Source organism: Budorcas taxicolor, chromosome 5 (genome assembly GCF_023091745.1).
Source record: "Budorcas taxicolor isolate Tak-1 chromosome 5, Takin1.1, whole genome shotgun sequence".
NCBI lineage: Eukaryota > Metazoa > Chordata > Mammalia > Artiodactyla > Bovidae > Budorcas > Budorcas taxicolor.
Window position 1 is genome coordinate 34,084,230 of NC_068914.1, and position 144,179 is coordinate 34,228,408.

Consider the following 144,179-nt stretch of genomic DNA (forward strand, 5'->3'; position numbering starts at 1 on the left):
TTCCCTGTCCGTCACCAACTCTGGGAGTTTGCTCAAACTCATGTCCATCACATCAGTGATGCCATCCAACCATCTCATCTGCTGCTATCCCCTTCCCCTCCCATCTTCAATCCTTCCCAGCATCAGGGTGTTTTCAAATGAGTCGGTTCTTCACATCAGTACTGGAGTTTCAGCTTCAGCATCAGTTCAGCTTCCAATGAATATTCAAGACTGATTTCCTTTAAGGTTGACTGGTTGGATTTCCTGGCAGTCCAAGGGACTCTCAAGAGTCTTTTCCAACACCGCAGTTCAAAAGCATCAATTTTTCCGCACTCAGCTTTCTTTATAGTCCAACTCTCACATCCATACACGACTACTGGAAAGCCATAGCTTTGAATAGATGGACCTTTTTTGGTAAAGTAATATCTCTGCTTTTTAACATGCTGTGTAGGTTGGTCATAAGCCTTTCTTCCAAGGAGCAAGCGTCTTTTAATTTCATGGCTATAGTCACCACCTGCAGTGATTTTGGAACTGCAAAATATAAATTCCCTCACTCTTTCTGTTGTTTCCCCATTGATATAAGTGAAAGAAAATGAATCCAGCTCATGTTAGCTATCTTTTCTTACTCAAGAGATGAGAAACACCTGAGAAACACTTGGGAAGTTTATCATCCAGAGATGTAGGTTCAGCTAAAGACAGACTTAGATCATAGATCCTAGAACACTTTCTTTCCCCCTACACCTTCCTTTGTTGTTGTTTGTTGTTTGTGGGTTCAGTAGCCCCAGGGTATATGGGATCTTAGTTCACCGACAAAGGATCAAGCCCATGTCCCCTGTATTGCAAGGCAGATTCTTAACCACTGGACCATCAGGAAAGTCTCCCTTGTAATTTTTTCTTATACCCAGACATAACAAGTTGAAAAAAAATTGCAGTAATTAGAACTTCAGTAATGTGGTAGTAAGCTGTAGTGTTAGTCATTCAGTCATGTCCAACTATTTGCAATCCCATGGAAGGTAGCCTTCCAGGCTCCTCTGACCATGGAATTCTGCAGGCAAAAATACTGGAGTAGGTAACCATTCCCTTTCTTAGGGGATCAAACTCAGATATTCTGCATGGCAGACAGATTCTTTACCATCTGAGGCACCAGGGAAGATCAAACCAGCCAATCTTTAAGGAAATCAACAAAGAGAGAAAAACACAAACCTATAGAATATATATAACACCAAGAATAAACCCTAAGAAAAATTAGGTACTTTATGCAATTATGATGTGCCAATATAGGTTCATCAGTTATATGAAATGTACCACTCTGATGAGAAAGGCTGTATCTCTTTGAGGGGAGGGGATTTATGGGAAATCTTTATATCTTCCTCCCAATTTTGTTGCGAACTTGCTTCCCACTAAATAAAGTCTATAGAAACATAATTGAAAGCAGAATATTTTGCTAGTCTAATAAATATATACCCAACAGTTGTTAATGGATTAGAGCCTAAATTTACCAGGTACAGATAATTTTAGAAAATAATATAATTAACTTCCAAGTGGTATCTAACATAAGTAGCATAATAACTGTGCAGGCAATATAAGACTTTGTACTTTAATTTTCTCAATTTATTTGATGAAGATAACAGAACTCAGAGTACAACACAAGAGAGCCCATCTAGAGAACATAAACTTTTTCCCCAAAGTTTTACCACTCTTTGAGGGAGCAACTTTCTATACTTGGTTCCATTTTCACTGCATCTGATAGAATTCTTTGCAAGTTTATGTACTGACTATTTTGACTGCTCTGCACCTTGGTTTTTGGTATTCATAGTTGCTTTTCCTTGTTTTCATATTTCTTAGTTTAGAATTTTGGTAAGAAATAAAAGTACACCACTAAACTTCAATTGTTCATTTTTAAACTTTCTGGCTTGTCAAAACATAGAATTGGGAAAACTCATAGATCATTGAGATTATAAAGAAGGTAGGAAGTAATAATTTATTTCCCTGGCATCTGCTTAGTTCCCATTTCAACAGTTGGTGTTGCAGTTGTCCTGATTTAACTTCAAATTATCTAAAGAGAGGAACTTACTAACATTTTAGGTGATCCATTTCATTTTTAAATAGTTCCAATCATAAGAAAGAAAGGGAAGAGAAAATTTATGTATGTGGAGCAGTTAGCCTTTTCATTTGTAGGTTTATGTAATTTATTTTTGGGAGTGTAGGTAAGTGTGTTGAGTATTCGAGTTTGGATCTGAGTTTATAACCTATTAAAAACCATATATTGCTTTTGAGTTATATTTTATGATTGTACTTTTTACATTTATGAATTTGAAGGCAGAGTTCTGTGCCCTAAGTGCCCCATGAAAGCAGGTCTGAAAAAATCTGAGGAAAAGGGAAAGGATGCCCTGAACACATCGGTTGGCTCTAAAGAACCATTGTTAATTTTTTATTCTTTTAATGTCTAACTAATTAAATATTTTAAAGATATTTATTCTTTTAATATCTAAATAAATCACTTCTAATTTTGATCCAATTGATATTATAGAGATAACATTGGAAATATTACTCTTAATTCTCACCCATAATGTGAGAATATTAACATTATTTGTGACAGGATTAGTAAAGAATATTAACAATTGTCAATGTTCTGTATATTGTTAAATTGTAAGAAACTTCTATTTAAAATGAAAAATTAAAGACAAGTCATTCATTATGCAAACTAACAGTAACAACAGTACTTCATATATATTCATGGATAGTAACCACTCTATTATGGTTCAGTTTTCCTCTCAGCCAGCTTTCATCCTAACATTTTGTTTTAAAATGGAGCAACATGTTTTTCATTTAATTTTTTTCTTGCCTGAACAATTTCAAGGCAGCCAGTCTATAATTATCCATTCACAAACAATAGCTAATTGATTTTTGTAATTTTCTACTCTATCATCTACCTGCAGAGAAAACTAATCACGCATCAAGAAATTATGTGCTCACTCTTGGTAGAGCATAGCCTTTATTTTACCTGGAGCTGATTAGAATTTTGGTTTGAATGTTGGACTCTGCATAACTTTGTTTGCATTAGGCTAAGATGGCTGAATGGCATCACCGACTCGATGGACGTGAGTTTGAGTGAATTCTGGGAGTTGGTCATGGACAGGGAGGCCTCAGGTCAGGTCAGGTCAGTCACTCAGTCGTGTCCAACTCTTTGCGAGCCCATGAATCGCAGCACGCCAGGCCTCCCTATCCATCACCAACTCCCGGAGTTCACTCAGACTCACGTTCATCGAGTCAGTGATGCCATCCAGCTATCTCATCCTCTGTTGTCCCCTTCTCCTCCTGCCCCCAATCCCTCCCAGCACCAGAGTCTTTTCCAGTGAGTCAACTCTTCACACAGGTGGCCAAAGTACTGGAGTTTCAGCTTTAACATCATTCCTTCCAAAGAGCACCCAGGACTGATCTCCTTTAGAATGGACTGGTTGGATCTCCTTGCAGTCCAAGGGACTCTCAAGAGTCTTCTCCAGTACCACAGTTCAAAAGCATCAATTCTTCGGCGCTCAGCCTTCTTCACAGTCCAACTCTCACATCCATACATGACCACTGGAAAAACCATAGCCTTGACTAGATGGACCTTTGTTGGCAAAGTAATGTCTCTGCTTTTGAATATGCTATCTAGGTTGGTCATAACTTTTCTTCCAAGGAGCAAGCGTCTTTTAATTTCATGGTTGCAATCACCATCTGCAGTGATTTTGGAGCCCCAAAAATAAAGTCTGACACTGTTTTCACTGTTTCTCCATCTACTTCCCATGAAGTGATGGGACCAGGAGGCCTGGCATGCTGCAATTCGTGAGGTCGCAAAGAGTCAGACAGGACTGAGAGACTGAACTGAACTGAAGGTGCTTATAAAGGAGGAAAATTTAATGCAGCACAGCTCCAGGTCTTGAAGTAAAGCAAAATAGGATTCACACGATCAATATAAAACATTAAAAGATAAATTTTGTTAAAAGACAAGGTAATATGAATCGATTTTTGTAGAGCATTTCTGTCAATTGTTATTTTATACCATTTGAAGATAGAAAGACTGAGTAGGCATTTCCTGGGGATAACTGACAAAGCTATCAATATATACGTGTGTGTGTGTGTGTGTGTGTGTGTGTGTGTGTGTGTGTGTGTTATACACACTACTGAGGCTGAAGGGGAATTGGAGAAATTTATTCTCAACAATCGAAACATTATAGAGTGCCTTTTGTGCTTTGGGTGCATTAAGCTTCCCAATACCGAAGCCAATAGCCACATATGGTTATTTAAACTATAATTATAATGAGTTCAGTTGCTCAGTTGCTATAGCTACATTATAAAGATTCACTAACCACCTGAGGCTAGCGGCTATGCTAACAATGGACACAGAAAACCTTTCCATTGTCTTAGAGGTTCAGTTGGGCAATCCAAAGAGCAGACCTACAACTGGTGATGTGCAACAGTTGGTAACATGGCTTTGAAAGTGAGGGGTGGGGTTTTGTGTAGAATTATGGATTTTATGGTTCCACAGGGAAGTGGAGCCATGAAATGTGTTTGATTGCTAATAAGAAAGCAACCCTTTCAAAACATCTACCACTACGGGCAGAACCAGGAGATTGGACAATAAAGCAGAATGTTCAGTGAGAGGGGAAGATTCAAACTTGGCCATGTTATCAAGGTCTTGAGTAATTGAACTTTCAGGATCATCCTGGTAAAATGCATTTTCAAAAATTTGTGCACTGTGCCCTCTCACACAGAAGAGCAGAGACATCCTCATGGCAGCCAGATTCTACATCCTCATAGCAGCCAGATTCTATGTCTTCATAGCAGCCAGATTCTTAAAAGTACTCTTTTCAGGCACTATCACTGCTCAAAGTTTTGGAAAGTTTGCATCTCTTTAGGGTCTGCAGCAAACTGGGGTTTCATGCATGTGAGATTCTTTCTTTCTATTTAAATAAAATACTTGTGGCAAATCTTTCTTTTGGAAAATTTTGAAGAAGTTTTTGTATAATTTCTGAGAGAGTTTTATCTACAAATGGAAATAAATATTTTTTTAAAAGAAATCTATTTCATAGCATCATTTGCTAGTTCAAAGGCCCTAGAAAATGAGTTAGCATATGCTGTCTGTGGGTCATTTTGTTTTATAATTAGTCTAAAGATATTTATGTCTTTCTTCCCCTCCCTCAGATTTTAGTACAGTCACATTTTCAGCATTGCTCAAGAATGACACATTAGAAGTTTCTTTTCATAGTCTCAATGGTTCTTGATATTGTCAGGCTTTTAAAATTTTATATACCTTATTGGTGTGGAATGGTATATTATTTTAATTAGCATTTCCCTGAATATTAGAAAGTTTGAACATCTTCTCACATATTAATCATTCAGTTTCTTCTTCTATGAATTCTCCCATTCTTTAGGGAGTTTTCTTTCTTTTCCTCATTTTCAATAAGAATGCATATATTTATTTCAATTCTTTATATACTCTCTTGATTATTTGTGTTTGAGAAATTATTTCTTTTACTGTGGCTTGTCCCTTAACATATTTATAGTGTCATTCAATGTAATCAAATTTTAATGTAGTCAAATTTATTAAACTTTACTTTTTAACTTGTACATTTTGTTCCTGTATAAATCTTATCCTACCCAAGGCTAATCAGACATATTCTCTGACATTTTTCCTAAGTGAGGTAAACTATTTTTATTTATATATTTATGCTCGGAGAAGGCAATGGCATCCCACTCCAGTACTCCTGCCTGGAAAATCCCAGGGACGGAGAAGCCTGGAATGCTGCAGTCCATGGGGTCGCTGAGGGTCGGACACGACTGAGCGAATTCACTTTCACTTTTCACTTTCCTGCATTAGAGAAGGAAATGGCAACCCACTCCAGTGTTCTTGCCTGGAGAATCTCAGGGATGGGGGAGCCTGGTGGGCTGCCATCTATGGGGTCACACAGAGTCAGACACGACTGAAGTGACTTAGCAGCATATATTTATGCTAAATTGAGTTGATATTGTTTTTGTAGGAGGTATTTTTTTAAAACAATAACTAGTTACTCAAAACCAATTACTGAAGAGTTTGTTATATTATTATGCTTGTGTCATATACTATATCTAATTTCCATACATGGATGGTTCTGAATAGGTCTTCTTGCTTTGTTTCATTGATGATTTTCCCCTGTGTCAGCAACACAGTGTCTTAATTACTGTTTTTTGGTGTTAGAACTTCATATTTGATGAGCAAAGTACTTCTGTTCCTTCTTCAAAATATCAATTTTGTTGCTGGCTCAGGAAGTTAGTTGGCATATTTCTGAATCCAACAATCTCTTTTATTGATTATCACTTTCAACATCTCGTCTATCTTTGTGGCACGTATTTGGCATCAAATCCTGAATTTACTGTGTAGTCTTGACTTTGGGAAAAGCTTGAGTGTCTCAGTGTTGATCTCCTTCCTATGTATGTTCCTATGTGTGGTCATGAGGTGGTTATATAGAACACATATGTTGTCCCACTGTATGCTTGAAATGGAAACTTGCAGAAGGTTGGTAACTACCAAAAGGAATGAATCACTAAAAACTGTGTAGACAACCCAAATGTCTTAAGCATATCTGTATTACTTCTGGTATCATTGCAACTACAGTATCAATAGTTTACTCTTGATAAAGTCAACCATTCTGACATACTTCCCTCTGTATGGCAGTCTCTAGGTTTATCCATGATTGATACTATGTATAAAATAGATAACTGATGAGAACCTACTGTATAGCTCAGGGAAGTCTACTCAAGGCTCTGTGCTGACCTAAATGGAAGGACATCCAAAGAAGAGGGGATGCCTTCTTATATCTCTCTATATATATGTATATACATATATATATACACACACGTATATATATGTATCTGATACACTTTGATGTACAGTAGAAACTAACACAGCATTGTAAAGCAACTATACTCTAATAGAAAAAAGATTAAAGGACATTTAGCTAGAACATTATAATAGGTTCAGTGTTGGTGTCCCCTGCCCGCCAACCCATAACTTGAAATCTAGTTCCCAGTGTGATGTTATTTGGAAGTGGGAGCTTTGGGAGATGATTAGGTCATGAGAATAGAGCCCTCCTATATAGCATTGGGGCCCTTATAAAAGAGACCCCAGAGAGATCCCTCACCTCTGCTACTACCTGAGGACACAGCAAGAAGAAGGACATCTGTGAGCCAGGAAGCAGATTGTCATTGGACGCTAACTTTGCCAGCAACTTGATCTTGAACTTTGTAGCCTCCAAAACTGTGAAAAATCAATTTTAAGCCATCAATCTGTGGTACTATGACAGACATGAGTAGCCCCATTGAGTCATAAGAATAGAAAATTCAAAATTGAAAATGCAAATCTACAGCCAATGAGAGTATCTCACTGTCTCTGTGATTGGCTACTATATGACTAACATGCTTGAAAAAAATACCAAAGAACATCAGTGACTTTTGTTACATTTATTACAAAATAGAACAATTGATTGATGTAATAACCAAGTTGAATTTTCCTGTAATACTCTATCGATGCTCTCTTCGTACTCCTTTGTTTACTGCCCAATAAATAGTAGACTGTAAAGATAGGGGATCAGTTCAGTCCAATCACTCAGTCCTGTCTGACTCTTTGAGACCCCAAGAATCGCAGCATGCCAGGCCTCCCTGTCCATCACCAACTCCCGGAGTTCACTCATGTCCATCAGCTCGGTGATGCCATCCAGCCATCTCATCCTCTGTCGTCCCCTTCTCCTCCTGCCTCCAACCCCTCCCAGCATAAGGGTCTTTTCCAATGAGTCAACTCTTCGCATGAGGTGGCCAAAGTACTGGAGTTTCAGCTTTAGTATCAGTCCTTCCAGTGAACACCCGGGACTGATCTCCCTTAGGATGGACAGGTTGAATCTTCTTGCAGTCCAAGGGACTTTCAAGAGTCTTCTCCAACACCACAGTTCAAAAGCATCAATTCTTTGGCGCTCAGCCTTCTTCACAGTCCAACTCTCACATCCATACATGACCACTGGAAAAACCATAGCCTTGACTAGACGGTCCTTTGTTGGCAAAGTAATGTATCTGCTTTTGAATATGCTGTCTAGGTTGGTCATACCTTTCCTCCAAAGGAGCAAGTATCTTTTAATTTCATGGCTGCAGTCACCATCTGCAGTGATTTTGGAGTCCCCAAAAATAAAGTCTGACACTGTTTCCACTGTTTCCCCATCTATTTCCCATGGGACAGGTAAAGTTTATACTAATTATAGAGGAAAACATTCACTTCCTTTCCTTTTTTCCACCTATGGTTATCAGTCACTTAGTTGTCATCTTTTTCCCAATTTATATTTTAAATGTGAGGGTTCTTTAAAGCTTGGTTAGAGCCCATCTCCTTTTTATCCATTTCTTTGTGACTTATTCTGTGTCTCTAGCAAACTCTAAAATTCTTATTCATTCAGTCCTGTGTCTCCACTCAGCTTCAGAGTTACTATCCATATCTTGATTTGACAAGGAAAGGTCTCTCCTCTCCAGTTTAGCATTTGTTTTGTTTATTTTTTTGTGGTAGTTTGTAATGGCATATTATTAATTATAGTGCCATTGAAGTGAGCTACATTTATTTCAAAGACTGTATTTTCAGCTCTGACATAGTCATATGCTGCTGCTGCTAAGTTGCTTCAGTCGTGTCCGACTCTGTGCGACCCCATAGACAGCAGCCCACCAGGCTCCCCCATCCCTGGGATTCTCCAGGCAAGAACACTGGAGTGGGTTGCCATTTCCTTCTCCAATGCATGAAAGTGAAAAGTGAAAGTGAAGTCATTCAGTCGTGTCCGACTCTTCGCGACCCCATGGACTGCAGCCTACCAAGCTCCTCCGTCCATGGGATTCTCCAGGCAAGAGTTCTAAGAGTGTGAAATACTCATCAAGAAAAAGAGTTTGCTTTTTCTTTTCTCTCTTTCTTTAGAAATAGAAATAATGGCCAGCTGATGGGAATGTGACATAACAAATATTAATACAACAAAACAGAGATCCACTAAGGGATGTCCTTGAATACATGAGATGGAATGAAGTGGAGTGGACAATTGGGAAGAGTGGCTTATGAATGTAGATCAAAATATTTAATGTGTGTGTATTTGTGTGTTCTATGAACTCTGTTGAAACTCTATGAATGTCTATGGGCTTCTTATCATGAATAAGTTCAAAATGTATAAAATGAATTCTAGGATTTTAAAAGCCCAGGATTATAAAGCAATTATAATTAAATGTTGTCATCAAAATATTTTGTGATGATAATATATGCTTATTATTTATGTATTATATAATACAGATAAAGTAATCTTAAACTTACTATTTTAAAGGCATATAAATATGAAGATTACTTTTCCTTGGTTTAAATGATACCTGAACAACTACACTGATAGCAATAAGTGTAAAAGATATAATTATCTTCATCCCTTTGGGCAGTTATAGCAAAATACCATGGACTAAGTGCCTGGAAAACCCCATGGATGGAAGAGCCTGGTAGGCTGCAGTCCATGGGGTCGTGAAGAGTCGGACATGACTGGGAGACTTCACTTTCACTTTTCACTTTTCACTTTCATTCACTGGAGAAGGAAATGGCAACCCACTCCAGTGTTCTTGCCTGGAGAATCCCAGGGACAGGGAGCTGGGTGGGCTGCCATCTATGGGGTTTCACAAAGTCAGACACAACTGAAGTGACTTAGCAGCAGCAGCAGGTGGTTTATAAACATAAGAAATTTATTCCTTACACTTCAGTAGACAGGAAAGTTCAGAATACTTGTACCACTTAAAAGACAATATGAAAACATTGGAGATAATGTTGTAGTATCTTATGGTATAAACCCTGAATGTTGTTGGTTTGGTGAGTTGTTTTTTTCTGTTTTGTTTGTGTATGTGCATGTTATAATGCAAGTACATAACATAAGTGCAAGTACATAACATAAGTGCAAGTACATATGTATGCAAGTACATAACATAACTTTGATTACAGGGGCATGCATTTCAAGAAGGCTGTCCTGAATAAACAATTTTTGAGTCACAGAAAGAGCCAGGCTGCCTCACACTGAAGCTCTTTCGCTTTAGAGATCTTGGTTGATTTCAATAACTGACCATTTGGCCCACTTGTTTTTTCCCTTCTCTTGGTTTAAATTCCCCCAATGATGCTTTAAATTTACCAATAAACAGTAAGCCCCATAAATCCAAGGTGCCCACCCCTAATCCCCAAAAAACCTATTTACACTCTATCCCCTCATAACTTTGCTGTGCAGCCCAAAGTGTGCTATGTAATTTCCAGGTCTTGTAAGTTGTAAACTTTTATATTCCAAAGTTTCCTGATGGCTATTGCTAAAGAATGTCTTGCAGTCATAATAACCACAGGGCAAGTCCAACCAGGACATAGGCTGAGAACGTGTGTGCATGATAAATAAGTTGCTTCAGTCATGTCAGGCTCTTTGTGAACTTATGAACTGTAGTCCGCAAGTTTCCTCTGTCCATGGGATTCTCCAGGCAAGAATACTGGAGTGGATAGACATTTCCTTCTCCAGAGGATCTTCCTAACCCAGAGATTTAACCCAGATCTCATGCATTGCAGGTGGATTCTTTACCATCTGAGCTACCAGGGAAGCCTGAGAACAGCACAAAACAAATCTGCTAATATTGTATAACCATATTTTTTTTGCCTGTATTTATAATATAAATTTATAATTTTTGTTATTGAAAATAAAAATATAGGTTAGTTTGCTCCCGCCAGCTTTATAAACTGTAGGAATTCTCTCTCCACTGACATCAGGATCCCAGGCTAAAATTACTTTGGACAGAGGAATGGATTCATAGTACATTCAGAGCAATAAGAAGGGAATCTGAATAGATTGTATAGATATCCATGTTTGTAGATGCACAAATGAAAGTTTTCATTCTATTTTTAAAATTTTTCAGTTGAAAAGAAAGCAAAGTCCTCAAGATTGAAGATGTGGAGTAGGTGTTAGAAGTAGGAAGATAGAAGAAAAACCGTGGATAGATATTTCAGGTCTTCAAGAATAAATAAACCAGGGAAACAGGATTAAGTACTCAATTCACATTAGTTATCATGAATTCAAAGTGGAATCAGTCAGCATTTTTATATATTTATATGCATCTATGTTTAGGACATCGTCATATATACCCAAGGCAGGTAGGAATTCAGATGTAATCAGTGTTATGATTCTGCTAAGGGAATACAGTAAGTTTGCAAACAAGTGATGTCTATCTGGAGTGATTATAATATAAATATAATTATAAGAAGAACATATAATAAATTTCATATTGATATATAATTATGTGTGTGCTGTGTTCAATTGGTCCCACTCTATGAGACCCCAAGGACTACAGCTCACCAGGCTCCTCTGTCCATGGGATTATCCTGACAAGAATACTGGAGTGGGTTGTCATTTCCTGCTTTAGGATATAATTATAGGATTATGTAGAACACACTATGTTACATGATATTGCCTTAGTTCATTCTGGTCGTTATAACAATATATTATAGATAGTGTGGTTTTTAAACAGCAGAAATTCATTTCTCATGGATCTAGAGGCTAAAAAGTCCAACATCAAGGCATCGAGGAGGTGGCATATTTGGTGTTTGGTATTTGGAGAATCTGTTTCCTAGTTCACAGATAGTCTTTTTTCTGTAGTGTTACATAGAGGAGGGGTAACGAATCTTTGTGGGGTCTATTTTATAAAGGCAATAGTCCCATTCAAGAGGGTTTTGTTCTCATGACCTCATCACCCCCCAAAGGCCCCATCTCCAAAAGTCATTACACTGGGTAAGTTGTAATGTAATTACACTGGGTATTAGATTTCAACATATGAATTTGGGAATCTAAACATTCAATCTGTAGCAGATAGATAATGGGTATTATACAATTTAGTGGAATATAATACATTATATGGGCTCCCCAGGTAGCACTAGTAGTAAAGAACCTACCTGTCAATGCAGGAGAGATAAGTGACATGGGTTCAATCCCTGGGTCAGGAAGATCCCTTGCAGAAGGAAATGGCAACCCACTTCAGTATTCTTGCCTGGTGAATCCCACGGAGGGAGGAGGCTGGTGGGCAATAGTCCATTGGGTCGCAAAGATTCGAATATGACTGAAGCAACAGCATGCATGCTATATATTATACAATGCATAAAATGATAATATATAATCATGGTGTAGTGATCATATGGATACTCTGGACATGATAAGCTAGTGTACTGTTGATCAGCTGAATTTTTTCTTTGCCACCTGCCACTTTACAGTGATGAAGTAACATGATGGGCTGTGAGATTTTGTAGCTTTCCCACTTGAAAGAAGCAAAGATGCTGATAAACTTCTAAGCAGCATGGCTAAATATGTTACTAGGCTGCTTCTTTGTCATTTTACAGTCATTTTAACAGTTATTTTTATGAACTTTACTGATATATGGAACCATCAGTTCAGTTCAGTCTCTCAGTCATGTCCAACTCTTTGCGATCCCCGTGGACAGCAGCACTCCAGGCTTCCATCACCAACTCCTGGCAATTGCTCAAACTCATGTCCATCGAGTCAGTGATGCCATCCAACCATCTCATTTTCTGTCATCTCCTTCTCCTCCTGCCTTCAGTCTTTCAGGGTCTTTTCCAGTGAGTCAGTTCTTTGCATGAGGTGGCCAAAGTTTTGGAGCTTCAGCTTCAGCATCAGTCCTTCCAGTGAATATTCAGGACTGATTTCCTTTAGGATGGACTGGTTGGATCTTCTTGCAGTCCAAGGGACTCTCAAGAGTCTTCTCCAACACCACAGTTCAAAACCATCAATCCTTCGGCACTCAGCTTTCTTCACAGTCTAGCTGTCACATCCATACATGACCACTGGAAAACCATAGCCTTGACTAGATGGACCTTTGTTGGCAAGTGATATCTCTGCTTTTGAATATGCTATCTAGGTTGGTCATAACTTTCCTTCCAAGGAGTAAGCATCTTTTAATTTCATGACTGCAATCACCATCTGCAGTGATTTTGGAATCCCCAAAAATAAAGTCTGACACTGTTTCCACTGTTTCTCCATCTATTTGCCATGAAATGATAGGACTGGTTACCATGATTTTAGTTTCTTGAATGTTGAGTTTCAAGCCAGCTTTTTCACTCTCCCTTTCCACTTTCATCAAGAGGCTCTTTAGTTCTTCTTTGCTTCCTGCCATATGGAACCATAGACACACTGAATTTTACTTCAGAAATAATAGGGCTTCCCTGGTGGTTCAGATGGTAAAGAATTTGCCTGCAATTCAAGAGCCCTAGATTCAATCCCTGGATTGGGAAGATACCCGGGGAAGGGAATGGCAACCCACTCCAGTATTCTTGCTTGACAAATTCCAAGAACAGAGGAATCTGGCAGACTACAGGCCATGGGGTCCCAAAGAGTTGGACACAACTGCATGACTAACACTTTCACTTTCATCCCACAATGTAGAAAAAAATATTTCCTTTAGCTTCTCTTTCCCCATTGTATTTTATATTTGTTAAAATACAAACTTTAGAAAAAAAAAATTCCCCCAATTTTTCTATCTCTTTTTTCTCCCCATTTATGCAAATTTCTTTAACTTCCAAATTCAAAATAGTCAGGAAGATGCATCTGAAGATTTTATAATTCCTGATTATCTACATGTATGTTACAGTTATTTTTCATTAAGCAAAATCATCATTTTGTTTTCAACTTGTTTTTAGTCAAACTTTTAAAAGAAAATTTGAAGATTTAAGGTCTAATTAAAAATTTATACTAATTGAATACACATGCAAATAATCATATGGATCTTAAATTGAACTATACATTCTATAGCATACTGAAACCTCTTAATAATCCTGTGATTATTAGTAAACATATGAAAATCGATAGTTTTAGAAATATTTAAAAACTACTCTTAAAATCAGAGAAGGCAATGGCATCCCACTCCAGTACTCTTGCCTGGAAAATCCCATGGGCGGAGGAGCCTGGTACGCTGCAGTCCATGGGGTCGCTAAGAGTCAGACATGACTGAGCATCTTCACTTTCACTTTTCACTTTCATGCATTGGAGGAGGAAATGGCAACCCATGCCAGTGTTCTTGCCTGGAGAATCCCAGGGACAGGGAGCCTGGTGGGCTGCTGTCTATGGGGTCGCACAGACTCGGACACGACTGAAGCGACAGCAGCAGCACTCTTAAAATATGTTACACTAATGTGAAAATGACACTTTCTGGTACCATACAGTTACATTATAATTATCTTACATTTTCTCTAATATGAAGAGGCTTATGCTATCAAGCTAAATGTTATGAGTTGAAACAAAAGAAAAAGAACATGTACAGTTTTTGAAGAAGATCATAGTGGTTGAAACTAGTATCTTCCTTTTTTTTTTTTTAGTTTTTATTTTCACAGTAACAGTTTAAAAAGTGGGTAGGTATGTGGGATAAATTTCAGAGTAACTAATTTAAATCCCACATGGATGAACTAATGGTATGCTTCAATTTATACAATTAGATTAAATATTGAATTTGTACACAGAGGCCATCAGCCATCATTTTAAGTCAGAGAAATTGCACTTCACTAAACAGAACAGGCCACTTTTATAGCAAAATCTATTATATTTAATTCTATTGGCTTTAGCATACTTTAAGGAAATTCACCAAATATAATAATATTTTAAACTAGAAAATCATATGTAAAATAACTTTATAGGTCTTAAATTATTCAGTATTGCACACATGTTCTAGGTAATTCCATTACCCTCCTAATTAACATCTAGTCTTAATTTAATTGGTGTGTTTGCTTCTTGTTAAAGTTCATTTGTTATTTTTTAAAAATATATTTACTGGGAACACATAATATGTCAGACTGTATTAAGCACTCATGGAAATTATAATTCAGTAAGGGAGTAAAAAATAATAAGGTAAGCAAAAAAGAAATACAGTATTGCCCATTGTGAACAGTCCTAGAAGACAGAAGCAGTAACAGGGTCTGAAAAAACTGGAGAGCTTATCCTGATTACAAAACTTAGAGGATACAGGTTAAAGGTTGAAGAATGTGGAAGACAGAGAGATCTGGATCCCTTAGATCAAGTAGGTTTTTAAATTTTATCTTGAATAATTTGAACTCATTAAAATGTCTGAGAGTTGCGGCAATAATATACTGGTGAAATTTAAAGCCACTAAATATGATGAAGGCAACAACTGGACCCAAATCCAGCTCAACTACTTAGGAGGTGGATTGAATCCACAGTAATATTGCACTGAGACCAGAAAGAAATGTGTTCATTTCAGGGCAAGAAAACTATCTTGGTCTCTGATGTACAAAAATCATAAAAAAAAAAAAAAAAAGAGGTACACAAAGAAGCAATAAAAGCAATTGATTAGACACTTAAGGAAAGCCCAGATATGGAATTGTGAAATAACTGAGAAATGCCTTCAAATTTCTGGAGGAAAAGGTAGACAATTTGCAAAAATAAAATAAAGAAATTTAACTCAAAAGAAAGTAGTGTCTCTTTTAATTCTGGTTTCCTCGGTGTGTATGCCCAGCAGTGGGATTGCTGGGTCATAAGGCAGTTCTATTTGCAATTTTTTAAGGGATCTCCACACTGTTCTCCATAGTGTTTGTATGGCAAAATCAATACAGTATTGTAAGGTAAAATAAAGTAAAAATAAAAATTAAAAAAAAAAGAAAATAGTGGAGACAATCTGAAATAAAAGAAATAGTCTAAATAGTTGGAAGGAAGAGAAACAAAGAAGAAAAATCAAAGTACACACTGGAAAAATAGAAAATAACAAGATGCTTATATACAACTGTATTCATCATTACACTAAACTATTTTCATCCATGAACTAAAGTACTTAGTGGTCCAAATGCTCCAGTTAAAAGGTAGAAGTTGTTGAATTAAATTAAAACTTAATTGGATGCTATCTATAAGAAACTCACATTAAATGTAAAAGCACAGGGAAGTTAATGCGAAGAGACAAACATTTAAAAAAAAAAAACTGGAGTGGATAAATTAATTTCAGAAAAAGGAAGTTTCAGAGGTAGGAGACAAATTCTGCAGAAAGACAATTCTAAATGAGTATATATCTAACAATAGAGTTTCAAGGCTTCTGAAGCAAAACCTGATTGAAATTAAATGAAAAATAAAACAAAAAATCTAAAACTATAGTTGGGACCTATACAACTTTCTTTCAGTAACTGATGATTACCACAATTATAGAAGATTTAAATAACACTAGCTGTCATTTGAAAATCAATCAATGCAATTCATTATGTCTACACACAAGCTTATTTTAAAATGTATATGCTAAAAGGACCCAGAATGGCCAAGTAATTCTGAAAAAGAACTAATTATTTAATGTACTTAATTACATGCTTACTGTGAGTCTGTAATAATCAAAATAATGTGATTTGAGGGAGAGGGTATCCACACAGTTAAATGAAACAGAATAAATAGTTCATATGTGGACCACATATACATAGGCCATTCATTGTTACAAAGAGAAAGAAGAATCAATTGAATAAGTCTTTTCAGCAAATGATGCTGTACTAAATGGTGGTCCATGCTGCTGCTGCTGCTGTGAAGTTACTTCAGTCGTGTCCGACTCTGTGTGACCCCATAGACGGCAGCCCACCAGGCTCCCCTGTCCCTGGGATTCTCCAGGCAAGAACACTGGAGTGGGTTGCCATTTCCTTCTCTAATGCAGGAAAGTGAAAAGTGAAAGTGAAGTCGCTCAGTCGTGTCCGACTCTTCGTGACCCCATGGACTGCAGCCCACCAGGCTCCTCCGCCCATGGGATTTTCCAGGCAAGAGTACTGGAGTGGGTGCCATTGCCTTCTCCGAAATGGTGGTCCATAAACCAATAAAAATAAGAAAAATTAGTACTGTTTTGACTATTAACACATACCAAATAAATATTAACTTAAAATGGATAATAAACATAAATGTAGGCATTAAAACTGTAATTCTTGTGGAAGAAAGCATAGAATAATATTTCTGTGATCATGCAATAAGCAAATGTGCATTAAGACACACACACACAAATCAAAAAAATGATAAATTTAGCTTCATCAAATTAAAATCTTCTGGTTTTGAAAGATGCTGTTAGGCAAATGAATAGCAAAATGCATACTGAAGAAATATATTTGCAAAATGTGTATTTTTATAACATACTTGTATTGGAAATATTCAAAAACCCTTACTACTCAATATGAGATAAAGAACTCACTTTAAAAAATGAAGGAAAGAGTTGATCAAACATTTCATTAAAGCAGAAGTATAAATGGCCCATAAGCATAGGAAAAGATTCTTAGCATATTAGTCAACAGAAAAATGCAAATTAAAACAACAATATTATGACAATACTCATCAGAACAACAAAATTTAAGACTAACAAGACCATGTCCTGGCAAAAATGTGGAGCAATGTGGTACATCATACATGGTTAGTGGGAGTGCAAAATTGTACAAACACTTTGTAAAATCTTCAGCAATTTCTTAGAAAGCAAGATATGCACTTACCACTCTGACAATCACATTCCGAGGTATAAAATGTGATACTACCTCAAATAAAAAATTAACTGCTGATAAATGCAAAACCATGAATGATTCTCTAATGACTAATGCTAAATGAAAGAAGCCAGGAGCAAAATGATACATTATGTATGAGTCCATTTATATGACTTCCTGGAACAGGCAAAATCAAAGCTACAGAAAACAAACTAGTGGTTTTGGAAGACACGATTAATTGCCAAATGCCATGAGAGAATTTAAAGAGCTTAAGAAATAGTCTGTAGCTTATTTTGGCGGTAACATGGCTCTATCTATTTACGCAAATTCATAGAACTGTGTGCTTTAAAACAGGGAATTTCACTGTATTTAAATTGAACCTAAGTATAACTCAGTTAAAAAAAATCTACCCTTTTGAGCTTCCCTGGTGGTCCAGTGGTTAAGAATCTGCTTGCAAATCCAGGGGACATGGGTTCAATCACTAGTTTGGGAAGATTCCACATGCCACAGAACAACTAAGTCCACAAGCCACAGCTACTGAGCCCATTTGTGCCTAGAGCCCACACTCTGCAACAAGAGAAGCCACCGCAATCAGAAGCCCATGCTCCGCAACAAAGAGTAGACCCCACTTGTAGCAACTAAAGAAAACCTGTGTGCAGCAATGAAGACCCATTGCAGACAAAAATTAATCAATCAATCTTAAAAAAAAAAAAAAGTGCTCCCCTTTTATTCTACAGGTCTGTCTACTTGCAACCGACAGTAGCCAAAACCTGGAAGCCACTGTCATTACAGCCACCTTGAATTTATTTGATGATGGCTTTGGGATATGAGGGTAGGGGATGAGAGTCAGTAGTGCAACTAAAAACAGTGTGATCTATGTTGAATAATTGTTGCTTTGAGAGCTTTAAAATTAAAGTCTTTGAGGGCTTTTAATTAAAATTACAGGCCAGGAATCTCTGTACTTAATTAGATTGTAACTCTCATTAAGAGAATAACTTATTTTTGTTTGCATGCTTTATCCTTTTTTTTTTTTTTAATCTTTCTGAAAATATTCCTATGGATTAATAGAATATCATGTGCTTAATAAGTGTTTAATTAAATGAATGGAGGACTGGTGTGAATGAATGCATTTAAGAATTATAATCAAGAGTATTAGAAATGAATGTTTCAACAGACTGGTATGGTCTACAAGAGAAAGTTGATTTGAATACTTTAGCGACTGTGTTTCAGTAGTTTTCAGTTGCTGGGATAGAGAGAGATGCAATTCCACACTCTACTGCAGATTATTTGCAAATGTCTGAGGATGTTTTAGGTTGTAACAGTGATTAAGGAGTGCCACTGACATTGAATGACTGTATGCCAGATATCATGTTTTCCTGCAGTGTCTGTGACAGTTCTGTATAATTAAAAATCACACTGTGTCTTACTTGACTTTAGAATGTCATGTAGGGGAAGCACTTCTTTATAATTATTTTAGCTTAGAGATGATTTCATTTTATACATAAACAGAAAAGCTTTCTGCATAGTTTTACTCACCATAAGCTTTCCAAGAATGCAAACACCATGTAAATTGAGAGAAAGTATAATTTGTTTCATTGGAACTTTACTGAGAAGTATTCACTACTTCAAAAAATATTTTAATGCCATGAATGTTGAGATGCAGTTAAAAAGTGTCTATGTAAGAATGCATTCATGGTTATTGCATTTACAGTGATACCTTCTATAAGTGTGAGCATCTGTGATCATCATAATTTCTTGTGGAGTCTTGTCCAACATGTACATATCAAATTACAATCCTTTTATAAATTATTTTGTTCTTTTCTCCTTTATACTGTAATTTGGGCTTAAGATGACATATGTAGACAAGCTTAACTTTATACATTTTCTCTTGGCATAAATCTGATGTTGTAGTTGTTGTCGAAGTTGTGTCCGGCTCCTTGAGACCCCATGGACTATAGATCACTAGGTTCCTCTGTCCATGGGATTTCCCAGGCAAGAATACTGGAGTGGGTTGCCATTTCCTTCTCCAGGGGATCTTCCCAAACCAGGGATTGAACCTGTGTCTCCTGCCATAGTAGTTAGATCTGATGTAACTGAGAGCAATCTGTGGGTAATCGTTGAGTTGCTTAATATTTCTCTTCCATGTATACATATAACACAAGTCCAGTCATCCCACATTTATTATTTTAGTTTTAATATGCTTTTAAATATTTTCCCACTTTTATGGGTATAATTGACAAATACAACTGTAAGGTATTTATATACATGATGATTTGATATATGTATACATTATGAAAAGAATCACCCCCCATCAGGTTAATTAACAAATCCATGACCTTACATATTTCCTTTTTCTGTGTGAGAATATTTAAGTTATATTCTCTTAACAAATTTCACTTATTCAATATAATATTAGCAACTATAGTCTCCAATTATACACTAGATTCTCTGACCTTAGCCATATTGTAACTGAAAGTTTAAGCTTTTATCTCTTATTTTAATTTTTAATTTGAAATAGTGTCCATCCACATCAAGCATGTTATTTGCTGTATTTAACTAAAAATGGTAAATTGCAAGAAAAGCACTTTAATAAAGAAATTAAGCCACACTTTTCAAGTAATTATGATTTATAATTCAGATGAAATTAAATATATTAGAATATTTAATGTCTAAAATAAAACAGTAGGAAAGTCTTCTGAGTCAGGTAATATAAGAAAAAAAAATGATGATAAAGGAAAAATATGAAAAAAATATTTAGTGTAGAAGAAATCAAGCAGATTAGCTATTGATCTAGTATAGTGTTAATAGAACATAATGAATAATAGAGGAATAAAGCAATATGTGAATGCAAAGTTGCTTCAGTCATGTCTGACTCTTTGTGACCCTGTTTATATAGCCTGCTAGGCTTCTCAGTCCATGGGATTCTCCATATTGGCAGGTGGATTCCTGGCCGTTAGCACCACCTGGGACACCCTAGTAGAGCACCCCCTAAGGTAAATGTCAAACTTTCAACTAAATAAAAGTCCTTCTTTATATGATTTTTCCTTTTCTTTTTAAAATCTTTTTTGCTACCTGTTATGGACTAAACTGTTTGTCTTCAGAATTATTTTTTGAAATCTTAACTGCAAATGTGATTGTATTTGGGGATAAGGCTTTTAGGAGATAATTATGTTTAAGTGAGATTATAAGAATGGTGTCCCTATTCCATTGGGCTGGTCTCCTTTTAAAAAGACTCAGAGACTCCAAGTTTCTTTCCCTGTTTGCCCACACAGAGAAAATGCCATGTGAGATCACAGCAGGAAGGCAACTGTCAGTAAGCGAGGAAGAGTGTCCTCATTAGAAAACAAACTCTTTAGCATCTTGATCTTGGACTTCGAAAGTGCAGAAGTCTGAGAAAATAAATTTCTCTTGCTTACACCACCCAGTCAATGGTATTTTGCTAAGGCATCCCTAGCAGACCAATATACTACCTATTGTCCCCACTAACCATTTTTAACTCACAGGACAGAGCTTACTGTCCCTCTTATTTAGTCATATATTCCCAGACATATTCTCTATATTAGATATTATTTAAGTTCCTAGGGATATAGCAATGTACTATACCTATAAAAATTTCAACCTCATAGAACTTACACTATAGTAGGAAAGAGAAAAGAAAATAGATCAATAATTGATTATAGAATCAATTAATTGCTAGGACAATCATGATAAACAGCAAGATGGAAATAATGGTAGGGATTGGTACTCTGAAGAGTCAGAATCCTTTCTGAGAAGACAACTGGATAGAAACATGAATGAAAGGAGCAAGATGATCATGTGACTGTGGAGTGGAAGAGGATACATAGCAATTGCAAAAGCCTCGAGGCACTAATAGGCTTGGTATAGCAGAAGAATCACCCAAAGGCTGGAGTCTTGACCTCTGTGAGCAAGTGAGAGAGTAAGAAGGGAGAGTTTCAAGCTTTGGTAAGGACTTTGAGGAGAGTGTTGGAAGATGCATGAGTATGGTCTGTTAGAATTTTAAAAGGATATTTGGGCAATGATTTGAATAATTGAATTTAAGGAGAATGAAGGAAAAAACAAGGTATTATTAATAAGAAACAATCATCCTTTATGTTTTCATTCTTAATTCTTCAACAGTGTCCTGTGAGGGCTAGCTTGTCAAAGGTTGCAGTTGAAGAATAAGAAGAAATAAGAAGAAAAAGAGACAGCATGGATTAATTCTCAAGTTAATATAAACTCTTTTCCAGGAGTCAGATGAAGTGAATTTTCCCATAAACAAGTTTACTTCAATCCCTCAAAGATTTAGGGAGACAGCCTCAAAAGAGTGATGAAATTATATCTGTATTCTGCTAAGGTACTGTGATTATAAAATCAGTAGTTGTATGTATCCATTTTAAAAATACAGCTGCATATTTCAATAGACTTTGGTTATTTGTAGGAAAAATTCAGTTATATAAGGTTATTAGCAATTTTTACAGTCATATGAAGTGCAATCAACTGACTTAGGCTAATATCAAATAAGAAATTTCATCTTGGAGAACAAATGAAATAGCATCCTGTTTTACAAAAAACTAGGAAGAAATAGTATCTTTCATATGTCATATAGTAAACATTAATTTTTTATGTGCATGTGTTGTGTGCGCGTGTGTATGTGTATGATTTTTAAAGAATTTCTTTCATATACTGAAAAGAAATATTTGCATTTATGTGATCTGGAATATTGGAAAAGTAAATAGCAAACCACTCTAGTATTCTTGCCAGGAAAATCAGATGAACAGAGGAACCTGGCAGGCTATAGTCTATGGGGTTATACATGACTGAAAGACTAAATAAAAACAACAACCTAGAATATATACTACTGAAGTAACTGTTAGTCAATTAAATGTCATGAATCATAGTCATTTTTATGGCTGTGTTGTATTCAATTATTAGAAAATTGTGTCTAAATGACACAATAATGCCAATATTTCCAAAATCAAGTCCATTGCTATTCCTTAAAAAACTGCTTCATTAATTGTCTTGATAGCTCATATTTTGCCAGGCCAAATATCATGAGAGATATAGTATTCTATTAATAATAATTGTCAACATTCTTTCTGGCTTTGCCTGAATCTACCAAATTTCCTGAATTATATTCAACCTCTAAGCACTGTTCACATGTACTACAATATGTAATTATGTGTCTTTCCTGTTTTCCCACCATCATTGATCACATGCACCACTCTTGTTTCTGATGCAAAACTCTTCATTATCCAATAGGTTTCAACACTGTTTGCATTAGAAACTTCTATCCATCAAAACCTTATGAGACTTAAACTCATGGTCTCTCCATGTTGTCCCAGTTCCCAGTTGGAAACTTAAAAACACTGGTGTTTGGACCCTTTTCTTCCAGAAGCTTTCTCTGTTTTGAAAAAATTGGGCTACTGGAGTCTCTAAATATTTAATATCCACTATGTTATGTGTAGGTATGGGTGTGTGCTCAGTTGTGTCCAAATCTTTGAGATCACAAGGACTGGAGCCTATCAGGCTCCTCTGTCTATGGAATTTTCCAGGCAAGAATACTAGAGAGGGTTGCCATTTCCTATTCCAAGGGATTCCTGACCCAAAAGCTGCATCTCTGGTGTCTCCTGCATTGGCACGTGGATTCTTTACCTCTAGTGCCACCTTGGAAGCTCTCTGTTGTATCCAAATGCAAACTACTCCCCTCTTTATGAAACATGATGTGCCAAGCTTCTGCACATCAATTCTGCAAGAATGAATTTCTTACTGGGAAAATATTCACTCTTCATATCTCTGAATGACTCAAAATGATTCAAATATAACTCAGAATGAGTCAAAATGGTTGAATCTCAAACATGCATATCATCCCAAATTATTAATCTAAGAATCCAGGATACCTAGGTAAGCCCAGTTCAGTCACTCAGTCGTGTCTGACTCTTTGTGACCCTATGGACTGCAGCACTCCAGGCTTCCCTGTCCTTCACCAACTCCTGGAGCTTGCTCAAACTCATGTCCATGGAGTTGATGATGCCATCCAACCATTTCATCTTCTGTCACGCCTTTCTCCTTCCGCCTTCAATCCTTCCCAGGATCAGGATCTTTTCCAGTGAGTCAGTTCTTCACATCAGGTAGCCAAATTATCAGAGCATCAGTCCTTCCAGTGAATATTCAGGACTGATTTCCTTTAGGATGGACTGGCTTGATCTCCTTGCAGTCCAAGGGACTCTCAAGAGTCTTCTCCAACACCACAGTTCAAAAGCATCATTCTTTGGTGCTCAGCTTTCTTTATATAGTCCAACTCTCACATCCGTACATGACTACTAGAAAAACCATAGCTTTGACTAGAAGGACCTTTGATGGCAATGTCTCTGTTTTTTAATACACTGTCTAGGTTGGTCACAGCTTTTCTTCCAATAAGCAAGTGTCTTTTAATTTCATGACTGGAGTCACCATCTGCAGTGACTTTGGAGCCCCCAAAAATAAAGTCTGTCACTGTTTCCATTGTTTTCCCATCTATTTGCCATGAAGTGATGGGACCAGATGCCATGATCTTCATTTTCTAAATGTTGAGTTTTAAGCCAGCTTTTTCCGCTCTCCTCTTTCACTTTCATCAAAAGGTTCTTTAGCTTTTCTTTGCTTTCTGCCATAAGGGTGGTGTCATCTACATATTTGAGGTTTTTGATGTTTCTCCCAGCAATCTTGATTTCAGCTTGTGCTTCTCCAGTCCATCATTTCACATGATGTACTCTGCTGCTGCTGCTGCTGCTAAGTCGCTTCAGTCATGTCTGACTCTGTGTGACCCCATAGATGGCTGGCATTGCCTTTCTCTGGGATTGAAATGAAAACTGACTTTTTCCAGTCCTATGGCTGCTACTGAGTTTTCCAAATGTTCTGGGATACTGAGTGCAGTACTTTCACAGCATCATCTTTTAGGATTTGAAATATTTCAACTGTAATTCCATGACCTCCACTAGCTTTGCTCCTAGTGATGCTTCCTAAGGCCCATGTGCCTTTGAAAGGTAAAGTGGTTTAACTATGTAAACCCCATAAATGAGAGGATTATGGATGCTGCTATGACAAAGTCCTGATCAATAAGACATGAAAGTAAGGAGGAGGAGGAGATTCTGGAAACATGTATTTTTTCTAAAGTGAAACAATATAATAATAGCTAACATTCTCTAGGTTTATCATCAGTTCAGTTCAGTTCAGTTGCTCAGTCATGTCCAACTCTTTGTGACCCCATGAATCGCAGCATTCCAGGCCTCCCCGTCCATCACCAACTCCCGGAGTTCACTCAAACTCATGTCCATCAAATCGGTGATGCCATCAAGCCATCTCATCCTCTGTTGTCCCCTTTTCCTCCTGCCCCCAATCCCTCCCAGCATCAGAGTCTTTTCCAATGACTCAACTCTTCACATGAGGTGGCCAAAGTACTGGAGTTTCAGCTTTAGCATCACTCCTTCCAAAGAATACCCAGGACTGATCTCCTTTAGAATGGACTGGTTGGATCTCCTTGCAGTCCAAGGGACTCTCAAGAGTCTTCTCCAACACCACAGTTCAAAACCATCAATCCTTCGGCACTCAGCTTTCTTCACAGTCCAACTCTCACATCCATACGTGACCACTGGAGAAACCATAGCCTTGACTAGACGGACCACTCCTTTTTAATATGCTGTCTAGGTGGTCATAACTTTCCTTCCAAGGAGTACGTGTCTTTTAATTTCATGGCTGCAGTCACCATCTGCAGTGATTTTGGAGCCCACAAAAAAAAAAAAAAAAAAAAAAAAATCTGACACTGTTTCCACTGTTTCCCTTATCTATTTTCCATGAACTGGGTTCCCCAATAACTTATCAATAGTAGATATTAATAAACATCTGATGAGTGAGGAGTGTATAAAATTCTTTGTTGGGAGCCATGTTAGGCATTACTGACAAAATAGAGGCATTGCCCCAACCCTCTCTTCTCATCCCACAGGCACGGTCCCAGGATGAAGGAGTTAGGTCTTGTAATCCTGACTTGTTCTTTCCTTTCTTCAGTTGAGTTTGCTGGAAAGAACTTTAAGGTGCTTATTGTTCTGGAGAGGAGCATGAGAAAGCACAAAGCCTTGTGCAGTTGTACCCAGAAAATAATCTATGAAGTAACCATTGATATTTCTTCAAGGATCTTTACAAAGAATGTTCCAGGATGAGCAAGTAGGCCACAGCTTGAGGCCATGGGAAAGATTGTTATCTGAGACCTGTTTGTGAGGGGAATGTTTATGGCTAAGAAGTTTGCTGAGCTTATGGTTAATTAAGAATAGCTAGAAGCCTTTTTAGGAGATAGTGAGCTTAGGATGCTAGGGGCAAACAGGATTTAGAAAGATAAGGAATAAACTGAGGAATGTGGCATGAATTACAATGTAATCACAAGTTAAGTATAATACACATAAGAGGAAGTAGATAATAGATAGTAAAGCCGATTCTGAGAGAATCACTGAAGCAGGAACTCTGTCTGTAGGGCAACAATGATTTCTGGAGACAATAAATCTTAGTGGAAGGGAACTGAAAATGTCAAACCTCCGACCTAATGCTTTTGTCAAAGTATAAAAGAGAACCTGAAGCTTGAAATAAACAAGTAGTCTCCTACTTTGAGACAGAGGCTACATCATCCCCTGCTGACACCACTCACCCCTTCAGGCTGATTCCCTGGCTGCTGGAGCTGGACTCCAGCAATTCTTGAATGTGAATTAGTAAAAAGAAAATAAAAATAACTACTAATACTTAATTAAATACTTGAATTGGAGAAAAATAGATTATTCTTATTTACTTATTAACAAGGAGTTTACGTGATCAGGATGACATATACAATATACTCTTTTGAGCTTCTTTTTAAAAGCCATATTTTAATTTCATTACCAAAACTTTTTGAAGATAATTTATCAATAAACGAAGTAGTAGCTTTCCTATTTGAAACAAAACCAATATTTCATATCTATTCTTACATTGTCCTAATGATATGCTTTTTTAAACCCACATTTGACTGGTAAAATTTTATCCTATGCTTTTATTTCATAAAATGAGCTTACTAAAAATTTAATGGTACATAATTAATATCAAAATTCTTTTGCAAATATATATATGGTTGAAATATTTTTTTTAATTTTGCAGATGATGGTGATTTGCAAATTTCAATTAGTAAGCTCAGAGTAAGATGTCCCTTGATAATTAAGTCAAATTTTAGTGGTAATAGTCTACCTGGCATCTATGCAGAGATTCTTGGCATTGATGTAAAATCTGCCATTGCAATCTAGACATTCTTCCTTTGTTTTCTCTGAGAACTGGCTTTGTTCTTATTTTCTGCCATCATCCCAATGAGACATTTGGAGAAATTGCCAGATGGCTCATCCTGTGAAGAACTTTATGTAATCAGGAAGAATTTTGAAATAAAACAAGCCTTGGCAGAAACCAGTTAGCAGAACTCATTATTATTGCTGTTGTTTGACGATCTGTTGTCCTTTTCTGCAGGCGAAAATGCAATAGCTGAAAACCCAGAGTTCCACAGAATTAGATGCCATAACTTTATTTTATTTTATGAGAAACTTTACTAATTAACTTATATAAACAAGATTAGCACATAGAGAACAGAAATAGCATAGATAGCAAAGAAGAATGCTTTCAAATTATCTCTAAGTTTAGTACTTTATTTATGAAGGAAATAGATCATCAGAAAATCTGATAATTGAATAGTCACCACAATTTTTGTGTCATTTTGTATGTTTTTGTATGTAAGGACCTAATTTCACCTAATTATTTACCATATCAAATACAAACTCTGAAACTTGAGCTGTTTCTTTTTTATATTCATTCTGTTTCAACTCCTAACACACCCTTGTCTCTTCTCTCAATTCAATATATCTTCTTTTTCCCCATCACCATGCTATTTTGCTTACCTGGAACATACTTTCTACTTAATGCCCAAATCCTATGTTTACTTTATAATTAACTTTTTCATTAAGTCTTTAGAACACACAGCCATCAAAAATGACTATGTTTTACCTCAGAGTTACTTACATAGTTGTGTGTATACTGTACAATATTTGCTAGTATTCTATCTTAAAAACAACCTTCAATAATTTTTACAATCTAAATTGGAAAATAATTTGACAAACAATATATACATGTATATGTATAACTAATTACTTTGCTGTACACCTGAAACTAACACAATATTATTAATCAACTATACTCCATTGTAAAATAAAAGTTATAGTTAAACAACTTTTAACTGGAGATGAGTTTTAATATCTGCCTTCCCAAAGGCAAGGGAGATTAGATATTTATGGAACAAGCAAGATATTCTTAAATGGAAAAGATGATTGGAGGGAGGGAAAAAGTGAGGTAATTAGTCTTCTACACAGATGCATCTCAGTTCCATGCCTCTGCATTTTCAGAATGAATCCTCTTAGCATTATCTGAGGGCGGAGTTTTTAAGCTCTTGAAGTCAAAAGGCTATTTATGGATATCTGTACAAGTCCCCACATCCAAAGGCAAAGGAGAAGCCCACAAGACAGTAGGAGGGGCAAAATCACATTTATAATCAAGCCCCTTACCCGCCAGAGATGCTCAGAGTACTCCAACAAAGCTTCTGTGCACCAGGACACAGAGACCCCACAGAGACTGAGCCAGAACTGTGTTTGCATGTCTCCTGTGAAGGTACAGGTCAGCAGTGGCCTGCCACAGGGGAACAGATGCTGAGTGCATCAAATCTGGGTATGCCATAAGTCCTCTTGGAGGAGGTTGCCATTAACTCCACCAGAGACCTGCCAGAACTGACACAGGACTGGGGAAACAGACTCTTGGAGGGCACAAACAGAACCCTGTGTACTCCAGGACCCAGGAGAAAGGAGCAGTGATGACAAAAGCGACTGACTCAGACTTGCCCGTGAGTGTCCAGGAGTCTCTGGCAGAGGCATGGATCAATGGTGGCCTGCTGCAGGGCTGGGGGCACTGAGTGCAGCAGTGCCCACGTGGGATCTTTTGAATTATCTTCATTACCTCCGCCATAGTTTGGCCTCAGGTCAAACAACAGAGAGGGACAAAGCCCCACCCATCAACAGAAAATTCAGTTAAAGATTTACTGAGCATGGTCCCACCCATCAGAACAAGACCCAGTTTTCCCCTCAGTCAGTCTCTCCCATCAGGAAGATTCCATAAGCCTCTTATCCTTCTGCATCAGAGAGCAGGAATAATGAAAACCACAATCACAGAAAAAAAAAAAAAAAAAACTGATCACATGGACCATGGCCTTATTTAACTCAATGAAACTGTGAGCCATGCTGTGTAGGGCTACCCAAAACAGATGGGTCATGGTGAAGCATTCTGACAAAACGTGATCCACTGGAGAAGGGAATGGCAAACCACTTCAGAATTCTTGCCTTGAGAACTCCATGAAGCATGGAAAGGCAAAACGATAGGACACTGAAAGATGAACTACCCTGGTCAGTAGGTGCCAAATATGTCACTGGAGATCAGTGGAGAAAAAACTCCAGAAAGAATGAAGAGATGGAGCTAAAGCAAAAACAACACCCAGTTGTGGATGTGACTGTTGATGCAAGTAAAGTCCAATGCTGTTAAGAGCAATACACCATGGGAACCTGGAATGTTAGGCCCATGAATCAAGGTAAATTAGAAGTGATCAAACAGGAGATGGCAAGACTGAACATCAACATTTTAGGAGTCAGTGAAATAAATGGACTGGAATGGGTGAATTTAACTCAGATGACCATTATATCAACACTGTGGGAAAGAATCCCTTAGAAGAAATGGAGCAGTGTTCACAGTAAACAAGAGTCTGACATGCACTACTTGGATGCAATCTCAAAAACAACAGAATGATTGATCTCTGTTCATTTCCAAGGTAAGCCATACAGAATCATGGTAATCCAAGTCTATGCCCTGACCAGTAATCCTGAAGAAGCTGAATTTGAACGACTCTATGAAGACCTACAAGACCTTCCAGAACTAACACTCCAAAAAGATGTCCTTTTCATTATACGGGACTGGAATGCAAAAGTAGGAAGTGAAGAGATACCTGTAGACACAAGCAAATTTGCCCTTGGAGTACAAAATGAAGCAGGTCGAAGTCTGACAAGAGTATTGCCAAGAGAATGCACTGGTCATAGCAAGCACCCTCTTCCAACAACACAAGAGAAGACATTACACATGGACATCACCATATGGTCAATACCAAAATCAAATTGATTATGTTCTTTGCAGCCAAAGATGGAGAAGCTCTATACAGCCAGCAGAAACAAGACTAGGAGCTAACTGTGGTTCAGATCATGAACTCCTTATTGCTAAATTCAGACTTAAGTTGAAGCAAGTAGGGAAAGCCACTAGGCCACTCAGATATGACCTAAATCAAATCCCTTAAGATTATACAGTGGAAGTGACAAATAGATTCAAGGGATTAGATCTGATAGACAGAATGCCTGAGGAGCTATGGACAGAGGTTTGTGACATTGTACAGGAGGTAGTGATCAAAACCATCCCCAAGAAAAATAAATACAAAAAGGCAAAATGGTTTTCTGAGGAGGCCTTACAAATAGCCATGTAAAGAAAAGAAGCTAAAGGTCAAGGAGAAAAGGAAAGATAAACCCATTTGAATGCAGAGTTCCAAAGAAAAGCAAGGAGAGATAAGAAATCCTTCCTCTCTTTGATCAATGCAAAGAAATAGAGGAAAACAATAGAATGGGAAGGACTAGAGATCTCTTCAAGAAAATTAGAAATGTCAAGGGAACATTTCATGCAAAGATGGACACAATAAAGGACAGAAATGGTATGGACCTTACAGAAGCAGAAGATATTAAGAAGAGGTGGCAAGACTATTGTATAGAAGAACTATGCAATAAAGATCTTAATGACCCAGATAACCATGATGGTGTGGTTACTCACCTAGAGCCAGACATCCTGGTATGTGAAGTCAAGTGGGCCTTAAGAAGCATCACTGAGAACAAGGCTAGTGGAGGAGATGGAATTCCAGTTGAGCTATTTCAAATCCTAAAAGATGTTACTGTGAAAGTACTGCACTCAATATGCCAGCAAATTTGGAAAACTCAGAAGGGGCCACAGGATTGGAAAAGGTCAGTTTTCACTCCAATCCCAAAGAAAGGCAATGCCAATTATTGTCCAAACTACCACACAATTGCACTCATTCACATCCTAGCAAAGTAATGCTCAAAATTCTCCAAGCCAAGCTTCAATAATATGTGAACTGTGAAGTTCCAGATGTTCAAGCTAGATTTAGAAAAGGCAGAGGAACCAGAGATTAAACTGCCAATATACATTAAATCATCAAAAAAGCAAGAAAGTTCCAGAAAAACATCTACTTTTACTTTATTGACTATGCCAAAGCCTTTCACTGTGTGGATCACAAACAAACCATGGAAAAATCTTCAAAACATGCAAATATCAGACCACCTGACCTGCCTCCTGAGAAATCTGTATGCAGGTCAAGAAACAACAGTTAGAACTGGACATGAAACTACAGACTGGTTCCAAATCGGGAAAGGAGTATGTCAAGGCTGTATATTGTTGCCCTGCTTATTTAACTTATATGCAGAGTATATCAAGAGAAATGCCAGACTGAATGAAGCACAAGCTGAAATCAAGATTGTTGGGAGAAATAGCAATAACCTCAGATATGCAGATTTCACCCTTATGGCAGTAAGTGAAGAAGGAAAGAGTATCTTGGTGAAAATGAAGGAGGAGAGTGAAAAAATTGGCTTAAAACTCAACATTCAGAAAATGAAGATCATGGCATCTGGTCCCATCACTTCATGGCAAATAGATGGGGAGACAGTGGAAACAGTGACAGACTTTTTCTTTCTGTTCTCCAAAATCATTGCAGATGGTGACTGCAACCATGAAATTAAAAGACACTTTCTCCTTGAAAGAAAAACTGTGACCAACCAGTCCGCATATTAAAAAGCAGAGACATTACTTGCCAACACGGTACTTCTGGTCAAAGCTATGGTTTTTCCAAAAGTCATGTATGGATGTGAGAGTTGGACTTTAAAGAAAGCTGAGCGCCAAAGAATTGATGCTTTTGAACTGTGGTATTGGAGAAAACTCTTGAGAATCCCTTGGAATGCAAGGAGATCCAACTAGTCAACTCTAAGGGAAATCAGTCCTGAATATTCATTGGAAGGACTGATCCTGAAGCTGAAGCTCCAATACTTTGCCCACCTGATGCGAAGAACTGACTCACTGGAGAAGACCCTGATAATGGGGAAGATTGAAGGCAGGAGGGGAAGGGGACGAAAGAGGATAAGATGGTTGGATGGCATCTCTGACTGGATGGTCATGAGTTTGAGTAAGGTCTGGGACTTGATGATGGACAGGGAAAATGGGCGTGCTGTGGTCCATGGGATTCCAAAGAGTTAGATAAGCCTGAGCAAATGAAGGGAACTGAACTGATACAGGTCCAGCTTTAGCACTGGAGGTCCAAACCTGACTACAGGCAGTTTTCAGCGAGTAAGAGCTGACTCCAAGTTTCTGGCAGTGTGAAACTAAGTTATACAATTAGATAGGGGGAAAAAAAGAAAGGGAAAATATACTACTGTGAAATTAATTAATGAAGCCTATTAAGAAGCAAATGGATTTTAACAAGCTGATCCCTGTCTCTTATTCTATAAGACAAGTTCAAGAATTTCTATTAGTTATCAGTTCAGTTCAGTTCAGTTCAGTTCATTTGCTCAGTCGTGTCCGACTCTGCGACTCCATGAATCGCAGCACGCCAGGCCTCCCTGTCCATCACCATCTCCAGGAGTTCACCCAGACTCACGTTCATCGAGTCAGTGATGCCATCTAGCCATCTCATTCTCGGTCGTCCCCTTCTTCTCCTGCCCCCAATACCTCCCAGCATCAGAGTCTTTTCCAATGAGTCAACTCTTTGCATGAGGTGGCCAAAGAACTGGAATTTCAGCTTTAGCATCATTCCTTCCAAAGAACACCCAGGGCTGATCTCCTTCAGAAAGGACTGGTTGGATCTCCTTGCAGTCCAAGGGACTCTCAAGAGTCTTCTTCAACACCACAGTTCAAAAGCATCAATTCTTCGGCGCTCAGCCTTCTTCACAGTCCAACTCTCACATCCATACATGACCACTGGAAAAACCATAGCCTTGACTACACGGACCTTAGTCGGCAAAGTAATGTCTCTGCTTTGGAATATGTTATCTAGGTTGGTGATAACTTTTCTTCCAAGGAGTAAGCGTCTTTTAATTTCATGGCTGCAGTCACCATCTGCAGTGATTTTGGAGCCCAACAAAATAAAGTCTGACACTGTTTCCACATCTACTTCCCATGGAATGATGGGACTGGATGCCATGATCATCTTCTGAATGTTGAGCTTTAAGCCAACTTTTTCACTCTCCTCTTTTACTTTCATCAAGAGGCTTTTGAGTTCCTCTTCACTTTCTGCCATAAGGGTGGTGTCATCTGCATGTCTGAGGTTATTGATATTTCTCCCGGCAATCTTGATTCCAGCTTGTGTTTCTTCCAGCTCAGTGTTTCTCATGATGTACTCTGCATAGAAGTTAAATAAGCAGGGTGACAATATACAACCTTGACATACTCCTTTTCCTATTTGGAACCAGTCTGTTGTTCCATGTCCAGTTCTAACTGTTGCTTCCTGGCCTGCATACAGATTTCTCAAGAGGCAGGTTAGGTGGTCTGATATTCCCATCTCTTTCAGAATTTTCCACAGTTTATTGTGATTAAATTCCATGGGTCACAGTTTTGCTGCAAGAGTAGAGGAAAATTATTTCCTTCCTGATGACACCTACTAAAAAGAAGTCTTTGAAGAAAATAAAACATTTTGCTTTTTGTTTGTTTTCATTTTTTGTTCCTGAAAAACCTTTAAGTCCTTGAACTGATTAATTTTATTATCAGAGATTAGACCATTACAAGAAAAAGAAATTTTTGATACCACTAAATTATATGAAAAAAGAATTAAAAATATAAAGACGTTGGCATGTTATTTTTTTAGAAATTATACCAGGTTTTGTTTTTGTTTTTTTTTTTTACCAAAAATGCATACAGTTTTGGCAAGTATGAAGTATACACTTCAAAGTTTATACTTTGGCAAGTATAAAGTATATATTAGCAATGTTCACTGTGTCTTGGTTTTCAACTATGTGAACCACTTATTTAATGTGTTAAATTGCTGTCATTCTTTTGAAATAAACTCCTTGCCAGATCAGAGATCTTGAGTAAGGTCATTGACAAAAGCACTATTAACAGAAATAACTGCATGCTTAATCTTTGATGTGAAATTCAGAAAAATGTACTGAGCATTATAAGCCATAGTTGTATTGTTAGTATTTTATTTGATTCATCTAGATCAGCTTTCTGCCACAAGTTATCAGTTAACTCCATAGTAAAGTTTCATATAAATTTAATCATTCATTTTACTTATTATTTTTCTATTTTTTGAGTTCTTCTCTGGTCTCTATTTTTTCTTTCCTATGCTTATTTTCATTTAATTTCTCTCCTATTTCTAATTTCCTACAGTGAAAACTTAGATTATTGAGACTTTTATTTGAAACCTTTAATCTTTCCTAGCATAAGAATATGATGCCACAAACTTCCCTTTAAGCACTTATTTGGTTGCATCCCACAAATTTTAATGTGCTTTGTTTTCATTATCTTCCCATTCTTATATTTTCCAATATCTTGTGATTTATTCTTTGACACATAGGCTATTTAATAGAAATGCGTTTTTTGCTCCCCTGGTGGCTCAGTGGTAAACAGCCCACTTGCCAATGCATGAAATATGGGTTTGATCCCTGATCCAGGAGGATCTCACATGCCGTGGAGCAACTCAGCCTGTGCATCACAGCGATTGAGCCTGTGCTCCAGAGCTCAGGAACCATAACTACTAAGCCCATGTGCTGCAGCTACTGAATCCCTGCACCCTAGAGTGCTCTGCAACAAGTGCTCTGCAACAAGAGAAGCCCCTGCAAAGAGATGCCCATGCACCACAACTGGAGAGTAGCCCCTTCTTGCTGCAACTTAGAGGAAAGCCTGTGCAGCAACAGAGACTCAGCACAGTGAAAAATAATAAATAAATAAATAAAGTTATAAAAACAGATAAAATGTGAGCAAGATGAGACTTAAAAAGAAATGAGTTTTTCAATTCCTAGTTATCTGTGGATTTTTTTCTAGAAATCTTTCTGCTATGGTTTCCAACTTAATTCTCTTTGGATGGGAGAGCTACTCCAAATGATTTTCATATTTTTAAGTTTATTGAGTATATATCATGGCATAGTACATAAACTTCCCATATAAATATGAAAAGAATGGGATACATCCTGTACATTTTGTGGTTATTGGGTCAAGTGCTCTAATAGGTGGGTTAGAAAAGTTAGTTAATAGTATTTTTGAGTTTTGTATATACTTTATTGATTTTTCAATCCAATTGTTCCCCTAATTACTGAAAAAATAAGTGGTGATATATCCAAACATATTTATCAGTTGACCTATTTCCCCTAGTAGGTTGGTCAGGTTTTCCTCTATATTTTTTGAAGTCCAATTGATAGAGGTGTTCATATTTAGAATTTTTATGTCTCTTTGATGAATTTATCCTATATTATTAGGAAATATCCTTCTTTATTCTAGTAATATTGCTTCCTTTGACATTTACATTAACTGACATGTGTATAGCCATTCCAACTTTCTTTTGATTAGCATTTACTTATTATGTCTTCTTTCATCTTATGTATTTTAATTTATACATGAAGTGGGAAAGTAAATTGGTTGTAAATAGTATAGAGTTGGATCTTTCTTGCTCATCCAGTCTCACTATATCTTCCTTTTATTTCACTTATTAGATAATTTTCACTAATGTAATTATTAATTTGATTTAAATCTACTATCTTGCTAATTTCTTTCTTTTTTCCTGTATTTGTTCTTTACTATTTATTTCCTTTTATTTTGCATCTATTTGAATTAAGTAACATTTTTATGATTTGCTTTTTCTTTTCTATTGTCTTATATACCATAATTTTTGCTTTATTATTCTTAGCACTTCCTTTAGGGTTTATAATAAAATTTTAGTGTATTATACTAAACTTTTAGTTTATCACACTGTCTCTTTAGATTGTACTATACCAAGTCACACCGTATATGAAAATCCTAAACTCTATGTTTTATTTTCTTCTTCCTGCCCCTTTTTCTGTTATCATTAAATATTACGGTCCAATATTTGGCTCAGAAGGTAAAGAATCCATCTGTAATGCAGGAGACCTGGGTTCGATCACTGGGTTGAGAAGATCCTTAGAGGAGGGCATGACAACCCACTCCAGTATTCTTGCCTGGAGAATCCCCATGGACAGAGCAACCTGGCAGGCTACAGTCCATGGGTCACAAAGAATCAGACATGACTGCACAACTAAGTACAGCACAGCACTCATGTTACAAAATTGGCTGCACTATTATTTTTCAGTTTGTTAATTCTCATAAATGTTTGAAATGCAGAAACTATGTGTTTGCCCACATATTTGTGTAGATTCACATGAAGAACTACTTTTAACATTTCTTACAGAGCAAGTTTACTGGTAACAGATATCTAACTTTGCTTGCCTGAAAAAAGTTATTCTTTTTATTTCATTTTGAATGACTTTTTTTTTATTGGATATAGAATTCAGAGGATTTTTTCCTGGAAATTTATTGTAATGTATTTTGGTCTTGTCAACTGAAACCAAATACATAGTATGAGAGTTGTGAGTTAATTTTTACTGGGGACAAAGTGAAGACAGTAGCCCAGGAGAAGCATTTTAGATACTCTGAGAAACCTCCAAAGAGGCAGTGGGGGAAGGTCTATATACATGTGGTTTTGGTGAAGGTGGAGTTCACACAGATAAGCAAACATTTTTGCAGAAGGTTGTTGCTAGTCTTGTGACGGTTACTGCTAGTCACAAGAAGCAGGTGCCACCTTGAAGGATCTTAGTGCTTTTCTAGATAAGAGAAGATGCAAAATTGAGCTCATAAGAGCTCCTGAAAATATTGAACTGTCTGAAGACCTATTCTGCCAGTTTTTCCCACAGCACAGTGCCTCATTCCTGATCTCCATCCTGAACTACTTCAGGCAGAGTTGAAGGACAGCAGGTGCAGCAGTCATGATTTAATCCTTGCAGAGGTATATGGGCAAGTGCCAGTTTTTAGTTGGGCAGTCTTATTTATTTTTGTCTCTGTTTTTATCTTGTTTTGAGTTTGTTGTGCTTCTTAAATATGTTTGTTAGTAGCTTACATAAAATTTTGGAAAAATACTAGCCATTATTTCTTTAAGTATATTACACCACACTTTTTTCTCCTAATATTAGAATTACTTGCATATTTTGCCACTTAATATTGTCTCAAATGTTACTGAAGTGCTGTGTCTCTTTGCAGAATTTTTTTCTCTATTTTAGTTCAGAAAAGTATTATTTCTATGACTTCAAGTCATTTTTTCCTGCATTGTCTAATATATTATTAATTTAATTGATTTAAAAAATTCTTGTGTTATTCTACTATAGTAATTTCATTTACAATATCTTTAATTTCTCTTCTCCTCTTATCTTTGGTATTCCTAAATCTATTTCTATTGACTCAGTTTTCTTTTGATTTACATCACATTTTAATGTTTTTATTTCTCCTACATGTTTAATAATGTCTTCTTTCTGGCTGATACAAACTTAAATATGCTCCAATACTATTTTACAGAAATTTGATATTCACTTTTTCCCTTCTGGTCTTGTGGCAGTTTATTCTGTGCTTTTTGGTACAGTATGCGGGTAAACATAAAATGGGATTCCTGTGAAGATTCCAATACACCTTTCTGTCAGCCTTTTTTTTTCTGTACTTTATCCTGCCGTGTATAGCTATCTTAAGCTTCCTGAAAGGTAACTCTGCCTCTGCAAAACATTATCATCAGGATTTGTTGTGCCTATGCACATCCTCACCCTAACCTCCCAAACCCCATTACATTCAGGGATTTGCTTCTATATAGAAAAACTTATATGATCTTGTTGTTTATATATAAGCAATAAGGCTATCATAATTGTTTTAGTGCCTAAGTCATATTCGACTCTTTTTGTGACCTTATGGACTGTAGCCTGATAGACTCCTCTGTCCATGGGATTTTCTCAGGAAAGAATACTGGAGTGGGTTGCCATTTCCTTCTCCAGGGGATCTTCTGACCCAGGGATTGAACTCACCTCTCCTGCATTGGCATGTGGATTCTTTAACACTGAGCAACTAGGTAAGCCCATAATGATAATAGGCTCATGTGATTTACTTACCTTCTCTCGGGGGTACAGTAGTCTACTTCCTGTTGTGCAATACATATTCTATGTATTTTTTAGTTTTCTAGTTGTTTATCATGGAAAGAAAATTCTGAAATCTGAAACTTCTTCATAGTTGACAATTTTGTCAAATTTTAGTTTACCTTAATAAACTAAACACGTTTAATTTACCTTGATTTTTGCATTAGAAAAATTATGAGAAAAATAATAATTTATGAAAAATATGGGATTATGTAAAAGCCATTTTATATTAGTAATATAGAGTTTAGTAGGATGAAAAAATAACTGGAAATATTCTGTGTTGTATCTTAGCTGCTGTTGCTGTACAGTCACTAAGTCATGGCAGACTCATTTTGACCCATGGGCTACAGTATGCCAGGCGCCTCCATCCTCCACTGTCTCCTGGAATTTGCTCAAATTCATGTCCATTGAGTCAGTGATGCTATCTAACCATCTGAACCTCTGCTGCTTATTTATTTACTGTCAGTCTTTCTCAGAATCAGGGTCTTTTCCAATGAGTCAGCTATTCACACCAGGTGGCCAAGGTATTGGAGCTTCAACTGCAGCGTCAGTCCTTCCAACGAATATTCAGGGTTGATTTCCTTTAGGACTGACTGTATTGATCTCCCTGCAGTTCAAGACACTCTCTAGAGTCTTCTCCAGCATCACAATTCAAAAGCATCAATTCTTCAGTGCTCAGCCTTCTTTATGGTCTGTCTCATATCTGTACATGACTATTGGAAAAACCATAGCTTTAACTATATGGACCTTTGTCCACAAAGTGATGTCTCTGCTTTTTAATATACTCTCTAGGTTTCTAGGTTTCTTTTTTTTTTTTTCATGTCTATAATCTCTGTCCTCAGTGATTTTGTAGACCAAGGAAAGAAAATATGTCCCTGCTTCCACTTTTCTCCCTTCTATTTGCCAGGAAGTGATGGGAGCAGATGTCATGATCTTAGACTTTTTATGCAGAGATTCCAGCCAGCTTTTCCACTCTTTCTTTCACCCTCATCAGGAGGGTTTTAGTTTCTCTTTACTTTCTGCCTTTATAGTGGTATCATCTGCATATCTGAGGTTGTTGATATTTCTCCTGACAACCTTGATTGCAGCTTGGGATTCCTCCAGCCTGGCATTTTGCATAATGTTAACTGCATAGAAGTTAAATAATCAGGGTAACATCATACAGCCTTGTCATTCTCCTTTCCCAATTTTGAACCAATCCATTATTCCATGTCCAGTTCTAACTGTTGCTTATTGACTTGCATACAGGTTTTTCAGGAGATAGGTCTGGTGGTCTGTTATTCCCATCTATTTAAGAATTTTCTACAGTTTGCTATGGTTCACACAGTCAAAGGTTTTCACATTGTCACTTAAGTAGAAGTAGATGCTTTTCTGGAATTCCCTTGCTTTCTCCATGATCCAGAAAACGTTGGCAATTCAATTTCTGGTTCCTCTGCCTTTTCTAAATCCAGCTTGTACATCTAAAATTTCTCAGTTCACATACTGCTGAATCCTAGCTTGAAGGATTTTGAACATTACCTTACTGGCATGTGAAATGAGTGCATTTGCACAGTAGTTTGAACATGTTTGGCATTGTCCTTCTTTGGAACTGGAATGAAAACTTACCTGTTCAAACTGCTGAGTTTTCCAAACTTGCTGACATATTGAGTGCAGCACTTTCATAGCATCCTCTTTTAGGATTTGAAATGGCTCAGCTGGAATTCCATCACATCCACTAGCTCTATTGATAGTAATGTTTCCTAAGGCCCATTTGATTTCACATTCCAATATGTCTGCTCTAGGTGAGTGACCACACTGTCATGCTTATCCAGGTCATTAAGATCTTTTTTTGTATAGTTCTGTGTATTTTTGTCACCTGTTCTTAATCTCTTCTGCTTCTGTTAAGTCCTTACTATTTCCGTCCTTTATCATGTCCATCCTTGCATGAAATTTTCCATTGATACCTCCAATTTTTGTGAAGAGATCTCTAGTCTTTCCCATTCTATTGTTGTCTTCTATTTTTTTCACATTATTCATTTAAAAAGGGCTTCTTATCTCTCCTTGCTATTATCTGGAACTCTGCATTTAGTTGGGTATATCTTTCCTTTCTCCTTTGCTTTTACTTCTCTCCTTTCCTCAGCTATCTGTAAAGTCTCCTCAGACAACCACTTGACTTCTTGTATTTCTTTTTCTTTGGGATGGTTTTGGTCACTGCCATCTGTGCAATATAACGAACCTCCAACCATAGTTCTTTGGTCACTCTGTCTACCATATCTAATCCCTTGAATCTATTTGTCACTTCCACTGTATAATCATATGGGTTTTGATTTAGGTCATACCTAAATGGCCTAGTAATTGTCCCTGCTTTCTTCAATTTAAGCCTGATTTTGCTATAGGTAGCTGATGATCTGAATCTCAATCAGCTTCTGGTCTTGCTTTTGCTGACTGTATAAAGTTTCTGTCTCTTTAGCTGCAAATAATATAAGCAATCTGATTTTGGTATTAACTATCTAGTGATGTTCATGTGTGTAGTCATTCCCTGGATTTTGGAAAAGGTTTGCTGTGACCAACATGTTCTCTTGACAAACTCTGTTAGCTTTGCCTTGCTTCATTTTGTACTCCAAGGCCAAACTTGCCTGTTATTAATGGTATCCCTTGACTTCCTAATTTTGCATTCCTGTCTCCTATGATGAAAAGGATTTTCTTTTCTTTTCTTTTGGTGTTAGTTCTAGAAGATCTTGTAGATCTTCATAGAACCATTCATCTCCTTCAGCATGAGTGATTGGGGCATGGACTTGGATTACTATGATGTGAATGGTTTGCCTTAGAAACTAACTGAGATCATTCCATCATTTTTGAAGTTGCACCCAAGTATTGCATTTCAAACTCTTTTGTTGACTACAAAAGCTGCTCCATTTCTTTTTAAGTATTCTTGCTCACAGTGGTAGATATAATGATCATCTGAACTAAATTCACCCATTCCCATTCATTTTAGTTCACTAATCCCCAAGATGTTGATGTTCAATCTTGCCATCTCCTGCTTGACCATGTCTAATTTACCTTGATTCATGGGCCTAACATCCCAGGTTCCTATGCAATACTGTTCTTTAGAGCATCGATCTTTGCCTTCACCACCAGACACATCCATACCTGAGTGTTGATTCCTCTTTGACCCAACTACTTCAATCTTTCTGGAGCTATTAGTAATGTGCTCTGTTCTTCCCCAGTAGCATGTTGGACACCTTCTGCCCTGGGGGGATCATCTTCTGGTGTCATATCTTTTTGCCTTTTCATACTGTTAATTGGGTTCTTGCAGCAAGAATAAAAACAGAATGGGTTGCCATTTCCTCTTCCAGTGGACCATGTTTTGTCATAATTTCTCACTGTAACCCATACATTTTGGGTGGCTCTGGATGGCATGGCTCATAGCTTCACAGAGTCATGCAGACTCCTTTACTCCAACAACATTGTGATCCATGAAGGGGTGTTACATCTTCTGTGCATCTAATTAGGCTCCTTGAGCTAGTCAACTTTTGTGGCAGAATAGCATGACTGTCATTATTTACCAATTTTAAAAAGCTTCTGGGCACTTCCTTGAAAGTCCAGTGGTTAAGACTTTGCCTTCCAATGAAAGGGATATGGATTCAACTCCTGACTGGGGAGCTAAGAGCCCTCAGGCCTTGTGGCAAAAAAGCAAAACATAAAACAGAAATAATATATTATCAAATTCAATAGATTTTTAAGACAATAGTCCACATCAAAAAATATTTTAAATAATAAATAAAAATTTAAAATAAATTAACTCTAAAATAAATACCAGATGGTAATACATGAAGTCATTGATTTTATGTAAATGAATTTTTATATAATATGCTTATTGATGTTATTCTGCATGTAATTTATACTTGCAAGTTATCCTTCTAAGACTTCATTGAGTATTTGTATAATTCCTCATACAGTAAAACAGCAAAGTTATATTACCACCTAAACTTTCCTCAAATATTTGTTATTAGATTTAGAAAATATCAATTTGAGACTTCTTTATTCTTATGACATTAATGCCTACTTCTCAAGAATTTTAGAGGATGCCTAGAATTAAAAGACAAGAATAAGTTTTGGTATCATCTACTCAGAACTTCCCAGATGCACAGTAAAGAACATGCCTGCAAATGTAGGAGACACAAGAGATGCAGATTCAATCCCTAAGTTGGAACATCCCATGGAGGAGGCATGGAAATTGATTCCAATATATTTGCCTGAAGAATCCCAAGGACAGGGGATCCTGGTAGGCTATAGTCCATAGGTTCGCAGAGTCAGACATGACTATAGTGACTCAACACACAGGCATGCACACGTCATCTAACCAAAGTCTCTCCTATTACTGAATACACATACACATATATACATACACTGACATTAAAGTAGCTGCTCATTATGACTTAAATACCAGTACTCAGCTACAAAACTCAAGGCACATTAAATTGCCTTTAAGTGAATAAGTGAGTAGTTTTCAGAGAATTTAAGGGAGAATTAATTTTGATGATTTCCTTATAAGAGAATTCGTCCTGAAAAATCAGTTTGCCACTGAGCAGTCTGATTATGTAGACAGGCCTTGTGGAGTACCTCATGTGATTTTAAGTGAAGTATGGATCAACTGTGTTAAACAGCCAGTGAACATTTTAAAATAATTTTGGAAGCAATTTTTCAGAAATTTAAAAGTGTACTTTTTAGATATACTGTTTAATACAATAACTGTGTCATCTCAATTCACTAGGGATATGAATCACTCCTACTGCCCATATGTTCATTTGCTGTGCACTAAATTATCCCAAACTTTATGGCTTAAAGTAAAAACATTATCATTTTTGTAATAAATCTACACGTTGGATAATTCCATCAAGGAATACATAGGTAAAGATGTTTTCTTTACCTATGGACAAACTGTCGGTTAAAATGACATGACAGCTAAAGGCGGGAATCAGTTGAAAAATTCTCACATCGTACAGCTGGTGACAATGGCTGGCTATCAGAGGAGATCTCTCTGGAGCTGTCTGACAAAACACCTTTAAAAGGTCTCTCTATCTGGCTATTTGGCTTTCTCACATGTTGGGTGAGTTATAAGAGTGAAGATTCCAAGAAAAGTACAGTGTGTGTCATTTTTATGACCAATTTAAATGTTTATACTCATATAACATCACATCTACTGTACCCTACTGATCAAATAGTCATGAAAGTGAGTTCTGTTTCAAGATGAAGTAACCTACATATTATTACTTAAAGAGTAGTATCAATTTCACATTTCAAGAAGTATGTGTGTGTGTATGTATAATATAATGAACGTTTTTGGAAAATAATTTGCTCTCTAGACACAATTCACATCCCTGTCACATGCAAAACAAACAAACAAAACAAAACAAAAAAACAAGCAATCAAAACAAGTGAAAAGTATTCAAATTCCTTAGTTTCTTCGTATCATTTATGGCATTATGTAAAAGTTCAGGTTCTTGTTATCTGCATCAAATCCATGTGCAAATGAGGTTCATTGGGCATGGTTGATCAGACAGACTTTTGAAGACAAATTCTCTTTATTTAAAACTTGTGAATTAAATGTAGACGTTATCCAACATGAGAGTGGAATAGGCATAGAGAAACTACTAGAGACACTTATCTTGTGGTGGATTCATGTCAATGTATGGCAAAACCAATACAGTATTGTAAAGTAAAATAGAGTAAAAATAAAAATAAAATAAATAAAAATAAATAAAGTTGACCTTTATACTAAAATAATAATAATAATAATAATACTGTAGGAAACTGAGTGGAGAACAAACAGCAATTGTTGGTCCCTAGCAATTCTGAGATCCAGCCAACCACTCATTGCCCTTTTCTTGATTAGAGTTCATGCCTAGAAGTGGTTCTTCATGGCCTTCAACTGACATCTGGGTTTTTGGTCTAAACTTCTGAGTCATTCTTTCTTTCCTATACCACATATTTGCAGGGGAGTACTTTGAGGTTCCAAAGTCATCTTTTCGTTCTTCCCTGACACTCTTTCTTTCAGCCCAAGTTGGCATAATTAATTTTAAAAAAATAAGAGTATTATGGAAATCAATGGACATTTGCTTCAGCTTAAAAAAAAGCATGTAGTATTATATATATATATATATATATATATATATATATATAATTTTTAAATTATATAAAGCCCCATTACTTAGCAGAGAAGATCTAGAGAGCTCACCTTTCAGGTTTTTAGAAGGCCTTTGTCTATCTCAAAATGCACAGTCCTTGTAAATACTTTATTAAATTCATTTGTCAATGTTTTATTTTTAATGTAATTATGTTTTCTTATTTTATTAGTGTAATCTTTCAGTTGTTCATTTCTAGCATACAGAAATATAACTGATTCTTGTCTAATCATCTTATATTTGCAACCCTGCTCAATTCACTTGTAATAGCTGTTTTTAGACTTTAGGACATAATCGTGTCTTCTGCAACTAGAAGCTGTATGTGTAGTTATACATGTTTTGTAGGTATTCTTAGAGGTAGTTTCAATATCTCATCATAAAATATAGTTTTAGTTGTAGTGTTTTATAAGGCTAAATAAATTTTCTCCTGGTCCTAATTTTCTCACAGTTTTCATCTGAAATGGACTTTGAATTTGCTAAAGCTTTTTCCTCCACATATTTGTTGATTTTTATTTTATCCCTTATTCTTTCAGTATGATGAATGCCAATGATTCTAAATGTCCAGTGTTAAACTTTCATTTATGGGAATAAGCAAACTTGATCTTAATACAATATCAATACTGTGTGTGTGTGCACACTCAGTTGCTCATTTGTGACTGACTCTTTGCAACCCCATGGACTGCAGCTAGCCAGGCTCCTCTGTTCATGGGAGTTCCCAGGCAAGAATACTGAAACGGGTTGTCATTTCCTTCTCTGTGGGATCTTCCCAAACCAGGGATTGAACCCGTGTCTCTTGCAAACCATTTCCTCTTCCTCTATTTTCTAAAATAATTTGTTTATATTTGGCATTATGTCTTATATAAATAGTTGAGTGAATTCATCAGTGAAGCCATCTGGTCCTTGTGTTTACTTTTGGGAAGGATTTAATTATTAATTAAGTGTTTCTAACTGATATAAATCTATTTATATTCTTCATTTCTATTTCACCTTAAATCAGCTTTTGTAGTTTCTGTCTTCCAATAAATTAGTTCATTCTACCTAACTTGTCAAAATTAATTTCATTAAGATCTTTATAATATTTTCTTATTTTACATTTAATATCTGTATTATCTACAGACATATCCCTTCTTTCATTCCTAATATTGGGAGGTATGTGACTTCCTACTTTGTTCAGGATCAGGAGTTTATTAATTTTATTAGTCTTCAAGAAATATAAAGCTTTTGGCTTCATTGATGTTCTCTATGTCAATTTCTATTTCATTAATACACTCATTTCTATCATTTTCTTTCTTCTTATTTTTCATTTGACATACACTATAATTTTTACTTTCTCATGGTGGAAACACAAATTATTGATTTGTAGATGTTTTTACTCTAGAAGAAACACAAGCTGGAATCAAGATTGCCGGGAGAAATATCAATAACCTCAGATACGCAGATGACACCACCCTTATGGCAGAAAGTGAAGAGGAACTAAAATGCCTCTTGATGAAAGTGAAAGTGGAGAGTGAAAAAGTTGGCTTAAAGCTCAACATTCAGAAAACGAAGATCATGGCATCCAGTCCTATCACTTCATGGGAAATAGATGGGGAAACAGTGGAAACAGTGTCAGACTTTATTTGGGGGGGCTCCAAAATCCCTGCAGCTGGTGATTGCAGCCATGAAATTAAAAGACACTTACTCCTTGGAAGAAAAGTTATGACCAACCTAGATAGCATATTAGAAAGCAGAGACATTACTTTGCTGACTAAGGTCCACCTAGTCAAGGCTATGGTTTTTCCTGTGGTCATGTATGGATGTGAGAGTTGGACTGTGAAGAAGGCTGAGCGCTGAAGAATTGATGCTTTTGAACTGTGGTGTTGGAGAAGACTCTTGAGAGTCCCTTGGACTGCAAGGAGATCCAACCAGTCCATTCTGAAGGAGATTAGCCTTGGGATTTCTTTGGAAGGAATGATACTAAAGCTGAAACTCCAGTACTTTGGCCACCTCATGTGAAAAGTTGACTTATTGGAAAAGACTCTGAGGGATTGGGGGCAGGGGGAGAAGGGGACGACAAAGGATGAGATGGCTGGATGGCATCACTGACTCAATGAACGTGAGTTTGAGTGAACTCCGGCAGCTGGTGATGGACAGGAAGGCCTGACATGCTGCAATTCATGGAGTCGCAAAGAGTCGGACATGACTGAGCAACTGAACTGAACTGAACTTACTCTAGTCAAATATAAATATTTAAAGTTGCAAAATTTCTTCTAAGCTCTGATTTAACTATATCTCATGTCTTTAATATCTTGTGTTATTGTTTCCAAATTTAGTTCAAATTATTTTCTAGGTATGCTTGTGTTTTGTTCTTTGACAATAAACTATTTAGATTGCATTCTTTTTTCTTCCAGTTTTACTGAATTATAATTGACATGTAGCACTGTACAAGTTTGAGGTATTCAGTATAATGATTTCACTTACCTAAATCAGAAAATGATTACCATAATGAGTTTAGTTAATATGGATCATTTCATATAGATTAAAAGGAAAAGAAAATGAAATGTTTGTTCTTGTGATGAGAACTTAGGATTTATTGTTTTAACAGTTTTATATATAACATGCTTTTACTGCAGAGTTATGTCTGACTGCAACCTCATGAACTATACAGTCCATGGAATTTTCCAGGCCAGAATACTGGAGTGGGTAGCCATTCCCTTCTCCAGGGGATCTTCCCAACTCAGACATCAAACCCAGGTCTCCCGCACTGCAGACAGATTCTTTACCTTTACCAGCTGAGCCACCAGGAAGTCCAAGAATACAGTAGTGGGTAGCGTATCCCTTCTGCAGCAGATCTTCCCGACCCAGGAATTGAATCAGGGTCTCCTACATTGAAGGCAGATTCTTTACCAGCTGAGCCTACCAGGGAAGCCCATAGATAACACAAAGCAGTGTTAATTATATTAATCATGATGTGCATTTATCTCTATTATTTATCTTACAGTTGGAAGATTCTGCATTCTTGAATCTCTACATATGTCAGGATTTCTTAGATTATTTTATCTTACTGATTTTTTTTAAACTATAACTTGTAAAACATATTATTTGCATTTTAAATCTTGTATTTATTTATTTATCCATGTGTTATTGCCCAGAGTGTGGTCTTTTTTGTGTGTGAATGTTTTACATGCATCTGAAGAGAATGTGTATTCTGATGTTATTGGTCAGAGTGTCCTGCTGCTGCTGCTGCTAAGTCACTTCAGTCATGTCTGACTCTGAGCGACTCCATAGACGACAGCCCACCAGGCTCCACCGTCCCTGGGATTCTCCAGGCAAGAACACACGGGTTGCCATTTCCTTCTCCAATGCATGAAAATGAAAAGTGAAAGTGAAGTCGTTCAGTCATTTCCAACTGTTCGCGACCCCATGGACTGTAGCCTACCAGGCTTTTCAGTCCATGGGATTTTCCAGGCAAGAGTACTGGAGTGGGATGCCATTGTCTTCTCCCAGAGTGTCCTATTAATATCGATTTTTAGTAGTATTGTTAAAATTTTCTGTTAGCTTTAAATTTCACTTTAGTTATACCATCAAATACTAATAGAAGAGTATTAGAATATTCACATGTAATTTTGGGCTTGTACATTTTTTTTCTTTCAGTTCTTATTGTGATAAGTGTTTTACTTTTTAATTATTATGTTCATACATACATATTTAGAATAAATTTGTGTTCAGGATGAATCAAGCTTTTATTATTAGGAAATATCCACTTATATATCTGGCAATACTACTGATTAAATACTATTTCGTCTGAAATTAATATTGTCCTAGGATTTTTTCTAATGCTACTGCTTATTCCCTCATTTTAGTTTTAACCTCTCTTTATATTAAAGTAAGTAACCTGGAGACAACATATGACTGTTTCTCAGATTATATCTTGTGTCTTTATCCACTCTAATTTCTCAACTTTTTTTTTTTTTTTTAGTGTTAAGACATTTGCAGATGAAATTATCAATGTTATAGGCTTTAATTTTGCATTTGTTTTTCCTAAGCATTAAACAAAAGTCTTTCAGTTCAGTTCAGTCACTCAGTCATGTACAACATTTTGCAACCCCATGGACTGCATCATGCTAGGCTTCCCTGTCCATCATCAACACCCAGAGCTTACTTAAATTCATGTCCATCGAGTGCATGCACCCATCCAACCATGTCATCCTTTGTTGTCCCCGTCTTCTCCTGCTTCAATCTTTCTCAGCGTCAGGGTCTTATCAAATGAGTCAGTTTTTGCATCACATGGCCAAAATTTTGGAGTTTCAGCTTCAGCATCAGTCCTTTCAATGAATATTCAGGACTGATTTCCTTTAGGATTTACTGATTGGATCTCTTTGTGGTCCAAGAGATTCTCAAGAGTCTTCTCCAACATCACAGTTTAAAAGCATCAATTCTTAGGTGCTCAGCTTTCTTTATAGTCCAACTCTCACATCCATACATGACTACTGGAAAAATCATAGCTTTGTCTAGATGGACCTTTGCTGGCAAACTAATGTCTCTGCTTTTAACATGCTGTCTAGGTTGGTCATATCTTTTCTTCCAAGGAGCAAGCGTCTTTTAATTTCATGGCTGCAGTCACCATCTTCAGTGACTTGGAGGCCAAAAAAAATAGTCTCTCACTGTTTCCCCATCTGTTTGCCATGAAGTGATGGGACCAGATGCCATGTTCCTAGTTTTCTCAATGTTGAGTTTTAAGCCAACTTTTTCACTCTCCTCTTTCACTTTCATCAAGAGGCTCTTTAGTTCCTCTTCACGTGCTGCCATAAAGTGATGTCCTCTGCATATCTGAGGTTATTGATATTTCTCCCGGCAATCTTGATTTCAGCTTGTGCTTCGTCCAGCCCAGCATTTCTCATGATGTACTCTGCATATAAGTTAAGTAAGCAGGGTGACAATATACAGCCTTGACATACTCCTTTTCCTATATGGACCCAGTCTGTTGTTCCATGTCCAGTTCTAACTGTTGATTCCTGACCTGCATACAGGTTTCTCAAGAGGCAAGTCAGGTGGTCTGGTATTCCCATTTCTTTCAGAATCTTCCACAGTTTATTGTGATCCACAAAATCAAAGGTTTTGGTGTAGTCAATAAAACAGAAATAGATATTTTTATGGAACTCTCTTGCTATTTTGATGATCCAATGGATGTTGGTAATTTATCTCCAGTTTCTGTGCATTTTATAAATCCAGCTTGAACATCTGGAAGTTCACAGTTCAAGCTTGTTGAAGCCTGGCTTAAAAAATTTTGAGCATTACTTTGATAGCATGTGAGATGATTGCAATTGTGTGGTAGTTTGAGCATTCTTTTGCATTGCCTTTCTTTGGGATTGGAATGAAACCTGACCTTTTCCAGTCCTGTGGCCACTGCTGAGTTATCCAAACTTGCTAGCATATTGAGTGCAGCACTTTCACAGCGGCATCTTTTAGGATTTGAAATAGCTTAGCTGGAATCCCATCACCTCCACTAGGTTTTTCTTAGTGATGCTTCCTAAGGCCCACTTGACATTGCATTCCAGAATGTCTGGCTCTAGGTGTGTGATCACACCACCATGTTTATCTGGGTCATAAAGATCTTTTTTGTATAGTTCTTCTGCATATTCTTGCCACCTCTTCTTAATAACTTCTGCTTCTGTTAGGTCCATACAATTTCTGTCCTTTATTGTGTCCATCTTTGCATGAAAAAATCCCTTGGTATCTCATATTTTCTTGAAGAGATTTCTAGTCTTTCCAATTCTACTATTTTTCTCTATTGTTTTGCATTGATCACTGGGGAAGGCTTTCTTATCTCTCCTTGCTATTCTTTGGAACTCTGCATTCAATTGGATATATTATTTCTTTTCTCCTTTGCCTTTAGCTTATCTTATTTTCTCAGCTATTTGTAATGTCTCCTCAGACAACCATTTGCCCTTTTGAATTTCTTTTTCTTGGGGAAGGTGTTGATCACTGCCTCTTGTACGATGTCAGGAACCTCTGTCCATAGTTATTCAGGCACTGTGTCTATCAGATCTAATTCCTTGAATCTATTTGTAACTTCAAATGTATAATTCTAAGGTATTTGATTTAGGTCATACCTGAATCATCTACTTTCTTCAATTTAATTCTGAATTCTGTATTAAGGAGTTCATGATGAGCCACAATCAGATCCCAATCTTGTTGTTGATGATGGTACAGAGCTTCTCTATATTTGGCTGCAAAGAATATAATCAATCTGATTTCATTATTGACCATCTGATGGTGTCTATGTGTAGAGTCTTCTCTGTGTTGTTAGAAGTGGGTGTTTACTATGACTAGTGTGTTCTCTTGGCAATACTCTGTTAGCCTTTGAACTGCTTTATTTTGTACTCCAAGGCCAAATTTGCCTGTTACTCCAGAAATCTCTTCACTTCCTACTTTTGCATTCCAGTCCCCTATATTGAAAATGACATCTTTTGGGGGTGTTAGTTTTAGAAGATCTTGTAGGTCTTCATAAACTGTTCATCTCAGCTTCTGCTGCATGACTGGTTGGGGCATAGACTTGGAATGCTGATAGAAGGTGGCTCACTGGAGAAGGGAATGGCAAACCACTTCAGTATTCTTGCCTTGAGAACACCATGAACAGTATGAAAAAGCAAAATGATAGGCTACTGAAAGAATTCCCTGGGTTGGTAGGTGCCCAATATGCTACTGGAGATCAGTGGAGAAATAACTCCAGAAAGAATGAAGGGATGAAGTCAAAGCAAAAACAATGCCCAGTTGTGGATATGACTGGTAACAGAAGCAAGCTCCAATACTGTAAGAGCAATATTGCATAGGAACCTGGAATGCCAGGTCCATGAATCAAGGCAAATTGGAAGAGGTCAAACAGGAGATGGCAAAAGTGAACAATGACATTTAGTTCATCAGTGAGCTAAAATGGACTAGAATGGCTGAATTTAACTCAGAATATCATTATAGCTACTACTGTGGGCAGGAATCTCTTAGAAAAAATGGAGTAGCCATCATGGTCAGCAAAAGAGATCATAACACAGTACTTGGATGCAACCTCAAAAATGACAAGATTCATCTCTGTTTGTTTCCAAGGCAAACCATTCAACATCACGGTATTCAAAGCCTATGCCCCAACCAGTAACACTGAAGAAGCTGAAGTTGAACGGTTTTATGAAGACCTATAAGAACTTTTAGAACTGACACCCAAAAAAGATGTCCTTTTTATTATAGGGGACTGGAATGCAAAAGTAGGAAGTCAAAAAACACCTGGAGTAACAGGCAAATTTGGCCTTGGAGTACAGAATGAAGCAGGGCAAAGGTTAATAGGGTTTTGCTAAGAGAATGCACTGGTCATAGAAAACACCCTCTTCCAACAACACAAGAGAAGACTCTACATATGGACATCACCAGATGGTCAACACTGAAATCAGATTGATTATATTCTTTGCATCCAAAGATGGAGAAGCTCTATAGAGTCAGCAAAAACAAGACCAGGAGCTGACTGTGGCTCAGATCATGAACTCCTTATTACCAAATTCAGATTCAAATTGAAAGTAGGGAAAACCACTAGACCATTCAGGTATGACCTAAATCAAATCCCTTTTGATTATACAGTGGAAATGAGAAATAGATTTAAAGGACTAGAACAGATACACAGAGTGCCTGATGAACTATAGATGGAGGTTTGTGACATTTTATAGGAGACAGTGATCATGACCTTCCCCATGGGAAAGAAATGCAGAGTGCCTGATGAAATGTGGACGGAGGTTTGTGACATTGTACAGGAGACAGGGATCAAGATCATCACAGTAGAAAAGAAATGCAAAAAAGCAAAATGGCTGTCTGGGGAGGCCTTACGAATAGCTGTGAAAAGAAGAGAGGTGAAAAGCAACGGAGAAAAGGAAAGATATAAGCATCTGAATGCAGAGTTCCAAAGAACAGCAGGGAGAGATACGAAAGCCTTCTTCAGCGATCAATGCAAAGAAATAGAGAAAAACAACAGAATGGGAAAGACTAGAGATCTCTTTAAGAAAATGAGAGATACCAAGGGAACATTTCATGCAAAGATGGGCTCGATAAAGGACAGAAATGGTATGGACCTGACAGAAGCAGAAGATATTAAGAAGAGGTGGCAAGAATACACAGGAGAACTGTACAGAAAAAAGAGCTTCACAACCCAGGTAATCACGATGGTGTGATCACTCACCTAGAGCCAGACATCCTGGAATGTGAAGTCAAGTGGGCCTTAGATAGCATCACAATGAACAAATCTAGTGGAGGTGATGGAATTCCAGTTGAGCTATTTCAAATCCTGAAAGATGATGCTGTGAAAGTGCTACACTCAATATGCCAGCAAATTTGGAAAATTCAGCAGTGGCCACAGGACTGGAAAAGGTTAGTTTTCGTTCCAATCCCAAAGAAAGACAATGCCAAAGAATGCTGAAACTACCGCACAATTGCAGTCATCTCACACGCTAGTAAAGTAATTATCAAAATTCTCCAAGCCAGGTTTTAGCAATACGTTAACTGTGAACTTCTAGATTTCAAGCTGGTTTTAGAAAAAGCAAAGGAACCAGAGATCAAATTGCCAACATCCGCTGGATCATCAAAAAAGCAAGAGAGTTCCAGAAAAAACATCTATTTCTGTTTTATTGACTATGCCAAAGCCTTTGATTTTGTGGATCACAATAAACTGTGGAAGATTCTGAAAGAAATGGGAATACCAGACCACCTGACCTGCCTCCTGAGAAACCTGTATGCAGGTCAGAAAGCAACAGTTAGAACTGGACAGGGTACAACAGACTGGTTCCAAATAGGAAAAGGAATATGTCAAGGATGTGTATTGTCACCCTGCTTATTTAACTTCTATCCAGAGTACATCATGAAAAACGCTGGACTGGATGAAGCACAAGCTGAAATCAAGATTGCCGGGAAAAATATCAATAACCTCAGATATGCAGATGACACCACCCTTATGGCAGAAAGTGAAGAGGAACTAAAAAGCCTCTTGATGAAAGTGAAAGTGGAAAGTGAAAAAGTTGGCTTAAAGCTCAACATTCAGAAAACTAAGATTATGGCATCCAGTCCCCTCACTTGATGGGAAATAGATGGGGAAACAGTAGAAAGAGTGTCGGACTTTATTTTGTTGGGCTCCAAAATCACTGCAGATGGTGACTGCAGCCATGAAATTAAAAGACACTTACTCCTTGGAAGGAAAGTTATGACTATCTTAGACAGCATATTGAAAAACAGAGACATTACTTTGTCAACAAATGTCCATCTAGTCAAGGCTATGGTTTTTCCAGTGGTCATATATGGATGTGAGAGTTGGACTGTGAAGAAAGCTGAGCACTGAAGAATTGATGCTTTTGAACTGTAGTGTTGGAGAAGACTCTTGAGAGTCCCTTGGACTGCAAAGAGGTCCTACCATTCCATTCTAAAGGAGATCAGTGCTGGGTGTTCATTGGAAGGACCAGTGCTAAAGCTGAAAGTCCAATACTTCGGCCACCTCAAGGGAAGATTGGACTCATTGGTAAAGACCCTGATGCTGGGGGCGATTGAGGGCGGCAGGAGAAGGGGACGACAGAGGAAGAGATGGCTAGATGGCATCACTGACTCCATGGACATGAGTTTGAGTGAACTCTGGGAGTTGGTGATGGACAGGGAGGCCTGGCGTGTTGCAATATATGGGGTTGCAAATAGTTGTACACGACTGAGCGACTGAACTGAACTGTGATATTGAATGGTTTCCCTTAGAAACAAACATAGATCATTCTGTCAGTTTTGAGATTGCATCCAAGTATTGCCTTTGGACTCTTTTGTTGACTGTGATGGCTATTCCATTTCTTCTAAGGGATTCTTGCCCACAGTAGTAGATATAATGGTCGCTGAGTTCAATTCACCCTTTCCAGTCCATTTATTTCATTGATTCCTAAAATGTCAATGTTCGCTCTTGCCATCTCTTTTTTGATCACTTCTAATTTGCCTTGATTCATGGTCCAACATTCCAGGTTCCTGTGCAATATTGCTCTTTACAGCATTGGACTTTACCTCCATCAACAGTCACATCCACAGCTTGTAACTGTTTTTCCTTTGGTTCTGTCTCCATTCTTTCTGGAGTTATTTCTGCACTGATCTCCAGTGGCATATTGGACACCTAAAGACCTGGCGAGTTCATCTTTCAGTGTTCTATTGTTTGGTCTTTTCATGCTGTTCTCAAGGCAAGAATACTGAAGTGGTTTGTCATTCCCTTCTCCAGTGGATCATGTTTTGTCAGAACTCTTCACCATGACCCGTCTGTTTAGGGTGGCCCTACAGGGCATGGCTCATCATTTCATTGAATTAGACAAGGCTTTGTTCCATGTGATCAGAGTGGTTAGTTTTTTGTGACTGTGATTTTCATTCTGCCTGCCTTCTGATGGAGAAGGATAAGGGGCTTATGGAAGCTTCCTGATGGGAGAGACTGACTGAGGGGGAAACTGGGTCTTGTTCTCATGGATGGGGCCATGCTCAGTAAATCTTTAATCCAATTTTCTGTTGATGGGCAGGACTGTGTTCCCTCCCTGTTTTTTGACCTGAGGCTAAACTATGATGGAGGTAATGAAGATAATTGTGACCTCCTTCAAATGGTCCCACGCAGTCACTCCTGCAGTCAGTGTCCCTGACCCTGCAGCAGGTCACTGTTGAACCATGCCTCTGCCAGAGATTCCTGGGCCCTCCTGGTCAAGTTTGATCAGTCTCTTGTGGGGTCACTGCTCCTTTTTCCTCGGTCCTGGAGTAGACAAGATTCTGTTTGGCCTACTAAGAGTCTGTTTCCCCAGTCCTGTGTCAGTTCTGGCAGCTCTCTTGTTGGGTTATTGGTGACCTCTTACAAGAGGGCTTGTGTCATACCCAGGTCTGCTGTACCCAGAGCCCGTGCCCCTGTGGCAGGCCACTGCTGAGCCATACCTTCATGGGAGACATTCAAACACAGTTCTCGGTCAGTCTCTGTGGAGTCTCTGGGTCCTGGTGCACACAAGGTTTGTTGGAGGACTCTGAGTGTCTCTGATGGATAAGAGGTTAGATTTGAAATGTGATTTTGCCCCTCCTACTGTCTTGCTTGGGCCTTTCCTTTGCCCTTGGGCCTTGGGTATCTTTTTTGGCGGGGATCCAGCATTCTCCATTTGATGGTTGTTCAACAGTGAGTTGTAGACCTTTAGTGAATTGAAAAAACCTTTAAAATGTTCTAATTGTGTAGTTTTTCATTCTCCTCTAATCTCTTTTTATATTTTGTTGAATTTTTAGTTTAATTGAATTTATAATCAATTATTATTTATCTCTCCTACTGGCTCATTGTTTATGACATTTGTTTGAAATTTTCAGCCATTATTCTACAGCAGTGTTTGGCAACTCTGGCCTTGAAAAGGCAGCGTAATTTGTAGATTAAGTTTAAATGGAACAGAGCCAAATATATAAATTTACATGCTGTCTCTGTAGTTACCTAAGGATGCCTTTGTATTACTCTGCCAGATTTGAGTAGATAAGACAGAAAATGATTGATCTGCAAGCCTAAAATATTTAAAATTTAACTTTTAAGGTAAACTTTGCAGACTTCTTCGTAAAGAAGTCTACTTCCCTGTAACATCATGGCAATTCAAATACAACATAACAAGGTTTCACCTGTACACACTCCACCTCATTCTTTGTATTGTTTTGTCAAATATCTTCTTTCCACATGTGTTAAAATTTTAGAGTGTATTTTCACTGAAGGTATTTTTCTTTAAACAGTAAATACTTCATTAAGGAATTTTAGAAAATGAGAAAGAAGTCATTTTCATTTATCCAAACATTTTTTTCCAGCGTTTTTCATTTCTTTATGTAGATCCAAATTTCTGCTTGTCATTAGTTTCTATTCCCTTAAATAAACCCCTGTTTAATTTCTTGTTGTTCAGATCTACTACAGAATATTTCTCTAAACGTTTGTTGAATACAAATGTCTTCATTTTGCCTTTATTTTTGAAGCATATGTTGTGTCAATATACAGTATTGAGGTAAAAAGACTTTCTTTTCCAGCACTTTAAAAATGTTGTCCTATAATATTCTAACTTACATTGCTTTTTGTAAGAAGATTGTGATATTCTTATATTTTATTCTCTATGTATTGTTTCTTTATTCTCTGGCTATTTTTCAGTTGTTTTTACACAATTTGATTATGTTATACTTTGGTCTGTTTTTATTTGTTTTAATCTGTTTTGTGATCAATGATGGAGAAGGCAATGGCACCCCACTCCAGTACTCTTGCCTGGAAAATCCCATAGATGGAGGAGACTGGTAGGCTACAGTCCATGGGGTCGCTAAGAGTCAGACATGACTGAGTGACTTCACTTTCTCTTTTCAGTTTCATGCATTGGAGAAGGAAATGGCAACCCACTCCAGTGTTCTTGCCTGGAGAATCCCAGGGATGGGGGAGCCTGCTGGGCTGCCGTCTATGCGGTTGCACAGAGTCGGACAAAACTGAAGCGACTTAGCAGCAGCAGTGGTCAATGAACTGTGGTTTTCTGGTTTTCATCAAATTTGGTAAAAATTATTAATATTTCTTTAAATATATTTTTCTTTCACTACACTCTGATTCAAATTGCACAAACATGTAAATGCCTGATATGGGATTCTTAATAACAATTAATTTTTTCAGTTGTTTTCAGTTCAGTTCAGTCGCTCAGTTGTGTCCTACTCTTTGCGACCCCATGAATCGCAGCACGCCAGGTCTCCCTGTCCATCATCTCCCGGAGTTCACTCAGACTCACGTCGATCAAGTCCGTGATGCCATCCAGCCATCTCATCCTCTGTCATCCCCTTCTCCTCCTGCCCCCAATGACTCCCAGCATCAGAGTCTTTTCCAATGAGTCAACTCTTCACATGAGGTGGCCAAAGTACTGGAGTTTCAGCTTTAGCATCATTCCTTCCAAAGAAATCCCAGCATTGATCTCCTTCAGAATGGACTGGTTGGATCTCCTTGCAGTCCAAGGGACTCTCAAGAGTCTTCTCCAAACCACAGTTCAAAAGCATCAATTCTTCGGTGCTCAGCCTTCTTCACAGTCCAACTCTCACTTCCATACATGACCACAGGAAAAACCATAGCTTTGACTAGAAGAACCTTAGTCGGCAAAGTAATGTCTCTGCTTTTGAATATACTATCTAGGTTGGTCATAACTTTTCTTCCAAGGAGTTCACTTCTGTTCAGTTCAGTCACTCAGTCGTGTCCGACTCTTTGCGATCCCATGAATCGCAGCATGCCAGGCCTCCCTGTCCATCACCATCTCCAGGAGTTCACTCAGACTCACGTCCATCAAGTCAGTGATGCCATCCAGCCATCTCATCCTCTGTCGTCCCCTTCTTCTCCTTCCCCCAATCCCTCCCAGCATCAAAGTCTTTTCCAATAAGTCAACTCTTCGCATGAGGTGGCCAAAGTACTGGAGTTTCAGCTTTAGCATCATTCCTTCCAAAGAAATCCCAGGGTTGATCTCCTTCAGAATGGCCTGGCTGGATCTCCTTGCAGTCCAAGGGACTCTCAAGAGTCTTCTCCATCACCACAGTTCAAAAGCATCAATTCTTTGGCACTCAGCCTTCTTCACAGTCCAACTCTCACATCCATACATGACTACTGGAAAAACCATAGCCTTGACTACACGGACCTTAGTCGGCAAACTAATGTCTCTGCTTTTGAATATGCTATCTAGATTGGTCATAACTTTTCTTCCAAGGAGTAAGCGTCTTTTAATTTCATGGCTGTAATCACTATCTGCAGTGATTCTGGAGCCCAAAAAATTAAAGTCTGACACTGTTTCCACTATTTCCCCATCTATTTCCCATGAAGTGATTGGACCGGATGCCATGATCTTAGTTTTCTGAATGTTGAGCTTTAAGCCAACTTTTTCACTCTCTTCTTTCACTTTCATCAAGAGGCTTTTTAGTTCCTCTTCACTCTCTGCCATAGGGTGGTGTCATCTGCATATCTGAGGTTATTGATATTTCTCCTGGCAATCTTGATTCCAGCTTGTGCTTCCTCCAGCCCAGTGTTTCTCATGATGTACTCTGTATATAAATTAAATAAGCAAGGTGACAATGTACAGCCTTGACATACTCCTTTTCCTATTCTGAACCAGTCTGTTGTTCCGTGTCCAGTTCTAACTGTTGCTTCCTGGCCTGCATACAGATTTCTCAAGAGGCAGGTCAGGTGGTCTGGTATTCCCATCTCTTTCAGAATTTTCCACAGTTTATTGTGATCCACACAGTCAAAGGCTTTGGCATAGTCAATAAAGCAGAAATAGATGTTTTTCTGAAACTCTCATGCTTTTTCAGTGATCCAGCGGATGTTGGCAATTTGATCTCTGGTTCCTCTGCCTTTTCTAAAACCGGCTTGAACATCAGGAAGGTCACGGTTCACATATTGCTGAAGCCTGGCTTGGAGAATTTTGAGCATTACTTTACTAGCATGTGAGATGAGCGCAATTGCACAGTAGGTTGAGCATTCTTTGGCATTGCCTTTCTTTGGGATTGGAATGAAAACTGACCTTTTCCAGTCCTGTGGCCACTGCTGAGTTTTCCAAATTTGTTGGCATAATGATTGCAGCATCATCTTTCGGGTTTTGAAATAGCTCTACTGGAATTCCATCACCTCCACAAGCTTTATTCATAGTGATGCTTTCTAAGGCCCACTTGACTTCACATTCCCGGATGCCTGGCTCTAGATGAGTGATCACACCGTCATGATTATCCGGGTCGTGAAGATCTTTTTTGTACAGTTCTGTGTATTCTTACCATCTCTTCTTAATATCTTCTGCTTCTGTTAGGTTCATACCATTTCTGTCCTTTATCGAGCCCATCTTTGCATGAAATGTTCCCTTGGTATCCTTAATTTTCTTGACGAGATCTCTAGTCTTTCCCATTCTGTTGTTTTTCTCTATTTCCTTGCGTTGATTGCTGAAGAAGGCTTTCTTATTTCTTCTTGCTATTCTCTGGAACTCTGCATTCAGATGCTTATATCTTTCCTTTTCTCCTTGGCTTTTCACCTCTCTTCTTTTCACAGCTATTTGTAAGGCTTCCCCAGAGAGCCATTTTGCTTTTTTGCATTTCTTTTCCATGGGGATGGTCTTGATCCCTGTCTCCTGTACAATGTCACAAACCTCATTCCATAGTTCATTAGGCACTCTATCTATCAGATCTAGGCCCTTAAATCTATTTCTCACTTCCACTGTATAATCATAAGGGATTTGATTTAGGTCATATCTGAATGGTCTAGCGGTTTTCCCTGCTTTCTTCAATTTCAGTCTGAATTTGGTAATAAGGAGTTCATGATCTGAGCCACAGTCAGCTCCTGGTCTTGTGTTAGTTGACTGTATAGAGCTTCTCCATCTTTGGCTGCAAAGAATATAATCAATCTGATTTCAGTAGAGTTTTGCCAAGAACATGCACTGGTCATAGCAAACACCCTCTTCCAACAACACAAGAGAAGACTCTACACATGAACTTCAGCAGATGGTCAGTTGTTTTCCTCTTCGTAATTCAATATGGATATTTTCCACTCAAATATTGTCAAGCACAGTTTTCTTTTCTGATGCAATTGTCGAATTTGCCAGTAACTTCATTAAGAACAGGTTTCATTTGAGAGATTGTATTTCTCCTTAGTCATAGGATTTTAAAAAATGTTCTATTTGCCTTTTCAGTACAGTTGACCCTTGAACAACATAGTTTTGAACTGCACAAGTCCCCTTATACTCAGAATTTTTTCAGTTATCAATATTACACAATCTGTGGTTGGTTGAATGTACACATATAGAAACACAAATACAGAGGAACTGCATATATTGATGGCTGAGTATAAGTTATACATGCCTTTTCTAATGCTTTGTAGGTTGGTGCTCCTAATCCCCAAATTGCTCAAGGATCAACTGTATATTAATTTTTTCTCTAAATCTCAGTGCATGTTTATACTAGTTCTTTTAGAGTTGTTGTTTGCCAGTCCATCAACTCTACCCTCTCTGCATCTGTTTCTATTTGCTGATTTGTCATGGTCCAGCTTACATATTCCTGCTTCCTTTCATGCCTTGTAATTTTGATTAAATACTGAATAATGTGATTGTAACTTTGAGTGCTTGAATCTTACTGTGTTCTTTTAAGGAATATTGGATATGTTTTTTCAGGAAGCTAATAAACTTATGAATCAACTCAGTAAATTTAATGAGTTTTTTAAGCTTTGTTAAAGCAGGTTTAAAGTAACCTTTTCTCCTCTAGGACTAGTCTAGCCCTCCTGCTTAGGAATGAGCTATCTAGATGCCCTGTTGTAAAGCCTGGATATTTCATGATGTTTCTCCTATCTAGTTTAATGAACCTCTATAAACCAATCTCTCTGGCCTGGAAAGCTCTTGGAATTTTTCATTTTACAGCTCCTCAGAAATACTCTTCTTGGTGCTGCATTTCACCCAACATATGGGCAGATAATTCTTTAGTAACAGATTCAAAGGGACAATAATGCAGATATATGGAGATATTTCTCGGAGTAACTCTCTCCTCACCCATATTCTTACCAATAAATTCCAACTGACTCATCCTCTGTAAACTCGAATCTGGTTTATTCAATCATGCAATACCAAATGGTCTCTTCTTCCCATTCTACTGTCTAGAATGTACTTCCAGTAAAGAAAAGCCAAGTGTATCATAAGTATCACCTCACTTGATTCCATTTTATCCTGGAATCATAGCCCTATGCTGCATGAAGTCTAATGCCTGAAAATGGCTGTTTCATGTACAGTGTACAGTTTTCCAGTTTTCTACAATGAAAAGGCAGTAACATGGCCAACAGTAGAAATTATATTTCACTGATTTCTATTCATATCTTTACTGTTTTCTTCTTTCTAGACTAAAAAAAAGAGAAAGCTGTTATTTTTCTAAACCCTTGAGTAAATCTAGTTTGATTTTAAACTTCCCTTTTATAAAAATTAGTATATTTATGGGAAATTTCCCTTTTATTAATTCTTTTTGTTTAATTTGCAAATTATATTATTTGATATTTTCATTATCATATTAATTCAAAATATTTGAAAGTTTATCCTCTCAAGCTTAAATTATTTTACATTTGTTATTTAATTTCCATATATTTGGGCATATTTCTAGTTAATTTTTCATTATTGATTTCTACTTTAAATCCTATGAAGTCAAAGGAAGCACTTGAAATTAATTCAATCTCTACTAATTATTTATCCTTGCTTTGGAGTCCAAGATGTGGTCTTTTTTATGAATGGACCACATGCCCTTGAAAAAGTATGTATTCTACAGTGTTTGATGGATGTACATTCTAAAAATGTCAATTATATCAAATTTGTTGACTCATTGTAAATCTCCCATATTCTGATGACTTTTTATCTTCTTGTGATCTCAGTAACTAAAGCTTTAGAAAGCTTTAAGCATGATTGGAGATTTGTCTATTTCTCCTTTCATTCTGTTGAATGTTGCTTCAAGTAGTTTTAAAGTACACCACTGTGTTAATAATTTAAGATTATTATTTTAACTATATTGATTTGTCTTTAAAATTTTTATTATAACATTTTAATAGAAGTATAGTTGATTTACAAGTTGTATTAATTACTATTCTACAGCAAAGTGATCCAGATATATGTATATATTTATTATTTTTAATGTCTTTTCCCATTGTGATTTATTATAGGCTATTGAATATAGCTCTCCCTGCTATACAGTAGGACTTTTTAAAAATCAGTTCTATATATATAATCTGCACCTGCTAATCCCGAAGTCTCAATCCATCCATCCTGCAATCCCCTCCCTCTTGGCAGCCAGCAGTCTGTTATCTATGTCCATGACTATGATTCTCTCTCATAAATATATTCGTTTGTATCACAGTTTAGATTCCACATACAGATAATATAGTAGAGCTTTTTTCTTTCTCTTTCTGATTTATTTCAGTTAGTATGATAATCCCTGTGTGTGCTTAGTTGCTCCGTTGAGTCTGACTCTATGTGACCCTTTGAACTGTAGCTCACCAGGCTTCTCTGTCCATGAGAATTTTTCAGGCAAGAATACTGGGATGGGTTGCCATTTCCTCCTCCAGGGGATCTTCCTAACCCAGGAATCAAACCCACATTTCCTGTGTCTCCTACATTGCAGGCAGGTTCTTTACATGCTGAGCCATTGGGGAAGCCCATTAGGTCCATTTGTTTTGCTGCAAATGGCATGATTCCATTCTTTTATATGGCTGAGTGATATTCCACTGTACAAATGTATCACATCTTCATTATCTATTCATCTGTCAATAGGCATTTAGGTTGTCTCCATGTCTTTGCTACTGTGAATAGTGCTGCTGTGAACATAGGGATACTTGTATCTTTTTGAATTAAGAGTCTTGACTGGACATATGCCCAGGAGTGGGATTGCTGGATCATATGGCAACTCTAGTTTTAGTTTTCTGAGGAACCTCCTTACTATTTTCTATAGTGGCTGCACCAACTCACATCCCCAACAACAGTGCAAGTTTCCCTTTTCTCCACATCCTCTCCAGAATTTGTTATTTGTAGACTTTTTAATATTGACCATTCTGACCAGAGTGAGCTGGTACCTACTATAGTTTTGATTTGTATTTCTCTGATAATTAGTAATGTTGAGCACATTTTCATGTGTCTATTGGCTATATCTAATGTGGTATCTTTTTATATAGACAAATTATAGTGAGTGAAAAAAGCCAGTGGCAAATATTTTTCACTTATATACTTGACAAAATTTTAGAAATGGAGGACAGACTAGTGATTGCTAAGGAAATTATAGGGAGTGGAAGTTGGTATAACTATAAAAATGAAACATGAAGGACCCTGGTTGTGATATTGTGCTATAATTTTGTAAGATGTTACCACTGGGGGAACTGAGTAAAGCATGTCTAAGATCTCTATTATTTCTTGCAATTGTATGTGAATCAGTACATTTATCTCAAAATACTAACTTTAATTAAAAGATTACTCTTAACATTTAAAATAATAACATTTCTTAATAATATTTTAAAAATTCTATCAATTCAGTTCCTTTCAGTTGCTCATTTGTGTCTGACTCCTTGCAATCCCATCAACTGCAGCACACCAGGCTTCTATATTTATATATTTTTGCTTTTTATTTTATCAGGCAGGATTTTTTGAAAATTGCATCATAGTTTTTATACTTACATTGATTTTTTTTAAGGTAACAATTCATAGTTCTTCCTGTTGTGACTTTTTAATATTTAAGAGTAGGAATTATTCCAAAAAATGATATGAATTATTCTTCTATTCCCTATTTTTTAATTCTATCTGTTGTGAACTAAAAGTAATGTAAATGATTACTAGAGATTGGCAGTTGGTCATAGGGAACACAGCAATTTGACATTTGTCATTTAAAACATATATTTATGTTATTTCCTACAAACTCTCTAAAACAAAAAACAAATTAAATGTTATTTAGGCACTAGGGGAAGAAAAGTAAACAATTTATTTTTCACATTTTAAAGAAGTAGTGCACACTGCCAAGAGTTCATAAAAATCCTTTTCCTCTTATCCTGGGCACATGATTAGATTACATTTTCAGCATCCTTTATAGTTAGGCCTTGTCATTTGGTCAAGTCAGCTGAATGGAATGAGGGCCAACAAAAGTCAAATTTATCATTTCAAGGTGTACCCCCCTCCCCTCTCCCCTAATATCTGGCATGATACAGAAGATCAGTGAAGGATACAAAAGATCTAATCATTGACAGTGTCCCAGAATGGAAAGAGGCCAAGTAGCTAAGCAACCAGAAGGAAGCGAAATTACAAATATCAGCTGAAAATTATTGTTTTATGCTGCTCATATTTTTAAAATGTTTTTTCAGCAGTCAGTTTTACACTACTACTATTACATCATAATTTTGTTTAACTTTATAAGAAACAAATTTTTTATTTCTCCTGAAGTGGCCAAGTCACCTTGCTTTTGTACCAACAACATGCTATTTTGAGTTGTTCCATATTCTTGTCAACACTTAGCATTACTATTGTTTTCAATTTTTGCATTTCTAATGGGTGTGTGGTTATATGTCGTTATTCCTTTTAAATTTATGCTACTTTAATATGTAATTATTTTATATTTAATTATATATTTTTTCATGTGCCTCTTTGACATTCATATACCATTTTTTTTTGAAGCATCTATTCATGGTTTTTTTCTCTGATTTTATTAGGGTGCTTCAAGTACAATTGAGATGTAAGAATATTTTAAGTATATCTTAAATAAAAATACATTATTATATATATATATATTTCAAAATTTTCAGGTCTGTGACCTGTACCTTCATTTCTTTTTTAAAAAAATTTTTAAATTTTAAAACATTTTCAGCTGCATTGGGGCATATGGGATCTTAGTTCCCTGACCAGGGAGGGAGTGAATCCACCCCCCCTGTATTAGAAGCACAGAGTCTTAACCACTGTACCATCAGGGAAATCCCTGTAGCTTCATTTTTTTAAAAGTGTTTATTTTAACCAAATTTCCAAATTTAAATGAGATCTTATGAATATTTCTTTTATAATTCCAGAATTTGTATCCTATCAAAGATATCTTTGTTTAATTTAACATCATTGAGACTTTTCTCCTGTGTTGCCTTTAAAGGTTTTATAGTTTTAATGCTTAAATTTGGTTACATGATCTATATTAATCAGTTTCTATATTTGGTAGGCGTTTGTTTCTTTGCATAGGGAAATCCAAGTGTCCTACCTCCACTGTTGAAAGGTTCCTTTGTTTCTCACTGAAATGACATTTGTATCTATTTTCTGGACTTTCTCTTTGGTTCTATTTATTTATGTATTCCTTGCTTATCCTTTTGCGAATATTGCACTATACTGATTATCATTGTTTCTTAATATGTCTTAAACTGGTACTTTTAAAAGTACACAGCTTTATCTTCCTTTTTAAAATCACTTTGGTCATGCTAATCCATGACAATTAAGTTATTTTCCACTTTAAGAGCATAACTGAATTGGAATTTCATTGAATCTATAGAACATTTTGGGGAGAAATTACACTTTAAACATCTCAAAAAATCTTCCAAATAATAAGCATGAGATATGTCTTCGTTAATCTAAATCTTTTAAATTTCTTTGAGCACTGTTTTATATTTTTCAATGCATTCATCTTTGATGTTGATTTAAAAGGTAGTGTAAATGGTATTTACTTTAAATTGATTTTTATTTCTAATTTTTAATTTGATGGTTATATAAAAATAATGGTTTTGTTTATTAAAATTGTATCTTGTGCCCTTGAGCAGCCCATATTATTTCTAGTATCTCTTTTGAGGATTCCATATTTTCTACAGAGATGATAATTTCTTCTATAAGTAACATTAATTTCTCTCTTTTTTTTCTATCTATATAATTTCATTCTTTTTCTTCCTGTATTCAAATAGTTAGAACTCTTTGCCCATTGTTAAATGGAATCAGCAAGAGAGAATATCCTTGCCTTTTCCTAATTCTGAGGGAAATGCATTTAGCTTTTTTCCCCCCATTTTAGAGTGTTAATTCTAAGTCCAGTAGAATATTAGCTGCATGTTCTCCATAAATTCCATTTACAGGTTTGAAAAAGCTCTGTTTCTCTTAGTTTCCTATGAGAATTTTATAATGAATTCCTGTTGAATTTTGTTTCTTTTCCGTATGTTAATAAGATGAATTGAATTATTATGTTTCTGGGCAAGGATGGAAACTCACTGGTCAAAATATATTTATCCTTTATATACAATGTAACAATAAAGTTTAATTCAAATAATTTTATGTTTTTAGTATTTTTATTAAAATATTTTAAAATTAATAGTTAATTTTTGCATGCCTAAAGCATTTCAACAATTTACAGAATCAGTAGGGAGACAAAAACATGGGCAAGTAAAGAGAAGCTTAAAATGTAAAGTCAGTCAGTCAGTTCAGTCACTCAGTCATGTTTGGCTCTTTGCGACCCCATGAACCAGAGCACGCCAAGCCTCCCTGTCCATCACCAACTCCCGGGGTCTACCCAAACTCATGTCCATTGAGTCGGTGATGCCATCCAATCATCTCATCCTCTGTTGTCCCCTTCTCCTCCTGCCTTCAATCTTTCCCAACATCAAGGTCTTTTCAAATGAGTCAGCTCTTTGCATCAGGTTGCCGAAATATTGGAGTTTCAGCTGCAACATCAGTCCTTTCAATGAACACCCAGGACTGATTTCGTTTAGGATGAACTGGTTGGATCTCCTTGCAGTTCAAGTGACTCTTAAGAGTCTTCTCCAATACCACCATTCGAAAGCACCAATTCTTCTGTGCTCACCTTTCTTTATAGTCCAACTCTCACATCCATACATGACTACTGGAAAAACAGTAGCCTTAACTAGACAGACCTTTGCTGACAAAGTAATGTCTCTGCTTTTTAATATGCTGTTTAGGTTGGTCATAACTTTCCTCCCAAGGAGTAAGCGTCTTTTGATTTCATGGCTGAGGTCACCATCTGCAGTGTTTTGGGAGCCCAGAAAAATATGTCTGACACTGTTCCCACTGTTTCCCCATCTATTTGCCATGAAGTGATGGGACTAGATGCCATGATCTTTGTTTTCTGAATGTTGTACTTTATGCCAAAGTTTTCACTCTCCTCTTTCACATTCATCAAGAGGCTCTTTATTTCTTCTTCATTTTCTGCCATAAGGGTGATGTCATCTGCATTTCTGAGGTTATTGATATTTCTGTTGGCAATCTTGATTCCAGCTTGTGCTTCAGCCAGCCCAGCGTTTCTCATGATATACTCTGCATAGAAATTCAATAAGCAGGGTGACAATATACAGCCTTGACGTAATCCTTTTCCTATTTGGAACTAGTCTGTTGTTCCATGACCAGTTCTAACTGTTGCTTCCTGACCTGCATGCAGATTTCTCAAGAGGCAGGTCAGGTAGTCTGGTATTCCCATCTCTTTCAGAATTTTCCACAGTTTATTGTGATCCACACAGTCAAAGGCTTTGGCATAGTCAATCAAGCAGAAATAGATGTTTTTCTGGAACTCTCTTGCTTTTTCCATGATCCAGTGGACATTGGCAATTAGATCTCTGGTTCATCTGCCTTTTCTAAAACCAGCTTGAACATCTGGAAGTTCACGGTTCACGTATTGCTGAAGCCTGGCTTGGAGAATTTTGAGCATTACTTTATTAGCATGTGAGATGAGTGCAATTGTGTGGTAGTTTGAGTATTCTTTGGCATTTTCTTTCTCTGGAATTGGAATGAAAACTGACCTTTTCCAGTTCTGTGGCCACTGCTGAGTTTTCCAAATTTTCTGATATATTGAGTGCAGCACTTTCACAGCATCATCTTTAAGTATTTGAAATAGCTCAACTGGAATTCCATCACCTCCACTAGCTTTGTTCGTAATGATATTTCCTAAAGCCCGTTTGACTTCACATTCCAGGATGTCTGGTTCTAGGTCAGTGATCACACCATCGTGATTATCTAGGTCATGAAGATCTTTTTTGTATAGTTCTTCTGTGTTCTTGCCACCTCTTTTTAATATCTTCTGCTGGATTGGAATTCAAATTTTAAAGCATTAACAAGAATTTTAACTCAATAACAGTAATAAGGATAACACTTTGTCCTTCCCTGTAAAGGACACCATGAGAGTGAGAGGCATCTCTAGTTCTTCTGAAAGACAGTTTTATGTATTTTTATAGCTGCAGTTTTTCATTTCTGTTGCCAGTGCCAGAGAAGTTTGATTTGTAGTCCATTAGGCAAAACAATGATCGTAAAGTTTGGTCCAATCTATGTGATTACAGGATATGATTTAAAAATTTGTCTAATATAGATTTATAGAGATGGCTTTATAATCATTAAAAGAAATAGTAACTTGAAGATATTCCTACATATAATATTCATCATCTTCTGCAAAACCCTCTGCTATGAAGAATATTTTTGTTTTTTTAATAAGGTAATGAAAGCATGAAATTAAAAGTTACAGCACATTACCTTTTGGCATATCTTTAAAATTGCATTTACAACATTGTACTTACAAATTGCTAAATTTATATGACATTCTTATGTGATTGCCATCTGTTGATGACAGGGAACATATTCTTTTGTCTTTGTATTTCTAGTACCAGGCACTGTGATTGAAAAATATTTTATATTAACAAAGCATGTGAAGTGAATTACCTTATTCAAGCTGACTGCTTAAGGCCAACCATAGAATTCTTATGCAGGGAGATTATTTCTACATATTTAAGTGCTACTATAAGTCAACTACAGGGCTTCCCAGGTGTTGCTAGTTGTAAAGAACCTGTCTTCCAATGCTGGAAACACAAGAGACACAGGTTTGGTTTCTGGATTGGAAAGATCCCTAAGAGGAGGCATGTCAACTCACTCCACTATTCTTGCCTGGAGAACCCCATGGACAGAGGAGCCTGGTGGGATACAGTCCATCAGGTCTCAAAGAGTTGAACATGACTGAAGTGACTTAGCACTAAGTTAACTAACTTTTTACATGAAACAAAAACCCTCTTATGCTCTCCAGATATTAAATTATGCTTTAAGAATACTAGATGAATTTTTAGAAGAGCATATTTTTAATTCATGTGATGTATCTCTGTTTAAATTTATTTTGTAAATGAGGTAGTAGGTATTTAAATGATTGGAGAAGTGTATTTGAAATACTTTGCTTGACTATTTTAATCTCCTGAAATTAAAAGGAAATGCAGTGCTATGTGTACACACACACACACACACACACACACACACACACACGTATATTTTTCAAGAATATTCAGAATGTCCAAACTATAAGAAAAGAGCTCTCTGGCAATTAGACAAGGCTTTGAAACTGTGATTAAAATTTTGAGCATTTAATAAACTATGTAAGCCCTATAACATTTGTAGAGATCAATGTAATTAATGTTTCTTTCTTTGTACAGATGAGAATTTAATGTAAGATAGCTTCTCATCTCAGTTGTTCATAGGAAGAGATTTTCATCATTTAAAAAAGATATCAGTTCAGTTCAGTGGCTCAATTGTGTCCAACTCTTTGAGACCCCATAGACTGAAGCTCACCAGGCTTCCCTGTCCCTCACCAACTTCAGAGCTTTCTCAAACTCATGTCCATTGAGTTGGTGATGCCATCTCATCCCCTGTTGTCCCCTTCTCCTCCCATATTTAATCTTTCCCAGCAAGAGGGTCTTTTCCAATGAGTCACTTCTTCACATCATGTGACCAAAGTATTGGAGCTTCAGCTTCAGCATCCGTCCTTCTAATAAATATTCAGGACTGATCTCCTTTAGGATGGACTGGTTGGATATCCACACAGTCCAAGGGACTCTCAAGTCTACTCCAACACCACAGCTCAAAAGCATCAATTCTTCAGTGCTCAGCTTTCTTTATAATCCAACTCTCACATCCATACATGTCTACTGGAAAAAAACATAGCTTTGATTAGATGGATCTTTGTTGGCAAAGTAATGTCTCTGCTTTTTAATATACTGTCTAGCTGGGTCATAACTTTTCTTTCAAGGAGCAAGTGTCTTTTAATTTCATGGCTGCAGTCATGATCTGTAGTGACTTTGGAGGACAAGAAAATAAAGTCTGTCACTGTTTCCATTATTTCTCCATCTATTTGCCATGAAGCGATGGGACCAGATGCCATCATCTTAGTTTCCTGAATGTTGAGTTTTAAGCCAACTTTTTCACTCTCCTCTTTCACTTTCATCAAGAGGCTCTTTAGTTCTTCACTTTCTGCCATAAGTGTGGTGTCATCATCTGCATATCTGACGTTATTGATATTTCTCTTGGCAATCTTACTTTCAGCTTGTGCTTCATCCAGTCCAGCTGCACAGAAGTTAAATAAGCAGGGTGAAAATATACAGCCTTAATGTACTCTTTTCCAGATTTGGAACTAGTCTGTTGTTCCATGTCCAGTTCTGTTGCTTCTCAACCTACATACAAATTTCTCAGGTGGTAGGTCAGGTAGTCTAGTACTCCCATCTTTTGAAGAATTTTCCATAGTTTTGCTGTGATCCACAAAGTAAAAGGCTTTGGCATAGTCAATAAAGCAGAAGTAGATGTTTTTCTGGAACTCTCACTTTTTCAACGTTCCATTGGATGCTGACAATTTGATCTCTGGTTCCTCTGCCTTTTCTAAATCCAGCTTGAACATTTGGAAGTTCACAGTTCACATACTGTTGAAGCCTCATTTGGAGGATTTTGAGTATTACTTTGCTAGCATATGAGATGACTGCAATTGTGCACTCATTTTGAACATTTGAGCATTCTTTGGCATTGCCTTTCTTCTGGGATTGGAATAAAAACTGACCTTTTTCAATCTTGAGGCCACTGCTGAGTTTTCCAAATTTGCTGGCTTATTGAGTGCAGCACTTTCACAGCATTATCTTTTAGGATTTGAAATAGCGGAACTGTCATTGGGGAGTGTGCAGTAAATATCATCTCCTTTCACACTCAGCTTTAATTTTGAATGTTATGTTTTCTATTTTAACCTTAGAAATCATGGAAAATATCCCATATTTTAGAGCCTAGGAATCTGCAGATATGAAATGTTCTTTTATAGCAATGGAAATCCATGGGAAATGTTTCATTGACTGCTCATTTGTTTGTTGTTAAAGATTATCAATCTGAAAGACTCAAATTGCTTCTTAAGGAATACAGAAGTACGATTGCTTACAGGTTAAACCATCCAAAACTGGGTGGAAGTATCTTTCACTTTAGGAAAGATAGCTTTTCCTAACTTGGAGACCATCAATGGGAGTGAGATAAATTAGAAAGTGAAGTAGCACTGGCTTGAACATCACATCAATTTGCTAGTAAACCTGCAAGCCTTTGCTCATTTTTATATGGGGCCACTGGATTCACAGCTTGACTGGTTGTACAACACCACTAAACAGAGCATTCCACAATCCAACTGAGGAAAATAATGTCAGAAAAGGAAGAATGAATACTGAGAACCCATAGGAATCAGTGAGAATTGTGCAATTTTTTAAACTATGTTCTGGGTTGTTTTCTTTGGGGGGAAAAATTATTTATTTATTTATTTATTTGATTTGATTGCCTAGATCTTGGTGGCAGATGTGGGGTTTTGTCGTGTCTTGCAGACTTTTCTCTAGTTGTAGCCTGCGGGTTTAGTTGCCCTGAGGTATGTGGGCAACTAAGTTCCCTCATCAGGGATTGAATCCACATTCCCTCCATCGGAAGATGGATTTTTAATCACTGGACCATCAGGGAAGACCCTCTGGATCATTTTCTGACTGGTATTCATTTAAGGTTAAAAATTTAAACCTTAAAGTAACCAAGGAGCCAACTAGAGGCATATAAGCTAGTTTGAATTTTATATAAGATAGTTGTCACTATGTACAGCCCAGAAATTTATAGTATGCTATGTTCTGTTTTCCAGTGTCCTTAGTTCCTATTTCATGAGGTTCTTTGTGTTAAAACTCATTTATTTCATCTACAAAAGCAAAAATCTGTGCAAAGTCCTGTAGAAAATCCAAACATGTTTTCATATTATTTTGGACCCATTATCACTTCATAGAGTCACATGTAATGTAAACAACATTTATTTTATACTCAGGTTTTGTTTCAAATGTTTCATTTTTCTATTTTGATCTCAGACACCATAGAAAATGTCTCACAGAAATTTAAAGTCTAAAGATCAACAAATAAGAAATTTCCATCTTTTGTAGAAATGCAAATCCATGAAAAGTGTTTTATTGAGTTAATTTCACAACATAATAAATATCTTCTGTCACAACCTCATTATTTTACAAGTGAGGAAAAAAAAGACACAAAGGTGTGTAGGTTTTTTTCCCTCTAGTTGGGCATTTTTCCTCCCTTCTAATTTTTCTCCTTTTCTCTTTTTTCAATATTTATTTTACAGGCAGGTTTTTACCTATTGTTTATCATGATGTGCTAATCTTATATTTTCTTTAATAATGTCTTAAATTATTGATTTTTCTCTCTGCCCTTTGTGTATGTATACTCAGGAAATAACCATTCCTTAGTTTTCCTAAGAATACCTTCTGGGGAAAGCAGCCCAGAAGAAGATTATTATGGCATGTCAAACAATGGAAGTCATTATGGTTTATCAATGCAAAACTGCTTTTCATAATTTCATTCACATTGAAATGTTCTTATTTATATTTGCATAATTCTCTAATTTTCCATATAGACCTAATTGCAACCCCAGATACACTTTGTTCAAATATCAATTTTTATTTAACCTGAGGAAATAAAATATTCAAAATCTATAAATCACAGGAGTGCTAGTATGCCGTGTTTTAGGAAGGGTATTGGTAAATGGCAATTATAAATTCAAATCTCCATTAAAAAACTTCAATGCCAGTTTATGAATGATGTAAAATCATATTTCCATCCTAAATAATGTTCTTCCCTTCTAGAACATCCATTTATTAAAAGATTCTATTATATCCCAATTTTAGATTTTTTTTCCCTAAGAGAATCATACCATAAATTTTTAAAATTTCAATGGAATAGAGAGTTGTCTAGAAAAAAATATGGAGAAAGAGAATTGAAACATCGCTTACTCATTAAACAAATTGAATCAATAATTTAAATTATTCAAGAAGGTAATTCAAAATATTACCTTGTCCCCATATATTTTATGGGCTAATTTTGCCAAAACTTAAAGTGATGGAACTAGATGGAAGAAGATCAAAAATACTTATTTCATGAAATTATTATCTTGACATCAAAATTATGTATAAAGCTACTAAAATATATATTTAAAAGGCACTCTTCCTGATGAATGTAGGTACAGATATCCTAAACAAAATGTCAGTTAACAAACACTACAAAATTATAAGGAAAAAAAACTTAGAACACATATACACACTGACTCTCTAATAGACTGGTACTAGAGTGTGTGATAAAACCACTTTAGAAAAATATGTCTAAGAAAATTTATGGCAGCAATATTAAAAATTAACAAAATTTTAAACAAAATATGAATTAACAGTAGTATGAATAGTAGTGGCATTATATTTAAACTATAAAGACTGTATGACAATGGAAAAATAATGAACTTACTATGTGAGTAAACATGTGACTCTCAGAGAAAGAGTGAAGCAAATGTCACAAAAGACATGCTATATTGCCAAGGTCCAGCCTCAGCAGAGTCCAGGGATATCCTCAGGATGGACGACATCGTCGAATGAAGAAAGATAGATAAAGAGATAAAGAAAGAGACAACATGGGGTGACCAAGCTTCAGTGAGTGAGGCCCATTTACTTTTTTCTTCTCGGGGCTTTTATACCCTGAGTTATACATACAGCAAGGTGAAAAATGCAGAGTCAACTCCACATTCCATTAGTAATAACTTTTGTTGATATCAGGTTCCTTCTTGTAAGAGTCTTATTCTCTGTACATCATCTTCTGTTCCAGAGGCCTGTTGATATTCCATGACCTCTTTTTGACAAATGTTGGTCAGCCAGAACAATAATTTTCCTTTAAAGTGTTTCTTCTTATATTCTTAGCCTGCGTCACCCTTAAAGTACAGAGTTATATTTTTATGGAGCAAAGATTCAGCAGGTTACAGCAAAGAAAGAACTTATTAACTCAAAGTCTAATGTTGCTAATGTTAAAGCTGCTGCTTATTATTTCTATATCTTAACTATATGCACTCTCAGGAACACAATGGATAAGGGATGTGAGAACTTGGCAGCAAGCATAGGCTCAAAAATGTTGCAAGAGTCTGGATAAACCTGCCAAGTAAGCTAGAATGCTAACAGAGGGTTTGAAACACTCCTTTCATGCCCAGGAGATTTATCAACTAGAGCCCTAAGTTAACTCTTTTGGTCAGGGACAGCCCCCTGCTAATGTCAGAAGAGCTGGTGTAAGACATAAAATAATGAGACAGACAGATTCTGGTTTGGGGGTAGATGCTTGAGCAGATCCAGGGGGTCCGTCGAGTCCTGAGGCCTTGCTTATCAGGACTCTTCTGCATGACCTTGTCATGGGTCGGATGGCCCAGGAAGTCCCTCGAGTCCTACATGACCTTGTCATGGGTGGGCTCTCCCGTGCTGGCTCCCAGCACTATATAACTCACTTTATAAAATGGTCAAAACAGTTGAAACTAAACTATGCTTCAAAAGAATACTGGTTACTTTGTGGAGGTGATGACTGGGATGGGCCACTCAAGAGGCTGTGGAGTGTTACCCAGTTTCTGGTTTTTTTATCTATGAGTTGGTTACACAGATGGGCAAAGCTTCATGGAGCAGTACACTTAAGATGGACACACTTTATAAATTTCATATCATATGTTACACTTCAATAAAACTTTTAAAGAGAACGTGAAGAAAATGAAGGAAGAATATACAAATAAATATATTAAACAAATGACAGACTGAGAAAAAATGTAGTATATTCATGTATCCAGATTACATTATTAAAAAAAGAAATATGGGAAACAGCACACAATACAAGCCTTCTCACATCAAATAGAATATAGTTTATATAAAAAAAGGTTGCATGGACAAACAAAACAATGATTTGGGATAAAAGTTGCTCAATCAGCTAGAAATGAGAAAACTGCACATTAAAAGGAACACAACCATTAGATTATTAAAATTAAGCCCAAATTAAGTCTGGTAGTAGTACATGACTAGAGTGTAAATTGGTATTGCTTTGAAGAAAAATTTAGCAATATCTTATGAAACTTCAAATGTACATGCCCTGTGGTCCTGCAATTCCATTTCTATATCTAGAGACATACTGAGAATAACATTCAAGAGAATACTTATAAGCACATTTGCTGCAGTATTATTCAAATCAGAAGAAAAGAAACATATTAAGTATCAATTTTTTAATGTATAGATATATTTTCCTACATTTGATTTTACACAACAATAAAGAATTTTTATATATTCATAGTATATGCATAGTTTTAGGTACATTTTCAAAATTGTGAATGAGTAACATAAAAGCTAAATGAGATTCATGACACATTTTGGTAATTTTTACATATTAATATAAATTTAAAAGCACATTGTTTAAAAAATAATTTTAAAATAATTTTTAAAAATAAAGTAAACAATTAAAAAATTTAAAGACATTCACAGATATCTATCAATATGAAAATATATTTACAAAGTATTTGAAAAACATATTTAAAGTATGCCAAGCAACATGTTGATGCATGTGCATGTCAATGGGAGGCTAGAGAATAGGATTGGGGGTATCAGATGCAGAGAGGAAATTGAAAGCAATGTAGAGTTAGACAATAAACAACAGAATTGGAAACTTCCAGTCTGTCAAGGTGAAGTAGCCCCATTCCTCCTATATCTTTCCTTTTATAACTAAAAAAAAAAAAGTTTTTGCAAAGTAAACAGCACAACAAGCATAAAGACACTCTGACAGGTAGAAAGAAGAAAATAGACCTTCTAGTCAATCCTGAGACTTTTCTTGCTGAATTTCTAATGGCAATGGATTTTCTCAGTGGCACCCATGTATCCCAGACAGGGTTTTGTGATAGTCTGTAATGTAAAACCACCAAAAAGGCATAGGGAAAGAATATTCCAAGAAAAACTTGTTTTTACCTACTAACCCTCCACTCAAACAACATAAAAACTTTTTGGCAATAGTCCCCTAATTTCAGCCAACAGCAATGGTGAAACTGCATCACCTCGCCTGAGGTTTCAGTGAGCCAGTGGGAGAGTTGAGCTTCTAACCGATCCTCCCGCCTCCTGGAAGCAAGTGATGTTTCAATTTCCCTGATTGGTGGTTTCTGTAGGACCCAGTGAGCAGCAGATATTCTATCCCTCACTTGTCAGAATCAGATGGGTCTGTGATCCTCCAGTCCTACTCAGCAATGATGAGATATAACAAGGGCAGTCTTTGCGAAGTTTCACCTTCCCCCTGTCCCCACGCACACATATACACGCACACACACACACAGTCAGTGGAGCTTGTATGGAACTGAGACTTTTTACCCACTCAGTGTCAAAAAAAACTGAACAAGATTATACAGATCAGAGATATCAAGCACATCACTTTCCGTTCTCCATTGTGTCAGCAAGGCTTATTATGAGGCTGAACCTCCACACCCACCTGGCAGGAACAAGACTGAACAAGCATTGTGATGTACAGTTCTACCCTTCCCTGGTATCAGTGAGAACTTTTCACCCACAATGGTCATCAGTGAGGTAGGGCAAGATGGCACTTCACTTCTCCCTTCCCCTGGTGTCATTGGATAGGGGAGGGAAAACAGCAAGGAGGCAGTGAGCTGAGTTCCTATCTCACCCTGTAGCATCAAAGCTTGTCAGCCCTCCATATTCCCATCCTTTTTTTCTTTTTTTTTGCAGGACAGGCCCACAGGGAGAAAAAAGGTAGCTACAATCGGCATTCAGATTAACCAGGAAAGTGTCAGTGGGAATAAGGGGCAGCTAAACTTCCGTGCCACCTGTCTGTAATAGGGCAGCATGAATCAGTGCTCTATTTTTGCTGGGGTGGTGTTGCCAGGTCCAGCAGGAAGCTCAACACACACGCCTGCAAAATCTTCACCTATATAAAATAGAGGGATTATCCACTAAAAACAAGATTAAATAGGAGCATGCATCTCCTAATAGAATGTCCAAAAGTTCCAGAATAGAATAAAAAATCACTTTTAACATCTTAATATCTTGAACCAAAAAAATAAATAAATAAAAATAAGAAAAGCTAATTAATGTCAAAATCTATGTTAAACCATTAAACAGATGTTATAATTATCTGACAAGGATTTTAAACTAGTCATCACAAAAATGCTTCAGCAAACATTTATGGATTCATTTGGAAAAATAGAAACTCTTAGGAATTAAATCAAAATTAAAAAAAGAACCAATGAGAATCATAGAATTGAAAACTATAAAATCAAAATAAAAGTCTCAGTTTTCTCAGAGCTCAGTGGAAATGGAAGAGGATAAGACCAGTGAAATTGACAATAATTCAATATAACTTGGCCAATTTAAACAGAAAGGGAAAGAGGGATCAAAACATATTTGAAGAAGTAATGATTAAAAATTTCTCAAACTTGGTCAAAACCAAATTTAATCTAAACTCATATTTTACACAAAAATTAACTTAAAATGGATCACAGATTTATGCAGAAACTGCAAAATTGACCATTTTATGGAAAATTATAAAAAGAAAGAGTCAGGATATAGGCTTAAGCAATAAAAGGTCTTATATTTGGTGCCCAAAACTATCCATAAAGAGGAAAATTTTTGTTTAACCTTATTAAATTAAAAACTCGTATGTGAAAACCCTTCTGAGAAGAAGTAAAAGGCAAGTAACACCCTGAGAGAAAGTATTTGCAAACCAAATATCCAACAAAGCACTTATATCTGGAATATATAAAGAACTTTTCAAACCCCATGTAACAAACAAACAAAATCAGGTAGAATATAGTCAAAAGACATGAGAAGGCACTTCACACACACACATGCATGTGTGCCAAGTTGCTTCAGTCGTGTCTGATTCTTTGCAACCCCGTGGACTGTAGTCCACCAGGCTCCTCTGTCCAAGGGGTTCTCCAGACAAGAATATTGGAATGCGTTGTCATTTCCTGTTCCAGTTTTTTATATATAATAGAGTATATATGAAGAAGAAATGGCAACCCACTCCAATAGTCTTGCCTGTAAAATCCCACGGAAAGAGGAGCCTGGTAGCCTACAGTACATGGGATTGCAAACAGTCACACAACACTGAGTGACTGAACAGCAGCAGCAGCAGGTATATGTTAATTCCAAACTCCTAATTTTGTCATGGCCCCAAACCAGAAACAACGTTCAATGGATAAGTCGTTAAATAAGGGTGATGCATCTATTCCATGCAACACTACTAATATGTTCCACGATGGTGGGTGTGGCTATAGAAGATCAAGATGAGAGATGCTTTTGATGATGGAGTTGTTCTGTACCTTGACTGTATCAATGAAAATGTACTACCTATGGTGTTGTCCTATGGTTTTATAAGTTATTACCATTCAGGAGACTGGATAAAAAGTGTATGTGCTCTATCAGTATCATTTCTTAAAAGTCCATGTGAATTTATAATATTCTTAAAAATATCAATTAAAAAATATATATTGTTCACAACTATGATAACCTTCAATGAGCTGATGATTAAGGTCAATTAAATTCCATGCATTTAAGTTTTATAAGAGAAGTAATGAATAGAGATAGACCTTTTATATTTAAATTAGCTCCAGTTCAAATAAATATATGTTTCTATTGGAAACATAAAATAATCATCCAGGTTTTTTCCATTTCAGAACCTAAGGTCAATATCTTTTTTCCCATTGGAAAACAAACCAAACCAAAAAAAAAAGAAAGCAAACAAAGACACAAAACAAGTAGTAACAACACAGCAACAACAGCAACAATACAAGGGCTACATGAAACTGCATCCCCAAATCAATTTTTCCTGTAAACTGTTAGAATGTGTTTCCTAGACTTGGAAAACACATTCTTTTCATACCAAGGCTTATCACAACCTCACCTAGCACCAGGCTCACCTAAACACCCCAGTTGCCTAGTCTGTTGCCAGACTGATTGTTTGGACCCCCGTCTGGGCAAGACTCAATTTCTCAGGTGATACCACCTGACTCAACGTGGAAGATTCTCTTCCTGTTTGGGTTCACATAACCAACAACAAAATTAATGCTGAGACTGAAACAGCACAAGCTTCATTCACTGGCCAGACAATACAACTTAGTTTGCAAACCAGCTTCTCCTCACTGGGGACAATCAAAGCAAGATTTTAAAGGCAAGGTTAATGAAGGGGAGGTATGTATATGTATATGTGTATGTGTGTGTGTGTGTATATATATATATATATATTTTTTTTTTTTTTTTTTTTTCCTGTGAAAAGACTGTGTTCTTCTTGGAACTTGGAGGCCATCTCTTTTTCTGCCCTCTCATGGCCCCTTGATGTCTGGGTCCAAAACTGTTAAACCACCATGGCACAAATGGGCAGAGATCTTACTATTATAATGAGATGGTAATGAGCTGTGGGCAACCTCAGTCCTACAATTGGAGCTAAATAGGCTTGCATCAGTTTTCTTGTAGTTAGTCTGTCTTGTTCCTGTGATACAAACACAACTAGAGGTCTTTTCTCCAATATGGCAGAGTAGAAGGACATGCACTCATCTTCTCCTATGAGAACTCCAAAATAACAACTCATTGCTGAACAATCATCAACAGGAAAATGTTGTATCCCACTAAAAATGATACCCTATGTCCAAGGGCAAAGGAGAAAACCCAGTAAGATGGTAGGAGGGGCAAAATTACATTTGGAATCAAACCCATTCTCCACCAGAGATGCTCAGATGGCTCAAACAAACTTTATGCACACCAGGACCCAGAGACCACACAGAAACTGAGCCAGAACTGTGTGTGAGTGTCTCCTGCGGAGGTACCAGTGAGCAGAGGACTGCTGCAGAGGCAGGGGCTCTGGTGCAGTAGACATGGGTATGGCATAGGCCCTCTTAGAGGAGGTCACAATTAACCCCACCAGAGAGCAGCCAGAACTTACAAGGACTAGGGAAACAGACTCTTGGAGGGCACAAACAGAACCTTGTGTGTACCAAAACCCAGGAGAAAGGAGCAGTGACCCCACAAGAGACTGATCCAGACTTGCCAGTGACTGTCCAGGTGTCTCTGGCGGAGGCATGGGTACAGAATGGTCTGCTGCAGGGTTTGGGGCACTGAGTGTGGCAGTGCCTGCATGGGACCTTTTGAAGGAGGGCAACATTATCTTCATTACCTCCATAATAGTTTCAGTTCAGTTAAGTCACTCAGTCGTGTCCAACACTTTGCGACCCCATGAAGCACAGAACGCCAGGCTTCCCTGTCCATCACTAAATCCCAGAGTTCACTCAGACTCATGTCCATCGAGTCAGTGATGTCACCCAGCCATCTCATCCTCTGTCGTCCCCTCCTCCTCCTGCCCCCAATCCCTCCCAGCATCAGAGTCTTTCCAAATGGTCAACTCTTCACATGAGGTGACCAAAGTACTGGAGTTTCAGCTTTAGCATCATTCCTTCCAAAGAAATCCCAAGGCTGATCTCCTTCAGAATGGACTGGTTGGATTTCCTTGAAGTCCAAGGGACTCTAAAGAGTCTTCTCCAACACCACAGTCAAAACCCATCAATTCTTTGGTGCTCAGCTTTCTTCAGAGTCCAACTCTCACATCCGTACACGACCACTGGAAAAACCATAGCCTTGACTAGACGCACCTTTGTTGGCAAAGTAATGTCCCTGCTTTTGAATATGCTGTCTAGGTTGGTCTTAACTTTTCTTCCAAGGAGTAAGTGTCTTTTAATTTCATGGCTGAGGTCACCATCTGCAGTGATTTTGGAGCCCCCAAAAATAAAGTCTGACACTGTTTCTACTGTTTCCCCATCTATTTCCCATGAAGTGATGGGACCAGATGCCATGATCTTCGTTTTCTGAATGTTGAGCTTTAAGCCAACTTTTTCACTCTCCTCTTTCACTTTCATCAAGAGGCTTTTTAGTTCCTCTTCACTTTCTGCCATGAGGGTGGTGTCATCTGCATATCTGAGGTTATTGATATTTCTCCCGGCAATCTTGATTTCAGCTTGTGCTTCTTCCAGCCCAGCGTCTCTCATGATGTATTCTGCATATAAGCTAAATAAGCAGGGTGACAATATACAGCCTTGATGTAATCCTTTTCCTATTTGGAACCAGTCTGTTCCATGTCCAGTTCTAACTGTTGCTTCCTGGCCTGCATACAGATTTCTCAAGAGGCAGGTTAGGTGGTCTGGTATTCCCATCTCTTTCAGAATTTTCCACAGTTTATTGTGATCCACACAGTCAAAGGCTTTGGTATAGTCAAGAAAGCATAAATAGATGTTTTTCTGGAACTCTCTTTTTCGATGATCCAGCGGATGTTGGCAATTTGATCTCCGGTTCCTCTGCCTTTTCTAAAACCAGCTTAAACATCTGGAAGTTCACAGTTCACATATTGCTGAAGCCTGGCTTGGAGAATTTTGAGCATTACTTTACTAGCTTGTGAGATGAGCACAATTGTGTGGTAGTTTGAGCATTCTTTGGCATTGCCTTTCTTTGGGATTGGAATGAAAACTGACCTTTTCCAGTCCTGTGACCACTGCTGAGTTTTCCAAATTTGGTGGCATGTTGAGTGCAGCACTTTCACAGCATCATCTTTCAGGATTTGAAATAGCTCAACTGGAATTCCATCACCTCCACTAGCTTTGTTCGTAGTGATGCTTTCTAAGGTTCATTCGACTTCACATTCCAGGATATCTGGCTCTATGTGAGTGATCACACCATCGTGATTATCTTGGTCGTGAAGATCTTTTTTTTACAGTTCTTCTGTGTATTCTTGCCACTATAGTTTGGCCCCAGGTAAATAACAGGGAGGGAACATGGCCCCACCCATCAACAGAAAATTAGATTAAAGACTTACTGAGCATGGCCCCGCCCATCAGAACAAGACTCAGATTCCCCCTCATTCAGTCCCTCCCATCAGGAAGCTTCCATAAGCCTCTTATCCTTCTCCATCAGAGGGCAGACAGAATGAAAACCACAATCACAGAAAACTAACCACTCTGATCACATGGAACAAAGTCTTGTCTAATTCAATGAAACAATGAGCCACACAGTGTAGGGCCACCCAAAACAGATGGGTCATGGTGAAGAGTTCTGACAATGTGATCCACTGGAGAAGGGAATGGCAAACCACTTCAGTATTCTTGCCTTGAGAACCTCATGAACAGCATGAAAAAGCAAAATGATAGGACACTGAAAGATGAACTCCTCAGGTCAGTATGTGCCAAATATGCTACCGAGATCAGTGGAGAAATAATTCCAGAAAGAAGAGACAGAACCAAAGCAAAAACAACACTCAGTTGTGGATGTGACTGGTTATGGAAGTAAAGGCTGATGGTGTAAAGAGCAATACTACATAGGAACCTGGAATGTTAGGTCCATGAATCAAGGCAAATTAGAAGTGGTCAAACAGGAGATGGTGAGAGCGAACATTGACATTTTAGGAATCAGTAAAATAAATGGACTGGAATGGGTGAAATTAACTCAGATGACCATTATATCTGCTACTGTGGGCAAGAATCCCTTAGAAGAAATGGAGTAGCCATCAATGGCAACCCACTCCAGTACTCTTGCCTGGAAAATCCCATGGACGGAGGAGCCTGGTCGGGTACAGTCCATGGCATCACAAAGAGTCGGACATGACTGAGCGACGAAAACATCATAGTAAAAAAAAAAAACAAAAAAGAGTTTGAAATGCAGCACTTGGATGCAATTTCAAAAACAACAGAATGATCTCTGTTTGTTTCCATGCCAAACCATTCAATGTCACAGTAATCCAAGTCTATGCCCTGACCAGTAATGCTACAGAAGTTGAAGATGAACAGTTCTATGAAGACCTACAAGACCTTTGAGAACTAACACCCAAAATACATGTCGTTTTCATTATAGAGGACTGGAATGCAAAAGTAGAAAGTGAAGAGATTCCTGGAATAACAGGCAAATTTGTCCTTGGAGTACAAAATAAAGCAGATTAAAGGCTAAGAGAGTTTTTCAAAGAGAATGCACTAGTCATAGTAAACACTCTCTTCCAACAACAAAAGAGGACTCTACACATGGACAATACACATGGTCAATACCAAAGTCAGATTTATTATATTCTTGGCAAACAAAGATGGAGGCGCTCTATACAGTCAGTAAAAAAAAAGACTGGGAGCTGACTGTGGCTCAGATCATGAACTCCATATTGCCAAATTCAGACTTAAAAAAAAAAGAAAGAAAGAAAGAAAAGAAAGTAGGGGAAAGCACCAGACTATTCATGTACAACCTAAATCAAATCCCTTACGATTATACAGTGGAAGTAACAAATGGATTCAAGGGATTAGATCTGATAGACTGTGGACTGTGGACAGTGGTTCATGGCATTGTACAGGAGGCAGTGAGCAAGACCATCCCCAACAAAAGGAAAAAAAAAAAAAAAAAAAGGCAAAATGGTTGTCCAGTGAGGCCTTACAAATAGCTGAGAAAAGAAGAGACAGTAAAGGCAAAGGAGAAAAGGAAAGACATACCCATTTTGAAGAGTCCCAAAGAATGGCAAGGAGAGATAAGAAAGCCTTCCTCTATGATCAATGCAGAGAAATAGAGGAAAGCAATAGAATGGGAAACACTAGAGATCTCTTCAAGAAAATTTCCCATACCAAGGGAATATTTCATGCAAAGATGGGCACAATAAAGGACAGAAATGGTATGGGCCTAACAGTAGCAGAAAGTATTATGAAGAGGTGACAAGAACACACAGAAGAACTATAGGAAAAATATCTTCATGACCCAAACAACCACGATGGTGTGATCACTCACCTAGAGCCAGACATCCTGGAATGTGAAGTCACATGGGCCTTAGGAAGCATCAGTATAAACGAAGCCAGTGGAGATGATGGAATTCCAGTTGAGCTCTTTTAAATTCTAAAAGATGATGCAGTGAAAATGTTGTACACAATATGACAGCAAATTTGGAAAACTCAGCAGGACCATAGGACTGGAAAAGATTAGTTTTCATTCCAATCCCAAAAAAGTCAATGCTAAAGAATGCTCAAACTACTGCACAATAGCAGTCATCTTACATGCTAGCAAAGTAATGCTCAAAATTCTCCAAATCAGGCTTCAACAGTACATGACCTGTGAACATCCAGATATTCAACATGTATTTAGAAAAGGCAGAGGAACAAGAGATCAAATTCCCAACATCCACTGGATCATCCAAAAAAAGGAGAGTACAAAAAAAACATCTACTTCTGCTGTATTGACCATGCTAAAGCCTTTGACTGTGTTTATCACAACAAACTGTGGAAAGTTATTAGAGATGGGAATACCAGACCACCTGACATGCCTCCTGAGAAATCTATATGCAGGTCAAGAAGCAACGGTTAGAACTGGACGTGGAAAAGCAGACTGGATCCAAATCGGGAAAGGAGTATGTCAAGGCTGTTTATTGTCATCCTGCTTATTTTACTTTTATGAAGAATATATCATGAGAAATGCTGGGCTGGATGAAGCACAAGTTGGACTCATGATTGCCAGGAGAAATACCAGCAAGTTCAGATATGCAGATGACACCATATTTATGGCAGAAAGAAAAGACCTAAATAGCCTCTTGATGAAAGTGAAAGAGGAGAGTGAAAAGTTGGCTTAACACTCAACACTGAGAAAACTAAGATCATGGCATCTGGTCCCATCACTTCATGGCAAATAGATGGGGAAACAATGGAAACAGGAAAGACTTTATTTCTTGTCCTCCAAAATCACTTCAGATGGAGACTGCAACCATGAAATTAAAAGACGCTTGCTCCTTGGAAGAAAAGTTATGACCAAATTAGACATCATATTAAAAAAGTGGAGACATTTCTTTTCCAACAAAGGTCCATCTAGTCAATGCTATGTTTTTTTCCAGTAGACATATATGAATGTGAGAGTTGGACTATAAAGAAAGCTGAATGCCGAAGAATTGATGCTTTTGTGCTGTGGTGTTGGAGAAGACTCTTGAGAGTCCCTTGGACTGAAAGAGGATCAAACCAGTCCATCCTAAAGGAAATCAGTCCTGAATGTTCATGGAAGGACTGATGCTGAATAATTGGCCACCAATAATTTGGCCACCTTATGGAAAATACTGACTCATTGGAAAAGACCCTTATTCTGGGAAAGATTGAATGTGGGAGGAGTAGGGGATGACAGAGGATGAGGTTGGATGGCATCACTGATTGGATGGACATTAGTTTGGGTAACCTCCGGGTTTGGTGATGGACAGGGAATCCTGTCATGCTGCAGTCCAAGAAGTCGAAAAGAGTTGGGTATAACTTAGCAACTGAACTGAGAGGTTATGGTTGGTTTTGCTCTACTTAAACAGAGGGGCAGTCGAATGTTTCTGGGGCAATAGCCTTGGTAACACTTCTTTAGGGCAAGGATACTGGTTCAGTCATTTCTGTTTTTCCACTTAAACTCAAACTCCAGCTAAAACTCAAGTTCCAATTGAAACTTGGAAAAATATAAAAATTAAGTAAAACTATACAAATTAATTTACTGCAGGTTATTACTGTAACAGCCACAAAATTCATAAAATGCAATAGCCATTAGATTTCTTTTGCATAAAAATATACATCAGAATGATAATAAGAATGTGTTAAGGTGGAAAATGTGGAACTTCCCTAGTGGCTCAGAAGGTAAAGTGTCTGTCTACAATGTGGGAGACCAGGGTTCAGTCCCTGATTTGGGAAGATCCCCTGGAGAAGGAAATGGCAATCCACTCCAGTACTATTGCCTGGAAAATCCCATGGACAGAGGAGCCTGGTAGGGTACAGTCCATGGGATCGCAAAGAGTCGTACATGACTGAGCGACTTCACTTTCACTTTCAAGGTGAAAAATAATTACTATGGTGTCCTTAAATACACAAGAAAATCAGAATTTCTTTCAGAAAAGTATAGGTTTTAATGCTATAGTGCATACACAAACTTCAACAACACACTAATCTTCTGAAATATACATTGTGAATGTGTCCACAATTTTACATTTTTCTGGGAGATGTTAAATAGTTTTTGTTATGTATTACAGGTCTTCATGTTGCCCCCAAATTGAGAATTACTGTGTAGAGACAATGTAGACAATGTTCATTCACTCAGTCATGTCCGACTCTTTGGGACCCCATGGACTGCAGCATACCAGGCTTCCCTGTCCATCACAAGCTCCCGAAGTTTGGCCAAACTCACGTCCATCGAGTCAGTGATGTCATCCAACCATCTCATCCTCTGTCATCCCCTTCTGCTGCCTTCAATCTTTCCCCGAATCAGGATTTTCCCAATATTTTCAGCTCTTCGCATGAGGTGGCATGAGGTGGCCAAAGTATTGGAGTTTCAGCTTCAACATCAGTCCTTCCAGTAAATATTCAGGACTGATTTCCTTTAGGATGGACTGGTTTGATGTGCTTGCAGTCCAAGGGACTCTCAAGAGTTTCCTCCAACACCATAGTTCAAAGCATCAGTTCTTGGCACTCAGCTTCCTTTATAGATTTATCACCTTCATAGTGAGTACAAAAGTTGAAATATAAGCTATAAGTAAATTTTTCAGCTTTATCGAATGATTGATTGTTCAGGAAGAAAAAGGTTTTCTACTAGAAGTTTGTGTAGAGAGACTTATGCAAAAACCTTTAGTATTTCAGAGGTTTTTTTGAATGTGGAAATGGAGCAAGAATTAGTTGTAAATACAATGTTTTGTAGTTGCTTTAGCATCTGAGCTACCAGGTAAGCCTTGTTATTTAGTTGCACAGTATAATAATAGTCCAAGGTTTGAGACTTTGCTATTTTTGTGCTGCTGCTGCTGCTAAGTCGCTTCAGTCGTGTCCGACTCTGTGTGACGTCATAGATGGCAGCACACCAGGCTCCCCCGTCCCTGGGGTTCTCCAGGCAAGAACACTGGAGTGGGTTGCCATTTCCTTCTTCAGTGCATGAAACTGAAAAGTGAAAGTGAAGTTGCTCAGTCGTGTCCGACTCTTAGCAACCTCATGGACTGCAGCCTACCAGGCTCGTCCATCCATAGAATTTTCCAGGCAAGAGTACTGGAGTGGGATGCCATTGCCTTCTCTGCTAGGGCAAGCATTAATTAATATAAGTGTTCCCAGAATTTCTCTCTACCTGCTTCCCCTTTGAGCTGTTTTTGCCTCCCTTTCTTGAATTTACTTTGCTTGCTACACCTGTTGTCAGGTTTCCCAGTGACTATTGGAATGAGATTTGGAAGGAAACAGGGATAGGAGAAATCTAATGGGACTTTAGATTTGAGGCCATAAGATTTTACTTCAGTGAACTTCAAAGAAACAAAGGCAACAGGCTTTACTATTCTAAATAGTTTACTGATTTCTCATTTGGGGAGGTGGAAATGTTTTCACTCATTTCCAAAACAGAAGGAAAACACTAACAAATTTGTTCATATTTCAAGATCAATCACTGGTAAGTAAAGATAAGTGCCTCATTTATAATAAGCCTTATAACAGCAGCACAGTAAAAGTTAAATATTTACAACATTTCCAAGCAATTACCTCTTTTATCAAAGAGTTTACATACTGATAAATAAGAAGCCATATATACACATATTCACACACATGGGATCATTAAACATTTATGCCTGATACACAGTATGTGTGGAATATATTTTTTAGTAAGTTCATGAATATAATTTGGCTCAGCTGGTAAAGAATCCACCTGCAATGTGGGAGACCTGGATTTGATCCCTGGGTTGGGAAGATGCGCTGGAGAAGGGAAAGGCTACCCAGTCCAGTATTCCGGCCTGGGGAATTCCATGGATTTCTCTGTAGGGTCACAAAGAATTGGACATGACTATGTGACTTTCACTTGAATATAATTTCATACTGTAATTACATATTGTATAGTATATTTGAAAATATTTTTATATTTTAAAACATATTTTTAAAATATACCATACAGTATGTAATGATAGCATGCAATTTAATAGTAAATTTATATAGAAAGATTATTTATTATATAATAATTATATGTAAAAATATAATAGACTTTTAAATAAACCTTAGCAATAGTAAAGAATTAAAAGAATTTTTCGAGAAGTCAGAATGATATTTGGAGCATATACAACCTAAGTAGGAATTATAGAGAAGGACGATAAGGATAAATGAAGGCAAGATAATGATAAATGAAGGCAGGACAAGATTGTAGACTACAAATATGTCTACATGTAAACAGTGTCCAGTTTATAATTTTTACATTCATGTTATCAGGCTTTCCACAATGGTGCCACTGTTACATTCCTTGACTATTCTTGTTTTCAAGAAAACATTCATGGTAAGTTAGTTATATATTATATTATTAAACTTTTTGATCAAAATAATGTAGTGATTTTCTTCTTAGTTTTCATTAAAAACAGGAGGCAGCTTTTTCAAAGATAATTTCTGCTGCTGTGTAATTTAAATGGGTTGCTATGGCAACTTGTGCAGCACCTGATTTAATTGGCTGAAAACTTTATTAGCTCATAATCCTTATCTACTAAAGATCAACTTATGTATATATCTTTGTTAATATTCCAAGTCACAATTATGATTAACACAGTGTTACCTGCTTATTTCATGTTTTTCAATTATTGGAGTATATGCACATTTTCTCTCTCTTAGTATTCTTTCCATGTATACTAAATTACTATTGTAATTTCCTCCTCATTTTTCTACTTGGAATCCCAATGTCTTTTTATGGTGAGGTCCAAAAGAAGTCCTCAAAAAATATTACTGTCCTTTCTACTATTCACAGATTTCATTTTCCTCTTTTTTTTTTCTTCTTTTTGGGGTGTTGTTATGGAAAGGAGGAATGCAAACAAGACTTTTAAGAAAACATTGCAGACAGACATTTCAACTACCACCTGTGGGATGGTGTGGGAGCAGCTAACTGCCTTATCATACAAAACCTGTTACTTAATTCAATGTAGTGAATCAGAGTTGCTAAGTTAAGTATCCTATGATTTACTCTTCCAAGCAATCCCCTGGTGACTCGTTCTGTTTTCCAAGTTGTAGTTACAGTTTCCGACAGATTAATGGTGGCCCTACCTTTGCCACCTGGGCTACTCTTAGAAACCCTTCATTTCCATTGACTCGTTCAAAACTTTCTTGCCTACATCTCTCATGCTTCAAAAAAATTAAGTAAGCAAATCTTCTAATGATTTACAGCTTTTAAAAAGTTCTTATTTTAGAATATGTGCAAATAGTAAACAGGAAAAATTACTACTTCCCTTCATTTATATCTAATATGGAAATACAAGTCACATTTAGTGAGAGAAGGAATAGAATTGAGCTACTTAAATAATTTTATCAAAGCTTGGTAAGAATGGGACAATTAGTTACTACTGTTATTAATTGTACATTTAATGTTTTCTTATAATAAAATAATAAATAACATGAAAGAGCAAAATGCACAGTTAATAATATATTTGCTTCTTCAAATATCCAGAAACTTTCAGTATTAAATCTTTCTTATGAAAGCTACACAGAATTTTATAAGCACACACATAAAAATAGATATTTAATATAAATAGGTAATATATATTTGCTGTTTATAATTTGAATATTATAACTTGCCAAATCTCTGTTAAGTATATCTTTATAAAATTTCACAATATCTGTTTAATTTTATCCAATTTTTTAAAATTTACAGTATTGAGATATATCTAGGTAGTTTTGATACTTTGTCAAAATGAACATAGATATATAATAACAAATGGCTTTTATATGTGTAGCCACCAAATCAAATAGAATTTATGTTTAATGTCTGCTATAAAATTTGTGTTTGAGAATTAATTTAGAGACATGTTTCTATGTGATACATTTATTATTAGAAAAAATAATTTCAGCTTATCTTACAATTGAAATACCAGGGAAAACAAAAAATATATTCTATAAAAGATAATTTCTCTAGTGATACTGTCTAACAGTCCCTTCTTTTAATAGAAAAGAAATTTAAGAGTTATTTCTACATTTTCCAAGAAATCTCCATTAATTTATTACATTAAATTTTTTGGATTAATTATGGTTACATTACATATTAATGATATTTAGAATTTTTATTTATTAACATGTATTTCTTCTCATAGGAACTCTTTATTGTTGAGTTTTTTGTTGTTTTGTGATGCTTGTAAACAGAATGATTTATCTCAGTGTTTTAAAAATTAATTGCATGTAGTTGTCCCCTTTTCCCAGCACCACTTGTTGATGAGACTATCTTTTCTCCACTGTATATTCTTGCCTCCTCCGTAATAGATTAATTGACCATAAGCACACTTTTCACTCTTATGCATTGGAGAAGGAAATGGCAACCCATTCCAGTGTTCTTGCCTGGAGAATCCCAGGGATGGGGGAGCCTTGTGGGCTGATGTCTCTGGGGTCACACAGAGTTAGACACGACTGAAGTGACTTAGCAGAAGCAGCAGCAGCAGCAGCAGCAGCACACAGGTTTGCTTCTGTATTTTCTATCCTGTTACATTGATCTATGTTTCTGGTTTTGTGCCAGTACCATAATATTTTGATTCTGTGTGTGTGTGTGACCTCTCCAGCTTCATTCTTCTTTCTCAAGATTGCTTTAGCTATTTGGGATCTTCTGTGCTTCCATACAGGACACAGCAATGGCAACCTACTCCAGTCCTCTTGCCTGGAAACTCCCATGGATGGAGAAGCCTGGTAGACTACAGTCCATGGAGTCTTGAAGAGTTGGACACGATTGAGCGACTTCACTTTCACTTTTCAATTTCTTGCATTGGAGAGGGCAATGGTAACCCACTCCAGTGTTCTTGCCTGGAGAATCCCAGGGACAGAGGAGCATGGTGGGCTGCCGTCTATGGGGATGCACAGAGTCGGACACGACTGAAGCGACTTAGCAGCAGCAGTAGTGCTTCCATACAATTTAAATATTTTTCATTTCAGTTCTATCGAAAATGCCATTGAAAATTTGATATGGACTGCTTTGCATCCATAGATTGCCTTAGGCAGTATGGTCATTTTAACAATATTAATTCTTAAAATGCAAGGACATTTCCACCTGTGTCTTGCAGTATTCAGGACTTTTACCTCCTATGTAGATTTATCTCAAGGTATTTTATTTTTTTTGATGCAATGGTGGATGGGATTGTTTCTTTAATTTCTCTCTCTGATATTTCATTGCTATTGTATAAAATGCAACAGATATCTATATTTCTGTATCCTGTAGCTGAACCAAATCCCCTGATGTATGCTAGACTATCTGGAGTCTCTCTACACATGGACATCACCAGATGGTCAACAGCAAAATCAGATTGATTATATTCTTTGCAGCCAAAGATGGAGAAGCTCTATACAGTCAACAAAAACAAGACCAGGAGCTGACTGTGGCTCAGATCATGAACTCCTTACTGCGAAATTCAGACTGAAATTGAAGCAAGTAGGGAAAACCATTAGACCATTCAGGTATGACCTAAATCAAATCCCTTATGATTACACAATGGAAGTGAGAAATAGGTTTAAGTGACTAGATCTAACAGATGGAGTGCCTGATGAACTATGGACAGAGGTTCATGACATTGTGCAGGAGACAGGGGTCAAGACCATCTCCATGGAAAAGAAACACAAAAAAGCAAAATGGCTGTCTGAGGAAGCCTTACAAATAGCTGTGAAAAGAAGAGAGGTGAAAAACAAAGAAGAAAATGAAAGATATAAGCATCTGAATGCAGAGTTCCAAAGAACAGGAAGAAGAGATAAGCAAGCCTTCCTCGGTGATCAATGCAAAGAAACAGAGGAAAACAACAGAATGGGAAAGACTAGAGATGTCTTCAAGAAAAGAGATACCAAGGGAACATTTCATGAAAAGATGGGCTCAATAAAGGAAAGAAATCGTATGGACATAACAGAAGCAAAAGATATTAAGAAGAGGTGGCAAAAATACACAGAAGAACTGTACAAAAAAGATCTTCATGACCTGGATAATCACGATGGTGTTATCACTCACCTAGAGCCAGACATCCTGGAATGTGAAGTCAAGTGGGCCTTAGAAAGCATCACTACGAACAAAGCTAGTGGAGGTGATGGAACTCCAGTTGACCTGTTTCAAATCCTAAAAGATGATGCTGTGAAAGTGCTGCACTCAATATGCCACCAAATTTGGAAAACTCAGCAGTGGCCACAGAATTGGAAAAGGTCAGTTTTCATTCCAATCCCAAAGAAAGGCAATGCCAAAGAATGCTCAAACTACCGCACAATTGCACTCATCTCACATGCTAGTAAAGTAATGCTCAAAATTCTCCAAGCCAGGCTTCAGCAATATGTAAACAGTGAAATTCCAGATGCTCAAGCTGGTTTTAGAAAAGGCAGAGGAACCAGAGATCAAATTGCCAACATCCGCTGGATCATCGAAAAAGAGAGTTCCAGAAAAACATCTATTTCTGCTTTATTGACTATGCCAAAGCCTTTGGTTGTGTGTATCACAATAAACTGTGGAAAACTGTGAAAGAGATGGGAATACCAGCCCACCTGACCTGCCTCTTAGAAACCTATATGCAGGTCAGGAAGCAACAGTTAGAACTGGACATGGAACAAAAGACTGGTTCCAAATAGGAGAAAGAGTATGTCAAGGCTGTATATTGTCACCCTGCTTATTTAACTTGTATGCAGAGTACATCATGAGAGACACTGGGCTGGAAGAAGTACAAGCTGGAATCAAGATTGCTGGGAGAAATATCAATAACCTCAGATATGCAGATGACACCACCATTATGGCAGAAAGTGAAGAGGAACTAAAAAGCCTCTTGATGAAAGTGAAAGAGGAGAGTGAAAAAGTTGGCTTAAAGCTCAACATTCAGAAAACGAAGATCATGGCATCTGGTCCCACCACTTCATGGGAAATAGATGGGGAAAGAGTGGAAACAGTGTCAGACTTCATCTTTTTGGGGCTCCAAAATCACTGCAGATCATGACTGCAGCCATGAAATTAAAAGACGTTTACTCTTTGGAAGAAAAATTATGACCAACCTAGACAGCATATTCAAAAGTAGAGACACTACTTTGCCAACAATAGTCCATCTAGTCAAGGCTATGGTTTTTCCAATGGTCACGTATGGATGTGAGAGTTGGACTGTGAAAAAAGCTGAGTGCTGAAGAATTGATGGTTTTGAACTGTGGTGTCGGAGAAGACTCTTGAGAGTCCCTTGAACTGCAAGGAGATCCAACCAGTTCACTCTGAAGGAGATCAGCCCTGGGATTTCTTTGGAGGGAATGATGCTAAAGCTGAAACTCCAGTACTTTGGCTACCTCATGTGAGGAGTTGATTCATTGGAAGACTGTGATGCTAGGAGGGATTGCGGGCAGGAGAAGAAGGGGACGACAGAGGATGAGGCAGCTGGATGGCATCACTGACTCGATAGACGTGAGTCTGAGTGAACTCCGAGAGTTGATGATGGACAGGGAGGCCTGGCATGCTGCGCTTCAAAGGGTCGCAAAGAGTCGGAAATGACTGAGTGACTGAAATGACTGATGCATAGTATCATGTCATCTGCAAACAGTAACAGTTTTACTTTTTCATTTCCAGCTAAGATTCTTTTTATTTCTTTTTCTTCTCGGGTTGCAGTGGCTAGGACTTCCAAACTATGTTAAACAAAAGGGGTTAAAGTGGACATTTGCTAACATCATATACAATGCTAAAGTAAAAATGGATTAAAGACCTAAATATAAGATAGACACTGTAAAATTCCTAGTGGAGAAAGTAGGTAGAACATTGTTAGACATCAGTTCCTTTCAGTTCAGTCACTCAATTGTTTCCAACTCTGCGACCCCATGAATCGCAGCATGCCAAGCCTCCCTGTCCATCACCAACTCCTGGTGTTCACTCAGACTCACCTCCATCGAGTCAGTGATGCCATCCAGCCATATCATCCTCTGTCATCCCCTTCTCCTTCTGCCCCCAATCCCTCCCAGCATCACAGTCTTTTCCAATGAATCAACTCTTCGCATGAGGTGGCCAAAGTACTGGAGTTTCAGCTTTAGCATCATTCCTTCCAAAGAAATCCCAGGGCTGATCTCCTTCAGAATGGGCTGGTTGGATCTCCTTGCAGTTGCTGCAATATTAATTTTGGATATGTCTCCCAGAATAATGGCATAAAAGCAAAACTAAGTAAATGGTACCTAAGCAAGCTTAAAAGCTTTTGCACAGCAAAGGAATCACAAACAAAACAAAAAGACATGGAACAGGAGAAAAGATTCACAAATGATGCAACCAATGAGATCAATTTTCAAAATATAAAAATAGATTATACAGCTTAATATCAAAGCAAACAAACAATCCAATCAAAAATGGGCAGAAGACCTAAAAATACATTTCTTCAATGAAGACATACAGATGGCCAATGGGCACAAGAAAAGATGCTTTGCATCACCAATTATTAAAGAAATGCAAGTCAAAAGTACAATAAGGTATCACCTCACACTGATCAAAATGGCTATCATCAAAATGTCTACAAATAATAAATACTAGAGAGGATGTGGAGAAAAGAGAACCCTTCTACAAATTGCTGGGAATGAAAATCAGTGCAGCCAGTATGGAGAACAGTATGGAAGTTCCTTAAAAAACCAAAAATAGAGTGCCATATAATCCAGCAATCCCAATCCAGATAAGATAAAATTTTCAATTCAAAAATAAATATTCACCCCAATGTTCATTGCAGCACTATTTACACTAGCCAAGATATGGGCTTCCCTAGTAGCTCAGCTGGTAAAGAATCTGTCTGTAATGCAGGAGACCCCAGTTTAATTCCTGGGTTGGAAAGATTCCTTGGAGTTGTGGACTTCCAGTATTCTTGGGCTTCCCTGATGGCTCAGATGGTAAAGAATCTGTCTGCAATGTGGGAGACCTGGGTTTGATCCCTGGGTTGGGAAGATCCCCTTGAGGAGGGCATGGCAACCCACTCCAGTATTTTTGCTTGAGGAATCCCCATGGACAGCAGAAGCTGGTGGGCTACAGTCCTTGGGGTCACAAAGAGTCAGACACAACTGAGTGACTAAGCACACAGGAGACAACCTAAATGCCCATTCCCAGATGAATAGATAAAGAAGATAGGGTAAACAATGGAATGTTGCTGCTGCTGCTGCTGCTGTCACTTCAGTCGTGTCCGACTCTGTGCAACCCCATAGACTGCAGCCCATCAGGCTCCACCGTCCCTGGGATTCTCCAGGTTAGAACACTGGAGGGGGTTGCCATTTCCTTCTCCAATGCATGAAAGTGAAAAGTGAAAGTGAAGTTGCTCAGTCGTGTCCGACCCTCAGCAACCGCATGGACTGCAGCCTACCAGGCTCCTCCGTCCATGAGATTTTCCAGGCAAGAGTACTGGAGTGGGGTGCCATTGCCTTCTCTAAATGTAATATTACTTGGCCATAAAAAATAATAAAACACTGCCATTTACAGTGACATGGATGAGTCTAGAGATAATCATACTAAGTGAAGTAAGGCAGAAAGAGAAAGACAAACATCATATAATATCACTTATATCTGGGAATCTTAAAAAAATGATATAAATGAACTTATTTACAAAACGGACTCACATTGTGACATGTGAGTTACCATGGTTACCAAAAGGGAGAGTGAAGAATGGGATAAATTGGGAATTCGAAATTAACAGATACACACTACTATACATAAAACAGATATACAACAAGGACCCACTGTATAAAACAGGGAACTATATTCAGTATCTTGCAATAATCTGTAATGGAAAAGAATCTGAAGAAGTTCTGATTCGCATATACATATATCAGTTTGAACCACTTTGAATATACACCTGAAACATTACAAATCAACTATACTTCAATTTTGGAAAACTGAAAATATAAACTGGCCAAGGCATATTTATTTGTTTTTCACTTGTTTTTAATGTTTTGTCTAGCTTCCTGAAACTATTAAACATTATTCTAAAGTTATGGACATAGGTAGGAGGTAAATTTTCACTTTTAGGTGGGTTTATAGATATTGCTCATTTTATAGAATTGATGTGGATCTTTATGGTGTCTTCAGAAGGAGCTGGAAAATGTTGCATCAGACATGTTTGGCAAAAATTAAAACACAGTGCTTCCTTAAAAGTAGATTGCATATCAACTAATTCTTATTAAATTAATCACCTCTTAATTGTTTGAATAAATTATTATTATTAATTCTTATAATAATTCTTATAAAGATTATGAGTATACCTGATATTGGTACATTTTCTATATATTAGACAAGTACCACTGAATTGTTAATTCATTGATTCCATTATATCATTGTTATCAATAATTAAGTTACTTGTGATTTAAATATATCACATTAAGATTGTTTTATTATGTTATCTTATTTTTTCAGTGTGTATCCTTAACTTGGTTATTCCTCACTGCGTTTCTAATTTCTTTTTATCTCTTTTTATTAGTTTGTTGGGTTCCTTAGCTTTTGCAAACTTTTGCATCTGGGCATAATTGTCTATCATAATTAAACATGTTGTTTATTCTTTTTGTAGCAAGTTTTGTAGATCTAGGCCTATAGTGTATTTTGTTGATTCTCAGAGCAAAATTTAAAACTTCAATGTTTTTAAAAATAGCTATTGAATTACTTACAAAAAAAAGAGTTGTTTATTTCTAATGGGAATGTGTTTCTGATTTACACTTTTCAGAGTGTTACAAAGCATGATAGATACTTAAGATACTGTTTTAACTGATGTTCATATTTTTATCTCCCTATTGTCTGACTAACTTTCTGAACCATGCATGTGAATATGAAGAGTTTTCCTGCTCTGGAGTTTGGTACATTGGCACAAAACCTTGTTGTTCACTCACTAAGTCATGTCCAACTCTTTGTAAAACTGTGGATTTCAGCATGCAAGCCTTGCCTGTCCTTCACTATCTCCTGGAGTTTTTTCAAATTCATGTCTATTAGTTGGTGATGCCATCCAACCTTCTCTGCCTCTGTTGCCCCCTTCTCCTCCTGCCCACAGTCTTTCCCAGCATCAGAGTCTTTTCCAATGAGTCAGTTTTTCACATCAGGTGGCCAAAGTATTGGAGCTTCAGCATCAGTCCTTCTAATGAATATTCAGGGTTGATTTCCTTTAGGATTGACTCATTTGATCTCCTTACTGTCCAAGGGACTCTCAGGAGTCTAATCCAGCACCACAATCTGAAAGCATCAATTCTTCACCGCTCAGCCTTCTTTATGGTCCAGCTCTCACATCCATACATGACTATTGGAAAAACCATAGCTTTAACTATATGGAAGTTTGTCGACAAAGTGACATCTCTGCTTTAATACACTGTCTAGGTTTGTCATAACTTTTCTTCCAAGGAGCAAGTGTCTTTTATTTTACTTCAAGGCTGCAGTCACTATCTATAGTGACTTTTGAGCCCGAGAAAATAAAATCTGTCAGTTTGCACTTTTTCCCCATCTATTTGCCATGAAGTGATGGTACCAGATGCCATGATCTTCATTTTTGAATGCTGAATTTTAAGCCAGCCTTTTCACTCTCCTCTTTCACCTCAGCAAGAGGTTTTTTAGTTCCTCTTTGCTTTCTGCCATTAGAGTGGTATTATCTGCATATCTGAAGGTGAAATTTCTCCCAGCAATCTTGATTCTTTTGGGGGGCACTTATCTTTTCCTATGAGATCTCTAAAATAGCAACTAGCTGTTGAACAAACATTCCTCTACCAAATATGATTTTGTATTGCAGAATACATTTGTCAGACCTTTGGTCAACATGTTTGTGAAATACAGCTTTGTGCTCAGCAGTAGTTTTCTCATTTTCGTTGCTCTATAGTATCCTATTATCCACTTAAATTATTCACCTTTTCTATTGTAGGTAGACAATTGAGCTTTTTCTAGATCTTGCCAATTACAAAAAATGTTGCTATGTATATATCCTTGTACATGTATGCAGGATCAAGTATGTGTGCATATCCATTGGATACATGCCTAAGATAAAACTGTTGAGTATTTTAGTATGCACATAATCAAATTAAATTGAGAGGTAAAACATTTTCCCCAAATGTATTAATTCTCACTTCTATTTATGTGAAAAATTTCAAATTGTTCCACCTCCAACCCAATATGTGACATTGTAGGTAATTTTAATATCTGCTTATTTTGTAAGTGTGTAATAGAATCTATTTGAATCATTTGCATTTCTCTGATTACTCATGAGCTTGAAAAAAATATCATTTTTTTATAGAGCAGTATTTAAGGTCTTTGTCCATTTTTGTAATGAGTAGTCTGTTCTTTTCTTATTGATTTCTCATCAAACTCAACTGGCCAGTTTCCTATCTGTGTGTGTGTGTTTGTGTGTCCTGTGAACTAAAACCGGTTTTTACGTTTTTAAATGGTTACATTTTATATGGCTGTATGAGAGCCTGTATAATACTCAAACATGGAATTTGGTCTCAAAACATGAAATATTTGCTACTTTGCTCTGTAAAAATGTTTGCCATTCTTGAATCTGGAAGATGGCCTTACCCCAAAGTTAAATTTTATTTTTTCCACATAGTTACCCAATTGATCCAGCAATATTTATTGAAAAGACCATAATTTCTCTACTGCTTTCACTGTCATGCTACCAAAAATACAATCCAGGGTCTATATATGCACAGCTGTGTTTTTGAATTCTCAATTAAGTTCCATAGTTTGATTCTTCTACCTCTGTATTAATTAATCCCAGTATAATAAATTAAAATATCTGGTAAAATAGGTCCTCAACATTTAGAATTTTCTTCAGCTTTTTTAGAATGAATTTGATCCTTCAAATTTTAATAGCAAGAATTATGACTAGTTAATAGACTTTTAAAAATTCTGCTAAAATTTTGATTGGGATCATATTGAATCCATAAATCAGTTTGAGGAAATTGATATTTCTACAATACTGACACATTGAATTTAGACACATGATACGTTGCTTATTTATTTAGAATTACTTTTATTTTCTTATCATATTTTATTTTACTTATGTTTCTTACCACATAGTTCATGTGGTAACTATGTAAATGCCTTTGTAGATGATACATATTTTTAAATGCTTATTTTCTAATTACTTTCTAATGGAGAATAGAAGTGTGTATACATATTTATTTAATATTCATATATTTACTTTATTAACATATATTTATTTTATACATATTTGGCCATGCAGCATGTGGGATCTCAGTTCTCCAGTCAGGTGTCAAACCCACATCTCCCACATTGGAAGCACAGAGTTTTAAACACTGGACTGCAAGAGAAGTCCATAGAAGTATATTTTTGGATATAGATCTTAGTTTCATCATTTGCTAAATCCATTTGTCACATTGAATATTTTATGTGTAGATGATTATTGTGACATTTCTACATATGTAAGTTCATTATCTGTGAAATGAAAATATTAAATCTTCTTTTGAATTCTTGATTTTTTTTTTTTTTGCTTTTTATTGCATTGATGAGAACCTGAAGTGAAATACTGAATACAAACAGTAGTGTCTTTTCTTATCTGAGGACTAAACTCAGATGTGAAAGCTTTACATTCTTTAGTATCAAGCATTGTTATTGTTGTTCAGTCGCTAAGTTGTATCCAACTTTCTGTGACCCCATGAATTGATTCAGTCTTCTCTGTCTTCTATCTCCTGCAGTTTGCTCAAATTGCTCAAATTCATGTCCATTGAATTGATGATACTATCTAATCATTTCATCCTCAAGTTCCCCCTTCTCCTTTTGCCTTCAGTCTTTCCCAGCATCAGGTTATTTTCCAAAGACTCTGCCCTTTGCATCAGATGCCCAAAGTGTTGGAGCCTCGGCTTCAGCAACAGTTCTTACAATAAATATTCAGGGTAGACTTCCTTCAGGATTGACTGGTTTGATCTCCTTGCAGTCCAAGGGACTCTCAAGAGTCTTTTCCAATGCCACAATTTGAAAGCATCAATTCTTTGGCACTGAGCCTGCTTTATGGTCCACCTCTCACATCTGTACATGACTACTATAAAAACCATAGGTTTGACTAACATTGACCTTTGTTGGTAAAGTGATACGTCTGCTTTTTAACAAGCTGTCTAGGTTTCTCACAGTTTTCCTATCAAGGAGCAAGAATCTTGTAATTTCATGGCTGCAGTCACAGTCTGCAGTGATTTTGGAGCCCAAGAAAAGAAAATCTGTCACTGTTTCACTGTTTCCCTTTCTGTTTGCCAAGAGCTGATGGGACTATGTGCATCTTATCATCTTAGCCCCATCAAGAGGCTCTCTAGTTCCTTTTCATTTTCTGCCATTAGAGTGGTATCATCTGCATATCTGAGGTTGTTATTTCTCTCAGCAGTCTTGATTCCAGCTTGTAATCCTTCCAGCCTGGCATTTAACATGATGTACCCTGCACAGAAATTAAATAAATAGGATGACAATATACAACCTTGTCATACTCTTTCCCCAGTTTGGAACCAGTCAGTTTTTCCATGTCCAGTTCTAACTGTTGCTTCTTGAACTGCATATAGGTTTCTCAGGAGACAGATAAGGTGGTCTGGTATTTCCATCTCTTTGAGAATTTTCCATAGTTTGTTGTGATACACACAATCAAAGGCTTTAGTGTAGTCAATGAAGCAATAGTAGATATTTTTCTGGAACTGCCTTACTTTCTGTGTGATCCAACAAATATTGGCAATTTGACCTCTGGTCCCTCTGCCTTTTCTAAACTCAGCTTGTACATTTGGAATTTCTAGGTTCATGAGAAGTTGAAGCCTAATTGAAGAGTTTTGAGTATAACCTTGCTGGAATGTGAAATGAGCACAATTGTACAGCAGTTAGAACATTCTTTGACATTGCCCTTGTTTTGGATTGGAATGAAAACTGACCTTTTGCAGTCCCATGGCCACTGCTGAGTTTTCCAAATTTGCTGACGTAGTGAGGTCAGCACTTTAACAGCAACATCTTTTAGGATTGTAAATAATTCAGCTGGAATTCCATCACCTCCACTAGCTTTGTTGTTAGCAATGCTTCCTAAGGCCCACTTACCTTCACACTCCAGGATGTTGAGCTCTAGATGAACCAGTTACTTTATTTTTTGTAGATGACCTCTGTTAAACTTAGGATATTCCCTTCATTAATTCTTACAAGGTTTAAGGATCAGTAAAAATTGAGTTTAATTTTTTTTTTTCAAATTCATCGAACACTCTAGACTTCACTCATCACCAAGTTTTTGTAGCTTTTAGAAATTAGAAGGAGAGATGGTACAGAAGCACAGTAATAATATAACAGCATTATTGAATCTCATCAGCAGCTTCTGATTTCCCTAAATTATATCACACACTTAAGGGATCACACTGTTAACAGCACTGAGTTGGCACTGAGTTGATATTGACCATTGCAGTGCGGGAAGTATTTTAGATCTGCAGTTATAGAGATCTGCAGTTATGTAACCCACCAGGCTTCTCTGTCCATGGAGCTCTCCAGGCAAGAATACTGGAGTAGGTAGTCATTCCCTTCTCCAAGGGACTTTCCTGACCCAGGGATTGAACCTGGATCTCCTGCATTGCAGACAGATTTTTTACCTTATGAGCCACCAGGGAAGCCCCAAATAAATATATGCATAGCCCCATAAGGGTTTGTTGCTTTTTTCTCTTTTCTCTGCTACAGCACCTAATCAAAAACAGATGAATCAATACACAATCTCAGTCAGTACATAACAGATTCATCAGGAGCATCATTCAATTTTTATCCAAAACAATTATTAATTTTAAAAGGAAGTCTAGTTGATTTATAATCATGTGTTAGTTTTGGGTGTAGAGCAAACTGATTCAGATATAGATATAGATATAGATATAGATATAGATATAGATATAGATATAGATATAGATATATATCAGTTCAGTTCAGTCTCTCCGTCGTGTCCGACTCATTGCGACCCCATGAATCGCAGCACACCAGGCCTCCCTGTCCATCACCAACTCCCGGATTTCACTCAGACTCACGTCCATTGAGTCAGTGACACCATCCAGCCATCTCATCCTCTGTCGTCTCCTTCTCCTCCTGCCCCCAATCCCTCCCAACATCAGTCTTTTCCAATGATTCAACTCTTCACATGAGGTGGCCAAAGTATTGGAGTTTCAGCTTTAGCATCATTCCTTCCAAAGAAATCCCAGGGCTGATCTCCTTCAGAATGGACTGGTTGGATCTTCTCGCAGTCCAAGGGACTCTCAAGAGTCTTCTCCAACACCACAGTTCAAAAGCATCAATTCTTCAGCACTCAGCCTTCTTCACAGTCCAACTCTCACATCCATACATGGCCACTGGAAAAACCATAGCCTTGACTAGATGGACCTTAGTCGGCAAAGTAATGTCTCTGCTTTTGAATATGCTATCTAGGTTGGTCACAACTTTTCCTCCAAGGAGTAAGCGTCTTTTAATTTCATGGCTGCAGTCATCTTCTGCAGTGATTCCGGAGCCCAAAAAAATAAAGTCTGACACTCTTTCCACTGTTTCCCCATCTATTTCCCATGAAGTGATGGGACCAGATGCCATGATCTTAGTTTTCTGAATGTTGAGCTTTAAGCCAACTTTTTCACCCTCCACTTTCACTTTCATCAAAAGGCTTTTTAGTTCCTCTTCACTTTCTAAGGGTGGTGTCATCTGCATATCTGAGGTGACTGATATTTCTCCCGGCAATCTTGATTCCAGCTTGTGCTTCCTTCAGCCCAGCGTTTCTCATGATGTACTCTGCATATAAGTTAAATAAGCAGGATGACAATATACAGCCTTGATGTACTCCTTTTCCTATTTGAAACCAGTCTGTTGTTCCATGTCCAGTTCTAACTGTTGCTTCCTGACCTACATACAGATTTCTCAAGGGGCAGCTCAGGTGGTCTTGTATTCCCACCTGTCTCAGAATTTTCCACAGTTTATTGTGATCCACACAGTCAAAGGTTTTGGCATAGTCAATAAAGCAGAAATTTCTGGAACTCTCTTGCTTTTTGGATGATCCAGCAGATGCTGGCAATTTGATCTCTGGTTCCTCTGCCGTTTTTAAAACCAGGTTGGACATCAGGAAGTTCACAGTTCACGTATTGCTGAAGCCTGGCTTGGAGAATTTTAAGCATTACTTTACTAGCATGTGAGATGAGTGCAATTGCACAGTAGTTTGAGCATTCTTTGGCATTGCCTTTCTTTGTGATTGGAATGAAAACTGCCCTTTTCCAGTGCTGTAGCCACTGCTGAGTTTTGAATATATATATATTGAATATATATATTCAATTTCTTTTTCATTATATATTTTTTACAAGATATTGAATATAGCTCCCCATGACACACAGCAAATATTTGTTGCCTATATATTTTCTATATAGTAGTTCAGTTCAGTTCAGTCACTCATCATGTCCGACTCTTTGTAACACCATGAACTACAGCACTTCAAGCTTCCCTGTCCATCATGAATTCCTGAAACTTGCTCAAACCCATGTCCATAGAGTCAGTGATGCCCTCCAACCATCTCATTCTCTTGTCCTCTTCTCCTGCCTTCAGTCTTTCCCAGCATCAAGGTCTTTTACAAGGAGTCAATTCTTTGCATCAGGTGGCCAAATTATTGGAGTTTCAGCTTCAGCATCAGTCCTTCTAATGAATATTCAGGACCGATTTTCTTTAGGATTGACTGATTTGATCTCCTTGCAGTCCAAGGGACTCTCAAGTGTCTTCTCCAATACCACCATTCAAAGGAATCAATTCTTCAGCACTCAACTTTCTTTATAGTCCAACTCTCACATCCATTCATGACTACTGCAAAAAAACATAGCTTTGACTAGACAGACATATTTTGGCAAACTAATGTCTCTGCTTTTTAATATGCTATCTAGGTTGATCATAGCTTTTCTTCCAAGGAATAAGTGTCTTTTAATTTCATGGTTGCTGTCACCATCTTGTGTGATTTTGGAGCCCCCCCAAAATAAAGTCTCTTACTGTTTTCATTGTTTCCCCATCTATTTGCCTTGAACTGATGGGACCAGATGATATGAACTTTGTTTTTTGCATTTTGAGTTTTAAGCCAACTTGTATATAGTAGTGTGTAACTGTTAATGCTGGGTTGCATGAAGCGTAAACTGGAGTCAAGATTTCCAGGAGAATTATCAATAACCTCAGATATGCAGATGACACCACAGTTATGGCAGAAAATAAAAAGGAACTAAAGAGACTCTAGATGAAAGTAAAAGGAGAGTGAAAAAGCTGGCTAAAACTCAACATGCAGGAAACTAAGATCATGGCATCTGGTCCCATCACTTCATGGAAAATGGATGGGGAAACAAGGGAAACAGTGACAGACTTTATTTTCCTGGGCTACAAAATCACTCCAGATGGTGACTGCAGCCATGAAACTAAAAGACTTTTGCTCCTTGAAAGAAAAGCTATGACCAACCCAGACATCATATTAAAAAGAAGAGACATTACTTTGCCAACACAGGTCTGTCCAGTCAAAGCTATGGTTTTTCCAGTTGTCGTGTATATATGTGAGAGTTGAATCATAAAGAAATTGCAGTGCTAAATAATTGGTGCCTTTGAGCTATGATGTTAGAGAAGACTCTCAAGAGTCCCTTGGACTGCCAAAGCAGTCCATCCTAAAGGAAATCAGTCCTGAATATTCATTTGAAGGACTGATGCTGAAGCTGAAACTCCAATACTTTGGTCACCTGATGTGAAGAACTGACTCCCTGGAAAGTACCTTGATGCTGGGAAAGATTGAAGGCAGGAGGGAAAAGGGGATGACAGAGGATAAGATGGTTGGATACCATCACCAACTCAAAGAACATGAGTTTGAGCAAGCTCTGTGAGTTGGTGATATAGAGGGAAGCCTGGTGTGCTGCAATCCATGGGGTACCAAGGAGTTGGACACAACTAGGTGGCTTAATTAACTAACTAAATTTATCTCTCACCCCTCCCTTTGCCCTTTGTTAACCATAAGTTTATTTTCTATGTCTGAGTCTGTTTCTGCTTTGTATTTAGATTCATTTGTAATATTTTTTAGATTCCACATGTAAGTAATAACACACAATATTCGTATTTCTCTGCCTGACTTACTTGGCTTAGTGTCTAGGGTCAAGGGTCATCCATTTGGCTGTAAATGTCAATCTTTCATTGTTTTTCATGACTGAGTAATAATCCATTTTATATATAAATATATATTTATATATAAAATAGATTACATCTTCTTAAACCAATCATCTGTTAAGTACTTGGGTTGTTTCCATGTCTTGGTTATTGTAAATATTGCTGCTATGAACAATAGGGTGCATGTATCTTTACAAAGATGTTATTTCTTTTCTCAGTGTATGTTTAGGATTTAGACATACACTTGCTTACATGACTTTTAAATGCAATCCATACTGAGTCTATTAGGTATTTTTTTCTTAGAATTTTTTTTATTTAACCTAATTTTTTGAGATATACTTGGCAAAAATTGCTTCCCATTTTTAACTGTTTTAATTCTGCTATATATGTAATATTGCAACATGTTTTTATTCCCGTGTGTTTAGTTCATGTCCTACATGCCCTGCCTTCTTTTCTTATGTTGGATTCAATGCTTTTAACCTCAATTTGTGGACTTTTGTATTTGAAAGAGCACACCTGTCTACTCACTTCATCAGTATCAAACACAGAAAAGCCTTAGTAAATTATGTTTGATGATTATGTCACTAAGGAGAATAACTTTCTCTACTTTATGTGACTTAAGCTATTGATTGAGTGTGTACATTTGAATATAAATTTATTTGTCCAGTCAGCATTGTTTAAGAAATATCAATCACTAAGACAGAGGTGAATTTATGAGTTTCTTTGACATATTTGATAGGTGTAGTTAAATTATTCAAGAACATCATTTTTAATTTTATTATTTTTGAGTAGTTCAGCATTTTTGAATATTAATTAGACATACAAAATCAAATAAAATATTGATTGCAAGCTTTTTTCTAAAAGAAAAATCACTGATCACAGCACTATTTTACTTTTGGTTCAAATGAAAGTATGCTGAACATTCTTAATTTTACTAAAAATTTGAAGTCTTGATGTTTATTTAGAAAATTCCAGTATTTTGATTATTTCTTGGAATTATAGTGTTACTCTACTCTGAACAGATTATAACATGTCCTAGATATTATATCCACTTCTAAATTGTTTTAAGATATGCATTGTTCAGTTGTAGTGCTACCATAACAAATATTGGGCAGGATTATGTGTTTACTCTGAGGACAGGCAGCATTTTTGGAGGATAAATGAGTGAGTGTAATAGGAAAGAAATTGTGTGTTTCTTTATTCTTTTTATCGTGTTTGAAAGTCAACATAGAGCCACTCTATTTTAGTTCCATGTCATCTTCAACAGAAAGGTTTTCTAATCATATTTTCTAGCAGTGATATAGGCTGTCTTGGATGTGTGATGTGTAAACACACATTTAATGAAGTATGTGACAGTTGTATGCCAGGATATTACTCAGTAAAATCACTAACCCCAAACAGTCTTCTATTCAGACAGTATTTCTTCAGTTGGTAGTACTGTACCCAAAAGCCAGCTTGTATAATAAAAGGAAGAGAGTTATTGAGGTTCCTGGCTTTACATCCTCATTACAATCAGTTCAGTTACACTCTAATTGCTTTACATACAAGGATTCCACATAACATTTAACATGAACAAAAAGAATTTTGATGCTTTTTAAAAATTCAGTTTGGATTGTTACTGGTTGGTAACCAGTTGAAAGAACCTTCTTGGTTTTACTTGCAGATGTTTTAAGTGGACTGCGTTGATAAGGTTCACTACAATTAAAATCATGAATACATGCTTAGCAAGGAGTTTTTTGGAAACTGACTCAATGAGGGATGACATTGAGATGCCAGAGTAAGAAAAACCATTCCTTCAGTAAACAGTTTGTTGATACCTCCCAGGCATCAGAACTGTGCTAGGTGCTAAAGGCATTAACCAATAAAGCAGACAAAGCTCCTGCCTTCTTGGATGCTATATTCTGGTAAGTGTGGGACAGACATATAATAAACAAATAGACATAAAGAAATTGAACCCAATTTCTTGCATTCTCTCATACCTAAAAAAGCACTAAAATCATTCACAGAGACATCTGTTCCTCATAATTACCAGCAACCTTCTAATATACAAGATGATTGCATATACCCTCTTTGCCAAAATCATATACACACTGACCCCTCCCATACCTCTTGGAGCAGTCCTTCAGCAATATCTGAAAGGCTGTCTCCTGGGCTATAGTCCTCAGTAAGTCTCCAAATAAAACTAAAATTTACAGTTCTGTCATTGTGCTATTTTTTCTTTTTAATTTTTTTAATTGAAGGATAATTGCTTTACAGAATTTTGTTGTTTTCTGTCAAACCTCAACATGAATCAGCCATAGGTATTCATACATACCCTCCTGTTTGAACTGCCTCCCATCTCCCTCCCCATCCCACCCTTCTAGGTTGATACAGAGCCCCTGTTTGGGTTTCCTTAGCCATACAGCAAATTCCCATTGGCTATCTATTTTACATATGGTACATAAGTTTTCATGTTACTGATTCCACATAACTCACCCTCTCATCCCCTCTCCCCATGTCCATAAGTCTATTCTCTATGCCTGTTTCTCTACTCAGTTCAGTTCAGTCGCTCAGTCATACTGATTCTTTAAGACCCCATGAATCTCAGCACACCAGGCCTCCCTGTCCATCATCACCTCCCAGAGTTCACTCAAACTCAAGCCCATCTAGTTGGTGATGTATTCCAGCCATCTCATCCTCTGTCATCCCCTTCTCCTCCTGCCCCCAATCCCTCCCAGAATCAGAGTCTGTTCCAATGAGTCAACTCTTCCCATGAGGTGGCCAAAGTATTGGAGTTTCAGCTTTAGCATAACTCCTTCCAATGAACACCCAGGACTGATCTCCTTCAGAATGGACTGGTTGGATCTCCTTGCAGTCCAAGGGACTCTCAAGAGTCTTCTCCAACACCGCAGTTCAAAAGCATCAATTCTTCTGCACTCGGCTTTCTTCAGAATCCAACTCTCACATCCATACATGACCACTGGATAAACCATAGCCTTGACTAGATGGACCTTTGTTGGCGAAGTAATGTCTCTGCTTTTGAATATGCTATCTAGGTGGGTCATAACTTTCCTTCCAAGGAGTAAGCTGCAATCACCATCTGCAATGACTTTGGAGCCCAAAAAAATAAAGTCTGACACTGTTTCCACTGTTTCTCCATCTATTTGCCATGAAGTGATGGGAATGGATGCCATGATCTTCGTTTTCTGAATGTTGAGCTTTAAGCCAACTTTTTCACTCTCCTCTTTCACTTTCATCAAGAAGCTTTTTAGTTCCTCTCCACTTTCTGCCATAAAGGTGGTGTCATCTGCATATCTGAGGTTATTGATATTTTTCCCAGCAATCTTGATTCCAGCTTGTGCTTCTTCCAGCCCAGCGTTTCTCGTGATGTACTCTGCATATAAGCTAAATAATCAGGGTGACAATATACAGCCTTGATGTACTCCTTTTCCTATTTGGAACCAGTCTGTTGTTCCATGTCCAGTTCTAACTGTTGCTTCCTGACCTGCATATAGATTTCTCAAGAAGCAGGTTAGGTGGTCTGGTATTCCTATCTCTTTCAGAATTTTCCAGTTTACTGTGATCCACACAGTCAAAGGCTTTGGTTGCCCTGTAAATAAATTCTTCAGTACCATTTTTCTAGATTCTGTATATATGCATTAGAATATTATATTTATCTTTCTCTTTCTGACTCACTTCCCTCTGTATAATAGGTTCTAGGTTCATCCACCTCTTTAGCTCTGACCCAAATGTGTTCCTTTTAATGGTTGAGTAATATTCCATTGCATATATGTACTACCACTTCTTTGTCCATTCATCTGTCCATGGATATCTAGGTCGCATCCATGTTTCAGCTATTGTAAATAGTGCTGCAATAAAAAATGGGATACATGTGTCTCTTTCAATTTTGGATTCCTCAGGGTATATGCTTAGGAGTGGGATTGCTGGGTCATATGGTGGTTTTATTCCTAGTTTTTTAAGGAATCTCCATACCGTCTTCCATAGTGGCTCTATCAATTTACATTCTCACCAACGGTGCAAGAGTGTTCCCTTTTCTCCACACCCTCTCCAGCATTTATTGTTTGTAGACTTTTTGATGATGGTCATTCTGACTAGTGTGAGGTGATATCTCACTGTAGTTTTGATCTGCATTTCTCTAATAATAAGCAATGCTGAGCATCTTTTCATGTGTTTGTTAGCCATCTGTATGTCTTCTTTGGAGAAATGTCTGTTTAGGTCATTTTCCCACTTTTTGATTGGGTTGTTTGTTTTTCTGGTATTGAGTTGTATGACTTGCTTGTATGTTTTGGAAAGTAATCCTTTGTCAGTTACTTCATTTGTTATTATTTTTTCCCATTCTGGGATCTGTCTTTTCACCTTGCTTATATTTTCTTTGCTGTGCAAAAGCTTTTAAGTTTAATTAGGTCCCACTTGTTTGCTTTTGTTTTTATTTCCATTACTTTAGGAGGTGGGTCATAAAGGATCTTGCTTTGATTTATGTCATCGAGTGTTCTGCCTATGTATTCCTCTAAGAATTTTTTAGTTTCTGGTCTTACATTTATGTCTTTAATCCATTTTGAGTTTATCTTTGTGTATGGTGTTAGGAAGTAATCTAATTTCATCCTTTTACATGAACCTGTACAGCTTTCCCAGCACCATTTATTGAAGAGGCTGTCTTTGTCACATTGTATATTCTTCCCTCCTTTGTCAAAAATAAGGTATCCAAAGGTGTATGGGTTTATTTCTGGACTTTCTATATTGTTTCATTGGTCTATATTTCTGTTTTTGTTCCAGTACCATATTGTCTTGATGACGGTAGCTTTGTAGTATAATCTGAAGTCAGGAAGGTTGATTCCTCCAGCTCCATTCTTCTTTCTCAAGACTGCTTTGGCTATTTGGGGTCTTTTGTATTATATACTAACAATGAAAAATCAGAAGGAGAAATTGAGGAATCAATCCTATTCACCATTGCAACAAAAAGATTTAAATATCTAGGAATAAACTTACCTAAGAAGACAAAAGAACTATACACAGAAAATTATAAGACACTGATGAAAGAAATCAAAGATGACATAAACAGATGGAGAGATATTCCATGTTCCTGGATAGGAAAAATCAATACTGTGAAAAGGACTATGCTACCAACTGCAATCTACAGATTCAATGTGATCTGTATTAAATTACCAATGGCATTTTTCATTGTGCTTTTTTTTGTTTGTTGTTTATTCAAAACTGCAAAATATAAAACATTTGAAAAGCTTTAAAATGGCTGCATTCTTAATTCATTTGGATAAATTCTGGTAAACTTTGATTTTTCAATAGATTATAATTAATCTACATAAAGTAGAAACTGCCCTATTAAATTTAACATTTTAAATTTTTATATACACTAATATTTCAAACAAACCACATTATAAGACACAAGTTTGTTAGTGTTCCTGCTATTCTTTATCAAGAACACTAAAAAATATTACTGAATACAATAAGCGATGAAGATATTATGTACACACTACCTAAAAAACAAGGTAGCACATACAAAAATCAGTTAACACAATCAAGCTGATTAGGACAAATTCTCGCAATCTTTTGTCTTAGTTTTATTAGTCTATTTAATCACAATATCCAATCTATTACATAGAGCAAATTTTTATTTATATGAAAATTATATAAATATGTATCCTGGTAATATCTGAATCAAAAAGAAGGTGTAACTAAATGTTAATAGTTTAAAAAAATAATTCTGGAGAATTTCTATTTTGGGGGAAAAAGAAAATTTCTTCTACTATTCTAGATTCTTCTGGCTGACCTAAGAATTAAATTGACACAATACAGTGTTTGACCAAGAGTTTTATTTTCATTTTTAGAGTCAGAGGATTTGTTAACAAAAGAAACCACTCTTAAACACAGAAACAATTTCAATTTTTAATAGAATGTTATTTATTTAATGTAATTTCAATACACAGTCATTAGAAGAAAATAAATAGAAACAATAAGGTAAAAGTGTGTGTATCACAAAGTAACAGCACTGTGCTGAGCTTAGTCACTCAGTTGTGTCCAACTCTTTGCAGTGCTATGGACTGTAACCTGCCAGGCTTCTCTGTCAATGGGGATTCTCCAGGCAAGAATACTGAATTGAGTTGCCATGTCCTCCTCCATAGGATCTTCCCAACCCAGGGATCAAACCCAGGTCTCCCACATTGCAGGCAGATTCTTTACCATCTGAGTTTCAGTGAATCCCAAATAGCACACATACTACACCAAATTGAGCCAACACTTACATCCAGACTTGAACAGTTGAGAAGTCCTGAATGATAGCAGTCTAAAGTCCCAGTAGGGAAAGGTACCAGGCAATGAGACTTCAAATGGCAGTTTGAGACGGGGGTCTCACTTATAATCCTATGTTGCAGATTGATAGCAACATCAGTTTGCACACAAAAATGCAACTCTGTTTTTTCTTTAACTTTTACAATGCAATTTTTTCAACTTGTGAGTCACAAGATTCCTTAGACACTGAGGGACTGGCCAGGTTCCCAGGGCCTTAAGATATTCCAAGACCCACTCCCTAAAGTGCTGCTTGACTCACTGGTAACAACTGATGGCAGGCAGGCACGTAGTCCAGGGAGGGTTAAAGCAAGTTCAGAAGTTGGTCAGCATCTATTCCCCTACTTCAGAAGCCTGAACAAGACTAGATCCATTTAAATTTCCCTAACAGATTAACAGGAGAAAATCAAATGAAGTTTAATAACATGAATACATGAGAGACTAACTCACCACAATGCTGAAACCTCACTTTAAATTCTGTCTTCAGCTAAAGACAAAAGGGTGCTGGGAGTAGTTCATGCACAGACAAAGGGACACAGAGAGGAATTTTAACAAACTTTGCTAGGTTCCTCCCTGTCTCCATACCTAGTTAACATTATGGTTATCTCTGATGATAGCTCCCTTCCTGGAACAGGTCCTCTATCTACATCCTTCTAGGCACTTGGGAAGAGGTCAAAGTTTCTTCCTAGCCCTTTGGGACTTAAAAATAATCAGTCTCAATTACTCCTCGGGCCAAAGAGTGACATTTTGGGATAGCAAATTCTTTCCTTCTATACTGTTTGCTTGTAGTCTTTCTATTTTAAGAAATATTTGAAAAGGCAGATCAAACTATACTTTAAAATATCAAATATATTTATGTAATTTACACTGTGACAGGGACCTTTATGAGTATTTTATATTTATTATATAATTTTAATCCATGTAACAATCTTTTGATTATAGAATCTTATTGTTATCAATATTATATACCTCTATCCAGTGAGAAAAATAGAAACCACACAAGTGTTTCAGTCAATAGATAAGATTAAATACAAAGAATTTGTTAAACAGATATTGGAGAACTGAAAAAGCATCTATGCAAACCAGAAATAATGAGTATAAGAAGCAGCTATTATTTCTAAAACTGGGAGAACTCAGGAAAGAGTTGGCATTGACAGACTCTAGAGCTTGGAAAAGAAGCCCTGCAGAGTTGGAGGAATTCTAAACTTTCAAAATTAGAAATCTCATATTAGCTAATTTACATAGTTTGTGGCATATTGATCCAAAGTCATTTGCATCCCTAAGCTTTAAATATACCAGAAAGCTTAGAGACTAACACACAGAATACTTCTCTCTCAAATCCTAAAATTGAAGATAGATAATATTCAGATGTAATTTTTCTCAAGAAGAAAACTAATACATAAGTAATGTTCAATGAATAATCTTCCCTGATATGATTTCTTCTTTCTTCTCAGAAATAATGACATAGTAAATTGGTATTTATTATTTCTATGAAGAATTTTATTATGTATAAAAACCATATGTTGCATAAACAATATATGGCTTTATATATGAATATGTAACAATACATATATATTCAAGATTGCCTGATTATACTATACATATATATATTAGAAATATCTCTCAACAGAATCCCCACATTTCAAACTTGACTTCAATCTTTATGATGTAATTTAACGTGTTTCTTTTCCCCTAGCATTTCTTGTAGCATGGTGCTGTTTTCAGTGTTGATTAGATTCGGGTTTAATTCTTTGGAAAATGCTGCATAAGTGATGCAATATATTCTTTTTTACTTTTCACCATGAAGCAATGTCTGGCCATCTTATTTTTAATGATGTTAGCATTTATGAATGGGTTAAGGTGTTGCCATTTTCTCAGAGCATTATAGTGTTCTCCATTAACCTTTCAACAAGTGCTCTTACAGTCATTGTTGATGGCTGTCTGAATTTAGGTAGCCTCCTGCTCTCTCGCAGGCTCATATTTATATTTCCTGACCCAGATTTGTAACCAACCATTTTCCTCCCAGGAGTCTCCATTCCTTTTAATGGAAAATTCTATTTAGAGATCACATCCTTGGTGGTGTTATTCCTTATTGTGACTAAATGATTAATTTCTTCTCATGATTTTCAGTGACAGAAATAAGTAAAATAAATGATGTTTGTCAGGAAAATGCATCATGACTTCATTCTGGCATTTCCTACTCAGACTAAAGACTGCATATCTTGTGATGTATTTTTTTACAATTCATTTTCTTATACACACCCATAGTATATGTGTAAACATAATACATGATAATTTTCCATAATAGCAATATTACTATTAAGAACACAGCTACTCAATACAGTTTAAGGTTTTTCCATTTTCTCTTAGGATATTTCTTAGGTTTTACAACCAAAATACTATGTTTCAATGTCATCAAAATAATTGTTAGTGATTATGCCACAGTGTGAAATACAATTGTTTTGTTTTCCTTTTGAATATTACTGTCTTTATAACTATGTAAAACTACCAGGATTTAGAATAAAACCTATATAACTGTTACATTACAAAGATCCTCTTTAGTTTATCACTGCTTCTACATGTAAGCATTTGGGATAGTTTGGTTTATGTCTTCACTGTTCTTTTCAGACAACATAAATTTATATACATATATTTATGTATAACATTTTTTATACTTGAGTACATGTAGACAGTTTTTCAAATATATTTTTTTGCCTTTTTGGACAATATATCCTGGAAATAGTGTATAGCAGTATACAGTGACTTTTTTTCCTTTTGGTAGCTACCTAAAAATATATTAAATTTTTTCATCTAGGTGTATGGGTTTTGTTTTTTTTTTTTTTCAAGAATTTTATCATTACCAGTAAAGTTGCAGAGAATATTTTTATTCATTAATATTTTCACAGTTGTCCCAGAGTAATTTGGGAGTAGATTGCTAGAAGTCAAATTTCTTGATCAAAGGGTAGAGTCTTAGATAACTCTGCTAGAAAATGCCAAACTCCTTTCCAAAGGAGTTGTACATTTTGCATATTTAACAGACATACATCAGGTTACTATGAATCCACAACCTTATATGTAGTATATATTTCCAGTTACAAATTTTTAGCAATTTGCTAAATAAGAAATTTCAGCTAATGGTAATTAATGTTAATTGCTTTGCCTTAGTTTAAATGAAGCTGAACATTTTCTCATATTTGTTTATACATCATTTGTGTATCTTTTTCTACGACTTGTTTGTTCATATCTTCCTCTGGAGCTTCATTGGGTTGTTGCTCTTCTCAATTTTTAGAAAATTTATCAAGCATAGTCAGAAAAAATATAGTCAGGGCACAATCAGAAAAACATAAAGTACACTAAATGGTCCACAAAGGGAGATAATGTATAAGGAGATATTTTGTCATTCACATAGAACAAAAAGTCCGCATTGAGGCAATACAATGGGGAAAGCTTAGGATTATCAGAACAGAAGGGGTTAAGGGAAAGGCAATGCAGAGCAGAAAATCAAGTCTCTGTTGTGAATTCAGGAGCTCAGAAGAGGAAATTGGTTGGTCTGTTGATACAGTGCTTTCCACATTCTGTTAATTCTGAGGCTGTCCAGTGAGACTGATTCTGGAAATGCTTGGTGTAATAATTTAACTGAACCCAATACCCTGGTGGCTCAGACAGTGAAGAATCTGTCAGCAGTGCAGGAGACCCAGAGTCAGGAAGCAAACAAATATGAGACCCGGAATCAGGAAGATTCCCTGCAGAAGGGAATGGCAACTCACTTCAGTATTCTTGCCTGGAGAGTTCAATGGACAGAGGAACCTGATGGGCTACAGTCCATGGGGTTGCAAAGAGTCAGACATGACTGAGCAACTAACACTACAACCTCTCCTACTGGGGCAAGCTCACACACACACACACACGTAAATATGAAGGACCAAGTTCTTTCTTCTCTCTCCTGTTTTCTAGCCTCTACTTGGTTCTATATTAGTACAACTTACAAGAAACACGTCTGGCAAAGGTAGATGCATAGTTTGCAGATTATGAAATTCAGGCTAAAGAGCATAGTCAAAAGGTAACAAGTAAACAGGCCTCCAAAGTCAAGCAGATTTATATTAATCTGGCTAGGTGTTCGACTGTGTTTAATGTTATCACAGCTGTCGGTACCAGAGATTTTAATTGTTCTCTGTGGTCCTTGTTTGTGTCTCTTCTGTTGGTTTTATGGATTACTTTTACTGCTCTGCAAAGAAAGTCTATAGCTTGTATATCATTCAGCTTTAGTTCACTGTTTCTATGCTGGAGGTTTGCTGGCCGAGTGGCGATTTATATGGAGTAGGAATGGAAGTGTCCTAAACCCTGGTTAAGTCAGAGGTTAATGGGATTGCATCTCTGAGGTGTGTCTTCACAAGTGTTTCTGTCCCTTTTCCTAAAGTATGGCTTTTCCTCAGTTTCCACTCTCTTCATTAATATGCTACACTCTTGATAATGTCATCAGAGCACCTGTAACACTGAACTATTTTCATGTTGCGCTCACCTGTCAGTCACTTCAAATCTGAGCTATGACTAATTCATCCTTACACTCCCTTGAGTTTTACGATATCAGTCAATAACACGTACCCACTAAATATTTTTGAGTTGGTATGTTAAAGAATATATTCTTCTGTGGTGGTCCAGTGGTTAAGATGTCCCCTCCAATGCAGTGAGTACGGGTATGATTCTTGTTTGGAGAGCCGAGATCCCACGTGCCTTGCAGCAAAAAAACAAAACAAAACAAAACATAAAACAGAAGCAATGTTATAATAACTTCAATAAAGACTTTATAAATGATCCACATCAAAAAAAAAGGAATGTGTTATTTTAAATGTTTCATTATTTGACTTTTAAATTATTCAATCACATTTACCTGAGATTTACTGAATTAATATTTTCATTTTGCTTGTTTCCATTCTGAATTGAACAAAAATGCTATGAAAACATCATTAATCAGAAAAAAAATAAAACATGTTTTCCACCACTGTTGTGGTGGGAGATGTGCCATTTCTTGAAGAAATTTCTCACTCAGCAACTGAAAATGAAAGGAACTTCGCATGGTTATAGGGAAATAACAAAAGAAAGAAAAGCGTGCTTCTCTGCATTAATGATTTGTTGTTGCTGGAAGATTTATTGATGCTTCTAAAAATAACATTCAATACTTGGACCATTCTATCAAAAATCTGATAACAGTACATTTTACTCTTTTCAGATATTTTCATTTGAATAGAAGTCACAATGTGCTAGAAGAAAAACACTCTTTTTATTCTTAACCTTGAAGCAACATGTTTGTAAAATTTTCACTACAGCTATTTTGTTAGCAAAGCGTTTATCTAAACTAGAATTTCAGGCAATCTCTTGAAATATCATAATGGTTAGAATGCTGCTGCTGCTGCTAAATCGATTCAGTCGTGTCCGACTCTGTGCGACCCCAGAGATGGCAGCCAACTCGGCTCCCCCATCCCTGGATTCTTCAGGCAAGAATACTGGAGTGGGTTGCCCTTTCCTTCTCCAACACATGATAGTGAAAAGTGAAAGTGAAGTCGCTCAGTCCTGTCCGACTCCTAGCGACCCCGTGGACTGCAGCCTACCAGGCTCCTCCATCCATGGGATTTTCCAGGCAAGTGCACTGGAGTGGGTTGACGTTGCCTTCTCCAATGGTTAGAATAGTAAAGTCAAATTCCACTACAGATTTGATTGTCTCCAAAGCTTGTCATGCTTTCAGAACAACTTAATGCATCTTTAAAAGAGGATAAAATTAAAAGATTCAAACAAAAAGAAGAAAGAAAAATAGAAACAAATTTGATATTTTAACCAACCTGCAGAGATTATTAAAACCAAATATTCTTTTTCATTTGATAGATCTGAAAGGCAATACTTTCAGAGGAAAGGAAAGGACATTTTATCTCCTTTTCTAAAATATTAACTCCATAGTCCTTTAAATGCATTTCTGTCACTTACAGCTTTGGGATAAAGTGTTTTGTCAGGAGAACCTATTAATAGAGAAATGGATGATCTCTTGGTGATGTTACAATGAATTAAAGAATAATTTGACTGCTCTTAGTTTAGAATAAAAACAAGGATAAGAACAGGTGATCAGCAGTTGCTGTCTCCTTTCTCTGCTTCTCTTTCCTTGTTGTTTTCTCATCTCCCTTGTCTTGGAAATCCAGAGATGCTTTATATGCAGCAGGTCACATAGAGAAACTTCATGTTAGATTCATTTATTACCAGCAGAAATATTTTCCTTCCAGAGAAATATATATTTAAAAAAATCTAAGACTGAATTTAAAAAAGAAAATTTTTATATGCATATTGAGAATTTTCAAGAGTGAAAACACTTGCAAGGAAGGGATTTTTACGAGCTATGATTGCTTTTACTTGGCCACTAAAATGAAAAACTAGTGAGTAGTGAGTTTCTCAAATGAGGAGTATTGCATATATAGGCAGAACAGAAAATGGAAAAATGCAAATTAGTTTCTTTTCCCCAATATAAGAGACAGAAGCATCCATAGTGGTAGGGGTACTTATGGCAATATAAAAGAAAGGCAAATTTTAGTCAGGCTACCAATATTTCTTTCTTTCTTTCTTTTTTGCATTTCTTTTTTTTTTATTATTATTTTACTTTACAATACTGTACTGGTTTGCCACACATCAAAATTAATCCGCCACGGGTGTACACATGTTCCCAGTCCTGAACCCCCCTCCCACCTCCCACCCCATAACATCCCTCTGGATCATCCCAGTGCACCAGTCCCAAGCATCCTGTATCCTGCATCCAACCTAGACTGGTGATTCATTTCTTATATATTATACATGTTTCAATGCCATTCTCCCAAATCATCCCACCCTCTCTTTCTCCCACAGAGTCTAAAGGACTGTTCTATACATCTGTGTCTCTTTTGCTGTCTCACATACAGGGTTATTGTTACCATCTTTCTAAATTCCATATTTCAAAATAGATAGTGACAAAAAAAATTGACAGTCACCATCATGTTTCAAAAGATTAATAATATACTTCATGAAATATATAAAAGTTACTTCTTGTGCATTAAAATGCATCAGAAACATATAGATATATAATCCTTTTAATAAAATTTGACATTCCTATGCCTTGAGCTATGTAGGCAAATGCTATCCTCTCTAAAGTTCTATGGCCTAATGTTGAATTATTTTTAATTTTCATTAGTGACAGGAATAGTAATAGCAATATCTAATTTCCTGAGTGCTTACTCTGGCTCAGACAGAGGGATGAGGGACTTAGACATGATTTTCTTTAATTATCACAAGACCACTTCAAAATACATACTACATATTTTTCACTCTTTAAAAAATTAATCTTTGAAAAGATTCACCTGCAACAGTTCACATAGTTTTTAAAGACAATATCAAACCTGAATCTCATTCCAAAGTCCAGTCTTGTATTTATGTTGAATAATGATAATTAACATTTGCTATGATGAACTCAGGCAATTTCAAGGCATTTAATGGCCTTAAAAATCTAAAGGGTATCAAATTACATATTGTATGGTTTTAGTGTTAAATGAGTTGTTCTATATTTCATGTATAACTAAATACTGGTTATTTTTCCATGCCTAATCATTTTCTATTTATGATAGAATTTCTAATTTTTACTACCTGCAACTGAATCACTTGATATTGTGTTAATATTTATGTATATTTTTCTCTCCTTAGCCTATAATGGGAACGGACTTAAGGCTCATTATTTTATTCTGCATATTGCCAAGTAGAGTATCTTACAAAAGCAAATTCTCATTTCTTAATTTAAAACAGTGAAGAATGGACTATTAGAGTAGGATTTTACTGGTTAAGTTCAGTAGTTCAGTAGTTTCAATGTAAGTCTTGTTTTAAATGGCTAATTGAGTTGTCAATGCTAGTGAAAATTACAAAGAATTTGTTGTTTTCCTGCGTGTGCATTTATAATGATAAACTAAAAACAGAAAGCATTTGTTTAAAATTGGATGATGTTTAATTGGTTTAAAGATATTCTAAATGGCAAACATAAAAATACCATTAAAACATGTAATTCTTTTGTATATTTTTCTACCCAGAAACATTTAGATTTAATAAGATTGGACACACAAATAAATAAAAATTAAGTTTGTATTGATTAATTTTGACATACTTGAAAATCTATGTCTGATGTGTTTTATATTTTAACATGAAAGCAGGTATTAAAAGGAAAGTATAATATGTATGTTATGCAGCAAAAAATTTAGTGATGCTGAAGACAAATGCAATTTTTGAAACTGAAAGACTATTTCCTGTTAATAATAATTAGTGCCTTAATAACAATTCCAGTGAGCATAAGGATAGTAACATACACACATAATTAGTTTGTTAATTTCTTATAAAATTCTACCTTTATCTTAGAATCTTCTGGGCTTTTAAAATTCAAATATAATTGACACAATATTATATTAGGCAAGTGTACAACACTGTGATTCAATATTTTATAGATTATACTTCATTTGAAGTTATTACAAAATAATGGCTATAGTTCCCTGTGCTGTGCAATATACCCTTGTTATTTATATATTTAATATATAGTAGTTTTTATCTCTTAATCCCATACCCTTAGCTGGCCTCTCTCTCCTTCTCTTTTATCAATGGTATCCACTAGTTTGTTCTCTATACTGTAGGTCTGTTTCTGTCTTGTTATATCCATTTGCTTTATTTTTTAGTTTCTACATATAAGTGATGACATACTTTTGTCTTTCTTTGTCTGACCTGTTTTATTAAGCATAATACTTTCTAGGTTCATCCAATATTTTGCACATGGCACAATTTCATTTGGCTGAGTACCATTCTATTATAAATTGGTCTATGTATACATATATATATATATATATATAATATATTGGTGTGTGTGTATATATATACACATATATATACTATATATTGGTATATATATATATATATATATATATATATATACACACACACCTACACATATACACATATAGTACAAATACATATATACACCACATCTTCTATATCCATTCATCTGTTGATGAACACTTGGATTGCTTATATTGTTGGCAATTGTAAATAACACTGCTATGAATACTGGAGTGCAGGATCTTATTAATTTTAATACTGAAGCAACTATTAAACCTGCATTTTATTTTACCATTAATTCCATAAAGATGGATTCCACACCCTTCACCTATAAGTAAAGAAAATGCTTCCCTTTATTTTAAAATCTAATTTTTTCCTCTTGATTCTAGACTCAATGAATCTGTTTTGATCCATCTTGTTTAGTTTTGTTTTTTCTCATTTTTCCATAAAATTCTATGTACCTTATTTTTTACAATCCTGCTCTCATTTAACTTGCTTTTTGAGCACTTTTAAATTATCCAAATACTATTTTGCATTTAAATTTAATGCTGAAGTGGAATTCATAACAATTAACATTCAATTATATATTTCTCATTCTTTCACAAAGAATTCAAATGTTTAAATATTCTCTTGTCATAGTTTATTCTCAACTCTTCCCAAAAGGCAATGAGACACTATTATGATCAATGCATATCTGTATCGATAAATGTAGATATCCCATTCTATATATTATGCTCCTTTTTTCACTTAATAAAATATCTCAAAGATGGAGATCTTGTATTGGCACTACATATACATATTCTACGATAGGACCAAAGGGAAGGACCCACATAGGAGATAAATAAATGAATATATTTTGAATTGATATAGCCATTTCAAATAATCTTTCCCCCATGATCTTTAATTCCACAACATTAAATAATATTTTAGATCAGTTTGATAAATGATTGCTGTCAAATCTTTGTAAATCTTGCATAAACGGTATTAGGAGGCAAGTTGACAGGTGTCCAGAATTTCAAAATTAGGAAATCCTTAAAATTGAAATTGTTATAGCAATTCATAAGAAATACAATGACTTATTAGAAGCTTTATTCATGTATCTAGTTAAGTGAAGATCCAAGAATCAGAATGTGTTCCTTAAGAATAAATACTGCAAAGCATATTCAATTGTGAGATATTACACTTGGAAATCATGGCCCTATTTTTAATATAATGAATGCTGAATTTAGCTAGAACATTTGTTAGATTTGTTAGATTTCTCACTGGAAAACTTTAATATTTGTCTCTCTTACAATATGTTTCACTAATTTAATAGGCAGTTCCTATGAATAGGTTCTTTTCCTATGAATGTTTTTAGGATATTAATGAATAGGTCCATATCAGCATGAGGGCATTTAATAAGGAACTTTGTCTTTGACCTCATTCTAGTCAATGGCTTTTATTTTCAATAAATTTCAATATATTATTTTCAATCAATTATTGATTAGATAGTGAAGGTAGGAAACATAACAGTAAGTGGGCTATGTCTCAGAAAAGAAAAGAACAATGTAAAGGAGAAGAAATTTGTGTGAAGGAGATCAGAGATCATGAAGCCCTGATCTATGTGGCTTAGTATCCTTTAACCTTTTCAATTTCAGTATGTTTTAAAGAAATTATTTTGTGGCTTTTTTCTTACTTTAATAGTAGAGTAATCATGTCACTTAAGTATTATTCAAAAGAAGCCTTTCTATCATAAAAGAGTCCCCATTTGTTTAAAAGTGTAGAGTCATGGATTGTAATGTTGCATCATTCCTGTGGACATTTTCTCCCTAAGTTTAGTGAACACTGTTACACTTATTTTGAAATACAGATATACTCACAAAATTGAAGCATTTTTGACTTAGTAATCAGCAGCTGATAATGGATAATATTCCATATGAAGTTCAGAATCCATATTCGCTGAATATTGGCTTAGTCAAAGACCTAGCAATTGGATGTTACACTTCTAGGTTTATATCAAGCAGAAAGCCATGCACAGTGTACCAAAATATACAGAATCACTAGGTATAACTACAAAAACTTGAAAACTGTTCTTGTAACTGCAAAATATAATAAAAATGGCAAGATATTGTTATATAGTCACATGATGTAATATGATACAGCAAGGAAAATGTAATAACTAAGATTACATTTAACCAATAAAGAAGAACATTCAGTTCAGTTCAGTTCAGTTCAGTTCAGTTCAGTCGCTTAGTCGTGTACGACTCTTTGTGACCCCACGAATTGCAGCACGCCAGGCCTCCCTGTCCATCACCAACTCCCAGAGTTCACTCAAACTCACATCCACCAAGTCGGTGATGCCATCCAGCCATCTCATCCTCTGTTGTCCCCTTTTCCTCCTGCCCACAATCCCTCCCAGCATCACAGTCTTTTCCAATGAGTCAACTCTTCGCATGAGGTGGCCAAAGTACTGGAGTTTCAGCTTTAGCATCATTCCTTCCAAAGAACACCCAGGACTGATCTCCTTTAGAATGGACTGGTTGGATCTCCTTGCAGTCCAAGGGACTCTCAAGAGTCTTCTCCAACACCACAGTTCAAAAGCATCAGTTCTTAGGCGCTCAGCTTTCTTCATGGTCCAACTCACATCCATACATGACTACTGGAAAAACCATAGCCTTGACTAGACGGACCTTTGTTGGCAAAGTAATCTCTCTGCTTTTGAAAAAGCTATCTAGGTTGGTCATAACTTTCCTTCCAAGGAGTAAGCGTCTTTGAATTTCATGGCTGCAATCACCATCTGCAGTGATTTTGGAGTCCCCCAAAAAAATTCTGACACTGTTTCCACTGTTTCCCCATCTATTTCCCATGAAGTGATGGGACCAGATTCCATAATCTTAGTTTTCTGAATGTTAAGCTTTAAGCCAACTTTTTCACTCTTCTCTTTCACTTTCATCAAGAGGCTTTTTAGTTCCTCTTCACTTTCTGCCATAAGAGTGGTTTTATCTGCATATCAGAGGTTATTGATATTTCTCTTGGCAATCTTTATTACAGCTTGTGCTTCAGCCAGCCCAGCGTTTTTCATGATGTACTCTGCATGTAAGGTAAATAAGCAGGGTGACAATATACAGCCTTGATTTACTCCTTTTCCTATTTGGAACCAGACTGTTGAACATTAGATATGTAGTAATTCATGAAAGTAAAGTGCAGAATACTTCACATAATTAGATGGTTTTATATGATGCTATAATGAAAGTAAACAGTTATTATTGGTAAACACATATATGTGTAGGTGATGAAACTATAAGCCATGGCTTACAAACTATAAAAAATAAGTTTAAAAAAGTAATTCTATTAGTCCTAGAAGAAATAATAGAGCAACTATTTCAACATTTGCAGATCTATAAGTAGAAGTTAGTTTCTCATTTAATTCTAAAGGGCAAAGCTAACATCAATGAGAAGGGATTATGGGAACTTAAATTTTGATTCTGTACAGTAGAATTTTCTAAAAAGCAGAGCTTTCTGAAGAAGAAATGAACTGTCCTTTTAAACCTTCATTTTTCTGTCTCTGAATGTGTTTAGGCAGCATTTGGAGTGCCACTTGTCTGAGACTATACACAGGAATCTGCATACCATATTCGAGACTGAATTAGATACTTTCTAAGCATCAGTTGATATCTTTTCAAAAAATGAAATTTCATAATTTGATTATTTTTAATTAAAAAACACTCCAGTTGTCAAAATACAGTGCAATCTCAAAACTTTCCTTGCAACATTTAAAAATTATGTGAACTATTAATTAAAATTTACCCAAAATTTTGGAAAATAGTAAAGTATGGTTAAACATTATACCTCTTTATAGAAATATATAATGACCTTGAAATGGGAATATGTTTTTAAATATTAGAAATAGAATTCATAAAGACATTGAATAAGACTACTAAAAGCAGATGCATAAGGCAAAAGTGGCAAGAGTCTGGCTGCAGTAAAGCTTCTAATCCTTTTCACTGCATGAGTTTTCTCTGCTGTGTTCTCAAGTAATCCCTGTTAAAAATCAGATTGACAGAAATGAGCACCACCGTTCTAAATGCTAATCTGTCTCCTTCTTTGTCCAGGGCTCCACTTATCTCAGCATGGTGTATCCTTACTCAGCCAGCCCCCGTCGGCCTTCTCCAGATTTTAATCAGCTATTGGCACTTGGCTCTTAGTGATTTGGCTTCAGAGGAACTTTCCATGCAATACTGGAGAGTTAATTTAACCTTGATCACGTTTATCATAATATTTTGTTGTTGGCTTAGTTTATCCCTGGGAATAGAGTTGTTACTGATAACTCTATTCACAATCATCAACAGATTATACCACACGAAAAGTATGTTTGAAGTAACATTAACCATCTTCTGCAATACCTAAATTTCTTGAAAACTCAAAAAAGATGCACCATCTACCCTCATATTTGTTATAGCAATATCTGAAAACAAAAATAGGCCTTCTTGATGTCATAGATTATTAATATTAAATGTTTTTATCAATATTTTCCTTCTGTACTTATATTTACTTTTTACACTGTGACAATTCCTTCAGAAGAGTCGTATTTTAAAGTATAAGCACATAGTTCAAGGTTAAAAAAAAAATGTAAATGCTTAGTGTGCTTTTTTCTTTCATTTGTTTCCCAATAAAAGAAAGCTTTTAAAGGAGGATGGCTGAGGTATATATTAGCAATTTAACCCTAATTAGTATATTTTGCTTGTAAGATCTTGGTTTCCATAGAATTATCCTTTTAGTGACTTTTCTCAAGGCTACAAAGTTCATTTGAGAAATACGATATGAAGGAGCTTTAAAATATGTGTGTGTGTGTGTGTGTGTGTGTGTGTGTGTGTGTGTGTGTGCACTCACTCAGTTGTGTCCAACTCTTTGGAACCCTATCATCTGTAGCCCATCAGCCTTTTCTACTAGTGGAATTTCCTAACCAGGAAAACTGGAGTGGATTGTCATTTTCTACTCCAGTGTATCTTCCCAACCCAGGAACCTTGCATCTCTGGCAGTGGCAGGCAGATTCTTTACCCTATGTCACCTGGGAAAGATGAATACCTAAACTTTCATGTGTTTCAAACTGAAATAATAATCTAGTACTGAAAGTGAAAGTGAAAGTGAAGTCACTCAGTTGTGTCCGACTCTTTGCGACCCCATGGACTGCAGCCCATACGGCTCCTCCGTCCATGGGATTTTCCAGGCAAGAGTGCTGGAGTGGATTGCCATTGTACTGAAAGGTACATCCAAACTAGCAGCAATAAATCCATAATGTGTCCATGATATCAGATAACTAATATTAGAATGAACATTAAGTTTTATTTTTTTGTGTTCTAAGGCTTTACACAATTCCTGAAAAACTATTTTAACAATAAAGAAACTAAATAAACATTTTACTTTGTCTGAGAAATAGAAAATATTAAGAATATATAACAAATCAAACTAAGAAATAATTACTGATAACTCTTATGTATAGTGGGGCTTCCCTGGTGGCTCAGATGGTAAATAATCCACTTGCGATGTGGGAAGCCCAGGTTCGATTACTAGGTCAGGAAGGTCCCTGGAGAAGAGAATGGCTATCCACTTCTGTGTTCTTGCCTAGAGAATTTTATGGACAGAGGAGCGTGGCAGGCTACAGTCCATGTGGCCACAAAGAGTTGGACACAACTGAGACTAACACTTTCAATTTTCACTTTCCCTTTTTTATGTATAATGGTAAATGTGTTGATTAATAAAACGTCCTGTGTGTACATGTGTGTTCAGTTGCTAAGGCACATCCGACTCTTCTGCAGTCCCTTGAACTGTAACCAGCTGAACTGTAACCAGCCAGGCTTCTCTGTCCATGAGATTTCTCAGGGAAGAATATTGGAGTGGGTTGCCATTTCCTTCTCCAGGGGATCTTCCTGACTCAGAGATCAAAACCCATATCTCCTGCATAAGCAGGTGGATTCTTTACCTCTGAGCCACCAAGGAAACCCTGTGTATGTGTGTGTGTGTGTGTGTGTGTGTGTGTGTGTGTGTACTTTTAAGAATTAAATGCTTTTTAAATGAAGATATAATTTTCTTATTTACAGTGACAGAGATTGATTATTTTAAAATGCAGTGATCTCCTAAGATTTAAAAACTAAGTAAATAAAACATTATCAGATCATGTCACCTATGATTTTAGACAATATTACATTTTTATTTAAGCCAAAAAGCAGAATTCTAAGCAGGGCTAATTCCCTCTGTAAAGAAGTAAGTTTAGTCTTCAAAGGATTTTTATCCAACATTTAAGAATAATAAAATTTTGATTAAAATTTATTAAAGTTTTTGCTACAATGATTCAAAAAGAGACATCCAGAATTCTAAAATTTACCCAAAAGAATAAAATCTCATTACTTTTTTAAAGCTTTGCAGTATATTATGGGGCTTCCCAGGTTGCTCCAGTGGTAAAGAGTTCTCATGTCAAAGCAGAAGACACAAGAGGCTCAGGTTGAATCCCAGGGTTGGAAAGATCCCCTAGAGTAGGAAATAGCAACCCACTCGAGTATTCTTGCCTGGAGAATCCCATGGACACAGGAGCCTGGCAGGCTACAGTCCATGGGGTTGCAAAAGACTCAGATATAACAGCAACTAAAACAACATCAAATTATTTTGAAACCCAGGGAACAGTGGAAGAAACTAGATGAAAGACAGAGGTCTTTGAAGATAAGATGTACAGCTAATTCTCCAAGATTAAAAAGAAAGAAAGGGTGTGTTTATGTTAATTTATTCAGGAACTAAGGAAAACTATGTGGTGTCATCAACTCAGTGGACATGAGTTTGAGCAAGCTCTGGGAATTGGTGATGGACAGGGAAGTCTGGTGTGCTACAGTCCATGGGGTTGCAAAGAGTTGGACACAAATGAGCAACTTGAACTGAACACATGTGGGTTTTTATTTTATAATTCAGATTTTAAAAATAAACTTTAATTTTTAAAAATAAACTTGACAATTATATTTCCAAAAGAGTATAATAGGTTTTTGTAGTCCACCAGGCCTAATCAGCAACATTTTCTTACTGCTCCTATCCATAACCATTTATGATTAAATAGTGCATGTATCATATAAGGGATAAGGCAAATGGTGGATAAGGTGGGAGGTAAATAGAAAGCTCACAAATAGCCCTTCACTTAAAAACAAAAACAAAAAACAGGGGCAACATCTAGGATGTAATGTAACAGTCCTGTGCTTCCATAAAAACATCCAAAAAAATCCAGCAAAACATTCTATGAATAAAGTTGGTTAGAACTCTGGAAAGCAGTCAGAGGTTTACAGGAACCAAGACAGTACTGAATCAATACAAAGACAACTTCAGATAGTACAGAATCCTAGTGACCTTGTTGTTGTTGCTGTTCAGTCACTCAGTTGTGTCCAACTCTTCACAACCCCATGGACTAAAGCACACCAGGCTTCCCTGTCCTTCACTGTCTCCTGGAGTTTGCTCAAACTCATGTCCTTTGAGTCAATGACGCCATCCAGTCAACTCATCCTCTGTTGCCCTCTTCTGCTTGTGACCTTGTACTTGTTCTTTTCCCAACTCCATCCCTCACTTAGTGATGACCTTAAGAATGGAAGCCTGTGTTTCCAGTATGAGATGCTGGTCACTGGTTTTGAAGGGAACAGAACCAACCTTATATTCAATAAATTGTTCTTGTCTGTTCTACTCTTGTCTGGGGGTGACTTAAGAGGTGATACTAAGAGTTTATTTCGTTTCAGCTGACTCAGAATCTACAAAGATTGAAAAAGTGTTAAGAATTCCTTGAAAACAAAATAAGACAAAAAGCCACTTGCAGCTCCTGGAACAAGTATTGAAGTTTAGGCAAATAAGAGCTCTGAAAGCCTGAGGGTAACATAGGGAAGAAAGTGTCTTTGGGAAATGAAGGCACTCAAAAACACTTGTATATGCAGAGGAATTAACAAAACCATATGCATGCCCAAAGTAGGATACTTTTTCATAAAAGACCAGAAAGACAGTAAGTTTTCACCAATGGCTGGCTGATCTCTGGACTCATTGAAAGCAAGAATTGAAAGCTAAGGTGGATTTGGAAATAAAAAATTGACTGGCTATCTCTAACTCCATCCATGTTGCTGCTATATTTAAAATGAATAACCAACAATGCCCTACTCTATAGCACAGGGAACTCTGCTCAATGTTAGGTGGCAACCTGGATGGAAGGGGAGTTAAGGGAGAAGAATACATGTATGTGTGTGACTAAGTCCATTTGCTGTACACCTGAAACTTTCACAACATTGTTAAGCAGCTATACTCCATTACAAAACAAATAGCTTAAAAAAAAAAGAATAGGCTGGCTAAGTGGCCGAGCACAGAGTCAATTTTCAGGGACTAGAAAGGTTTGATTATTATTTTTCTTTTCCATATATTAATCTTTTTATGGCTCCTGGTATTGATTAAAATCTTTATCAAAACACTAGCTGGACACAAGCTCCAAAACAAAGAATTCAGAGGCCATGTATGACAGAGAACATAGACGTCACAAAAATAGTTCAGAAACATACATCCACAGAGCAAAGTGAGAAACAAAACAAACACTGAGGAGAGGAAATAATCTGATTTTTAGTTACTGCCTTATAATATTCAAAAGATCAAGTTTTCAATAAACATTGGAAAGCATAAAATGAAACAATAAGGGTATTCAGAGAAAAAAATAACATAAATGCCCCCGTGGAAATAAACAATGAACTTAAATCAGCTATCTTAAATATGCTCAAAGTCTAACAGAAACCATGGAGAGAGTTAAAGGAAGCCAAGGGAATGAAGTGTGAACAAATAGGGAATTTCAATAAGGAGATATAAAGTATAAAAAGAAACTAAATAAGAATCTGGAGTGGAAAAGTACAATAATTGAAGTGAAAAACTTACCAGAGAGTTTCAAGAACATGTCTGCTTAAGTAAAAGAAAGAATCCATGAATTTGAAGATAGGTGAGTTGAAATTATTTACTCCAAAGTGCAAAAAGAAAAAAGAAAGAAGTAAAATGAACCACGCCTAGGATAGACCATCTAACATAACAATATATACATTTAATCTGAGAAGAAGAGGAGTAAGATAAAAATGAAGAAAGAATATCTGAGAAATAATGGCAGAATTTCACATCCTGGAATATGAAGACAAGTGAGCCTTAGGAAGCATCACTACAAACAAAGATAGTGGAGGTGATGGAATTCCAGTTGAGCTCTTTCAAATCCTAAAAGATGATGCTGTGAAAGTGCTGCACTCAATCTGCCAACAAATTTGGCAAGCTCAGCAATGGCCACAGGACTGGAAAGGGTCAGTTTTTCATTCTAATCCCTAAGAAAGGCAATGCCAAAGAATGCTCAAACTGCTGCAGATCTGCACTCATCTCACATGCTAGCAAAGTAATGCTCAAAATTTTCCAAGCCAGGCTTCAACAATACATGAACTGTGAACTTCCAGATGTTCAAGCTGGTTTTAAAAAAGTCAGAGGAACCAGAGATCAAATTGCCAACATTTGCTCAATCATCAAAAAAACAAGAGAGTTCCAGAAAAAAACATCTATTTCTGCTTTATTGACTATGCCAAAGCCTTTTACTGAGTGTATCACAATAAATTGTGGAAAATCTTTAAAGAGATGGGAATGCCAGTCCACCTGACCTGCCTCTTGAGAAATCTGTATGCAGGTCAGGAAGCAATAGTTAGAACTGGGCATGGAACAACAGACTGGCTCCAAATAGGAAAATGAGTATGTCAAGGCTGTATATTGTCACGCTGCTTATTTAATTTATATGCAGAGTACATCATGAGAAACACTGGGCTGGCTGAAACACAAGCTGAAATCAAGATTACCAGGAGAAATATCAATAACCTGAGATATGCAGATGACACCACCTTTATGGCAGAAAGTGAAGAGGAACTAAAAAGCCTCTTGATGAAAGTGAAAGAGGAGAGTGAAAAAGTTGGCTTGAAGTTCAACATTCAGAAAACTAAGATCATGGGATCTGGCATCACTTCATGGCAAATAGATGGAGAAACAGTGGAAACAGTGACAGACTTTATGGGCCCCAAAATCACTACAGATGGTGATTAAAGCCACACAGTGCAACACACTGCAGGGGTGACTGCTTGGAGTTCTGAGATCAATGAATTGGTTACTACCAAGTACGTTTTCCGTAGCTGCATTGTAGAATTTCTTGAGTCAAACAAAAGCAAAGTGTTAAGAATCACACTGTCAAAATGAGTCAACTGTCAAAGCTAATTGCTTGAGGGCTTTGAACATAATGGATCTAGTTAACTTTTTCTATTATACTTCATAAGCATAAAAAGAAAAATTAATGTATCACATTTGTATATGTATCTGTCTTTTAGGTTAGACTTCAGTTTACCTATGAGGATGATCCTTAAGGATATATTGTATGAAAGTTGTTTTAAAAAATAGTTTTTGTTTAGCAAGTACACATACATAGAAAGTAATTAATAGGCCAGTACATACATGGTACAATTTTGGCTGACTAGAACTCTTGTTACCTGGAAGAAACCAAGAAATTGCAATCACATAAGGAAACGCTGATACTTTCAATGTTATTTTTGATTGACTTAATCTGTTATCTACTGCAGAATTCACTAACTTGACATAAATTATTGATCAAAAACCAACTTCCAACATATGCTTATATAACTAAAGGTAAAAAAATTAGCAGTTCATAAGTGATACTGGTTGACTAGGAAAGTAGTAGATATTTTTTATTTAAAAGAAGTAATAGAAATTTTCAACAATAAATTTAAAAATTAACATATGCATATAAATCCTGAATTAACAGATTTTTATTTCTAGATTTATGTTAATATTTAAATATACAATACTCAAAAAAGAAGATTGACCAAGAAGGCAATTCTCCTATAACACTAATATCACTTACTCCCATACTTTCCAGAGGTTAGTTGTAAATAAATGTTTATTAATGCAGAAACTCATACAGAGACAAGTGTCTTTCCCTTTTTCACTTTTCTGTATTCTGTTCTATTCTCACAACTCACAAATGTTCTGAATTATTTTCCAGATATAATGTGTCAGATATACTTCCCCCAAGCATTAAAATTTCAATAAAGACATATATTTTTTCAAAAATAAAATGAAAAAATGAATATACAGTACTCAGAACATTTTTTTCATTAATTCTTTTTTTTTTACTTTACAATACTGTATTGGTTTTGCCATACATTGACATGAATCCACCACAGGCATACATGAGTTCCTAACCCTGAATCCCCCTCCCACCACCCTCCCCATATCATCTCTGTGGGTCATCCCAGTGCATCAGCCCCAAGCATCCTGTATCCTGTATCGAACCTAGACTAGCAATTCATTTCTTACATAATAGTATACATGTTTCAATGCCAGTCTCCCAAATCATCCCACCCTCTCCTTCTCCCACAGAGTCCAAAAGTCTGTTCTTTACATCTGTGTCTCTTTTGCTTCTCACCTAGAGGGTTATCATTACAATCTTTCTAAATTCCATATATATGTGTTAGTATACTGTATTGGTGTTTTTCTTTCTGGCTCACTTCACTCTGTATAATTGGCTCCAGTTTCATCCACCTCATTAGAACGGATTCAAATATATTCTTTTTAATGGCTGAGTAATACTCCATTGTGTATATGTACCACAGCTTTCTTATCCATTCGTCTGCTGATGGACATCTAGGTTGCTTCCATGTCCTGGCTATTATAAACAGTGCTGTGATGAACATTGGGGTACACGTGTCTCTTTCAATTCTGGTTTCCTCAGTGTGTATGCCCAGCAGTGGGTTTGCTGGGTCATAAGGCAGCTCTATTGGCAATTTTTTAAGGAATCTCCAGACTGTTCTCCATAGTGGCTGTACTAGCTTTCATTTCCACCAACAGTGTAAGAGGGTTCCCTTTTCTCCACACCCTCTCCAGCATTTATTGCTTGTAGACTTTTGGATTGCAGCCATTCTGACTGGTGTGAAATGGTACCTCATTGTGGTTTTGATTTGCATTTCTCTGATAATGAGTGATGTTGAGCATCTTTTCATGTGTTTGTTAGCCATCTGTATGTCTTCTTTGGAGAAATGTCTATTTAGTTCTTTGGCCCATTTTTTGATTGGGTCATTTATTTTTCTGGAATTGAGCTGCAGGAGTTGCTTGTATATTTTTGAGATTAGTTGTTTGTCAGTTGCTTCATTTGCTATTATTAGTACTCAGAACTTTTATATACAGATTGCAAGAACCACACAAATTTGTATTAGAACATTTTGTCTTTACTATACATAGCCCTATAACTTGTATTTTAATGAGAAATATTTGAAATTATTTTGACAGTAATATGAAGATTCAGTAGCAAAATGTCTGAGCTCAGTTTTCTAGAGGGTAGTGATGTCCTTCTAATTTCATTGTTTTTTATTCCCATATTCAATGAAAACACAGAAGTGTTGGAAGATAAGGCATTTTCACTACCCCATGCTACTGTGTGCTCTGGATCCATCTATAGAAAGGAGACGCTTATTCTAAAAATACTTTCTGAAGATTATGATAATCTCCCCTTTTTTTTTGTTTCAGTAGGATTCACAGATTCTGTGATTCATAAATGGTTTTAAAGGTTTCAAAAACTTCTTGATGTTACATGTAGAAATGTCTGAAAATCCTCTTTTCTTTGAGAGTTCCTATTATCACATTTTCAAAGAGGTTGTGACTACTAAATATTGACAAAAACAATTGGTCAAAAGAAATCTGATCTAGACATTCAGTTCAGTTCAGTTCAGTCGCTCAGTCATGTCAGACTCTTTACTACCCCATGAATCACAGCACGCCAGGCCTCCCTGTCCATCACCAACTCCCAGAGTTCACTCAGACTCACGTCCATCGAGTCACTGATGCCATCCAGCCATCTCATCCTTTGTCGTCCCCTGCTCCTCCTGCCCCCAATCCCTCCTAGCATTAGAGTCTTTTCCAATGAGTCAAATCTTCCCATGAGGTGGCCAAAGTATTGGAGTTTCAGCTTTAGCATCATTCCTTCCAAAGAAATCCTAGGGCTGATCTCCTTCAGAATGGACTGGTTGAATCTCCTTGCAGTCCAAGGGACTCTCAAGAGTCTTCTCCAACACCACAGTTCAAAAGCATTAATTCTTTGGCACTCAGCCTTCTTCACAGTCCAACTCTCACATCCATACATGACTACTGGAAAAACCATAGCCTTGACTAGATGGATTACAACAGTACTATTCAATATCTCTCTGTAGTAGACTTTTAGAAACAGAAATAACTGGATCCATCCCTCACACCACACACAAAAGAATTACCCTGAATGTATCAAAAATCTAAACACTAAAGCCTTGCAAATTTTGGAAGAAAATAAATTTGAAAATGAATGTTAATTCTCTTATAACATAGGTGTGATGGAAAGTATTTTACCTATGACTTAGAATTCTAGATGCAATAAAAAAATTAAGTCCAACCACTTAGAAAGGAGGAAGAAGTTTGGAATAGGAAAAAAAAAAAAACCTAACCAAAACCAAAAATCAACAAATAGGAGCAACGATTTATAGCTTTTATCATAAAAAGTTTAATATCTTGAAATATTAAGAATCTAAAAACAGAGGATCATGAAAGAACAGAAGTTCAATAAAATAGAAGTTGGGAAATATGAAAAAATAATCTTAAAAATATATAAACATGACACTTAAACCCAGGAAACTATTCTCACCTTGACCCTTAATATATAAAGCAAGCAATGCTATTATAATTTTTCACCTATTATTTTATCAAAAATTGTATCACCTATTATTTTATCAAATTCAAAGTGTGATAAAATACTCTGTTGGTATAGGGAAACAGACATATGTTAGTATTCATGCATGTACACATAGTATGGAAGTTAAAAAGTAAGAAGAAATTGTCAAAAAAACATTTAAATGTAATAAAAAAGTTTTAAAATCCACAATTTGCAGTCATCCTACTATTAACAAACTCACAGAAGTATCATTAATTTCTGCTAAAATTAAAGGGCAATTGTTTATAGCATCTATTCTCAGATTACTCATTTATCATAAAAGGAATAAAACTTTTAACAGTGGGAAATTGAATAGTTAACACCTTATTAGCTGAGTGGACAGAGTTAATATCACTGATAAAGAATCAAGCTGACATCATGCTCCTAATAAGATGCAGTGAAATAAACACAAAATGATTCATAAAATGTTCTTAGTGAAAATAAATACCCTGTCTCTATAATAATTCTGCAAACCTAAGATGAAGAACATGCTTCAAAAATGTTAACCTGTTCATTTAAATAATAGCAATATTATAAAGATTGAGAAATTGTTCACAATTAACAGAGACTATAGAGATGGCTTACTCCTTGGAAGGAAAGTTATGACCAACCTAGACAGCATATTCAAAAGCAAAGAGAGACATTACTTCGCCAACAAAGGTCCGTCTAGTCAAGGCTATGGTTTCTCCAGTGGTCATCTATGGATGTGAAAGCTGGACTGTGCAGAAAGCTGAGCACTGAAGAATTGATGCCTTTGAACTGTGGTGTTGGAGAAGGCTCTTGAGAGTCCTTTGGACTGCAAGAAGATCCAACCAGTCCATTCTAAAGGAAATCAGCCCTGGGTGTTCTTTGAAAGGACTGATGCTAAAGGTGAAACTCCAATACTTTGGCCACGACATGCGAACAGTTGACTCACTGGAAAAGACTCTGATGCTGGGAGGGATTAGGGTCAGGAGGACAAGGGGACAACAGAGGATGAGATGGCTGAATGGCATCACCAACTCAATGGACATGAGTTTGAGTCAACTCCAGGGGTTGGTGATGGACAGGGAGGCCTGGCGTGCTGTGATTCATGGGGTCGCAAAGAGTTGGACATGACTGAGCGACTGAACTGAGCTGATAGGGATGTGATAAATGTGATTTATTTTCATAGATTTGATTCTAATTTTAAAGAAAAGAGAATCATTGTAAACGATGTTATTGAGAAAGTTGACAAAATTTGACTTTAGCCTTCATATTAGATAATAGTATTATTCATTATATAGCTTCCTAATTTTGGTTATTGTACTTTGCTTATAAGGGAATTTTCCTGATATGTTGACAGCAGATATTTAAGTCTATACTATAATTAACACATAAAGTTTAAAGAATGTGTTAGTCACCTATATTATGTGTCTTGGTTCAGAAAGAATAGGTAATAAAAGTGTGTCATTAGTTCAATCCCCAAAGTACTATTATTGTACCATACCATAATAAATAATAACAGAAGAAATAATACTATTATTAGAGCAAAAGCCATCTCAAACCTCAAGTTTATATTGGAAAGAAAATATTGTAATCTTTATTTTCCAAATAAAAGTCAGGGATAAATAAGTAATAATACCATTTCTAAAAAGAGCTTATGTAAGTTTATCAACTTGTGCAGTGCTTCTCATCTAAAAACAGTGAGGCTGGGACAGGGCCAAAGTGAGTGTAATTCTAAAGTTTATCATATAATACCCAATCCTTCTTAGCTGAATAGTTGGGCTATGAATATTGATGGAATTGAAGTAAAGAAATCTTACTTCATCATGTAAAAATAAATTAGATAATAGACAAACAAATATTTTCCTTCCTATATTCTCAATACCACAGCAGATGACATATAGAGTCAAAAGTCTCAGAGTTTATGGACTAGTTTATATATATATATATATATATATATATATATATATATATATATATATGGGACAATTGAGACATTTTGAGCAGATAGTAGAAAATTGATTACTTTTGTGCCCTCTCCTTTACCTAATGTTTAAAGATTTGCCCTAAAGTTCTAGTCCAGGGTTTTATATGTGTTAAATTTATTGTTTTATAAGTTTTAAATTTTATGATTTTATATGTGTTAAATTTTATGGTTTGTAAACACCCCATGCCAATTCTTCTTTCCATGAAAGAAGTGTCTTGAGCATAGTTGATATTAGTGTTTTCAGAGCTTGGAAAAGAAAAACAAAACAATCTTATTTTTAGGTGCAAAGTTGTGAGAATCATAGAAACAATCATTTTTTAAATTTAAATTTATTTATTTAATTGGAGGCTAATTACTTTACAATATTGTATTGGTTTTGCCATACATCAACATGAATCCGCCACAGGTGTACATGTGTTCCCAATCCTGAACCCCCCTCCCACCTCCATCTTGCTGTTTCAATAGTATTATACTATAGTATTATACATAGTATTTCAGCCAGTGCTTTTTACAAGGCTTGAAGGGAAATCATCATTAGAATGTAAAGTCAATGAGACCGATGATTTGGACTAGGGTAAGCATTAGGAGTTTCCTGGTGGCTCAGATGGTAAAGATTCTGCATACAGTGCAGAAGACCTGCGTTCAATTCCTGGGTCAGGAAGATCCCCTTATCTGGAGACTCCCATGAAAAGAGCCTGATGGGCTATAGGCCATGGGGTTGCAAAGAGTCAGACACAGCTAAGAGACTAACACTTTCACTTTCACAAGCATTAGTAATTTGAGAAATATAGGACTAAAAATATTGATTAGGCTTAAAGGCAAAAGACAAGAGCTGCAAGGTGAAAGTGGACAGCATGATAGTTAAATACAATGAAGAACTCTTTAGGACAATTAAAGCAAATGTAATTATATATCAGAGAAAATTAGCAAGATGTGTTTCTAGAGTTCACAAAAGAGTTATTTAAGTCTATGTCTTTCACCTCCTTATTTGAAAATATTATCATCTTTTACAAATTTTTATTGAATACTTCCCTGGATAAAATATTTAATATTTATATTGTTTTAAATGAAGGTATATATTTTTATATAGACATAAAATTCAAAACAAAAAAACTGGAAAAGAAATTGGTATAGTGCTCAACAAATACACAGTAATTGGATGTTGCTTATTTTTAAATAACTTTTATTTTATATTTGACTGACTTTTACATGCTAGGTGCTAGATTTGCATCTTCTAGATAAACTTCTGGTAATTTTAGCTTAATAAGCAATGCTGTTAGGTAACCAAAGAAAAATCATTATCCAGCAGATTAAGTGAAATACAATAGATTAATTTGGACATCTGCAAAACAGAGATACTTTTCACCTGTAATGAGGTAGGGATTCATATAAACAGAAAGTCTTTATAGATATAGTTGAAATTACAGAGTTTAGATAGAATGATTAAACAGTATGATTAAGCGTAGCCACTTCAATGTAAGGAATACCATTTTATGTTCTTACTATCAACATATACTTATGCTTGTCTTGGAGAAGAGCTAACAAAAGAATAAGCAAACAAAGAGAAAATCTTTTAAACTAGAAATATAAAAATTCACAGATTTGCCTGCAGGAAGAATTTCTTTTTAAGAAAATTATTTGTTCAGGGAACCATTGCCAAAGGACCAACAGATATTTCCCTTTGGATAATACTTGTTTTCCTATGAACAAAATCACTATTACTTTCAAAAAGTTCCTGAATAATGCATCATTCTATCTGAAAAATTATTTCAATAGATTTCAGTTAAAACAAAATTAGTTCAGTTCAGTTCAGTTCAGTTCAGTCACTCAGTCGTGTCCGACTCTTTGCGACCCCTTGAATCGCAGCACACCAGGCCTCCCTGTTCATCACCATCTCCCAGAGTTCACTCAGACTCACGTCCATTGAGTCCGTGCATTAAAATTTTTAAATTAAATTTAAGCTTATGGCATTATCTGATATTAGTCAGTGGTGCATTTAGTTTACTCTAGGTAATCCACAGTAGAGATTTGCCATTCTTTTTGACTTGTTCAGTCATTCACATGTGTCTGATTTTGAGACTCATGGACTGCAGCACACCAGGCCTCCCTGTCCTTCACTATCTCTCAGAGTTTGCTCAAACTCATCTTCATTGAGTTGGTGATGCCATCCAACCATCTCATCCTCTGTCATCCCCTTCTCCTTCTGCCCTCAATCTTTCCCAGCATCAGATTGTTTTCCAGATGAGTCAGCTCTTTGCACTAGGTGGCCAAACTATTGGAGATTCAGCTTCAGCATCAGTCTTTCCAATAAATATTCAAGGTTGATTTCTTTTAGGATTGACTGATTTGATCTCCTTGCTCTCCTTTTTGACTACCTAGCATCTGAGTCACATTTTCTGCTTTGGGAATTCCTCACTTTATAAAGTGGGGAGCCTGCCTTCCACCTTAAAGGCCATGTACTTTCTCAGCCTTGAAGCTATACCATCCATTCTTATATCATGTGATGAACTTTGTCTATCTCATGTTTTCACTCCAGAATTTGAATTTCTATAATGCAGCAACTACTCCTTGACATCTTTCTTGCCTGATGTCTGCATCTACTTCAGAGAAGTGACAGAAATTCTGGCAGCAGCTCACATTAGTTGCATAAGCTGTGTTCTCTATGGCATCTCTGCCCAAAAGTGATGCAAGTGATATTTTCACAGGACAAGCTCTACAGAATAAAACAGAGCTTATTCATTTATTTGTCTTTGGGTACATGTCTATAAATTGCTGTCCTCAATTTTTCCTGGATATTATGGAGCAGGGAACGGAGGACCCTGACAAATAATGAGCATCTTCAAGTAGCTTGCTTCTGATTTGTAATTGTAAGTGGATAGACAAGGTTTAGATGGAGATGCTTATAAAAACCAAAGCTCAGTTGACATTAAACTAAAAACCATACTGTTCCTCTTCATATTCCTCTCCTATCATTCCTCTCCTATCATAAAGCAAAAACTCCATTTTTCAAAACAAGACTTTTTGAATTATTATTTAGTGTTATCTTTTTCTTGCATCACTGTTCATCCCATTAATTTTCACTTTATTTCTCATTAACAAAAAATTGAAAAAAAAAAATCTAGCTCAGTCTCCGTATTCAGAGCTCTGAGAATGAGTAGCTTATTAGAATATATATTTTAATAGTCAATAATGTATATCAACACAATTGAAGAGAATGTCACTGCAAATATTCAGGTATTTAATCCATATTAATGAACTAATATAAGAAGAAAAAAATTTAGCTGATTACCTAGGCTGAGACAAACATATTAAGATATTCAAGCACTTTGTATTATACATTCTTCTGAATTACCAATTACTTCTGCATCAGTAGCGACATGTAAAACCAGCATGTTGTTTGGAAAATTAGAATAGGAAAGAAAGTTTTTATACTAAGCAGCATGGTACAGAAGTTGATTATCAAACAGCAATTTCTTTTGTCTAGGTGGATTACCCCCCCACACACACACCATCTTCTGGAAGCTATTTATAATGATATTACAGATTTAATTTGCTTACAAATCACCTATGCTTCAGCAAAACTGTCTAAATGGAAAACTACTTATAATTCAGAAAATAGCAAGTGTTTGATATTTAAAGTGAAGTCGCTCAGTCATGTCCAACTCTTTGCGACCCCATGGACTGTAGTCTACCAGGCTCTAAGGAGCCTCTCAGTCCATAGAATTTTCCAGGCAAGAGTACTGGAGCGGGTTGCCATTTCCTTCTCCAGGGGATCTTCCCAACCCAGGGATCGAACCCAGGTCTCCTGCGCTGCAGGCAGATGCTTTACTGTCTGACGGTAAAGCGTCTGCCTGCAGCGCAAATTAAAGTGCAAATTTCTTGCATTATATATATTTATGTTCTCAAGCTCTAGGACCATATGCTTACTGTTTTCTTTAGATATCAAATGGTGATTGAAAATAGTGTTCACCAGTGATATTATCCATTTATATAATTCAAATGATGTCTGTTATTAAACTGTGTATATATTTCAGAGGACTTTTTAGGAAAATTTGGACAGGAAGTTAACTTCTGACTTTATACATAGCAATGTCTATTTTGCCTCATTTGATTTGTTTTGGACTTGTGGGTTCATAATTAGGTGCCCTTAACAGTCTGAACATATAGACCCTTTTGCATTCCATATTGTTAATGATGATTGATTCTAATAGGACTCCAAATAATGTTAGCATCCTATTCTTAGTCTTGAAAATTTTACTATCCTCTGATTGATGTTATTGTTCTTGATATCCTCCTCTTGATATCCTCCAAGAAAAAGAACTGAAAAAAGGCAAATGGTTGTCTGAGAAGGCCTTATAAATAGCTGAGAAAAGAAGAGAAGCTAAAGGCAAAGGAAAAAAGGAAAGATATACCCATTTGAATGCAGAGTTCCAAAGAATAGCACGGAAAGATAAGAAATCATTCCTCAGTGATAGATACAAAGAAATAGAGAAAAACAATAGAATGGGAAGAATAGAGATCTCTTCAAGAAAATTAGAGATACCAAGGGAACATTTCATGCAAAGATGGGCACAAAAAAGGACAGAAATGGCATGGACCTAACAGAAGCAAAAGATATTAAGAAGATGTGGCAAGAATAAACAGAAGAACTATATAAAAAAGATCTTCATGACCCAGATAATCACGATGGTGTAATCACTCACCTAGAGCCAGACATCCTGGAATGCAAAGGCAAGTGGGCCATAGGAAGCATCACTATGAACAAAGCTAGTGGAAGTGATGGAATTCCAGTTGAGCTATCTCAAATCCTGAAAGATGATGCTGTGAAAGTGCTGCACTCAATATGCCAAAAAATTTGGAAACTCAACATTGGCCACAGGACAGGAAAAAAGGTCAGTTTTCATTTCAAGCCCAAAGAGAGGTAATATCAAAGAATGTTAAAACTACTGCACAACTGTGCTAATGTCACACTCTAGCAAAGTAATGCTCAAAATTCTCCAAGCCAGGCTTCAACAGTATGTGAACCATGGACTTCCACATGCTCAAGCTGGGTTTAGAAAAGGTAGAGGAACCAGAGATCAAATTGCCAACATCCGTTGGATCATCAAAAGAGCAAGCGAGTTCCAGAAAACATCTACGTCTGCTTTATTGACAATGCCAAAGCCTTCGACTGTGGATCACAACAAACTGTGGAAAAATCTTCAAGAGATGAGAATACAGACCACCTGAACTGCCTTCTGAGAAATCTGTATGCAGGTCAAGAAGCAACAGTTAGAACTGGACATGGAACAACAGACTGGTTCCAAAATGGGGAAAGAAGTATGTCAGGCTGTTTATTGTCACCCTGCTTATTTAATTTATATGCAAATGTGAAATGCCTGACTGGATGAAGCACAAGCTGAAATCAAAATTGCCAGGAGAAACATCAATAACCTCAGATACACAGATTACACCACCCTTATGGCAAAAAGTGAAGAACTAAAGAGCCTCTTGATTAAAGTGAAAGAGCAGAGTGAAAAAGTTTGCTTAAAACTCAACATTGAGAAAACTAAGATAATGGCATCTGGTCTCATCACTTCATGGCAAGTCGATGGGGAAACAATGGAAACAGTGGCAGACTTTATTTTTTAGGTCTCCAAAATCACTGCAGATGGTGACTGCAACCATGAAATTAAAAGATGCTTACTCCTTGGAAGAAAAACAATGACCAACCTAGACAGCATATTAATAAGCAGAGACATTACTTTGCCAACAGAAGTCCTTTTAGTCAAAGCTATGGTTTTTCCAGTAGTCATATATGGATATGAGAGTTGGACTATAAAGAAAGCTGAGCACCAACGAATTGATAGTTTGGAACTATGGTGTTGGAGAAGACTCTTGAGAGTCCCTTGAACTGCAAGGAGATACAGTCAGTCAATCCTGAAGGAAATCAGTCCTGAATATTCATTGGAAGAACGAATGCTGAAAAGCTGAAACTCCAATACTTTGGCTACCTGATACAAAGAACTGACTCATTGGAAAAGACCCAGATGCTGGGAAAGATAAAAGGTGGGAGGATAAGGGGATGACAGAGGATGAGATGATTGGATGGCTTCACTGATTCAACTTTAGTTGAGCAAGTTTAGACTTCAGTTTGAGCAAGCTCCTGGAGTTTGTTATTGACAGGGATGCCTGGCATGCTGCAGTCCATGGGGTTGCGCAGAGTCAGATATGACTGAGCAACTGAACTGATACTGATTGATATTACTTCTCACTGAAGTTTTAACTCAGCATCTTTTCTTATAAATTCAAAGTAATTACCACCCTCTTTTGTACTGCTTAAGTGAAATTTCCAAGTTGAAATAATATATGGCAAAATGACAATTGTGAAAGTCTGTCTTTACTATTACAATAAATACACTTGTGTAGTCTTTCTTTGCACCAAAAGCCAAAAAGTGCTAAGTAGTTATATTTAAATAGTTATATATTCAGGTTGTTAGACTTCAAGGTTTTTAGTGTAACTGGAATCAGAGTTCATTTTTACTTCAATGCACATTTTAATTAATCATTTGAGTACTCTTTCTACTAAATGGCTCAGTATAATCGATTAATGCTTTAATGTGCTTGCATTCTAAGTCACTTCAGTCGTGTCTGACTTTTTGCAACCCTATGTACTGTAGCCCTCCAGGCTTCCCTGTCCAAGGGATTCTCCAGGCAAGAATTCTGGGGTAGGTTGCCAGGCCCTCCTCCAGGGGATCTTCTTGACCCAGGGACCAAGTCAGCATCTCTTAAGTCTCCTGAACTGGCAGACAGGTTCTTTACCACTAGAGCCATCCAAGAAGCCGTGCTTTTATATTATTTGACAAAATTTTTGAAGTTTGCATTGGGAACTAGTCCATGTCTGTCATAAACTTAACTATTCTATTCCTTCTTTAGATTCCAAGCCGTGTGTTTTTACTCGCTTTAAATTTAGGCAAATGTATGCTTTTAAGATATTTGCAGAACAAAATGGAAGACAAATCAAAAATAATGAATTATCATATTGAAGACATTGAATTATTATTAATGTATTTATGTCCATGTGTGACAAAACGTTTTCAGAGCACAAAAATTCCAAATGTTTTTTTCTAAATCTTTGAATGAAATTCATTTTCCAGGAAAAAATATCTATTTTCAATATTTATTGTCTGGTTTTCTGTATATGGATATAGTTCCAGGACCCTTATTTTGAGGAGCAAAGAAGCATATAAATCAGAGGGTGCATGAAACAAAAGCAATCCAGTTACTATGCACACCTTTTTGTGATACTGGATACAGAGACACAGTACTCTGCAGATCTGTCCCAGGAAAAGTGGTATGGAGCATAAAAGCAACAAATAACTTAGGGATGTTTCTTTTACTATTTTTCATTGTATGATGATGGCATCTTGCCAAAAAGGCAGTTCTATAAATGCTATTATACTAGAAGGTGGTAAAATTATGTGGTCTAAGCAGCTAGTACACTTATACTATGGAATAATTTATGGGTAGCTATTAGAGCATTTAGTGATATGAGTGTACTGCTTACTGTTCAGAAATTTCCCCATAAATATTGTGTTCTCTCAACTGTGCTTTTCATAAATATTGAGCAATAGCAGATTTGAGGATATATTCCCTGACAAGTAATTGGATTGCCACCATTCCATACTGATGATTCAGTACAGAGTAGCATTCATTGACAGTCAGCTAATCTGGGAAAATAAATGAAAATGACTTGTGAAAGCCAAGGTACTAGAGGGGAAAGTATGCCATGATTAAAAGAAAAAAAAAAAAACTCCCTAATACTGTCCAAAGGTGGCCTAAGCAAATACATACAAACAGGCAGGTATAAATTTCTTCCAAAAGCAGTTACAAAAGAAAGAAATTTATTTTCAGAATTTTAATGATCACACCAAGATCACAAAGAGCATAAAACATTTACCCCATACCAAGTTTATTTTATAATTTTTATACTGGCATACTGTTTGGTGGGATAAACAGACACTTAAAATTACAAAATTTAACACACACAAAAAAAATCTAAAACTTATACTTTCTTTAATGTATTAGAAAATTTGGCCACACTGGATTCAAAATCCTTCATGACAGCATTTGACTGGATCTGTGCATAGTACGTCAAATTTAAATGGTACCTGCTATTCCACTGGATCTGTAGATATTTGTTTCCATGACCCCTATGAAAAACATGGCTTAGTGAATGCAAGCCAGAAAGACTATGTAATGTTTTATTTGATGTACAACATAATTATAATTAATTGCATATATCACAAATCTAAAACCCAGTACATTTTTACAAGTTGAGCAAAGCCATACTACCACATAAAATAATTTCAATACCTAGAAAGTACTCTAATTCTCATTATAGTTAATATATCTGCAAACATGAGCAATATTCTGAACACTAACATTATAAAATATCTATGCTTGTTGAATTTTATATAAATTGGGTTATAAAGTAAATACTAATATTATCATGTAGTAAATCATTTTCATTCCTTTTCATTGATGTTTAGCATTTCATTTACTGAGTATACTAAAATGTATTTCTCCATTTTACTGTTGATGTAT